This window comes from Mauremys mutica, chromosome 8 (genome assembly GCF_020497125.1).
Source record: "Mauremys mutica isolate MM-2020 ecotype Southern chromosome 8, ASM2049712v1, whole genome shotgun sequence".
In the NCBI taxonomy this organism is placed as follows: domain Eukaryota; kingdom Metazoa; phylum Chordata; order Testudines; family Geoemydidae; genus Mauremys; species Mauremys mutica.
This window is the reverse complement of record NC_059079.1, coordinates 62,416,224-62,542,283: the sequence shown is the minus strand read 5'-3', so window position 1 is coordinate 62,542,283 and position 126,060 is coordinate 62,416,224. Positions and strand designations below refer to the sequence as shown.

Genomic DNA, 126,060 nt, shown 5'->3' with positions numbered 1-126,060 from the left:
TTTTAAGAAGGGATTATGAAATCTCCCACAAATTGATTTTTCACATGTTTCTAGTACATCCTATTCTTACTTGAGCTGGGGACCAGGGCTGGCTTTAGGAACTGCGGGGCCCGATTCAAATACCCGGTGGCAGTCCGGGTCTTTGGCGGTACTTCAGCGGCGAGGGGTCCTTCACTTGCTCCTGGTCTTCCGTGGCACTGAAGGACCCCCCACCACCAAAATTACGCCAAAGACCTGGAGCAAGTGAAGGACCCCTCACCACCAAAGTGCCTTCGAAGACCCGGACCGCCGCCGGGTGAGCAACAAAAATTAAAAAGGCACCTAAAGCGTGGGGCCCTCTTAGGCACGGGCATGGGGCCCTCTTCAGGCGAGGCCCGATTCTGGGGAACCGGGGGAATCGGCCTAAAGCTGGCCCTGCTGGGGACCTCTAGAGAACAGACTTGCTTAGAGTATTTTGGCATTTCTGATTCTGATCACGGCAGTAACCAAGAAGTACAGAAGTGAACAAATTGTGAAAACAAACAGAAATATTTTGAACCTCGAGAAACATTTGTGTTGGTAAATAACAAGGTATAAAAGCAGAAAGCCCGTGAGAGCACCAGTGGGCCCACTGGGTTGCTGGAAAAGCTAAAGTCTCAAAGGTATTAGACAGATTAACTCCCACTGAAACTAATGGGTGTTAGCAAGGGTGAAAGTAACTGAAAGGACTTACTGGTACACTGGAGTCCTGAGTGGGGGCGTGGCCTCAACCGGAAGAGGCGGAGCCTCAACCAGAAGAGGCGGAGCCTTTAATGATTTAAAGGCCCTTGGGCTCCGGCTGTGGCCTTTAAAGTGCCACCTGAGCCCCACTGCCGGAGCTCCGGCTGTGATTTAAAGGGTCTGGGGCTCCCCACAGTGGCTGGAGCACCGGGCCTGTGAATTTAAAGGGTCCGGGGCTCCCCACAGCAGCAGGAATCCCAGGCCTTTTAAATCCCTGCCCGACCCCGGCTGCTGGGCACTGGTGGTGATTTAAAGGGCCAGAGGCTCCAGCTGCTGTGGGCAGCCCTGGGCCCTTTAAAGTGCCGCCTGAGCCCCACTGCCAGAGCTCTGGCGACAGGGGCGGCTCTAGAAAGTAGGCTGCCCCAAGCAGCGCGGTGCACTGCGCCGCCCTTCCCCGGTCCCGCGGCAGGTCCCCTCTTCCCGCGGCTCCGGTTGAGCTCCCGCCGGCATGCCTGCGGCAGGTCCACCGGAGCCCGGGACGAGCGGACCTGCCGCAGGCATGACTGCAGCGGGTGCCGTGGTCCCGTGGCTCCGGTGGACCTGCCGCAGGCATGCCTGCGGGAGCACAACCGGAGCCACGGGAAGAGGGGACCCGCCGCAGTCATGCCTGCGGCAGGTCCACTCGTCCCGGGCTCCAGTGGACCTGCCGCAGGCATGCCTGCGGGAGCTCAATTGGAGCCGCGGGAAGAGGGGACCCGCCGCAGTCATGCCTGCGGCAGGTCCACCGGAGCCAAATGCCGCCCCCCCGGGAAAGGGCCGCCCCACGCGCCTGCTTGGCGCGCTGGGGTCTAGAGCCGCCCCTGTCTGGCGATGGCACTTTAAAGGACCCGGGGCTTCCCGCAGCGGCCAGAGCTCCAGGCCCTTTAAATCCCCACCCAAGCCCAGCTGCCGGAGCTCCAGTGGTGATTTAAAGGGCCCGGGGCTCCCCACAGTGGCTGGAGCCCTGGGACCTTTAAATCAGCGCTGAGGAAGCCAGTCCAGTCCTGCACGGCGTACCAGCTCTTACTGGTACACCGTACCAGACCGTACCAGCTTACTTTCACCTCTGGGTGTTAGGTGCCTAAATACCTTTGAGGATCTGGGTCTAAATCAATGGTTTTCAACTGGAGGTCCGTGGATCTGCAGACTATGTCTAAGGTCCACACCTCCATTCAAAATTTTTTAAGAGTCTGCAAATGAAAAGAGGTTGAAAACCACTGGTCTAAATGATTTAGTTGTACCGGAGAGGATGTTGGACTCCCCTGATTCCCTTCAGGTGGGGTTACCTTGTAATCAGGGCTCTCTTACCCCCAGGCTCTCCAACCCATGTTCAAGCCAACCTCTTATATGCACCCTCACCCAGAATACAGCATTCAGTTCCGGACACCCCACCTGAAAAAAGATATAGCAGAAAGAGAAGGGGTCAAGGGACAGGAGATATGAGATATAGGCTTTCCACACAGAGAGATTGAAAAGATTAGAACTGTATAGTGCAGAGAGGAGATGAAAAGCAGGAAGATGACAAAGGTAAAAATACAATAATGAAAGGTATAGAAAGGAAAATGGAGCACTCCTATTCACTCTCTCCTTAGTACCCAAGGGCAAGGGGAAAGCAAATGACATTTATAGGCAACTGATGTAAAGCTGATAGAAAGCCATACATTTTTACACAGCAAGTAATCTACCCATTGTCACAAGGTAACAATGAGACTAAGAATTTAGTGGGTCCAAAAAATGATCTGAGATTTCTATGGCTAATGTGAACATCCACAGGCCGGGTCTATGCTAAAAAAATTAGGTCGACCCAATGATGTCACTCAGGGGTGTGAAAAATCCATAGCAATGTAGTTAAGCCAACCTAGCCCCCGGTGTAGACAGTGCTAGATTGACAGAAGAATTCTTCTGTCGACCTAGCTACCACCTCTTGGGGAGGTGGATTACCAACAGCGAAGGGAGAACCCATCCTATTGGTGTGGGTAATGTCTACACTGAAGCATGACAGCGGCGCAAGCCCTCAGTCACATTAGATAGGAGGAAATGTTTACAAAGCATATAATACTCATGCTTCATGGCACATGCCAGCCACTGAGGCCAAATATTTTTAAAAACATGGAGCTATTCATGCTCAGCACTTCCTGTAACTCAGGCTCATGGTGTCTCGAGTTGACATGCCAAAAATGAAAGCATCCCCAGTCAGCGGCCACTTTGGAAAAGGTCTGTCTGCCTGGGGATAGAAAGCAATCCCTCCAATGGGAAGGTTATATCAGCATTGCCCACTTCAGGGCTTCCTCTGAAGCAGCATTGGAGACATGGGACTGAAATAGCTGAGCCAGTATGGCAGCTATTGTCTTCCTGCTGCAGAAGCAGCAAGGGGTGGGAGAGGCAGTTCTATTCCCAATTCTGATCTATCGTGTGCTCTTGTGCTTCTGTCTCCCTCCCCATCCTTTGTCTTCCTTGGCTGCTTAGGGCCTGCTTCTCATTTACACAAAGGGCTTTTACACTGCAAAATGGCCTTAATGCAAATGAGAATCAGACGCTATTGTAAGTTCTTCAAGACAGATCTTCCAATATGCGTCTGCACAGCATCCAGCACAATGGGGTCCTGATCTGAGCTGGAGTCTCTAGGTATTATTTCTCCTGCTAGATCCCCCAAAGCCACATAAGAACAGCCATACTGGGTCAGAACAAAGGTCCATCTAGCCCAATATCCTGTCTTCTGACAGTGGCCAATGCCAGGTGCCCCAGAGGGAATGAACAGAACAGGTAATCATCAGGTGATCTATCCCAGGTCACCCATTCCCAGCTTCCGGCAAAGAGAGGCTAGGGACACCATCCCTTCCCATCCTGGCTAATAGCCATTGATGTACCTATCCTCCATGAACTTATCTAGTTCTTTTTTGAACTCTGTTATAGTCTTGGACTTCACCCAGGGTTGTGAGTTCAATCCTTGAGGGGGCCACTTAGGGATCTGGGGCAAAAATTGGTCCTGCTAGTGAAGGCAGGGGGCTGGACTCGATGATCTTTCAAGGTCCCTTCCAGTTCTAGGAGATTGGTATATCTCCTATTATTATTATTATTATAGTTCCACAGACTGACTGTGCGTTGGGTGAAGAAATACTTCCTTTTGTTTGTTTTAAACCTGCTGCCTATTAATTTCATTTGCTGATCCCTGGTTCGGGTGTTATGAGAAGGAGTAAATAACACTTCCTTATTTACTTTCTCCACACCAGTCATGATTTTATAGACCTCAGTCATATCCCCCCGTAGTCATCTCTTTTCCATGCTGAAAAGTCCCAGCCTTATTAACCACACAGTATCTCACAGTAGGATTTAATGTTTTTTCCTACCCAGGCGTCAGGGTTCCATACCAACATCAGTTAGAGTCCTTTCCTTTATTCTTACAATTCTTACGGATAGACTGTGCCCTGGTACTATGCACCCTCCTGCATGGTCATGCAGGACCTAGCTGGACCTTGAGCTGGACACAGAGCTTGCTGGATGAGACGGAGAAGAATACTGTGCATTAGGGGGCTGATCTGGCATACTCTTCCCTTGCCTCAGTGGGATCTATCTGAGATTCAGGGGCTTCCTGGAGCTCCTGCTAGGGGGTCAGGTACCTGCCATACCACACCCAGGGCTAAGCTTAAAGGCTACCGTGCAGATTCACCAGCCAGGCAGGCCAATAAAGCCACACACTCAATCAATCCTTCCTCAGGGAGGATTATCAATCAACACAAGATATATTGGCTCAAAATAGCAAACCACTTTGGAAGAGGGTGACCTCAACCTTTCTCTGTGGTAGCCCTTCCTAGCTACAGGGGACAACACCCACTCCACCCTGGACCCTTGGGTCCTTCCCCAACCCTCAATCTCTCCTATCTCCCCACCACCACCACAGGAAGCAGGAAGCCTTATATGTGATTGTGATGGGGTGCCTGCCTCACACAGGGCTCTAAGGGGTTAATAGAGCCCTAGAGAGGCTGCGCAAGAGGCAGCCAATCAGAGAAGGGCTGAAGGGAACAGCCAGTCAGAGCCAAGCAGGCCCATTTAAAAAGGGAGCTGCAGGGCAGAGGAAGGCAGTTCTCCGCTGGGAGCCCAGGGAGGAAGGACTGTGTCTCTGGAGGGCTGAGACAACTGCAAGCACCCGGGACAGAGCTGTGCTGCTAGAAGGGACCGGGGGAGCGAGAGACAGCTCCTGGCTGGCCACTGGGGTTTGCAGGCTGAGGCAATGGCAAAGAAGATGCTGGGGCCATGAAGAAGTGGCCAGACAGCTCGCTGCAGTTGCCACTAAGGGAAGTGACTGAACAGCAGACTGCAGGTCCCCCAGAATTGCAGCACAGCCAGAAGGCTGTGTTGCTGAAGAGGATGTCATAGTCCTTGAAGAGACGTGGTTCCTAGAGCAGGAGTGATGGCAGCGAGGCACCATCCAAAGAGGGCACATTAACTTGCAGAGCTAATTCCCATGACAGCCGGCAGGAGGTGCCAGAGTGAGTCCCGTTACAGTGATTTACTGTAGGAAACATGACTAGGAACTACCATGTGACCTGCAACTATGGCTCTCGGTTTTAAAGAGGCCATGGGCCATAACAGGCACACAGGGACAGGCATGCACCCAAAGCCCCAGTGCCCTGTTACAGGTACGCGTGGAATGATGCACATAACAAAGCCAGAAGCAAAGCCGTATATTTATAAGGCACTAACCCAAGTGCTGCTCCCCCCCCCCAGCCCCAGGGTGTGATTGTGACAAATTGTTCGGCTTCCAAATTGTGTCTCTAATGTTTTGGTCAATGACTCCTGACCCATGTAGGTTATTGGTCTCATAATCACACAGCTCTGACTTCAAAAAAGCCAATGGGATTTCTCCTTCGATCAGTGTTGTAATCAGTGATACAGCACTCCAGCACGGATTATTAAATTTTAACAGTTGACACATCATCTCTGATACTATAATCTGGCAGCACTTTACAATAAGTGACAGGTCCTCACTAATTCCTTTTGTATTCACTGTAGCAACGTTAATCATGAGTGATGAACTTTGCGTATTCATATGGATATAATAGGCAGTTCCCAAGGACTGAGACTGTAATTTAGCTTTAACCTAATGGGCACTGATTGTAACAATAAGTAATTATGTCAGCTAAATGCAGTGTTGATGGCAATTGATGACAGCAGTCAAAGCCATGACACCATTTTGGAACTGAGCTTGGAATAGCCATTTGTAAAGCAATAATGGCCAAGAAGAGTAACAATGTGTCCTCTCCTGTGTATCCGCTCTGCTAGCTACTTGCAGACTAGGGCATTCCCAGTAGTGAAAAATATGCCATCAGTTTCCCTCTTTACTGTGGATCATCTAACAGAGGGCTAGCCAAAATCCTGTCTGTTAGACAAATGTGTCCCCTGGCACTTCAGAGCCATCTTGAGAGGAATGATGGTCCTATGCTTAGGGTACCCAGCTAGGACTTGGGTTCCATACCCTGCTGCAACACAGGCTTCCTGTGTGACCTTGGACAAGTCGCTTAGGCCCAGATACTCCAAAGTATTTAGGCAAGTTATGCTGAGAGGTCCTGATGGCTGCATGAATCACAAACCTCTTTGAAGAATTCTACTAGCATTCTTGGAGGGGGCTCAACAAGCATGTGGACAAGGGAGATCCGGTGGATATAGTGTACTTAGATTTTTCAGAAAGCCTTTGACAAGGTCTCTCACCAAAGGTCTTAAGCAAAGTAAGCTGCCATGGGATAAGAGGGAAGGTTCTCTCATGGATTGGTAACTAGTTAAAAGATAGGAAACAAAGGATAGGAATAAATGGTCAGTTTTCAGAATGGTGAGAGGTAAATAGTGGTGTCCTCCAGGGATCTGTATGGGGACCAGTGCTATTCAACATATTCATCAATGATCTGGAAAAGGGGGTAAACAGTGAGGTGGCAAAATTTGCAAATGACACAAAACTACTCAAGATACTTAAGTCCAAAGCAGACTGTGAAGAATTACAAAGGGATCTCACAAAACTGGGTGACTGGGCAACAAAATGGCAGATTAAATTCAATGTAGATAAATCCAAAGTAATTCACATTGGAAAACATAATCCTAGCTATACATATAAAATGATGGGGTATAAATTAGCTGTTACCACTAAAGAGAGGTCTTTGAGCCATTGTGGATAGTTCTTTGAAAATATCCACTTAATGTGCAGCAGCAGTCAAAGTGAACAGAATGTTAGCAATCATTAAACATTTGCGGTAGGTCCTGTGCCTCGCCATCTCTCACATTACATTAGCGAGCACTAGAACATCATTCACTTCCTCACAACGCTCCATCCCCCTTTCATTTCAAATACATGGGAACCTTGTGCTGCCAATATAATACCCACAAAGCACACTGCAGAAGCATATCTACTACTAGTAAACTCTACATTTGGCTAGATTTAAGGCAGGAGAGGATGGAAAGTGGTTAATTTAAGCTTGAGTGTATTTGATTTTCTTGAGTATTGCCAACATTTATGACTTTATTGGAAGGCTCACAATATTGTTTTTTCCCATAAAGCCCCAGCTGCTGGAATCATAAGAATATGGAAGAATCTCAGCTTCCATTTGAAAAAAATGTATATTTCAAGGCCTCATGGTTGTGCACAAAAGCTGGAAAACATGACCCCAGAGTACCTCAAAGGCTCAGAAATCAGAAGGCAAACGAAAAGAATGCCAAATGTATTTTTAAGCTAACCTCATGATTTTGAGGGGCTGAGTCATGATTTTTTTTAATGCTTGAGGTTGGCAATATTGTCTATTGGGTCTTGATAATGTATCATGCTTGTAAGTAATGTCATATGTGCCTCTAAGTGCTCTATCAGGAACTGGAAGGGACTCGTTCATATAGCTCTGACATAAGGACAGAATCTAACTCACATGTGGCCAATATATTGTCTATGGGCCAACTATAGCCCATAAACTTTGTGTGTGGGGAGCATTCACACTTACCAAGAACACAAGAGTAGGGGCTACAAGAAGATTAGAAAGTTTGAACTCATGTTAATATAATGTTATGTGATATTTCACCTTGATCCAGTTGGAATTTGGCTCATAAATTGTCCTGTGGCTGCTCATGGGTAAGCTACACCTAGAAAGTCCAAACTCTGGCTGAGACCCTTCTAATGCCTAAAGTCACTTAGACTTACTGCAAGTCAATATGTCATTATGACAAGTATCTTATTCAGCCACAAGATGTCTCTGTGCTGTTTTAGAGTTCCAGACAGGATGTGGTACTGGGTAAACCAAGGAGACAAAGCTGGAACTGAAGCTGTGCATAAGCTTCTTTGTTTGTATCTATAGTTTGCATCTGTTTTCTTTAATAAATTCCTCCTGTTTAAAGTGGACTGTGTTTCCATATATCATGATAACTGTCATACTGTTGGAGCCTCAGTCATTCTCTCTCAATCAGTCACCAGCTGCCCTCTCCTCGTAGGGCTGACCAGCTTAAGTGAAGCAGTTCTTACTCTGGGTGACTTAATGGCAAGGGGCTAATTATAAAATTACATTGAAGGCACTTAGACATCTACAACAAAAAGCACTGTTGTGAAAAGTGCCTTGGTAGCAGGATCTATTCAATATGTGCTCACTGCAGTCAGGATGTATAGGATAACATTTGTCTTGAAATGCTCTGAAACTCAAAATTACACCGGGGTACGGACTATGGTTTAAAGGACTAATCACCACCAGAAATTTTAAGTTGCCAGACATACTTCAGGAAACTCTGCAGAGCCACATTTTCCGTGAATGCTCACAGACTCCTGCTTACATAGCCACAGGAATCAGTTGCAGAGATGGAAACCAAAAATACAACCAGGCAATAGAACAGTTGCATGAGAGCCATGTTTATTGCATATGTTATTTTTTTGTCGTTATTTAAGTAATGAAGTTAACCTAAACCTGCCTCCATCATCACCAAAATAGTGCTGGCAAATCCAGGAAAAGAGCAACTAGATTGCAAAGGTTTGATGAAAAGGATGCTCACTACCTCAAGGAGAAAGGTATAGTTCTAATGGCTGCTATGGAGCCTGTGTGACAGAAACAAGTAAATCCTTCACCAGCACTAATATTCATGGGCAATCCCGAGGAAACCTGGAAAAGGTTCAAGCAGCCATTTGAACTGTGTGCAAAAGCCATAGGGGGCCAGTAAATTGGAAGAGGCGCACAAAGTTGCACTGCTTTTGACAGTCGCAGGTGGAGAAGCACTGGATATATACATGACACATTCTGTGCTGAAGATGAGGAAGGGGGTGAAAGTTACAGGTTTGGGGATCACTTTGTCCTTATAAAAATGTTACTTATGAAAGATTTATTTTCAAGGATAGGATGCAGAAGGAAAGGGAAACAACAGCGGAGTTTGTCATAGGCAGAAAACTGAAAAGCCAGTCTTGGGAATTTGGACTATTAAGACTCTCTCATAAAAGAAAGGGCAACACATTGGCCAAATGTGTCTAGTGGTTAGAGATTTATGAGCCTGCTAATGGCGGCAAGTTGCCAGACTAGGTCTTTTAGCTCAAGCAGTAGAGTGCCGGGCTTTTAAACCCAGAGTTACCACATTCAGTCCCCCCAGATGCCACAGTAAGGGATGTTGTCAGAGGTGCAACAACAAAGAAGCATATGCAAGGCTATTCAGACTTATGAATTTGAAATCAGAAAGAGCAATATTCACGTCACAAGAAGCTGAGCAAATAAATGCATATAAAGGCCCTAGAGAGGCTTGTTGTACGTAATTGTATAGTAAACACCATAGTTAAGCAGGTAAGGGAAAGGTTTATGGTAAATAAAGAGGCAAAAGAGAAGAATTCTGTCAGGCCAGGAGTGATTAGAGCCATATCGCAGCTAGCAGGAATGTAGAAAGTACCCAGCACTGAGGCAAATATGTAAAAACTGTAATAAGCTCGACCACTTTGCAGGAAAATCACTGGGTTAATGCTAAAAGGTGAAGATTCCTCAAGTGAGGGGGACAAGCTGTTCATAGAGGCAAGAAAGAAACAACCTGCAAACTTGGAAGAATAGCTACTAAAATATATATATGCACAAGCAGCTTCTGTGGAGGGGTTCACTTACCGCTAGCGGCACCTCCTTGTGGCTCTGGGGATCAGCTCTCACCTGGTCTGGTGCCCTCTTCTGTCAGTTACTCAAGCTGTAACCCCCTCTCTCTAGTCACAACTTGCGGTGCTCCCTGTTCATGACTTGGCCGGCCAGCCAAGTCCTTATTTAGTCCTCTCCTTCCAGGGTAACAAAGTATCTCCAGACCAGCTGTCCGGCTGGAGTCGCCAGTGCTTCTGAGTCACTTCCCAGCAGCTGGTAGGGGAGCCTGGGCCAGCCCTCTACACTCCATTCCTGCCCAGGGACCAAGATCTGCACAGTCCTACCACTTGCTGCTGTTTCCCTGGCCTTCTCCCTACCTAGACCTCTCAAGCTTTCTTTTCCCACAACTCCTGTGGGTTGATGTAAGAATGGCCATACTGGGTCAGAGCAGTGGTCCGTCCAGCCCAGTAGCCTGTCTTCCAACAATGGCCAGTGCCAGGTGCTTCAGGGGGAATGAAGAGAACTGAGCAATTTTGAGTAATCCATCCCGTCATCCATGCTCAGATTCTGGCAGTCAAAGGCTTAGCCATCTTAGCTAATAACCATTGATGGACCTATCCTCCAGGAACTTATTGGAGGCTTTTTTCACAACATCCCCTAGCAATGAGTTCCACAGGCCAACTATCCGTTGTGTGAAGAAGTACGTCCCTGTGTTTGTTTTAAACCTGCTGCCTATTAATTTCATCAGGTGACCTTTCTTCCAGGGCTAGAATCATGGGGCTTATTCTCCCTCTTGGGTTTTCTACACCCCTCCTCTCTGCTCCCAGAGAGTGACTGCAGATTTTCTCCCTGCAGCCTGGTTCTGCTGCAAACTTCCTGGCTTTATAATCCAGCCTACTCTGGCCCAGCTGTGGCTCTTGTTCAGTTAGGCCTGGCTCTCCCCCCACGTACAGCCAGACACCCTAACTGACCCTTCAGATTCACATTAACCCCTTAAGGGCCTGTAGGGGGGGGTACACACCCTATCACAGCTTCCATGAGACATACAAATAGGCACAGGGGCACAAGTGAATGTAATAGCAGGAACTGAAATAGAATGCTTCAAAGAAAAGAGGGCAAGAGTCAAAAAGTCTAAAGGACAAATTCCAGGAGTGTTAAAGGTTCAAAGGCAAAAGGGCAACTGAGCATGTGGTAGCATGAGAAGCAAAGCAATCAGTCTTGGGCAATACACATATGAAGTGTGTGGATTTAGGATCATGCTTTTAAGGGCTGTACTTCCCAGACAAAGAGCCTGGGCCTATTCAAGAGCTTCTACCTCATAAAAAGACAGAATAAAAATTCTAGTAAGTAACCTGAGCCAGATGTGAATGGACAGGGTACATCGGATGAGGAGGAGGTGTCCATGGGAAAGGTCAGCCTCTTGACAAAATACAAGACACAGTTATGGTGAGTCACAGAGCCTGTTACACATCCTACCTGCAATGTCCCACAGCCTTAACAAGGGACTAAAGGAAGCACTGTAAAGCAAGATGGCAGATGGCATGATGCACAGAACAGAGGAGCCGACAGGCTGGATGCACTCCTGGGTAATTGCAGAAGAAGGGTGTAGGAGATAGACCCACACTTAGCACTGGCAACAGTTTGGGGGTACGTCTGTGTCCCCACTCTGATTTTGTGAAAACTGTGTTGTATTTCAGATTCTATTTTGTGTGTCACCTAGATTATGTCTTTCAGTGTATGCTGCATAATCCCTCTTGGATTTGGGATGCCTGGATCCTGAATGATAGAGACCTCCAGAGACCATCAACAACTGAATAGCCATTCTCTGGTGGGACAACAGGGACTATAGGACAAAGACTATTGACTTGCTAATGATTCTTAAACAACCCTCAATACACAGTAGTCCATGAGGAGGGGGTTGGAGAATGGAAAAACCCAGTGGAGGCAGTGAAGGAGAAAAGGTGTTACAGACTGCTTTTAAAAAGAGAAATGCTCTCTGGTAAAGGGACACACCGTCACCAGGAAGTGAAGACTGAGAAGGAGGCACAGAGGGCTGGAGAGACTAACCAAACACTGAAAGACTCACAGGTGACACGTTTGCAGGAGTGTATTGCATGCAGCTTTTTGTTATGTTGTCATAGATCTGTAAATCATTTGTGCTTCCTAAAAGTAATGGGTGTGTTTAAGAAGTTCCCTTGCAAGGACTGAATTCCTTTTTCAGACCCAGTGGACTTGGAAGCACATGGAAGCCAGATGTTGGGTCCAGTTATAACAGTCACTAGGGGGAATTCAGCCAGGGCTGTAATGGCATTGACCCCAAGAGCTGAATCAGAACATAAGAAGGAATGTTTCCACTTGCACACAACAGTGGAGATGTGTGCTGAGATGACAGGAGATCCATTCTCCAGCAAAGTAGATGCATCAGCCAGGTTTCGGTAGATTCCCAGAACACAGAAAGACTTGAGATTTGCACTTTTAATACACTATTTTGGCAGATACTGCTTCATCAGATTGCCTTTTGGAATACGTTCAACACCAGAAACATTTCAATATACAGCATTCCACATGCCAGAAGGTCTGGCAGGTGTGAAAGTGTACAGCAGTGACATACCAGTTGGGGACAGCACCACTACCATTCATCAGAAACCATTGCACAGACTACTGGAGATTGCAAGCTGACATGTGAAACTGCACAAAGCCAAAGTGTCAATTTCAAACTACTAAAATCCCCTGCATCAGTGCAAAATTGACCAGACAGAGAATGGTGTCTGGTGATTCTGAGATCCAGGTGATTCTGAACATGCAGAGACCTAAAGAGAAAAAGGGGTATTCCAGTTGCAGGGCATGTTGAATTATCTCACTTAGGGCTCGATTCACAAAGAAATTTAGGCATGGTGATGCTGAGAGCTGGCACACCTCATTTTTCAGTGCCTGGAAAATCACTGGGATTCACAAAGCTTGCGTTTGGCACCTAGGCTCCCTGTCCAGTGAACACGGAGAGAGAGCCGCCTCAGAATAGGATCGACAAAAAACAGCATGCTAGGTGGCGCCACACCTAAATGAACCAATGAAAGATGCCAAGGCAAAGGATGTGTCCTAAACCCCGCCCCTTGCAGAGATAGGCACCTCCCTCTGCTTGGGATTCTCAGCTGCTCAAGTGAGGGTAGACCATGACATGGTGGCAGCGGAGTTTCGAACCCATTGTTACAAGGAGTTTTTTTCAGCTGGGCTACGCTGAAGGGAGCTATTCTCTTCTTCTAGAGCAGGAAAGCAACCTGAGAGAAGAGGGAGTTTACAGTTTCAGCCAGGTTGGCTGGAGGGAATTAAGTTTTCCAGCAGGCTTTGTTGGAAGCAGTTTTTCTTTCTTGTTGCTTGAACAGGCAGCTTGAGGAAAAGGCAGTTTTGAAGCAGTTTTCAGGGTTAGAAGGAGGTTTTTTTTCTCTGCTGGCTATGCTGAGGAAAAACTCTTCCCTAGAGGTGTGTCCTTCCTTTGTGATAACAGGTATCACTCAGGATTCCTAAGGTGGGGGGAAGTGCTCGACAAAGTACATTCCCATCCAGTGGGGAAAACAGGTTTTGGGGGGGGAAGACAGAAACCCTCCAGCCACATTTTTTTTCCCTGTGTCTTTTGAAATCCTCTGGAGCCAGGGAATACAAATCCCTGAGAGGATTTACTAGACTTTTCTCGCAGGTACTAAGTAGCACCAGCTTCTTCTTTTTTTTCTTTTTTCTTTGTCTGCTTGAAAACAGCTAGGAAAGAGGTGTAAGTTTTTCTAACAGGCTGTTAGAAGGACCCCCACTGTGAGGTACTTAGCAAGTGCTAGAAACAGGACAAACCAGTTTTTTTTGGTCTTCTCAGTATATCAGCAAACAGCAGCTACACAAATGCAAATACAAAGTTTTGGTTTTTTTTCTATTCAGTCTCTTCGTGAATAGAAAGGGTTAGGAATTGGGGAAACCAGTTCACTCACTGCAGAGGGGTGTGGCCAGCACCAAAGAGCAACACCAGCAAGCCACACATAAAATTCACTGACTGCAGAGGGGTGTGGCCAACACCAGAAGGCACTGTTCCCCATCCCAAGAAATTTCCCACCTACATGGCAGGTGAGGACACTGAGGCCTTCTTCAAAAAGGTTAAAAGGACCTGCCATGGGTACAGCATCCCTGAAGACCAGTACAAGGACTGGTCAGGAAAGAGGACTTTTGCTGTCTATTACAATTATTCCATCCCCATGCTACTGGGGGAAGACTTGGCCAACCATGTGCAGCTGGCCAAGAGGGGGGGAGTGGTCACCCGCGGCCAGGCCAAACAAGCAGGCACTCCCATCCCTGTTCCTGAGCCATCCACCAGGACCCTGTCTGTGTTACCAGAGACCCAGACAGAGGTGGTGGAACCGGATCTCATGCCAACAACTACAGCAGCCATAGTACATCCAGTCCCAGGACCGGACCTGGAAAAGCAACCAGCGGCAGAACCAGCGCCAGCACTGACGCCAGCGCTTGCAACTCCACCGCCAGGGGGCGCCAACGGGCCTAAACTGGCAGAAGCAGCAGACAACTCTACCCAAGAGGCTCAGCCAAAGCCTGAAATATCACCTTGTGCACCAGCGGAGAGTGGTCCACAGTCAATGCAAACAACCTCATCACCTACATCGCTCCCAGAGGAACTGGTGTCTCCCGCCTCAAGGGAACAGTTCCAGACAGAGCAGGAAGCCGATGACAGCCTTAACAAAGCTTGGGCGGCGGCACGCAGCAACCCACCGCCTCTCAGCTCTTCTACCCAATTCCAGTTTGTTGTAAAACAAGGACTTTTATATAAGGACATTCTTTCTGGTGAACACCAGGAAGGCCAGCATCCTCAAAGACAGTTGGTAGTTCCAACTAAGTACTGGGACAAGCTCTTAAGCTTGGGCCCTGACATCCCAGTGGGCATTCTGGGGTCAACAAACCAAAGACAGGTTGGAAAAGTCCTTCCACTGGGAGGATGGGCAAGGACGTCGCCAAGTATGTCCGGGCAAATGCATAAAAAGTGTTGTTCAATGTCAAATATCTTGTTGTTTACATACTTAGTAGTATATGTAATAGTGCATGTGTTTTGTTTATCTGTTTATTTTACAGTTCTAGGAGGAAATCACCACCAGTAGTTCCCACTGTTGGCGATTTGGGGGGCATGTCATAAGCAGATAGTTAAGGGTTAAGGTCTGTTTTACCTGTAAAGGGTTAACATGTAGTACCTGGTGACCACCTGACCAGAGGACCAATCAGAGATAAGATTTTTTCAAATCTCTGTGGAGGGAAGCCTTTGTCTGTGTGAGAACTGTTTTTGGATCTAACAGAGGACAGTCATGTCTCCAAGTTCTCCTGGAGTAGTTTCTACTAATTAATAGTGAGTATTAATTAGAAAGGCGAATTAGTCTTATGATTTGATTTCTATATTTGCAATTGTGTGTTTGCTAAAGGAAATGCTTTATTCCTGTTTGCTGATATTGCTTTTACTGAGAAAAGTGGGAGAGGGGATTCTCTCCAGAGATTGATAAGGTTATACCCTATGAGTGTCCAGCTTGGGCTCATAGAGATTCTGTACTTTCTTTTTGTTCTCTTAATAAATTCTTTTCTATTAAGGACTTGTTGGTCTTTCCTTGGGTGGATTCTCAGGGAAAGGGGAGGGGGAGGTATCCCTCTGTAGTTGGATCCCGGTATCTCTCCTAGGAAAAGGAAGGGGGGGGAGGAAGCAGGGGGAATGGTTTGTTTCTCCTGGGTGTGAGAACTCCATGGATTTGGGGCTCTTGGAATCCCCTAGGATTTGGGGGAAGGACTGTGTCTCAATCCACATTTCTTGATTGAGTGGTGGCAGCGAGAAGGAACCCCACCCTAAGGGTTAGGGTGGTGGCAGAATACATGCGGGTCCCCATCTTTGAACCCACAAGCTCAAAGTGGGGGTGAGATCCCATGACACCGCCCCTTGCAGAGATAGGCACCTCCCTCTGCTTGGGATTCTCAGCTGCAACCCCCTCTCGAGATTAGGCACCTATGCCGTGCTATGCAAGACGCAAGAAGGGAGAGGAGGAGGTGGTGGCATCTAAACCCTTCTGTGAAGTTCGCCCTTAGTTGATACCCAACTATGCCACTCAAACAACTCACCTAAGAAAACTCCTTCAGAAAGATGCTGAATGGGCATGGATGCCAGCTCAAGGATTTGAAGCATGCACTGACATGACTGCAGCAATGTTTGACTCGCTGAAAGGTTATCCTCTCCACAGATGGTTCAAAAGGTAAGCTGGGAGCTGTATTAACTGCTACAGAGACACTGGAGCTGAATGTGTGCCGTAAGGTATGCTGTGAGAGCTATGACAGCAGCAGAGAAACAGCATGTGCAAATCAAATCAAATATGTGAGGCTGGACAAAGCTCCACGCTTTTCTCTATGGTCATAGTTTCAAAGCTGAAATTTACCATGGACTCCACTGATTGGAAAGAATTCAGTAAACACCCAGGATTCGGCAATTATTTCTGAAAGCACAGAAGTCTGATAGGACCCTGGAGTTCCAGCCAGAACATCTCCTAGTAACTGCAGATGTGCTGTCAAGTGTATATGCTCCTCTTGATGACATTCAACCAGAAGATCTGGAACAAGCAGCATCAGACAATGTGAACACGATAAAGGCATCAGATGCTGCCTCACCAGGAAGGTGGAATGATGAGTTGGAAGGAGAGACAGCTGAGGATGAAACGCTGCAAGCAGCAGAGCTATAGGTAGTGGATGTAGTAACTGACATTTGTCACTTGTGTATTCTAAAACCTGCCTGAGACACACAACAGAAAGGACTTGCACGCGTCTCAGTTTCCCACCTGTAAAATGGGGATGATAATATTGGCTTTGACTGCAAGATTCCTCCCCCACTTTGAACTTTAGGGTACAAATGTGGGGACCTGCATGGACACTTTTAAGCTTAATTACTAGCTTAGATTTGGTAACACTGCCACCATCCAGAAATTTTAGTGTTTGGATTACTTTCTATCCCTCCAAAACCTTCCCCTCCCTGGGCAGCCTTGAGAGGCTTTTTCACCAAGTTCCTGGTGAACACCGATCCAACCCCTTGGATTTTAACACAAGGAGAATTTAACCATCCCCGCTCCCTTCCCCCACCAATTCCTGGTGAGTCCAGATCCAATCCCCTTGGATCTTAACACAAGTCAAAAATCAATCAGGTTCTTAAAAAGAAAGCTTTTAATTAAAGAAAGAAAGGTAAAAATTATCTCTGTAAAATCAGGATGGAAAATACTTTACAGGGTAATCAGATTTATATAGCCCAGAGGAACCCCCTCTAGCCTTAGGTTCAAAGTTACAGCAAACAGAGGTAAAATCCTCTCAGCAAAAAGGAACATTTACAAGTTGAGAAAACAAAAATAAGACTAACACACCTTGCCTGGCTATTACTTACAAGTTTGAAACATGAGAGACTGATTCAGAAAGATTTGGAGAGCCTGGATTGATGTCTGGTCCCTCTTAGTCCCAAGAGCGAACAACCCCCAAAACAAAGAGCACAAACAAAAGACTTCCCTCCACCAAGATTTGAAAGTATCTTGTCCCCTTATTGGTCCTCTGGACAGGGAGCCTAGGTGCCAAACGCAAATTTCTGGATGGTGTCAGGGACAGGTTTACTGAGCTTCTTAACCCTTTACAGGTAAAAGAGACATTAACCCTTAACTATCTGTTTATGACAACTGTCTTGTCTGTTTAAGTTGTAAGCTCTTTGTAGCAGGATATCTCTTGCTCTGTATGTACAGCTTCTAGCACAATGGGGCCTTGATCTAGGTCGGGACCTCTGGGTTTTGTTATTACTTATTAAGTTCCAAATAGCATTTTGAAGTTTGATCCCATTTTTGACCTGCCAGTTCAAGGAATTTGGGGGCAAAGCCTCACACCCTGGTGGCTGCATCTCCATGTTTTACTGATGGGCCCATTTTAAAAACCAATCACCCTTGTCTTTGGACACATGAACACATGTCGAAAAAAACACAAAACTGATTGACCAGCAGTGCCAAACTATAACTGGACTCCAAACCCACATTAAGATGCAAGTGTACATGTTAAAGATACCAACGTGCTGCCAGCAGCCACCAATCACATGCCATGCCCCTCTTGGTTGTCCCTTGGGAAGCTCCTCTTTATCTGAATTGCAAAGACAATAGAGACGTATTTAGGACTCATAGGTCAGATTCTCAGCTGATGTGACTTGGCGCTGAAGTCAATGGCTGGGACTCTGGCCTCACATATTTATGGAGTAGGAAATATCAGAGTAAATCAAAGAAAAGGCATAAAAATAGAAAGGCATGCTACAAGGGTGGGGACAGGCGTGCCTCCCACAATTTCCACATGAGATCTCATTTGACTGACTGTGAGCACTCCTACCATTAATAATACCCAGCTCACACCATCGCTGTTCATCAAGAGATCTGAAAGCCCTTAAAAAAAAGAGGTCTGTAGCATCATCCCCATTTTACAGATGGGGAAAACTGAGGCATAGCAAAGTAAAGTGACTTTTTCAAGCCAGGACTAGAAGCCAGGACTCCTGAATCTGAGTCCAACTAGGCCATGCTGGAGGAAAAGGAAGTTAGGTTGAGACACTAGGGGCCAGATTTATGAAGATATTAAGATGCAAATTGGCATCTACTGGGATTTACAGAAGAACCTAAGCAGGTTAAGCACCTAAGCCCATATTTTCAGAAGTATTTAGGTGCCTAACTCCCATGGACCTTAAAGGGGAGTTAGGCACCTAACTCATTAGCTCCACCAATTTACACCAGCTAAGTCTTTGGCTCTATAATAGTGACAATGAGTGACCCACCCCCCCAAACCCTCTGTCAGTGTAAATAAATGTATAATATATTTGTCTCCGTTTGACAGAAATTGAAACCAAACATTTTCCTCAGATGTCTAATAAGTTCCCCACTGCATGCATAATTCTCTCAGCAGATAACACAGCCCATTCAGTGCTGTGGGTGAGACCCAATTACCATTCATCACTCCCTAGCAAGGTCCAAGTATCCAGTCAATGTCAGAAATATGCAGTGACACATCAGACATGATGCATATGATGGACATTCTGCAGTACAGCGAGCGGGGCTGATGTGAATACACTGCAGCCGATTTCCTGCTTCTAAAACAAAAGCCATCAGACGGAGGGGAATGAAAGAGTGATTGGCAGGTTATGTCAAGCAGCATGGAAATGAAAAGCACCCTACAATTAGCAGCAGGGCAGAGAGTGGGAAAGGATATGCGATTCCAGCTATTCACACAGGGCCAAATTCTGATTGTGGCTGGGCCCCTGAGACACAGGCAGTTGAATTCCATAGAAGCCATTGGAGCTGGAACTAGGGGTGCTGCTGCACCCCCAAATACATGGTTTCTGCCTTCAGTGCCCCCACTATAAAAATTGCTCCAGCACCACTGGTAAGAGCAGCAGGTGCTCAGCCCCTTTCAGGATACGTCCCTAAGAAGGAGATGGCAACGCGCTGCTGCAGCAGCAGATAGAGCAGTTCAGGTGACTGGCTGCCTAAAAGGGGTAGAACAAGAGACTCGGTTGTCACCGGCTGTCAGATCTCCAGGAGGAATTGGAAGTGCACAGTACGTGTGTTCTGTAGATCCTAACAGGCAGCGGCCCGTGCTAATGAACCCACCTATTCACAAAGCCATGTGATCCCCACAAGGAATATGACAGACCCAAAGTCACAGACCCACCAACTCTCCTGAGAGAAAGCGCTTGATCTTTCTTCAGAGCAAAACCGTGACAGCTAATAAATCCCAGGCCAAATCCTCAGCTGGTGTCAATCAGCATAGCGCCACTGAAGTCAATGGAGTCATCAAAGCTATGCTGATTGACACCAGCCCAGGATATGCTCCCCCCCACCCGCACCAATCCCTGATGTTAATTAACTTTAAATACCCACTCCAGCAGGCAGGGACTAAACTGTACTGAGCTCAGCACAGAGGGTTCAGTCATTCTTTGCATTCCTCTAATTAACACTTCAGCAGTGTTAATTAGCTAATCCCTGAAATACCTCTGAGAGGTCGGTATGGTTCTCCCCATTTTACAGAGAGGAAACCGAGGCACAGAGAGGTGATGTGACTTGCTCAAGGATACCCAGTGATTCAGAGGGAGAGCCAGGAATACTGTCCAGGAGTTTTCTACTCACCAACAGAAGATGCCTCTTCCTTCCACAGGGTCATTGGCAGTGCTGACCGGGTTGGTGTCTGCGAGAGAAGGACAGATCAAAAAAGGTGGCAACACAGACTCCTAGTCACCAAAAGTTTTCTCAGGGAAACATCTCCAAATAAGCTATGGGCTTCCAGGGCTGCCAAAGGGCTGTGGATGCTCAAAAAAGGAAGGGGGAAAGGACATGTCTAATGTTATATCCTTGGGGCAGCCGGAGTAGGAAGTAATCACTTGAGGCCAGAGAGCAGGCAGCTAACCAAAACCTCCATTTTATTTACAGACCATAATACTGTAACTCAGTTGCCATAGCAGCAAAAACCATGACAACCAAATACACAACATATTCCTCCCCCCCCCTAATAAGAACATCCCCTAAATAAAAAAAAAACACACACTAGACTAGAGAAGGAGGGTAGACTGCCTCCATTCCCGGCTAAACCCTGGGGATTATTTTGCCCCATAACCGTGGGTTCGCCCTAGCTAGAGATCCAGCCGATGAGGAGGCCTTCTGTCTCTAGGTGGATTACGGCGAACTTCTGGTGTTATTGCACCCGAAAGCACTAGGGGCTCAGGGTCCGCAGCACGAACGGGTGAGGAGGTGGTATCAGCTCGTGCTGGGCAAAGGGGTATCTCAGCCGCCGGCAGTAATGGAGGAGAACAGTCAGGAACAGGTGACTCGTGATTCGGTGCCTCACCAGAAGAGGTGAAGTCAGACCCCTCAACTGCAGATGGGTCCTGAGGACTGGCATGACCTGGCAACAGCTGATCTACATGTCGCCGCCAGGTAACATTCTCTGCAGTCCGGACTGTGTAGGAAACAGGTCCTGTTTGAGTGATGACTGTGGCCGCGACCCATTTAGCTCTGGAAGTATAATTCCGAGCCAAAACTGGCTGTCCCGGGCTAAAGGTTCGGTCTTTTGCTCTGGGTGCCCGTCTGATGACTTGATATTGCTGCTGATGTTGCACAGTTTGTCGGGGTTCAGAAGGTTTCAGCAAATCAAAGCAAGTGCGCAGCTGTCGTCCCAACATTAGAAAGGCTGGGGATGCCTGGGTCGTAGCATGAGGGGTGTTTCTGTAGGAAAGTAAGAAGATATCCAGACGCTTTTGAATGGAGTGTTGTCCCCTTGCTGATTTCAAAGCGTTTTTCATTGTCTGCACAAATCTTTCAGCTAATCCATTGGTGGACGGATGATATGGTGCTGACGTGATGTGGTGTATCCCATTTGCCTTCATAAAATTTTGAAACTCCTGAGAAACGAACTGCGGTCCGTTGTCGCTCACAAGTTGTTCTGGCAGACCAAAACGACTAAAGAGTCCTCGTAGTTTTTGGATAGTACTCTCTGCAGAAGTGGACTGCATTATAGAGACTTCTGGCCATTTAGAATGGGCATCTATTGCCACCAAGAACATGCTTCCTTCAAGGGGGCCAGCAAAGTCAACGTGAATACGTTGCCACGGGTTTTCAGGCCAGTCCCATGGGTGTAGGGGTGCCCACTGGGGTGCATTCCTCACACCCTGACATGACATACAAGCTTTTGCCTTCTCTTCAATAGCGCTGTCCAATCCAGGCCACCAAAAATAGCTTCGTGCAATTTCCTTCATGCGCACTATTCCACAGTGACCGGAATGTAGCTGTTCTAACATCTGTGATCTCAGCGGTGGTGGAATAATGACACGTCTCCCCCACAACAAACAACCAGATTGGACCGATAACTCCATCCGTTTGGACATGTAGGGAACAAGGTCGGATGAGACCGGAGAGGTTTGTCGAGATTTTCCATGCATCACCAGGTCCATAACTTGGGACAATACTGGGTCAACGCGAGTTGCCTTCTTTATCTGAGTAGCAGTGATGGGTGTATTCTCTACCTGTTCAAAGTAAAAGATTTCCTTTTGGGCACTATCTTGATGTTTGACCGGCAAAGGCAACCTCGAGAGGCCATCAGCATTGCCGTGCAGAGTGGATTTCCGATATTTGATTTCATATGTGTGTGCTGAAAGTAACAATGCCCAACGTTGCATACGACTAGCAGCTAATGGGGGAATGCCTGTGTAGGGTCCAAAAATTGACGTCAGAGGTCGATGGTCTGTAAGAAGAGTAAACTTTCGCCCAAAGAGGTACTGATGAAACTTCCGAATTCCAAAAACAATTCCTAATGCCTCACGTTCGATTTGGGCGTAGTTAGTTTCTGCTTTGCTTAGAGTGCGTGAAGCAAAAGCAATAGGTCTCTCTTCTCCCGAAGGCATAATGTGTGACACGACTGCTCCCACTCCATAAGGGGAGGCATCGCAGGCCAATTGCAGGGGTAAGGATGGATCAAAGTGCGTTAGAACTTCAGAATTTAACAATGCATCCTTAGCTTTGTTAAATGCAACATCACAGGCTTCAGTCCACTTCCAGGCCTTGTTCTGCCCAAGGAGCTCGTGAAGTGGTTTTAGCAGTGTGGCTAACTGTGAGATGAACTTTCCATAATAGTTCAGTAGTCCTAGAAACGAGCGCAGCTGGCTTACATTTCGTGGTGGGGGAGCCTACACAATAGCTTTAACTTTTGCAGGGGCCTTATGAAGACCTGCAGAATCGATGATGTGTCCCAAATATTCAACAGAGGGCTTGAAGAATTCACACTTGTCTTTGCGAACTCGTAGGCCATACTCTTCCAATCTTTGTAGGGTAGCCTCTAAATTCTTTAAGTGATCCTCTTCATTTCTTCCAGTGACCAGGATGTCATCCAGATAGCACTGAATTCCTGACAAGCCACACAAGATCTGGTCCATAGCTCTCTGGAACAGGGCGGGAGCCGATGTTATTCCGAAGGGTAGGCGACAGTATCGATAAAGCCCCTTATGAGTCACAATAGTCAACAGCTCTTGGGACTTTTCATCGACGTGCATCTGTAAATATGCTTGTCTCAGATCAATCTTACTGAACTTTTGTCCCCCAGCCAGGCCTGCGAAGAGGTCGTCGATGCGGGGAAGCGGGTATTGCTCTGCACACAACACTGGGTTGACAGTGACTTTAAAATCCCCGCAAATCCGGAGAGAGCCATCTTTCTTCACTATTGGAACGATAGGAGTGGCCCATGAGCTATGGGTAACTGGTATTAGGACTCCATTGGTGACCAGGCGCTCCAGGTCTGCTTCAACCTTTGGCCTGATGGCATATGGCACAGTTCGGGCTTTCAGATATTTTGGTGGACTGCCAGGTTTAATGTTCAATGTCACAGTGATTCCCTTCATACTTCCCAAATCATCTCCAAAAACAGCAGCATGTTTCCTTAGTATAGGGGTTAGACTGGTTTCTTCTTTAGTCATCCGGTGCACTTCTGCCCAGTTCAGCTGAATCTTCCCAAGCCAAGACCTACCCATTAAGGCTGGGTAGTTACCTCTCACCACAAACAGTGGCAATCTAGCGGCCTGTCCATTGAGCTCCACCTTAACATCAATAGTGCCCACCATGGGCACAGCTTCTCCCGTATACGTCTTCAGAACAGTTTTTGTTGCCTTAAGCGGAAGATGCTGTAGCTTTTCTTTATACACAGTCTCAGAGACCAGCGAGACAGCTGCACCGGTGTCCAGTTCCATGCGTATAGGTTTGCCCTCCAATAAGGGGGTTACCCAGTATTCATGTGAGCCCGCTGCCAAAGACAAAACATGCAGTGGCACTTCCTCTTGTGATGAGGTGTCTCCTTGATCATCCTGGGTCTGCTCTAGAGTATGCAAGGTTCCTCTTTTTGTCGGCCAGACCACAGGCCTCTTTTTCTTTTGTGTACAGGCACACTCAATGTGTCCCTTTTTGCCACAGTGTCGACACACCAGGTCCTTACACCAGCATTCTGATGCCTGGTGACCCAGCTTACCACAGCGGTAACATTCTTGACTCTGCACAGTTTTGTGGGTCGGTTCTTGTGACACTTTTTGCACCCTAGGGGGTGCACCGATGTATTGTGCCTCCCTTGTAGCCAGTTCCATGGAGACAGCAATATCAACAGCCTTCTGTAAGGTAAGCTGAGCCTCTGTCAGTAGGCGCTTCCGTATAGCTTCACTGTACAGGCCACACACTAACCTGTCACGCAGGGCATCATTTAGCATTTCTTTAAATTCACAGTGTTCTGCTAGCTTTTTTAGAATGGCTACAAATTGTACAACTGTTTCATCTTCCTTTTGGTCTCTTTTGTGGAACCTATATCTTTCAGCAATTACCAGTGGTTTTGGGGAAAAATGGGACCCCAGGATTTCCACAATGTCACTGTAAGATTTAGTTGCTGGCTTAACAGGGTGCAGTAAGCTGTGTAGCAGAGAGTAGGTTTTAGCCCCTACAACACTTAAGAATATTGGCACCTTCTTCGCTTCTGTAATGTCATTTGCAATAAAAAAAAGCTCAAAACGCTCAGTATACACATGCCACTGCTCTATATTCTCATCAAAAGGCTCCAGGGGCCTGGTCAGAGTAGCCATGATTTTTAGTTTCACTTTCACAGTCAGTGCAAAGAAGCAGCTTTTTTTCTTTGTTTGGTCTTTACCTTGATTTCTACTTCCTTCTGTTACTGGAGCAGCACCAGGATCCCATCCTCGTCGCCAGTGTTATATCCTTGGGGCAGCCGGAGTAGGAAGTAATCACTTGAGGCCAGAGAGCAGGCAGCTAACCAAAACCTCCATTTTATTTACAGACCATAATACTCTAACTCAGTTGCCATAGCAGCAAAAACCATGACAACCAAATACACAACATCTAAAATTAATCCAAATGAAACCTAAGCCTTCTGAGACCCGAGCCCTGGCTCTATAGAAAATGGACTCTTGGTGGGGAAAAAATGTCCTTCCCCTTCTCTATTCCTCCCTCTCCAGTTTACTGGAAAACCTTAACAAAAAAGAAATTTACTGAATGTTGTTTTTTCAAAAGCCAAAAAATGTTCAGGAGAAATTTTGATAAAAGCAACTAAACTTTTTCAAAATTTCCTGCAAAAACAACGGGCAATTTTTCAACCTACTTGTAGCTCCTGCCCTGTGGGGCTTGAAACAGCCCAGGAGAGGGCTGTGGCTGGGGCCAGAAGCCTGGGCTGATTGGGAGAAAGTAGGCTCAGCTGGGGCCATGCCCGAATCAGGCCCAGCTGGCCCCTATAAAAGGCTGTGAGCCAGAGGCCCAGGCAATCTCCCTCTGCCTGTAGAGGGAGAAGGGCCTGGCTGCAGGGAGCGAGAAACACAGGATACCTGAGTGGAGCAGGGCTGGGGAGCGGCAGAGGAGCTCCTTCCTGGAAAGCCCCAGGCTGCGGCCTAGCATAAGGCCAAGAGGTACTGGGGGTTGCAGGGGGCAGCCCAGGGGTAGGCAAAGGCAGCAGATCCAAACCCCTTTGCCTATGATGAGTGGCTGATACTGCAGTCTGCCCCAGGGCAGGGGGGCTAGATGGAGACTGGGCAGTAGCCAAAACTGAGGCAAAGTGGGGATAGTGGGTTGGGGGTTCCCCAGGGAGGGGAGACCCAGATTGGCAGGGGTGAGCTGGAGCCGGTTCGCACGGGTTAGCGCGAACCCGTTGTTAAATTTAGAAGCGGTTTTAGAACCGCTTGTTAACTAGCTTCCCTGCGAGGGAAGCTTTGATGGGCTCTGCCTGGGAAGCCTGTAATTCCTCCTCCCGGCCGCCGGGGGGCGCTGTGCTGTGCTGCGAGAGCCATGTGAGCTGCCTCCTGGCCCTGTTGCTGCTCCTGCTCTTTGGACCTCTGGCCCTGGGGCTGCTGCCCCGTGAGTCCCCAGCTGCATCCTGCTGCTCCCAGCTCCCCCCCCGTGTGAGTATCTGCGCCCCTCCCCCGCCTTGCCTGCCCGCAGCCACCCCCTGCCCCAGCCGCCCCCAGCCAGCCCCTGCCACCCCCTGCCCACAGCCAGCCCCAGCCCACAGCCGCCCCCTGCCCCACCCTCTGCCCACAGCCACCCGCAGCCAGCCCCTGCCCGCAGCCAGCCCCTGCCCGCAGCCAGCCCCCTGCCCCCAGCCAGCCCCCGCCCTCTGCCCGCAGCCGCCCGCAGCCACCCGCAGCCCGCCCGTCTGCATCACCTGCCCACAGCCAGCCCGTGTCACTCCCTGCCTCCAGCTAGCCCTGCCCCACGCCCCTATCTGCAGCCAGCCCCACATCCACTGGTGCCCTGCAGTTCCCAGGGCAGTAACCCTGCACACGTGCTTTAATGAGGGGGGGGGCAGGGAGCAGCTGGGACCCACACATGTGCACACCCTAGAGTGACCAGACAACAAGTGTGAAAAATCGGGATGGGGGTGAGGGGTAATAGGAGCCTATATAAGAAAAAGACCCAAAAATTGAGACTGTCCCTGATCACCACCCACACATGTGAAACGGAGCTCATTTCTAGTTCAGCCCCATCTTTTTAAAAAAAAACTTTAGGTAGGGTTAAAATACATCTGTATTTTCCTGGACATGTCAGGCTTTTCGGTTCTTAATCACCTCCTGGGAAAATATGGACGTATGGTAACCCTACTGGTACAAAAAATACATGCTGTCGCACATCCCTTAAATCAGAACTTTTTATAGGGAACCCGTTGTTAAATCAGAACTTTTTATAGGGAACCCGTTGTTAAATCAGAACTTTTTATAGGGAACCCGTTGTTAAGATTTTGGCAGCTCATCACTGCAGATTGGTGGGGGATGGCCAGGGGGCAGCACCCCATGTAAAAGGGAACTGGGTCCAGATTGGGAGGGACATGGGGACCAAAGGACAAGCAGATCACTGGCCTGCAGAGGGTGCTCCTGGGTCAAAGAGCTAATTCCCGAGGACGACCAGCAGGAGGCGCTGCAGGGGTGAGTCCGCACGGCTACAGTGCTCTACCCAAAACAGCTCCAACCAAAACATTCCCAGCAGGCTAAGTACTTGATATTACTTAACTTGTGTCTATGAGAGAGAAGAAGGAATTTATTGAAGGAAAGCCAAGGTGAAGAGATTAATTTTGTATTTAGTTCTGACTTTTGTACTGAAGAATACAGGTAAATTGTACTCAAAAGTTAAGATCTACTTATTTTCATGTGGTGTTAATACTTTGGCTGGCTTCTTTAACCGATTTAAAAAAAAAATTAGTAAATATTTTATTGTACCACGGAGAGAAATACAAATTACAGTGAAATAAGAAAAAGCAAGTAAAATAACAGAGACTCTCATTGGTATTGTAGTTTCTAGAGACCGCAACCCCAGGTCAAATTCTGATTGTGGTAGATGCTGTACATACACATAGTAAGAGACAGCCTCTGCTTGGAAGAATTTACAGTCTAAGTAGGCAAGACCGACAAAGGGTGAGAGGGGACGTGACTTGTCTAAGGTGACGTAGCAGGTCAGTAGCAGAGCCTGAAATAAAACCCAAGTTTCCACATTCCCACTCCTTAGCCTTAGCCACCAGAGCAGATTGCCTGCCCAATACACAGCTATAGTCATCATATCATAAAATACTAGGTTCAGTTTGTTCGCTGCTTTGTATCGTAGGAGAATGCAGAGGGAAACAGATCAAAGAGAAAAGAAACAAGCCTTAGGAAATGAGGGAAAGATGACATGTAGAGCATAGCATGTTCAGACAAAGACAAGTCACACAGAGCCAGGAAATTGTCAGCATACAGCAATGACATTAGGCTATAACTGTCTCCAGGGCTGTTTCATCAGGTTCATCAACACAGCTCCCTTCACTCCTTCCCCCTCCCCACCCCACACACATAGTTATCTGTCAGCTGAACAGCTCTAAAAACAAAACCCAAATGTCATCACGTTTGTGGCATTGTTCCTCCTTTCGTGTGTACCTCTTTCAAGAGCTGCCGTGTCACTTAATCTGTTGCACCCATCTCCTGGCTGTCCTAGGAGGTGGAGGTGGGTTTCCAGAGTTGCAGTAGCAGGTATTTTGCTACCAATAAAGCTTGTAGGAAGCAGAGCTGTTGTGAGCCAATGCGGTTCAGCTAGGGTGACCAGATGTCCTGATTTTATAGGGACCGTCCTGTTATTTGGGGCTTTTTCTTATATAGATGGCTATTATCCCCCACCCTCTGTCCCAATTTTTCATACTTGCTGTCTGGTCACCGTAGGTTCAGCCTCAGGCTGGTGAGCTTCCATGTAAACAAGGCAGCAGAGAAGTCCCTAATTTCACATTCAGTTTTAAACGCAGCTCTTTGCAGAGACTCCATGTTTTTGAATAGCTTCATAAAGGGAGCCAGGAGACTCTCTCCATCTCCAACACTTACCTGTATCTTTAATGCCTTCCTTCGACATGCAGGTTGGAATCCACATTAAAAATACGTTCCTGGTGAAACAGACAGAGATCCTTTGGGACGTGAACTTGCGTTATGCCCGTTTTTGTCCCCTGTTGTGGAGTTTGTATTCATTTAGATGGCATGTCTGGGCCAAAGATGCTAACATGACCCAGTCACTGTCCAACATTAAACAATTTTAAACAAGGTCCAGGGTTTGGTGTACAGAGACCTCACCTTGCTTAGTACCATGGCAAACACACCATTCAAAATCCTTTTTAACCTTTTATTAGCGATATGGAAAAGAAGGAAAAAACCAGTTAAACCATTTGAAATGTAAAGTGGTAAGTCAGGCTTTCATTTTAACAGTCTGCCCTGTTCCCTATCCCTTTAGCTGGAGAGAACTTTTAGAAGGAAAAAAACCCTTATTTGACAGTCTCTTAGATGGTATCAAAGATGGTAATAACTGTCCTTTTGGGGAAAAGAGAAGCTGTTAGTAGAGAGAGGCTGGAGCTGTCATTGCTGCTGTTAAAGTCTGATCCCATTTCCTAGAAAACAAGCCAAATGCATGCACAAGGGGAGAGAAAAGAACAGAAGAATGGAAAACACAGCTTCTGTCTCTGGTGTTGATTCTTGCAACCTCTCTGTTTGGAAAAAAACACAGGCACAGCACACAGTCTTATCAGCCATTCCGAGACCTGACAAACTTGTACCAGCATTGGGCTATTTAGGGCAATGCATTTAGTTGCCTCTCTAGTCACAGAATTGCAGCAGTGTTGCAAAATATACAGTCTTGACTGGCTGAGCCCAACTCTTATTAGACATAAGGAAAAAGGAGAGGGATAGGAGAGAGGAGAAATAAGGTGGGGAAGGAAAAGGACACATGGGGGAGGAAGAGAGAGAGACAAAGTCTCACATCCCAGATGGTATTTGGGTTTCAGCCAGTGGAGGTGGTGGTGTTATCTATCACCCACCTTCTTTGGCCAGCTCTGGTCAGCACATCTTTCAGGATTGAGAAGAAGTTGTCTGGGGTCCCAGGAGATGGTGGAAGTGGCAACCATGATGGTGAAGCTTGCTCCAGTAGCCAATTTTTCTCCCAAAATTTTTCAATCTCAGACTGTTCTTGTTTCCCAGGCATGATACAGTCCTTGGGCTGTCTCAGTCAAACTTTTTTGTTTAGATTTATTCAGTCTGTCTCCCTTTCACCCCTTTTCCCAGCAATATGTGCCACAATAGGTTATTGTGACATCTTATGAACTTGTATTCACTTCTTACAGTTGAGCTCACAATTGTAGGCCCAACTATCACACCAGTGAAGTTACGGGGATCCCTGAATCTCAACTTGGTTGATGTTGAACTGCCTCTGTACTTTCCTTGTGCGTCCTTCTTTAAATAAATACAATACATGCTTAGGGTTAGGAGATCTGGCCTGCTCTCTGAATTTTCTTATAAAATGTAGCAAGTCTGGATATTCTAGGGCTGCTACTGCTTGGGGACAAGCCTTGATTGATTAAGAAAAGTCTCATTTATACCCAATGCCAGAATTGCCTTTTGTTCTGGAGGCCAAATTTTTCCTTCAGCTTCTCAAATGTCTTCAAAGTCTCATTGTGGGTTAGTCAGAATAATGACAGCAGGTCATTCTCCATCCATTGCATTTGCACTCTCATCTGCTCTCTCATTATTGGGCTTGAACTTCCCCACAGTACTGAACCTGGGATTGCAATAATAGATACTGCTTTACACTTGCTGTATATTCTCTGCTACTGTGACTTCATTTCCCATTGATCTTTCCGGCATATACATGGACGCTAGATAGCAAGAGGGGGTGGGGGAGGGCTCTAGGCATCTCTGTTCTTGATAGATCCATGCCACATTCCTCATGTGCTACACCGAGGTACCAGTGGGAGCCTGTCAGAAGAGGAAGGCATTCTGATATTATTACGGTGCCACTTCTCACAATTTTGTTATGAGTCTGGTGATATTTGTTGGTTTTCGTTCAACCCCAGCACCTGGATTCAGGCGACTGTGAGAATCCCAGCTTTTCAAAAGTAAGTCTCTTATCCCAGGGCTGGGAAACCGGACTCCTTCCCTGGACTGTAGAAATGTATCATGTCCCCCTCGACATTTGAACTCTCTGCCCCTCAGCCACAAGAAACATAAGTGCTGAGTACCCTGTGACATACAGAAAGGAGCCCTGCACAACTTGCCAGAGTCATGCTGAGACATTGATTTTCTCCCAGGAGTGCATTGGCAAAGCTGCTTGCTTGCTCAAAGCTTCAGCTATTGTATGAAGCAGAAGGATGAAGTTCCTTCAGCAACAGGAGGACAATCCTACCTAAGTATTTTGAGACCCTAGCTGCTATTTAGGGCTAGATTGTCATTCAGACTACAGATGTGTAAGTGTCCACTCACTGCTAGGTGCCCCCTCGTGTCACAGATCTCTCCCTGGGCTAGTGCCCCCTGCTAACCATTACTCCAGCGCTGTAGTGGTATCTCTGCTGGTAGCTCAGCCCTCTGACTGTGTCACCATCACTTGTCCCCCTGCTTCTGGGGTGCAAATTATCCCAAACTACAATCGCTGTCACAGAAACAAACCCTTCTGCCATCTCTGGGGCTCTTCCTCAGCCTGCAGTCACCTTGCTGTCGGCTGAGCTCAGCCACCCATTCGATGGGCTTGTAGTTCCCCAACTGTGTGGCCGGTAGGGGAACCCTGTCCTACCCTCAACTCTGGGTTGCGGCCCAGGGTCCTGTACTGAACTGCTAGGCCTGCTCCTTTATTTTTGTTGCAGTTTCCCTGGGCCACTTCCTGCCTCTCTTCTCAGGTTCCCTTCTGAGTCTCCCGGGCCCTCTCCTGGTTAGTCAGGGTCTCTCCAGGCCTCTCTGTCTGGTGAACTTTTCTTCCTCGCTTTTCCCTGCAGCTTCCTTTCCTGCACTGAGCTATTCCCCTGCTGGCCCAGGGCTCTGCAGGAGCCTTCTTGCTCCCTGCAAGTCACTAGAGACACAGCTGCAGTCTCCTCTGATACACAAAGTCCCTGATTCCCCTCAGGTGGAGCCTGTCCTGTGATCAGGGATGGCTGAGCCCTACGTTCTTTAGCACTCAGGGCAAGTCACTCTGTCAAAGGGTGTATGCAAAGGAGTGAGAAGGAATAACACCCTCCGCCCATGCTCTGAGGGTATGTCTATACCACACCCACACACACACCCAGGAAGTCTCAGCACCTGGGTCAACTGACTTGGACTCACGCTACCGAGCTAAAAATAGCAGTATAGACATTCCCGCTTGGGCTGGAGCCCAGTCTGAGACCTACCCCGCTCACCGGGTTTCCAAACCCAGGCTCTAGCCAAGTCAGTTTTATTAATCAGACTAAGGTGTTATCTGTGTGGGGAAATCTACCAGCACTAACATACCAGTGTAATTATATTGCTGTCATTGTAACAGTATAACTCTAGCAATATGATGATACCAATATAGTACAGTAATGCCAGCAAACTTCCCCATGACCAACACCTTTGTCCTGAGCCTCTAGTATGAGCACAGTCATGTGTCACAAGCATCTGTGGGACCAGGAACCCAAAGGAAGGACAGATACAACTGATCCCGATGGGGGCTAGAGGATGTAAGGGATTGCGTGAAAGGCTATGTTTCCTTCCTTCTCTCGCTCAGTCAACCCAGGCTAAGCTGATAGTGACCAGACATCACAGCCACAGAGCATTCAGCAGAGGGCAGATCTGACTTGAATTGATGAGCTCAGTCTTAGTGCTATTTTGGCACCCCAGCTTGTACTAAATGCCCCATCTTGCTGGCAGCCTCCGCAGAGAGGGTGAAAAGACTAAATGGGCAAAGAAATTAAATTCACCTACTCCCTTTGCAAGGATTCCCTCCAAGAGCTGGGCTAGAGCCCACTGGGGGAGGGAGCATACGGGAAGCTTGCCATGCTGCTGCCTAAGCCAGATCTAATTTGTGGCTAAATATAGGACTCTACACACCAGGGTTGTCAGTCTGCACTGAATTCATGAAGAAACTTGTGGGAGCTTAAAATGAGGTGAGACTCGTTGCTGTGGAGTAATAGCATTTTCCCTACCTCACTTCCCTGCTGCCGTGTTCCCCATGTGACAAAAGTAAGAGCCGGGACAGATCTTGTCGAGGTTTCCAAGGAGCTGCTGTTCCTTTTAATGTGGGGTGTGTGCAAAATGCTATCAGGAGAGATGAGGGTGCTTTGCAAACTCTAAAAAATGCCTCCCATTATTTGCAGAGTGACGCAGGAAAACTTCTCCGACTGAAACAAGAAAGGCAATTAGTTTCCTGTATGGAAACAAAGAGACAGCTGCAGCAAGTCTGCTAACATATACACAAGGGGCAGGTATACTGTACATGAGGAATATCTTCCAGCTGCAAATCCACCCCCAAATTCTCAAGTCAATCTTGAGTACTACAACTCTCAGCAATCCTCTTAAAAATGTCCAGATGCTTTAATGACTTATTTCCAGCCTTCTCCGAAGCAGTTTTGCATTTAACCACTGAAACACTGGAATAGGGAAGGCATAGAAAACTTGTGCCTCCCCACACTGGAGGGGTGGGGGCCCAATCTAAAGGGGAGGACACGTGACCCCCTCCCCCCCAATATGTCTCCTCGGCCCAGAGAGAGACAGCCCCAAGTAGGGTTGCCAAACCTCCAGGATAGTCCTGGCGTCTCCAGGAATTAAAGATTAATCTTTAATTAAAGATTATGTCATGTGATGAAATTTCCAGGCATACATCTAAGCAAAATTGGCAACCCTATAGGCCCCAGGTGTGCACCCAGCCCAGGGCCGCTGTGTTCTCCCCGCCCCACATTACCTGCAGAGCTGCAGGGGGAGCCTTTGTCCTTCTCCCACTGCATCTCCACCCCTGCACGTTTGGCCGCTCTCCCTGACAGCCAGGCCCTGGTGGGAGGGAGCCATTTCTCAGGTGGCTCAAGCCAGCAGTTCCCAGTCTCTGCTCTGTGCAGCACAGCAGCTGCCTGCGAGAGCCTGTTGGCAGCGGAGGCCCACTCCCTGCCCTTGGGCCTGGCTGCCGGGGACAGGAGCCAAGCAAGTTGGAAACGTGTCAGGGAGGAGAGGGGGCTCTGACTTGCTTAGCCCCTGCTCCAGCACCCAGGCATGGAGCAGGGTGGGCCGCCGCCCCAGCCAGGCTTGCTCGCAGGCAGCTGCTGCGCTGCACAGAACAGCAACCCACGGTGGCCGGTGTGAGAAGCAGCTGGTCCTGCCCCCTCTTCTCTCCACCCAGGCGTGGCTGCCAGGGGCAGGGGCAGGGCATGCTAGAAGGGCAGGCACAGCAGGAGAAGAAGGACAAAGCTCCTATTTCTCCCCAGGCCAATCTGGTGGGGCACTTGACCCTGCATGTCCTCCCTACACGTCACCTCTGAGGGGTGGTCAGTACTGAAAAGCCTTGGTAGAGCCACACACAAAACCCAGGACTAGAAAAGCAGCATTTGTTGCAGATCAAGATTTAGGCACCTTCACAGAACTGTGTGACAGACTGTATCCTGTACTCACCCCTTGCACACCATCCCGGACACACCACAAGATCCATTGTCTACAGCCAAGCACTGAGGTACAACCGTATCTGCTCTAACCCTGCAGACAGAGACCAGCACCTAGAAAATCTCCACCAAGCATTCTCAAGACTACAGTACCCACACGAGGAAATAAGGAAACAGATCAGCAGAGCCAGACGTGTACCCAGAAGCCTCCTACTGCAAGACAAACCCAAGAAAGAAACCAACAGGACTCCACTGGCCATCACATACTGTCCCCAGCTAAAACCCCTCCAACGCATCATCAGGGATCTACAACCCATCCTGGACAATGATCCCACACTTTCACAGGCCTTGGGTGGCAGGCCAGTCCTCGCCCACAGACAACCTGCCAGCCTGAAGCATATTCTCACCAGCAACTGCACACCGCACCATAGTAACTCTAGCTCAGGAACCAATCCATGCAACAAACCTCGATGCCAACTCTGCCCACATATCTACACCAGCAACACCATCACAGGACCTAACCAGATCAGCCACACCATCACCGGTTCATTCACCTGCACGTCCACCAATGTAATATATGCCATCATATGCCAGCAATGCCCCTCTGCTATGTACATCGGCCAAACTGGACAGTCTCTAAGGAAAAGGATAAATGGACACAAATCAGACATTAGGAATGGCAATATACAAAAACCTGTAGGAGAACACTTCAACCTCCCTGGCCACACAGTAGCAGATCTTAAGGTGGCCATCCTGCAGCAAAAAAACTTTAGGACCAGACTTCAAAGAGAAACTGCTGAGTTCCAGTTCATCTGCAAATTTGACACCATCAGCTCAGGATTAAACAAAGACTGTGAATGGCTTGCCAATTACAGAACCAGTTTCTCCTCCCTTGGTTTTCACACCTCAACTGCTAGAACAGGGCCTTATCCTCCCTGATTGATCTAACCTCGTTATCTCTAGCTTGCTTCTTGCTTGCTTATATATACCTGCCCCTGGAAATTTCCACCACTTGCATCCGAAGAAGTGGGTATTCACCCACGAAAGCTCATGCTGCAAAACGTCTGTTAGTCTATAAGGTGCCGCAGGATTCTTTGCTGCTTCTACAGAACCAGACTAACACGGCTACCCCTCTGATACTTGACACTATTGAAAGAGTCTTTGTACAAAGTTTGCCTTGTGAGGTATCATTTGGAAACTCAAAATGTGCTGGTCGTTACTGTCCTGGTAAAATATGTGTAGCAACATTGTATGTAAACTTACAGGATTTCACTGTATGGTGTTACTAAACCATGTTCCAAGCCTAGGGAGTGGCCAAACCAGTTCCTCAGAGACAAAGGACAAGCCGATGTCTCAGCCAGGTGTATACAAGGGTCCTGCTAAATGGCCATTCTCTAGCAGGAAAGGGGACGTGGGTGAAAAATCTACATCTTAACAAAAAAATAGCAAGGAGTATCCCGTCCATGGAGTCTGCCTGTCTCCATAATTCCAGCTGGTAATGCTTCTCAAAGGGCAGAGAAGAATATAAACAGAAAGGAGAAACACCCCAAGTGACCCATCATTTCTACTAATCAAATGACAGACTTTATATAGGCTTGCACTGTCCAGGAGAGGGCGGGGCAGTAAAAGACGTACATTTCTGGGACAGGCAATGGCTGGGAGTGTGCTGGGGTCACCCTGCAGTATAATTCAGGCTGGTTAAAGGCTGAGTGTGACTAAGGTGACCAGACAGCAAATGTGAAAAATCGGGACAGGGGGTGGGGGCGTAATAGGAGCCTATATAAGAGAAAGACCCAAAAATCGGGACTGTCCCTATAAAATTGGGACATCTGGTCACCCTAAGTGTGACTGGCAGGCTGCTGCACAAACACACACATAGCTGGGAGAGACTTATATGCTAGAGGTTGTTTGTGAGCAGTCCAGGAATGGAGGCAACAACAGCAAAGCAGTGTAAAGGGCACCCCAGGTTACAGGGCAGGGGTGACACAGCTATTTACTAGTCTAGCCTGTACCCTGGGTATGTATTACAGGGTATACCAGACCTTCTGAGGTTCCCTGCTGGAGGCCTCATGGCCCTGACACAAACCACCCCTAAAAAGGGCAGTGAGGAGGGTCCTCCAAGCTGCCTAGAGTGGACACAGTCAATCAGGGCCCAGTAGGCTAGTATAAGAAGAGCTGCAGGGCCACAGGGAGTTCGGTTCCTTGATGGAGTTGAAGGAGTGTGGATGGTGTGTGGCTGGCTGACAGAGCTACAGGACCTCTGACAAGCTGGTGCTGCCAGAAGCCAGGGAGAGTAAGAAGGATCCCTGAGCCTGTTGCAGGAACTCCATCTGGACAAGGCCCTGTGGTAAGGGCCACAGGGAAATGGCCTAGGGAATTAGAGTAGCAGGGTGACTTAGATGCTATCTACAGGGTCCATGGGCTGGGACCTGGAGTAGTTGGGTGGGCCCCCAGGTCCCCCTGCAATCAGGGCCAGTTCCAGACCCCAGCGCGCCAAGCGCACGCTTGGGGCAGCATGCCGTGGGGGGCGCTCTGCCTGTCGCCGGGAGGGTGGCAGGCGGCTCCGGTGGACCTCCCGCAGGTGTGCCTGCGGAGGGTCCGCTGGTCCACGGCTCCGGTGGATGTCCCGCAGGCATGGCTGCGGATGCTCCACCAGAGCCGCGGGACCAGCGGATCCTCCACAGGCACGTCTGCAGCAGGTCCACTGGAGCCGTGGGACCGGCGACCGCCAGAGCGCCCCCCGCAGCGTGCCGCTGTGCTTGGGGCGGCGTAATTACTAGAGCCGCCCCTGCCTGCAATCCCCCATTAGCCACTGGTGGAAATGGCCTGGACAGTGAGACACCCCAGAAGGGGCAACTGAACTGAACTATAATGGCCCAACTGGAGAGCAGTAGCCAGGAAGCCCCAAGAGGGTGAAGACACTGCCTCCAGAGGAGGGACAATCAGAGAGAGTATACAGGCGTGCACTCAGCCAAAGGGGTGCTCAGAAGAGGTGTGTGTACCCTGTTACAGTATGTCACACTCAGTGCTGGAGTATCATGGGGTGTGGCAGATCCAGGTTGCAGTCCACTAGAAGAACCATGCTTTCCCAGTGTTTGCCTCTACAATGCCTGGCTCCATGTGTTTTCATCCAATTGTTCAATATACACAAATTTCACCCACCTCCATTTTATATGAGATTGTCTCATGATTGTTTTTAATGAACAAGGAAATTTGGTGACACTTTAATATATAAAGTTCCATCTATTTTTATGTATTATAGAGAGCCACTCTTTCTAATACGCTTTTTAAGTTAACATCAGGTGTTAAACAGACACATACATTGTTTTAGCAAAAGCCACATTTTATAATAGGCTTTCTATCTAACAGCTTGATATAGCATCTTCCATTAAGCATTTATTGCTAATGCACTGTAAAGTGTAACATGCTATATATGCGATTAAAGAATGAAGCTGCCATGTACTCACCTTTTCATAATAAAACACTTATGAATGGGAACCTTAGGTTAAAGAGTTGTGAATTAAGTTTAATCTAGTAGAGGACATCCAGCACTTGGTGTGGTATATTTCAGAGCATTCTCAGTGGAGGAGCTAGGACATGATACCCAGGGGAAAGATCCCCATTCATTTCAGTGGGCTTTGAATCAGTTCCTTAGTGACCTGACTCCTACTGGCAATGAGAACCATGTGGCTAAATCCTCCCTACAAGGCAGATGTTGTGAGCCCATCAAGGTGGTTGTTTTGTGTGGATAACTACATGGTATAGAAAAGAGAAGGGGACCTGATCACAGTGTATAAGCACCAAGAGCTAAGCTTCAGGAAGGAGACATTCAGCTTGGATATCAAGCCAAGTTCTGTCCTGCTGTAGCAATAGGACAATGGAAGAGGCTCCTCAAGCAAAGAGGCCAAGCAGCCATCACTGCAGAGAGTCAAGAAGAGTTAGATGACAATTGAGTGCCACTGATGCAAGAAGGCTTCTTGCAAAATGCTGGAGGGTGGAAGGAGCAGACTGCACAAGCCAAGCAATCTCCTCTGTTTCCCTATTATCCTCTGGGATCGAGGCTCTGGTTTGAGGCCCAGTGCTGAGCAAGTGATGGTCCGTTAGCTGCTGCACACTAGGAATAGCCCTGGGAGATACAGTGTCAAAGACACTATTCCCTCCCTGCTACCCCCTTCCTCCAAGAAACTGTCATTTCTTCCTGGCCCGTACCAGCAGGAAATCACAACACCCTCCCGTCCACTCAGCTGCACTGGCCGGACATTGATGGGTATGGAGCCACAGTGCTGCTTATTCCCTAGCCCCTTCCACCTCCTCCAACAGGGAGGCTGTCAGCTGGACCTCACTCCTGGACACCCAGACTCAAGGCCCACGAACCTGTGTCGACATGTAAATTCCTAGTGCTTCCTGGCACAGACGCACAGTCTGAGTCACAAGTCAGCCCTGAGTCTAATTCATCTGTGCTCAGAAGAGATGTCAAGATCTCCACACTCCCTGATAATTGACTGGCTAATAATTCAGCATGAAACCGATCATTAGAAACCCTTTTAAAACGAGATACGGCTCCACTCGGGCATTATTATACATTTTTTTTCCTATTCAACAAAGCCCATTAACCTTAAAAAAAAAAAAAACACCCTTGCCTGGGAAGAAGCAGTAGCAGGGTTTGCATTATCCTCACCTAGATAAATGAGCGTATTGCCTGCTTAGGGATAAGGACCACTGACCTCACAACATTCAGATCACAAAGGCAAACTATGAAGAATCAGACTTCAATACGGAACAAGGGATTATTCCTCTTTCGAAATGGAAGCAGACTGGTGCTCACCTCTTCTGCCAGTCTCCCCCTCCCAGAGCTCTATTTATAAACATGCTGCTGCACTGCAATTCATGCCTTTGTTTCATTTCCTTTGGAATGACTTACGTGCAGAAAGCAGGGCTCACACTCCGGCCTCTATGAAAAATAGGATTGGATCTTGGCTCTGCAAGCTGCAGCATGTGACGTACCTGTTCTAAGGAGAGGAGGACTAGATGCATCTGTCAGTGACTGGGATGTGGGCAGTCATGCCCAGGAGTTAGAGCAGGAGTTGGTAGTAAGGAATCGGAGACGAGGGTCAGGACTGAGTTACCTGGAGGGGGCAAGGCAGGGGCCAAGACAGGAACAGAACTGGATCAAGCAATCACAGGAGCTATTGCAGCCATGGACGAGTGGTCGGAGCAGTCGCAGAACTGGTGCTGGACTTAAGAACCAGTCTGGTACTTCTTCCAACCAATCAGGTGGTGTAGCCAACCTGGCAGCCTACTACAGGCCAGCTGCGCTCGTTAGGTTGCCGAGAGACTGGCTATGCTGGAGGTATGCTAGATGGACCATTTCAAAGGCACCCATGGAGTCAGGATCCCTAAAGCCAATGCAATTCAATGAAAACCGGGACCTAAATGCTGTAGGGCCCTTTGAACATGCAGCCTTGTTTTTCTTTTGGGGAGACAGGTGGGTCTTAATTAATGTTTAGGTAGGAGATGGTCTAGATGAAGCTTTTCTCCTGCAGAATCTTTGCTTCCATGGGGCATGGACTATCTGGACTCTTGATTCTTTTCATCTGCAGATGCCGCTTTTCATCAAGCATGCCAATCAAAGCAGAGACGCCTGCTGACTTCTCAGTGCCACTAAGGCTTCCTGGAAAACCCACTGAATGAGCCTTGGGTTTGTGCAATAACAGGGCTGGTTGCTAGGTAGATTCCTGAGGCAATTGTCCTATGTGTGTCTCATGGGCGAAGGCCTAAAACCACGGAGTGCCCAGCACTCTCGGTCCCTATTGCTACTGGTAGCACACAGGGACTCTAGTCACGGACCACAACAGGTGTTGTACAAACACAGAACAAAAAGCCTGTCTCGGATCCAAAGACCTGCCCATCTAAGTATAACCATTGACTTCAGTGGGAGATGGGACTTGCCCAGCCCCATGTCAGATCAGGCTCTGAACCTCGGATGGAGGCCCACAGAGACTGTAGCGATTTAGAAATCAGAACACAGGCCAAGATTTTCCAGCATGATTAGCGGTTTTGGATGGCTTGTTTTTGGACATCCAACTTGAGCCACCTTCAAAGGGGCTCCCTTCTCCAAAGATAAGAGCCCAGCACTTTCTGAAATTCCAGCCCCCTTCGGAGGTCTCAAGTTGGGCTCCCAAAAATCACTATTCACTTTGGAAAATCAGCTATATGCTGTTTCTTCCACATGCCTCTTTCCCTGCTTCTCTTTCAACCTCCAGGGCTTTCTTTTTTTCTCTCTCTCTCTCTCCCCTTCCCTCCCCATCCATTCTCACTCCTTTTCTCTCTTCCATTATGTCATCTCGATGCTGATGCAGCTCCAGTTGTGTAGCATTTCCAGGAAAGGAAGGTGATTACCAGCTGAATGACAATTGAGCTAAACAAATCCAGATAGGGCAGCCGAACACTGACAGCTGACATTAGATCTTCAATGGAGCTTTGCCAGGGAGACGATATACCTGCTTACAACCACGCCAACCATGTAGGGGTTTTGGTTTTTTACCTTTTATTTCTATACAAGAAAAAACAAAAGTCCAAGATCATTTTTTCTGAATACTGTAGATACTAAACCAAGGGACAGAACTTCACAGCAATAGGTCATGGGAATAAAAAAAAATTTATTAAGCACCAAGCACAGCCAATGGGGTGGGGAGGTCCACAGGGTTATTAATTTAAGTATTATTATTATTAGCATCCCTGTAACGTCTTATGTCTACACTGCATACAAAGCCTTGGTCCGTGGGAGCCCATGCTTGAGCATCCACACTGCATTGTGAACCCAAATTGACAATTGCTGGACTTGGGTCTCACAGCCATGCTAACGTGTCCACACTGCACTGTGCAGACCTTCTGACTTGGGTCTGTGACTTGACCTACATACACACTGAAAAATGACTTGGGCTCTGACTCACCCCTAGCAGGGTCCTAGGATCCGGGTCCTGAGTGCTTGCTCACCCAAGTCAGACTGATTTATGTGTGGCTGGAAGGGGAGCTCAGGAGTGGCAGGAGTCAGAGCCTGGACTTAGTATGTAGAGTGGACATACCCTGGGGAGCCTCAGTCATGGACCAGGACCCCACTGTGTGAGAGGCTGTACAAATACAGAACAGAAAGAGCCCCTGCCCCAAGGAGCTTCCAATCTAAGGCTGTATCTTTGCATGTGTCCTTACTGTAGCAGAGGTCTTCCCAAGATCTCAAACAGTGGCTGAAGCCCAGTTGCTAAGCAAGGAGATACTAGATAGATCACGTCTAGGGCCCTACCAAATTCACTGCCATGACAAACGTATCACAAACTGTGAAATCTGGTCTTTTGTGTGTTTTTACCCTATACTACACAGATTTCATAGGGGGCCAGTGTTTCTCAAATTGGGGGGCCTGACCCAAAAGGGAGTTGCAAGGGGGTTGGAAGGTTATTTTAGGGCAGTCACAGTATTGCCATCCTTACTTCTGCACTGCTGCCTTCAGAGCTGGGCAGCCGCAAAGCAGCAGCTGTTGGCTGGGCACCCAGCTCTGAAGGCAGCAGCGCAGAAGTAAGGTGGCAATACCATATTATGCCATCCTTACTTCTTCACTGCTTCTGGCAGCAGCTCTGCCTTCCGAGCTGAGATTCCGGCCAGCAGCCGCGCTCTCCAATTGCCCAGCTCTGAAGGCAGAGCGGCCACCAGCAGCAGCACATAAGAGTACCAGTACCGCAACCCCCCCACCCCTTACAATAACCTTGCGCCCCCCTGCCCCACTCCTTTTTGGGTCAGAACCCCTACAATTAGAACACCGTGACATTTTAGATTTAAATAGTTGAAATCATAAAATTTATAATTTTTTAAATCATATGACTGTGAAATTCACCAGAATGGACCATGAATTTGGTAGGGCCCTAACAATGTCTGATGATGGAGAACATTAGTTGTACTATTAAGGACAAGACTGTCACTTGTCCAGCACACCTATGCAGGGGATATAAGGAACGCTATCACTCCTTCGCTTGAGCTACCTGAATAGGGTGACCAGATGTCCTGATTTTATAGGGACAGTCCCGATATTTGGGGCTTTTTCTTATATAGACACCTATTATCCCCCACACTCGGTCCTGATTTTTCATACTTGCTATCTGGTCACCCTATCCCTGCAGAATGTGTCTCAGTGTGGAGGGGACAGCAGCTGGCAGAGAGGTGAGGGCGGGCAGTAGCTTGGAGTGGGTGGAGCCTTACCTACCCCTTCACACACAGGCACCAGAGTCAGCAGGGAGAGGGAAGTCATCTGTTCCAGGTAAAGGGCTGGAGTAACTTACCTCTCTCTGGAGTAAGTGGGGAACTAGGTTCTGGACTGTGACTCTGTGAGCCATGATTTGGTCCCTGTTATGCCCCTAAACACTGCCCCTTATTCGGGGAATGTAGCAAGTCCACAATCTGGCCCTGGACAAGCGAGGTCTAATGTCACGTGTAGCCTTTTATTCAGCCTGAAAATAAACTGGCCCATAACTAGTCAGCTTCTAATTCCACATCCAGTATGGAATTTAAACCACACATTCCCCTAACCAGCAATCCATATTGTTTGGGACAATGCTATAGAAGGAGATAGGTGCCCATCTATTTCTCCTGATGCCAGCAGAGCAGTCTTCATGCACAGCTGTTTAGCCACATGCTTTGGTATAAAGCTGTCCTTATGAAATATACAAGTGCTTGCCAAGTTAATCTCAGCAGCCTTAGAGACCGTCAGTGCATCTCCCCAAATTTGGGGCCAGAGCTCGGCTGTAATTTCCTGTAATAAATCCTCCACCTGTTTCTCTTTGATTTCCATACGGGTGAATGCTAGGGGCATGTAGACGATATATCAGCTTAGTGCACAGCCACCCACGCCTCTGGCTTCACATCATTGCAGTAGCAGGGCTGTAGGGCAGGAGGGAGTTGCAGTAGCCGAGTGGTGTTCTGGGCCAATGGATAGAAGAGCAGAGAGGCAGGGTGCTGCAGAGAGGTGAATGGCAGAGCTGCATGCATGGCCTGGACCACAGCTCAGGCTTGAGGTACATGGGCAGAGGTCAACCTGTATTATGCCTAGGCTTAAAGTTAAGCAGGTGTTTAAGAGTTTTGGCTGACTCGGAGTCTAAATTCACACAGGCACACCTTAAGCATACAAGGAAAGAAGGGCAAATAAGGGTACCCAGAAAAACATTTGGTTGTGCGTAGGCATTTCAAAAACAATCCCTGAGATATTTCACCGCTAACAAGGACCTGTTTTCCTCCAAAAAAAATCACATCTAAATGGATATGGCTTTCTTGCCTCCCCGATGGCTATATTTTCTAAACTCATTTCATGCTTCCAGAAATGAGATGGAAAAGTTTATATTGGCCTGCAATAGCATACCTGACTTTCTCAGCTAATCACAAAAGGAACCCGCGAGTATCCCCGTCCTCTTTATAACCCCCTCACTCGGGGAGGCGGTGAAATCTCAGCAGAGATAACTTTCCGAGCTCAGATGAGTCACGTGACTGCAAATCTTCCATTGTTTTTTTCCCCTCCGTAATAATTGCCTTTCTTTTAGATTTCAGTGGTTCCCTTTTGTGTTTACGATAACAGAGGGATGCTTTATTGCATTTCACCAGGCCCGTTGCCATGGGGACCAGCAGTTGCTGTGTGCTGTAAAAATAACCCTCCTTCTTTGATAGATTTCACTTGAGTGAAAATAACCCTTAAAAATAGGTTGAAATTTACATACTAACTCTTCCAGGAGGTTCAAGGAAAGCAAGGATGAATTACAATACAAGATGATAAGCTGTTAGGCATCGGCAGAGATTCCAGACGGGCCCACTGTTCAACCATCCAAACTCACTAGCTAAGGCTCTCAAACTTCCACACTTAGGGCCTTGTCTTAGGATCGTAGTGAGAAGCCAAACAAATCCCAGATTGTTCTAAGTTCTAAGGCTGGGAGACTTTTCAGAGCACCGCAGAAACTGTGGATAGCCTGGCTTCAACAGCTCAGACAGGCCCCTTGTTTGCGTGTATGTTTTGTGGAGACGGGGAGATGGGGTTGTGTCCCCAGCCATCTTGGTTAATAGCCATTGATAGAAAAGTTCCTGGAGGATCGATCCAATTCTGTTTTGAACCCAGTTATACTTTTGGCCTTCACAATATCCCTTGGCAAGGAGTTCCACAGGTTAAAAGTGCATTCTGTGAAATATGATGGGGGAGGGGAGTATGAACCCCACACTAGAACTGAAGGGACTAAATAGCAATTAGAATAATAGAATCATAGAATATCAGGGTTGGAAGGGACCTCAGGAGGTCATCTAGTCCAACCCCCTGCTCAAAGCAGGACCAATTCCCAACTAAATCATCCCAGCCAGGGCTTTGTCAAGCCGGACCTTAAAAACCTCTAAGGAAGGAGATTCCACCACCTCCCTAGGTAACCCATTCCAGTGCTTCACCTCCTAGTGAAAAAGTTTTCCCTAATATCCAACCTAAACCTCCCCCACTGCAACTTGAGACAATTACTCCTTGTTCTGTCATCTGGTACCACTGAGAACAGTCTAGATCCATCCTCTTTGGAACCCCCTTTCGAGTAGTTGAAAGCAGCTATCAAATCCCTCCTCATTCTTCTCTTCTGCAGACTAAACAATCCCAGTTCTCTCAGCCTCTCCTCGTAAGTCATGTGCTCCAGCTCCCTAATCATTTTTGTTGCCCACCGCTGGATTCTTTCCAATTTTTCCACATCCTTCTTGTAGTGCGGGGACCCAAACTGGACACAGTACTCCACATGAGGCCTCACCAATGTCGAATAAAGGGGAATGATCATGTCCCTCGATCTGCTGGCAATGCCCCTACTTATACAGCCCAAAATGCCATTAGCCTTCTTGGCAACAAGGGCACACTGTTGACTCATATCCAGCTTCTCGTCCACTGTAACCCCTAGGTCCTTTTCTGCAGAACTGCTTCCTAGCCATTCGGTCCCTAGTCTGTAACAGTGAATGGGATTCTTCCATCCTAAGTGCAGGACTCTGCACTTGTCCTTGTTGAACCTCATCAGGTTTCTTTTGGCCCAGTCCTCTAATTTGTCTAGGTCCCTCTGTATCCTATCCCTACCCTCCAGCGTATCTACCACTCCTCCCAGTTTAGTGTCATCTGCAAACTTGCTGAGAGTGCAGTCTACACCATCCTTCAGATCATTAATGAAGATATTGAACAAAACCGGCCCCAGGACCAACCCTTGGGGCACTCCGCTTGATACCGGCTGCCAACTAGACATGGAGCCATTGATCACTACCCGTTGAGCCAGCTTTCTATCCACCTTATAGTCCATTTATCCAGCCCATACTACTTTAACTTTCCAGCAAGAATGCTGTGGGAGACCATATCGAAAGCTTTGCTAAAGTCAAGGAATAACACGTCCACTGCTTTCCCCTCATCCACAGACCCAGTTATCTCTTCATAGAAGGCAATTAGGTTAGTCGGGTATGACTTGTCCTTGGTGAATCCATGCTGACTGTTCCTGATCACTTTCCTCTCCTCTAAGTGCTTCAGAATTGATTCCTTGAGGACCTGCTCCATGATTTTTCCAGGGACTGAGGTGAGGCTGACTGGCCTGTAGTTCCCGGGATCATCCTCCTTCCCTTTTTTAAAGATGGGAACTACATTAGCCTTTTTCCAGTCATCTGGGACCTCCCCCGTTCGCCATGAATTTTCAAAGATAATGGCCAATGGCTCTGCAATCACATCCGCCAACTCTTTTAGCACCCTCGGATGCAGCGCATCCGGCCCCATGGACTTGTGCTCATCCAGTTTTTCTCAATAGTCCTGAACCACTTCTTTCTCCACAGAGGGCTGATCACCTCCTCCCCATACTGTGCTGCCCCATGCAGCAGTCTGGGAGCTGATCTTGTTCGTGAAGATAGAGGCAAAAAAAGCACTGACTACATTAGCTTTTTCCACCTCCTCTGTCACTAGGTTGCCTCCCTCATTCACTAAGGGGCCCACACTTTCCTTGACTTTCTTCTTGTTGCTAACATACCTGAAGAAACCCTTATTGTTACTCTTAACATCTCTTGCTAGCTGCAACTTCAAGTGTGATTTGGCCTTCCTGATTTCAGTCCTGCATGCCTGAGTAATATTTTTATACTCCTCCCCTGGTCATTTGTCCAAGCTTCCACTTCTTGTAAGCTTCTTTTTTGCGTTTAAGATCAGCAAGGATTTCACTGTTAAGCCAAGCTGGTCTCCTGCCATATTTACTATTCTTTCTACACATCGGGATGTTTTTTTTCCTGAAACCTCAATAAGGATTCTTTAAAATACAGCCAGCTCTCCTGGACTCCTTTCCCTCTCATGTCATTCTCCCAGGAGATCCTGCCCATCAGTTCCCTGAGGGAGTCAAAGTCTGCTTTTCTGAAGTCCAGGATCCATATTCTGCTGCTCTCCTTTTTTCCTTGTGTCAGGATCCCGAACTCAACCATCTCATGGTCACCGCCTCCCAGGTTCCCATCCACTTTTGCTTCCCCTACTAATTCTTCCCGGTTTGTGAGCAGCAAGTCTAGAAGAATTCTGGACCCACACCACTATGCCCAGCTGCGTTTGCACAACATGCTCCAGCTGGAGAGGGAACTTAAAAAGGGAGCCAGACAGCTCTGAAGTGGGCTGGCAAGGCCAGGCGAAGGACCTGCCCTGAGAGCTCCTGGAAGGGCACTGCAGAACCCTTCTCCCGGAGAAGAGCCTACCTGCTGAGCCCACAGGGACTGAAGGTTCAATCAGTACCTTCTTCTGTTACTGTTTTGGGACAGAGTGCAAGATTTGGACAACAGTGCGGATGGTAGGGAGTGGCCAAGAAGCTGTCCTTGGGTACTGGACATTTAGTAACTCTGACAGGGCCCTGGGCTGGAGTCCAATGGAGTGGGAGGGCCCGGGCTCCCCTCTCAACTCCCCTTATTAAGAAGGGCCCAAAGCCCCTTACTTTCTAGACTCCACCCCACCCCACCCCCGGTGGAAAAGAGAGGAAGGATAAATACCTTTCGAAACCCCCAGCTGGGATGGGACACTGAGCCCCTCTCTTCCCAAGCACACTGGGGAGAGACAGGACTGCCTGGATAATCTGACCAGAGGGTCGACTCCACCCCAAACAAATTATTATTAATTTGTATCACCGTGGCACCTGGTCATGGACCCATCAAGCAGGACCTGAGAATTTGAAGTGGTAGATCGCGGTGTTATCACCGTTTTCAATACGCCACATAGCTCAGGACCCCCTGGTGCTAGGTGCTGTACAAGCAAAGAACAAAACTGTTGTTGCAAGGCCTTTGTTTTCCTCTGAAATTATGATTCCACTATGCTTGCTGGGATCACAAATGCAAACACGGTGCTCTTACGCACATCACTGTGTCTTTTTTGAAGATTTCGCTATTGCTAGCAATTTAACTGGGCTAGCAATTTAACTCCTCACAACTCTGCCCAGTTGTGTTGCCAGTTCTAATTGCTATGTAGTTTATATCTCCATGGGGTCAGGTGCTCAGCTAGTGTAAATTAACATAGTTCAATGAAGCGACACTGACTTCCGGCAGCACAGGATCTAGTCTCATTTCTTTTTGTCTCTCTCTTTTTCTTGTTCTCTTGGCCGTTCCGTCGCTCTTCCTCAAAAAGTCAATTCACCTCTAAGGTGGACCCAGATTCCCCCTGCAAGCCTAGGTGAGTCAAACCATAAGAAGTGGAGTAATGAGATTATGATTAAAAGTACACCTTGATAGTGGCGCATCCATCAACCTGTCATAGAAATCGCATCTCCGAGGCTGCTCTCATCAATCTGACCTTTCAATTATTACCCAGAGTTCATGACTCTAAGTATATATAATTCCTACCTGAAGTCTGAAATACACATCTTTGTTTGTGGCTCACAGCCATCCGAGGTCACTTTCACACAGCTTCATCCATGCATCATGATATAGGTTAACTTAAAATAGATCTTGCCCTAAAGATTGAAAATGAGATAAAGTCATCCCTGGGCCACTGGCAGAAATCACTGTAAAATCTTTATTAATGTCTTTTTGTTTTACTCATCCCTTTCCAAAGCTCCTGACAGCAGCTGTAGCCTTAACTATACAGTAAGCCTCCAAGATGCAGGTTCATTCTTTGGTGTCTTCTACGTCTGTCTCAATGATCTTCCCACTGACTTTATCATGGCATGGAAAAGTTGCTCAAGAAAAGCCATAGCCAGGTAGCATGACAACCCGATGAATGAGAAAGGGCCCTCCATCTCTTGTCATTAGAAGCAGATAACCGAGTCATCAACAGAAAAAAAGTATTTCTGACCAAAACATAATTCAAGAGACGCCATTTGCTCAAGCTGCATTTTAATTCATACGGAAACTTCAACAGGTTGGATTTTCAACAGAGCTAGCATTGGTCTAACTCTTTTCCCATTGACACTGGTAGTAAAACTCCCATTGACTGCACTGGGAGCAGACTTAAGCCAAAATCTGACCCAACCCATCTGAGTTAGAACTCAGTGGTCAATACAGGTGGGTCAGAGTTGAGATGAGATGGGATCTGTCTGGAGCCCAGAGACTGACACAGAAGAGAACTCAGTTATGGCACCTTCCTAAAGCCCAGTGGCTACCATAAGAAGTGGAGTTAAGATGGCATGGGATCTTGCCTAGATCTTATTGTTACCACAACAAATAGCATGACGAGCAGCCGAGTGGCAGAGGAAGGGTGGAATTGAGCTGACATGGGTTCTTGCATATGGTCAGCACGGGAAAAGGGAGGCTGGCACAAGATATGGATGGAAAGCACTGGGGGCAAGTTGTTTCTCTTGCTCATCCTAACCTTGTTAATTTTAAGACAAGCAAGAAATGACTGGTTTCTAGCACAGCAAATTATAAAAGCAGTTACTAGTGATTAAAACAACTACAGTAGAACCTCAGAGTTACGAACACCTCGAGAAGGGAGGTTGTTCATAACTCTGAAATGTCTGTAACTGAACAAAACATTATGGTTGTTCTTTAAGTTTACAACTAAACATTGACGTAATACAACTTTGGCCTGGTCTACACTAGGACTTTAATTCGAATTTAGCAGCGTTAATTCGAACTAACCGCTCAACCGTCCACACCAGGAAGCCATTTAATTCGAACTAGAGGGCTCTTTAGTTCGAATTTGGTACTCCACCCCGGCAGGTGGAGTAACGCTAAATTCGACATGGCTAGTTCGAATTAGGCTAGGTGTGGATGGAAATCGAACTTAGTAGCTCCGGGAGCTATCCCACACTGCACCACTCTGTTGACGCTCTGGACAGCAGCCCGAGCTTGGATTCTCTGCCCAGCCACACAGGAAATGACCCGCGAAAATTTGAATTCATTTTCCTGTCTGGGCGGTTTGAATCTGACGTTCTGGTTGCACATCGGGGCGAGCTCCGCAGCACCGGCAGCAATGCAGAGCTCTCCAGCAGAGGAGTTCATGTAATCTCTGAATAGAAAGAGGGACCCGGCATAGACTGACCGGGAACTCTTCGATCTGATCGGTGTGTGGGGCGAGGAGTCTGTGCTTTCGGAGCTGCGCTCCAACGAACGGAATGCAAAGACCTACGAGAAGGTCTCCAAAGCCATGATACAGACAGAGGATATAGCCGTCATGCAACGCAGCGCCGCGTGAAAATCAAGGACCCCAGACAAGGCTACCAAAAAATCAAAGCGGCCAACGGACGCTACGGAGCCTGCCACCACTGCCCCACCAATGACCATGGACTCTGATGATGGGACAGTGTCGACGGACAGTTCCTCGACGATGTTCACGGACGGGGAAGATGAGGAAGGGTTTGTGGAGGACGAGGCAGGCGATAGCGCTTACAACGCTGGTTTCCCCGACAGCCAGGATCTCTTCATCACCGTCACGGAGATCCCCCAACAACCCTCCCCGGCCAGGAACCCGGATCCTGAATCAGGGGTAGGAGCAGTCGGTAAGTGCTTTAACCATGTTAACTTTTATTCTTAATATAACAGGAATCTGAAGTGTGTGAAAAGGAGGTCTCTGTATATATGGTGATAGAACAGAAATCCTCCTGGGAGAACGCCACGAAGCTCTCCTGCCGTTAATCGATAAGCATCAGCAGGAGGTTCCTGGGGAGAGCTGCCTTATTGGGTGCTCCGTGATAGCACACTTTTCCGCGCGAGGCTTTCATGCGGTATTCAGGGAGCACTGCCTCCCAGAGCACGGCTGCATAGGTCCGTGGTTCGTGCTAGATTTCACGCAGCATGCGCTCTCTATCTCCTTCAGTGCCCGTCCTCACGGTGATCTCGCTCGGAGACTCCTGCATCTAAGTAGGGGAAGAAATGTTACGTTACGCCTGGTCCAAAGTATTTTTAATAAATAAACGGACAGACGGCATAGCACAGACTCAGCACGCAGCTGCGTGACGAGCGTAACGGAAAGCCAAAGAATCAAATGGACGCTCATGGAGGGAGGGGGGAACAAGGACGCAAGGTATCCCACAGTTCCTGCTGTCTCCGAAAAGCATTTGCATTCTTGGCTGATCTCCAAATGCTTCTAGGGTCAAACACAGTGTCCGCGGTGGGTCGGGGCATAGCTCGGCAATTTACACACACCCCCGACCCCCAGAAGTTAAAGGGAAAACAATCCTCTGTTGACTCTTTTACATGTCACCGTATCTGTACTGAATGCTGCAGATAGACGCGATGGTGCAGCACTCAACACCAACATCCTTGCTCCCCCCACGCTATGGATGGCTGATGGTACAAAACGATGGAAATCCATCCTCATCATCAGCCTATTGGCACATGGGGCAGTGCAAAAGGGCTGGTAACCATGACAACCGTACCAACTTGCTTGGGACCGGTCGGTCAAGGCCGCCTGTTGCTAATTTTTCATGGTAGATGGTGCAGTATGGCTGGTAACCGTCCTCATCATTGCAACAGGGGGCTGAGATCCATCAGCCCCCACCCTTCATTGTAAAGAAAAGATTCAATTGCCCCTGGACTAGCAGAGGGATGAGTGGCTCCCTCCTCCACACCCCTTAATGTCATCTCTGGACTATCATTGCAGCTGGAGGCTTCCTTCCACTCATTTCTCACAAACGACTACCTGTGTCTTATTCATGCATTCTATATTACTTCATCACACAAGTGGGGGGACAATGGTATTGGAACCCATGAAGGCTGGGGGAAGAACGGAATGAACAGCTGGGGTTGTTTCAGGAGCACACCCTGTGAATAGCGTTCTGCTCAAAAGTTATGCAGGATTGGACAGAGAGCAGCTGTGGTCTCTGGTTGTATGATACAGTGGTTCTCTAGTACACTTGCACATAATCTAGGCAGGACTGATTCTATTTTTAGATACCCAAAAAGGAGGGATTGACTCGGGGAGTCATTCCCAAATTTTGCTTTTGCGCCCCTGGCTGATCGACCAGGGGCACTTATGACAGCACCAAATGGCGCAGTGCAAAAGGACAGGTAACCATGACCATCTTATTACCGTCTTCTTACCAGTTCATGGTATGGTAGATGGTGCAGTATGCCTGGTAACCATCGCTGCTGTCATGCAAAAGCATAAGCATGCTGCTGTGTAGCGCTGCTGGTCCGCCTCTGTCAGCGGCATACAGTACACATACGGTGACATACACAAAAGGCAAAATAGGGTCCATTGTTGCCACGCTATGGCGTGTGCCAGGGCATTTCATGGAAAACGTGATCAAAATGATTGTCTGCCCTTGCTTTCCCGGAGGAAGGAATGACTGGTGACATTTACCCAGAATCCACCGCGCAAATGATTTGTGCAACAGCAGGCACAGGGGTCTCAACAAAAAATTCACAGAGACAGCCTAGACTCAGTTAATTGTTCGCAAAAAAGTATCATTGCAAGGAATTAACTAACTGTTTCCCATCTCACAGCTTCCACTGTCTCCAGACCTTCCACAGCATCCCCCTCGCAGAGGCTGGCGAAGATTAGGCGGCGAAAGAAAAAGACAAGGGACACGATTTTCGATGAATGTGTGGGCTGCTACCTAGCCGAGGCGGACCAGCAGAGGCAGTGGAGGGAGAAAGTCTCTCTGTACCAGCGCTCACACAGCGAATGGGAGGAGAGGTGGCGTGAGGAACACAAGCAGGCGAGTCAAGCAATGCTTGTACTACTGAGGGAGCAAACGGACACGCTCCGGCGACTTGTGTATGTTCTGCAGGACCGCTGCAGGACAGAGCCCCCGGCAGTATCTCTGCAACCGCCCTCCCCCGCCACAAAGTCACATACCCCCCTCACCCTAAATAACCAGGAGGATGCCCGCCCTGGGCCGTGAATACTGTCACTGCACCCCAGCAGAGTGCTCAAGTAACCAAAAGCTCTCATACCCTACGTTTGCATAAGTCCTTCCCTTCCGGACTCAAACAAGTCCCAATCCCAGTCCCATCCCATAACTGTGTACTTAAGTAATAAAAATACTTTGCTGTTAAGTACTGTTTCCGTCATGTTTCCTCACTGAAGACTGTGTTTGAATGGGGTGCGTGGGGAAGTGCGTTGATAATTGCATAGGACAGGCACCTTTCGCAGGGTACAGACACGGGGGCCGGATCAGCAGCGGGTAACACACACAGTGCAGTCAGCAGGCACCGTGGTCGGTATGGGAGGTGGTTTCCAGGTTCTGTGTGGGCGGTGGGGATGTGACTTTTTAGCGGGGAGGGCGGGTACAGATCTTATACAGCGGTCCTTGTTGTGGACCGCTGAGTCACGCAGCAGAGGAATCTGTATCCGTCCTCCTCCGCCACAAGGCCACATAGCCCCCCGCACACAGAATCCCAAAAAGGAGGGATGGCAGGCTCCGTTGAAACAAGCAGTCCGGCAATGCGGACCGCTGTAGGAGCAGGAGCCTGTCATTCCTTGAGTTTAGAGGCGGTCTTTACATCAGCGCACACCCTACCCACCGCAGTCTGCGTTCCAGTTTCGACCCTTTAACGAAAAGTCATGAATAAAGAAACCTCTCCTCAGTAACAGTGTGACATGTATTTTATTTTTACACGTGTCTTGGAAGTGGAGGAAACGGGGAGAACGGGGTATTTAACCGAAGAGGAGAGTCAACAGTAACTGGGTAAAGAAACAGGGGCAGGTTCAGCTTCTCTGTAAAGAAACTGAACAGTCACAGGTCACGCTGCTCGCTGGTATTTAAAGAGTTCCTTGTCGCTGTCCCAGGCGCCTGTATAGGGCTTCATGAGCAAGTGCATTAGCGGGCAGGCTGGGTCACCGAGGATCACTATAGGCAAATGCACATCCACAACAGTTATTTCGTGGTACGGGAAGAAACTACCTTCCAGCAGGCGTCTGAGCAGCCCACAGTTCCTGAGAACACACGCATCAGGAACCTTGCCCGGCCATACGACGTTCATGTTGGTAAAAAGGCCCCTATGGTCCCCCAGTGCTTGCAGAACCATTGAAAAGTAGCCCAATTTCTCAGCAGCTGAATGTGGAAGAGGTGGACGATAAAGTGCGAGGAGGAGAAAACGGCGAGGATCGCAGCGGGCTCCATGCTTGCAGTGCTGTGGCGTCCACGCTGTCACTGACCAGAAAAGTGCACGAACAGATTGCCCGCAGGCGCTTTCAGGGAGGGAGGGAGTGAGGGCGTGATTGACGGTTCAATGACGACAGTTACCCAAAACCACCCTCGACACATTTTTTCCCCCAGCATGCATTGGGGGGAAATCCCAGAATTCAAATGGGCAGCGGGGACTGCGGGAACTGTGGGATAGCTTCCCACAGTGCACCGCTTCGAAAGTCGACGCCGGCCCCGTGAATGTGGATTCAGAAGTTCGAATTAGTGTATTTAGTATGGATACACAAATTCGACTTCATAAGGTCGAATCCACAAATTCGAATTAAGTAGATTCGAAATAGTCCTGTAGTGTAGACAAGGCCTTAGAAACTTTTTACTATGCAGTAGAAAAATTCTATGTTTAACCATCTTAATTTAAATGAAACAAATACAGAAACAGTTTCCTTATCTTGTCAAATCTTTTTTTAAAAAACGTACCCTTTTTTTTTAGTACGTTTAACACATTACTGTACTGTATTTCCTATTTTGCTTTTTGGATCTGCTGCTGCCTGATTGTGTAAGAATTTTAGTTATAAATTGGGGACACATCAGTTGGAAGTAACAGAGGAGGAGAAGGACCTCGGAGTATTGGTTGATCACAGGATGACTATGAGCCACCAATGTGACATGGCCGTTAAAAAAGCTAATGCAGTTTTAGGATGCATCAGGCGAGGTATTTTCAGCAAAGATAAGGAGGTGTTAGTACCGTTATATAAGGCACTGGTGAGACCTCATCTGGAATACTGTGTGCAGTTCTGGTCTCCCATGTTTAAGAAGGATGAATTCAAACTGGAACAGGTTCAGGGACGGGCTACTAGGATGATCGGAGGAATGGAAAACCTGTCTTATGAAAGGAAACTCAAAGAACTTGGCTTGTTTAGCCTAACCAAAAGAAGGTTGAGGGGGGATATGCTTGCTCTTTATAAATATATCAGAGGGATTAATATTAGGGAGGGAGAGGAATTATTTAAGCTTAGTACCAATGTGGACACAAGAACAAATGGGTATAAACTGGACACTAGGAAGTTTAGACTTGAAATTAGATGAAGGTTTCTAACCATTAGAGGAGTGAAGTTCTGGAACAGCCTTCCAAGGGGAGAAGTGGGGGCAAAAGACATATCTGGCTTTAAGACTAAGGCCTGGTCTACACTAGGACTTTAATTCGAATTTAGGAGCATTAATTCGAATTAACCGCGCACCCGTCCACACCAGGAAGCCATTTAATTCGACATAGAGGGCTCTTTAGTTCGAATTCTGTACTCCTCCCCGACGAGGGGAGTAGCGCTAAATTCGACATGGCCATGTCGAATTAGGCTAGGTGTGGATGCAAATCGAACTTAGTAGCTCCGGGAGCTATCCCACACCGCACCACTCTGTTGACGCTCTGGACAGCAGTCCGAGCTTGGATGCTCTGACCAGCCACACAGGAAACGACCCGGGAAAATTTGAATTCCTTTTCCTGTCTGGCCAGTTTGAATCTCATGTCCTGGTTGGACATCGGGGCGAGCTCAGCAGCACCGGCAACGATGCAGAGCTCTCCAGCAGAGGAGTCCAGGAAATCCCAGAATAGAAAGACGTCCCCAGCATGGACTGACCGGGAAGTCTTGGATCTGATCGGTGTGTGGGGCGATGAGTCTGTGCTTTCGGAGCTGCGCTCCAACAAACGGAATGCGAACACCTACGAGAAGGTCTCCAAAGCCATGACAGACAGAGGATACAGCCGGGATGCAATGCAGTGCCGCGTGAAAGTCAAGGAGCTGAGACAAGGCTACCATAAAATCAAAGCGGCAAACGGACGCTCCGGAGCCCAGCCCCAGACATGCCGCTTCTACAAGGCACTGCATGCCATTCTCGGTGGGTCTGCCACCACTGCCCCACCAGTGTGCGTGGACTCTGACGAAGGGATAGTGTCGACGGCCAGTTCCTCGTCGACGTTCGCAGATGGGGAAGATGAGGAAGGAGATGAGGAGGGGGAGGAAGTCGACAGCGCTTACAATGCTGATTTCCCCGACAGCCAGGATCTCTTCATCACCCTCACTGAGATCCCCTACCAACCCTCCGCAGCCATTACCACGGACCCTGAATCAGGAGAAGGATCAGTCGGTAAGTGCTTTAAACATGTAAACTTTTATTATTAATGGAACAGGAAAATAGACTAGGTGAACAGATGGTCTACATGCAGGGGAATGGAACAGGAATCTTCCGTGGAGATCTCCACGAAGCTCTCCTGGAGGTAGTCGAAAAGCTTATGGAGGAGGTTCCTGGGGAGAGCTGGCTTATTGGGTGCTCCGAGGTAGCACAATTTTCCGCGCCACGCTCTCAGCTGGTACTCCGGGACCAGTGCCTTGACGAGCATCGCAGCATAGGGCCCTGGCTTGTGCTGGCTTTCATTCAGCATGCGCTCCCTGTCTCTCCGTGACACCCTCCTCAGGGTGATCTCGCGCGCAGACTCCTGCATGGAAGTAGAGTGATTTGTGTACTATTACTATTGGTAGTGCTTCACTGTTCCTTAGAACAACAAGAAGCGTCACTTTAGAGCCACGTGCTGGAGGCTACAGAGTGGCAGCATACAGGGATCTTTTCCAAGGGAAAACCGCGAGGGGGTGGAACAGGGGCAGAGTTTATGCTTTCAGGATTGCCTGCAGCAAGAGGACAGAGCTGGACATTGACTTTTAAGCAGCCAAAAGCCTTTGGCTTACCATGCCTGGCTGCTCCACGGATTCAGCTTTCCTGCCCCGCTTGTCTGGTCTGCAGTGCAATACCCCAGGCAATGAAAGCGAATGCAGATAAATCGAACTTTCCCTGAGTGAGTGCTCAGGAGATAGGTGCCGTCCATGGTCTGGTTCACAGGCAATGAGTAGACTATGTTTCATTTTTAAGAAAAGGCATCTTTGTAAGCAATTCACTCCCTTTTCCCCCTCACACAGCTGCAACAGTATCCCGACCTGCTCCACCATGCCCCTCACAGAGGTTGGCACAGATTAGGCGTCGTAAGAAAAGGACCCAGGACGAGAAGTTTGCAGAACTTATGGGCTGCTCCAGAGCAGAAGCGGACCAGCAGAGCCAGTGGAGGGAGAATCTCACACAGCAGCAGCGCTCACACAGCGAACGGGAGGACAGATGGCGTCAGGAGGACCAGCAGGCGACTCAAACGCTGCTTGGACTACTGAGGGAGCAAACGGACACGCTCAGGTGCCTTGTCGATGTTCTGCAGGACCGTAGGCAGGAGGACAGAGCCCCCCTGCACTGTGTCTGCAACCGCCCTCCCCCCCACACACTCCAATACCCACCTCTCCCAGAATAACAAGAAGGAGGGGTACCAAGGGCCGTGAAAACTGTCACTGCACCACAGCGAACTGCTAAATTACCCAAAAGTTCTCAGTCCCTAGATTTTGAAAAGTTTTCACCTTTACTGTGTTGTCGAGTATTAAAAGTAGTTTGCTGTTAATTACTGTTTCTGTCATGTTTGTTTGCTGAAGACTTTCTGTGAAGGGGGGAGAGGGGTTTGGTAATTGCATAGGACAGTCACCATGAACAGGGTACAGACATGGGGGCAGGATCAACAGCAGGTTACTCACTGGGTGCAGTCACTAGGCACCCTGGTCAGTCTGTGAGGTGTTCTTAATGTTCTGTTCATAGGCGGCAGGTGCCCTGCTCCAGGTATACTTGGAGGTGGGTCTCTCCCCCGGCCCAGCCTGGATCGGGCCCTGGCCCACGCGGGTCTCCCCCCGCCCCATCAATTCCCTGCCTGGAGCAGGTCCCAGCGCCCACCTGCCACCCCTGCCCCGGCGTGTCGTCTCCGCCCCCGCCCCCCGCGCTGCGTCCCTACCTGACAGTAGAGCGGCTACCAGCACAAATGCTGTCTGCTGCCCCAGGGTACTAGCGCCTGCCATCCACAAATGGCAAGGCAGGTTGCCATCACCCTGCCCTTCTACCGTTGCCCTGAGCCTCCACAATGCCCGAAACCCTCAGCCCCAGCCCGCAACCCCCTACGCCTCCTCCCCCTTCCCACACACCCCTCACCCCTTCCTACGCCCCCACCCCCAGCCCTGAGGCTGCACCCAAACTCCGTCCCAAAGCCTACACCCCTCACCCCTTCCTGCACACCCACCTGTAACCGTCCTCCCCCCCAGAGACCGCTGTAGGAGCAGTAGCCTATCATTCCTAGAGTCTAGAAGCGGTCTCTACATCACTGCACACCCTACCCACCACAGTCCGCGTCCCTGTTTCAACCCTTCAACGTGAAATCATTATTAAAGAAAAGGTTTTTAAATAACAATGCTCCATTACCTTTATTTTTACATGTGTGTTGGAAGGGGGCAAATGGGGTGAACGGGGTATGAGACTGCAGAGGAGAGTCAACAGTAAATGGGTAAAGAAACAGGGGCAGGTTCAGCTTCTCTGTAAAGCAACTGGACAGTCATAGGTTACCCTGCTCTCTGAGGAACCTAGCTTTCAAAGCCTCCTGGATCCACAGCGCTTCCCGCTGGGATCTTCTAATGGCATGGGTGTCTGGCTGAGCGTAATCTGCAGCCAGGCGATTTGCTTCAACCTCCCATCCCGCCATAAAGGTCTCCCCCTTGCTCTCACAGAGAGTGTGGAGCACACAGCAAGCTGCAATAACAATGGGGATATTGGTTTCGCTGAGATCCGAGCGAGTCAGTAAGCTCCGCCATCTCCCCTTGAGACGCCATCTCCCCTCCGCCATCTCCGAAAGCACACTCCACCACCATTCTGCACTTGCTCAGCCGGTAGTTGAAGAGTTCCTTCTCACTGTCCAAGGCGCCTGTATAGGGCTTCATGAGCCAGGGCATTAGCGGGTAGGCTGGGTCCCTGAGGATCACTGTAGGCATCTGCACATCCCCAACAGTTATTTTGTGGTCCGGGAAGAAACTACCTGCCTGGAGGCGTTTAAACAGACCAGAGTTCCTGAACACACGTGCGTCATGAACCTTGCCCGGCCACCCAACGTTGATGTCGGTAAAGCGTCCCCTATGGTCCACCAGTGCTTGCAGCACCATTGAAAAGTAGCCCTTTTGGTTAATGTACTGGCTGGCCTGGTGGTCCGGTCCCAGGATAGGGATGTGAGTCCCATCTATAGCCCCACCGCAGTTTGGGAATCCCATCGCGGCGAAGCCAGCTATGACAACCTGGACGTTTCCCAGGGTCACTACCTTCGAGAGCAGGAGTTCAACGATTGCGTTGGCTACTTGCATCACAGCAACCCCCACAGTAGATTTGCCCACGCCAAAGTGGTTCGCTACTGACCGGTAGCTGTCTGGCGTGGCAAGTTTCCAGAGGGCTATGGCCACTCGCTTCTGCACTGTCAGGGCTGCTCGCATCCCGGTGTCCTTGCGCTTCAGGGCAGGGAACAGCAAGTCACACAGTTCAAGGAAAGTGCCCTTACGCATCCTGAAGTTTTGCAGCCACTGTGATTCATCCCAGACCTGCAGCACTATGCGGTCCCACCAGTCCGTGCTTGTTTCCCGGGCCCAGAATCGCCGTACCATAGCATGAACATGACCCAGTGCCACCATGATCTCCACGGCGCGGCGTCCCGTGCTTTCTGAGAGGTCTGTGCCAGTCTGAGACTTCATGTCCTCACCGCGCTGCCGTTGCCTCCTCGCCTGATTTCTCAGCATCTGACTGTTGAAGAGGTGTACAATAAGGTGCGAGGAGTTGACAACGGCCATAAGTGCAGCGATGATCGCAGCGGGCTCCATGATCGCAGTGGAGTGCTGTGGCGTCCGCGCTGTCACTTATAACAGGAAAAGTGCGCGAACTGATTTTCCACCGGCGGGAGTGACAGTTGAATGCTGACAGTTACCAAGGACCACCCTCGACACAGTTTCCCCCCCCAGCATGCATTGGGGGGAAATCCCAGAATTCCAATGGGCAGCGGGGAGTGCGGGAACTGTGGGATAGCTTCCCACAGTGCACCGCTTCCAAAGTCGACGTTTGCCCCGTTACTGTGGACTCACACAGTCGAATTAGTGTATTTAGTGTGGATACACAAATTCGACTTCATAAGGTCGATTCCACACATTCGACTTAAGTTGATTCGAAATAGTCTTGTAGTGTAGACATACCCTAAGCTTGATAAGTTTATGGAAGCGATTGTATGATGGGATAGCCTAATTTTGGCAATTAATTTTGGCAATTGATCTTTGATTATCAGCAGGTAAGTATGCCCAGTGGTCTGTGATGGGATGTTAGAGGGTGTGGGATCTGAGTTACTGCAGAGAATTCTTTCCTGGGTGCTGGCAGGTGAGTCTTGCCCACATGCTCAGGGTTTAACTGATCGCCATATTTGGGGTCGGGAAGGAATTTTCCTCCGGGGCAGATTGGCAGAGGCCCTGGAGGTTTTTCGCCTTCCTCTGCAGCATGGGGCATGGGTCACTTGCTGGAGGATTCTCTGCAGCTTGAGGTCTTCAAATCACAATTTGAAGACTTCAATAACTCCGACATAGGTTAGGGGTTTGTTATAGAAGTGGATGGGTAAGATTCTATGGCCTGCTTTGTGCAGGAGGTCAGACTAGATGATCATAATGGTCCCTTCTGACCTTAAAGTCTATAAGTCTATGTACTTCCGATTCCAAATGAGGTGTGTGGTTGACCGGTCAGTTTGTAACACTGGTGTTCATAACTCTGAGGTTCTACTGTAGGACCTTTGTCTTGCATTCTTTTCCTCCAAGAGAAACATGATTGTAGATGTATAAAATTTCCAGCAACCTGATTAGCTAATTTTCACAAACAAGTAAAAAAAAAAGGGGGGGGTGCTAATATCACAGTAGAAAAGCAATAACTTATTGGTACGGAAATTAAGGAAGTTAAGGTGTCTTTCAGGAATATGCTACTGAAGAACCTTTATTATTTTTTATATTATTGTAGGACCTCTAGACCCCAACTGAGATTAGGGCCTCATTGTGCCAGGCACTGTACAGACACATAGTAAGAGATAGTTCCCTTCCCAAAAATCTTACAATCCAGAGCTAGTTGAAATTATAAAGGTTTTTTGGGTTGTTGGTTTTTTTTTGGGGGGGGGGGAGTTTAAAAATGAAAATTAAGAGGGTTTTATTTCCCCCCCCCTTTATATTTTTTCCACTATTTAAAAAAAAAGAAAAGAAAAAGGAAAGGTTAAAAAATGAGACAGTAACAGAAAAAAAATCTCACTTTCAATTTTTTTTAAAATGTTCCTGCTAATTGATAAAGTCCATTCTAGGGTCTGGCCAATAGGTGTCAAACTCAGCAACTATCCCATTTTATAGTCTTCACTTTTTAAGGGTTTTTCACAGCCAAACAATGCCTCATGCAGGTAGTCAATAACCTTGATTGACAGCATTTAGGTGAGGTAATGAGAGGTGATCCAGTATTTTTAAAGTGAAATTAAGACTCTCAACCAAGGAAATGCCTGAGATTGTGGAAGATGTCCAAGTGACAGTCTGCAGACATCCATAACGTATGTAGGGGCAGATACTCAGCGATGGAGCTGTAGTTTACACCAGCTGAGGATCTGTCCCATAGAGGAAGTTTCTCCACACTGCAACCCCAGGAGCAACCACCTTTATGGATCATTCGTTTCTGGGCTTCTCTGACGAACTTGCCAATTAGTGCCAATTGCGATGGCACGGGCTCTCATCACTGGAGTCTCAATTCTAAGATGCCATTAGTATTACTAAGTAAGAAGCCCAGATACAGAGGAAGCCGCTTAGCAGAACTCCAACATTTTATGCTCAATTATAGCACAGTATTATCTTAGAGCAATACGCAAACTCAGCAAGGAGGGCATTATGGTTCTATCTTGAGATTTACCATGAGTAGCCTTCATGTATTGAAAAAATAAACTATTCAGATGTCAGGCCTCGTCATTTTTAAATGTTGTTGCCACATGGCAACTCCCAGCGGAGTCTCTCCCCCATATTTAATACCGTGGAATGTGGAGCACTCCCCCATACACATTTCATACAACGGATTCATTCATTCTGCAAAGACTTCAAGGTACAATCTACCAGTCAATTGGGCCAGACCCCCAGATGGTGTAAATTGGTATAGCTCCACAGGAGTCAATGGGGTCATATTCCCAGCTGACAAATCAGCATAGATCTGTTAGAGTCAATGGGCCAGATCTTCTGTAAATCTGGTGTAAATTAGCATAGCCCTATTGAAGTCAAGCCACAAAGGTCAGATCTGGATCAGGATTTTTATAGGGATTGGCCTTGAACCTGGGACCTTGGAATCTAAAAGGACTGAAATAAAAGAGTAGGCCCAATAGCTGAGATGCAAGAGTCAACTCATAAGCCTATGTGGTCTAGCCACTAGAGGGAGTCAAAGAACCAGCTTGTGTGAGTAGGTAACTCTTGGAAACAGCATTTTGGTTCAGAGTAGAACTGCTTGGGAATTTTCCAATTAAATTTTTTCCTGGAAAATGTTGATTTTTTTTTAAAAACTGTTTGCGGGAAAGGGTCGGTTTTGAGGGATCTACCACTTTGAAAGAATTCTGAATGTCTAAACATCCCATTTTGACATTTTCCTCAATGTAAATTTCCTTTTACAGTTAAAAATTACTTTATATTTCAAAATGTTAGTTAATTTATAGTTTAAAAAATAAAGTTTAAACAAATAAAAGTCAAAATCAAAAGTTTTTATTTATCTGATCTGGATTTTATGTATGTATGTATGTATTTATTTATTTTTGGATTATCAGTTTGCAAAATTTTTCAAGATTCTGACTTTTTTGTCTCAATTCAGGATGGGAAAAATTCCAAAAACTCTCGTGGGACAGGAACCATTTCCCAAAAAGCTGTAGTTCAGAGGCAACTCTGTCTCTGGTGCGATAAAAGCGAATACATAAATCAGACCAGGAAAGAAGGAATTGAATTCTTTCCCTTCATCATGTTCACACAAGACAGGAATTCTCTGTACCTTTCTGCCATGTTTTAGTACATGACCAAAGGGATCCTAGGAAAAAAAAGGAAGCCGGGCAAGATACAACCTAATCATTCTAATACCCTGCGTAAGGTGGTAACAGCAACAGAGCTGTATTGCATGATAATGGGACACTTAATCCTGTGCTAATTTATTTTATCAAATTAAAAAGAAGAGCGTTCTTTGAACACCAGAGACCTTTCATTCTTTTAGGGTCCCAGCAGAAAGCTTCATGATCCATTTGTAAAGAGGTTTTTTTTGCCAAGAATATAAAATTAATAAAACAGGATTAAGGGAGATATGGTTTTAACTGATTCCTTAATCCCGGTGAATAATTAATGATAGTAATGCACGATTCGGCTGGATTGTCTCCACATTTGAATAATAAATAGCATTAAAAAATGAAACAGGAATTGAGGCCACACTGCAAACTTGTAATGAATGGAGCTTTTCCCTAGGCCTGGTCTACACTAGGACTTTAATTCGAATTTAGCAGCGTTAATTCGAACTAACCGCTCAACCGTCCACACCAGGAAGCCATTTAATTCGAACTAGAGGGCTCTTTAGTTCGAATTCGGTACTCCACCCCGACAGGTGGAGTAACGCTAAATTCGACATGGCTAGCTCGAATTAGGCTAGGTGTGGATGCAAATCGAACTTAGTAGCTCCGGGAGGTATCCCACAGTGCACCACTCTGTTGACACTCTGGGCAGCAGTCGGAGCTTGGATTCTCTGACCAGCCACACAGGAAATGACCCGGGAAAATTTGAATTCATTTTCCTGTCTGGGCACTTTGAATCTGACGTCCTGGCTGGACATCGGGGCGAGCTCCGCAGCACCTGCAACGATGCAGAGCTCTCCAGCAGAGGAGTTCATGTTATCTGTGAATAGAAAGAGGGACCCAGCATAGACTGACTGGGAACTCTTTGATCTGATCGGTGTGTGGGGCGAGAAGTCTGTGCTTTCGGAGCTGCGCTCCAAAACAGGGAATGCGAAGACCTACGAGAAGGTCTCCAAAGCCATGAGAGACAGAGGATACAGGCGGGATGCAATGCAGCGCCGCGTGAAAATCAAGGACCCCAGACAAGGCTACCAAAAAATCAAAGCGGCAAACGGACGCTACGGAGCCTGCCCCCACTGCCCCACCAGTGACCGTGGACTCTGACGATGGGACAGTGTCGACGGCCAGTTCCTCGGTGATGTTCGCGGATGGGGAAGATGAGGAAGGGTTTGTGGAGGACGAGGCAGGCGAGAGCGCTTACAACGCTGGTTTCCCCGACAGCCAGGATCTATTCATCACCGTCATGGAGATCCCCCAACAACCCTCCCCGGCCATTAACCCGGACCCTGAATCAGGGGAAGGAGCAGTCGGTAAGTGCTTTAACCATGTTAACTTTTATTCTTAATATAACAGGAATCTTAACTGTGTGAAAAGGAGGTCTGTCTAGATATGGGGATAGAACAGAAATCATCCTTGGAGATCTCCACGAAGCTCTCCTTGTGTTAATTGAAAAGCATCAGCAGGAGGTTCCTGGGGAGAGCTGCCTTATTGGGTGCTCCGTGGTAGCACAGTTTTCCGCGCAAGGCTTTCATGAGGTACTCAGGGAGCACTGCCTCCCTGAGCACGGCTGCATCGGGCCCTGGTTCGTGCTAGCTTTCACGCAGCATGCGCTCTCTATCTCCTTCAGTGACCCTCCTCAGGGTGATCTCGCTCGGAGACTCCTGCATCTAATTAGGGTAATTACTGTAATTTTACGCCTGGTCCAAAGTATTTTTAAAAAATCTACGGACAGACGGCATAGCACAGACTCAGCACGCAGCTGCGTGACGAGCATAACGGAAAGCCAAAGAATATAATGGACGCTCATGGAGGGAGGGGGGAATGAGGACGCAAGGTATCCCACAGTTCCTGCTGTCTCCGAAAAGTATTTGCATTCTTGGATGAGCTCCAAATGCTTCTAGGGTCAAACACAGTGTCTGCGGTGGGTCAGGGCATAGTTCGGCAATTTGCGCACACACCCCACCCACCACCAGAAGTGAAAACAATCCTCTGTTGACTCTTTTACATGTCACCCTATCTTTACTGAATGCTGCAGATAGACGCGATGGTGCAGCACTCAACACCAACATCCTTGCTCCCCCCACGCTATGGATGGCTGATGGTACAAAAAGATGGGTATCCGTCCTCAACATCAGCCTATTGGCACATGGGGCAGTGCAAAAGGACTGGTAACCATGCGTACTAGCATCTGTGAGGTTGATCAAGGGCGCCTGGCCCTAATTTTTCATGGTAGATGGTGCAGTATGGCTGTTAACCGTCCTCATCATTGCAACAGGGGGCTGAGCTCCATCAGCCCCCACCCTTCCCGTGTAAAGAAAAGATTGAATTGCCCCTGGACTAGCAGAGGGATGATGGGCTCCTTCATCCACAGTAATTAATGTCCTGCCTGGACTATCATTGCAGCTGGAGGCTTCCTTCCACTCATTTCTCACAAACAAGTCACTGTGTCTTATTCCTGCATTCTTTATTACTTCATCACACAAGTGGTGGGACAATGGTATGGTAGCCCAGGAAGGCTGTGGGAAGGCCGGAATGAACAGGAGGTGTTGTTGCAGGAGCACCCCCTTGTGAATAGCATACAGCTCCAAATTTATGCAGGATCGGACACAGAGCAGCTGTGCTCTCTGGTTCTATGATACAGTGGTTCTCTAGTACACTTGCCCATAATCTAGGCAGGACTGATTCTATTTTTAGATACCAAAAAGGAGGGATTGACTCAGGGAGTCATTCCCAATTTTTGCTTTTGCGCCCCTGGCTGCTCGGCCAGGGGCACTTATGACAGCACCAAATGGTGCAGTGCAAAAGGACAGGTAACCATGCCCATCTTATTACCATCTTATTACCAATTTATGGTATGGTAGATGGTACAATATGGCTGGTAACCATCTCAGCTGTCATGCAAAAGCAAAAGCATGCTGCTGTGTAGCGCTGCTGGCCCGCCTCTGTCAGTGGCATCTAGTACACATACGGTGACATACACAAAAGGCAAAACAGTGTCCATGGTTGCCACGCTATGGCGTATGCCAGGGCAATTCTGGGAAAACGGGCTTGAAATGATTGTCTGCCGTTGCTTTCCCGGAGGAAGTAATGACTGGCGACATTTACCCAGAATCCACCGCGAAAATGATTTGTGCCCCAGCAGGCACAGGGGTCTCAACCCAGAATTCACAGACACAGGCTAGACTCAGTTAATTGTTCGCAAAAATGTATCTTTGCAAGGAATTCACTCCCTGTTTCCCATCTCACAGCTTCCACTGTCTCCAGACCTGACACAGCATCCCCCTCGCAGAGGCTGGCAAAGATTAGGCGGCGAAAGAAAAAGACAAGGGACAAGATGTTCGAGGAACGTATGGGCTGCTACCTAGCAGAGGCGGACCAGCAGAGCCAGTGGAGGGAGACCGTCTCTCTGTGGCAGCGCTCACACAGCGAACGGGAGGAGAGGTGGCGTGAGGAAGAGAAGCAGGCGACTGAAACGCTGCTTGGACTAGTGAGGGAGCAAACGGACACGCTCAGGCGCCTTGTGGATGTTCTGCAGGACCGCAGGAGGACAGAGACACCCTGCAGTGTATCTGCAATCACACTCCCCCGCCACAAAGTCCCATACCCCCCTCCCCGAAAATAATCAGGAGGAGGGGCGGCCGGGGACGTGAATACTGTCACTGCACCACAGCACAGTGCTTAAGTACCCAAAAGCTCTCATACCGTACATTTGCCGAAGTCCTTCACTTTCAGACTCACAGTAGTCCCAATCCCAGTCCCATCCCCTAACTGTCTACTTAATTAATAAAAATGCTTTGCTGTTAATTACTGTTTCCGTTATGTTTTTTCAAAGAAGACTGTGTTTGAATGGGGGCGTGGGGAAGGGGGTGGTTAATTGCATAGGACAGTCACCTTTCCCAGGGTACAGACACGGGGGCAGGATCAGCAGCGGGTCACACACACGGTGCAGTCAGTAGGCACCCTGGTCGGTTTTTGGAGGTGGTTTCCAGGATCTGTGTGGGCGGGGGAGATGTGACTTTGCAGCGGGGGAGGGCGGTTACAGATCTTATACAGCGGTCCTTGTCCTGGACCGCTGAGTCACGCAGCTGAGGAATCTGTATCCGTCCTCCTCCACCACAAGGTCACATATCCGCCCGCACACAGAATTCCATAAAGAGGGATGGCAGGCTCCGTTGAAAGAAGCATTCCGGCACTGCAGACCGCTCTAGGAGCAGGAGCCTGTCATTCCTTGAGTTTAGAGGCGGTCTTTACATCACTGCACACCCTACCCAGCACAGTCTGCGTCCCAGTTTCAACCCTTTCACGAAAAGTCATGAATAAAGAAACCTTTGTTAAGTAATAATGGGACATGTATTTTATTTTTACACGTGTGCTGGAAGTGGGGGTAACGGGGTGAACGGGGTATGTAACCGAAGAGGAGAGTCAACAGTAACTGGGTAAAGAAACAGGGGCAGGTTCAGCTTCTCTGTAAAGAAACTGAACAGTCACAGGTCACGCTGCTTGCTGCTCGCTGGTATTTGAAGAGTTCCTTGTCGCTGTCCCAGGCGCCTGTATAGGGCTTCATGAGCAAGTGCATTAGCGGGCAGGCTGGGTCCCCGAGGATGACTATAGGCATCTGCACATCCACAACAGTTATTTCGTGGTCCGGGAAGAAACTACCTTCCTGCAGGCATCTGAGCAGCCCACAGTTCCTGAAAACACACGCATCATGAACCTTGCCCGGCCACCCGACGTTGATGTTTGTAAAACGTCCCCTATGGTCCCCCAGTGCTTGCAGCACCATTGAAAAGTAGCCCAATTTCTCATCAGCTGACTGTGGAAGAGGTGGACGATAAAGTGCGAGGAGGAGAAAACGACGATGATCGCAGCGGGCTCCATGCTTGCAGTGCTGTGGTGTCCGCGCTGTCACTGACCAGAAAAGTGCACGAACAGATTGCCCGCAGGCGCTTTCAAGGAGGGAGGGAGGGAGGTTGTGATTGACGGTTCAATGACGACACTTACCCAAAACCACCCTCGACACATTTCTCCCCCCAGCAGGCATTGGGGGCTCTACCCAGCATTCCAATGGGCAGCGGGGACTGCGAGAACTGTGGGATAGCTTCCCACAGTGCACCGCTTCCAAATTCGACACTGGCCCCGTGAATGTGGACTCAGAAATTCGAATTAGTGTATTTAGTATGGATACACAAATTCGACTTCATAAGGTCGAATCCACAAATTCGAACTAAGTTGATTCGAAATAGTCTTGTAGTGTAGACAAGGCCCTAGTGTGTGTCTGTCTCTCTGGTGGGGTATCAAGAACCAACAGGATGTAGAGAGCACTAACAAGGTTCTGACCCAGATGCAGGAGTGGAGTGGTTCTGGAGTTCTTGGAACCTTTGCCGAGCTATGCACAACATATGATTTTAAAGTACAATTTAAAACAAATTGGCCCCTCTGAGCTCAAACCATCTCCCATCAAGTCCTTCTGTTGACTTCTGCAGAAGTTGGATCTGGTACTATGATTCCAATGAAGGGGCAGGCCTCAGGCAAGATTCACTCCTTTTGTTCTGCCAAACAACTGCCTAAATATAATCTATCTGGTCATCTGAATATATAAAGCCTTGCAAAGCCTTCCTCAGCATGTGGTGTGCAGAAGAAAGGTGCATTACACGGTAGGTTATGTCCTGGTTATAATCACACTGATCTACAGGCATTTGTGTATTAGAGGCAGAGTCTTACCATTCTAGGGTTGCATTCCAAAGGAGGCCATTTTTAGGCTGATGGATTGGGATGGATAAATCAGGACTCCCTTGACAGTTTAATTTAACTGTTAGCAATACAGTAGCATCAAGAGATGTTACAACCAGGCCCCATCCCCATCCCCATCCCCATCGTGCTAGGCCAGTGGTTCTCAAAGTTTGTACTGATGACCCCTCTCACACAGCAAGCCTCTGAGTGCGACCCCCCCTTATAAATTAAAAACACTTTTTATATATTTAACACCATTATAAATGCTGGAGGCAAAACAGGGTTTGGAGTCGAGACTGATAGCTCACGAACCCCCCCCCATGTAATAACCTCGTGACCCCCTGAGGGGTCCCGACCCCCAGTTTGAGACCCCCTGTGCTAAGCAATGCTCATATGTATAATGAGAGACAGTCCCTGCTCTGAAGAGTTTACAATATAAACAGACAAGGGAAGGATTATTATTCCCATTTTACGGACTGGGAGATACAGAGAGACAGCAACTTGTCCAAGGTCACCCAGAAAGCCTGGGGTAGAACAGGGAATTGGATGCAGATCTCCTGGCTTTGTGGCCCAGGTCTTTACCACAAGACCATCCTTCATCGTCTAGTTTGGCTCTGAGCTATCCTGGCAGACTTCACAAACTCATTCAGGCTTTAATATGGCTCCACAATAAAGTGTGTCTCTGCCCATGAGCCTTGCTCATTGCCTAAAGTCCACAGGAAGCTCGTGTACAGAACTAAGCATGTTCTTATAACCATGCAGCCTTCCCCAAGAACCCATCACCAGCCAGCCTTCCCGCCTTCCCCAGTATACTCACTTGTTCTCCTTGATCGAGGCCAAACAGAAAGTTACACTCTAGTTTTCAAAATGCAAAAAAACAATGTTCCAAACTTTGCTGACTCCCAAATGCCTTGATTGATCCATTGGAGCTCCAGTCTGGCTTTTACATCTATTATTGTGATTTATTGTTTGCATTGCAGTAGCACCAAAACACCCCAACTGAGGCAGGGTCCCAATTGTGCTAGATACATATAAGAACAGGGTCAGACCAAAGGTCCATCTAGCCCAGTATCCTGTCTTCCAACAGTGGCCAATGCCAGATGCTTCAGAGGAAATGAACAGAACAGGGCAATTATCAAATGATCCATCCCCTGTTTTCCAGTCCCAGCTTCTGGCAGTCAGAAATTTAGGAACACCCAGAGCATGGGCTTGCATCCCTGACCATCTTGGCTAATAGCCATTGATGGACCTCACCTCCAGGAATATACCTAATTCTTTTTTGAACCCAGTTATGGCCTTCTTTTTTGAACCCAGTTTTGGCCTTCACAATGTTCCATATTTAATTGAAAGACTGTCCTTGCTCCAAAGAGCGTAGGTCCAGATCCCTAAAGGTATTTGGGCTCCCGCCATTGAAATTAATGGCGATTTGGTGCCTAAATACCTTTGAGGGCCTGGGTGCTTAAGTAATTTAGATACTAAAGTGGGGTAGAGGGGCAGAGGAAGCACTTTCCCCAACGCTGGCTGGTTCTTGTATTGTTGACTTCTAGAGACAGGTCTGGACCAACCCCCCAAATTCGAATACCCATTAATGTGAGTGGTTAAAATCGGAATCCAAATTTCACAGCTAGATCTTCATGCCCACAGTGGACCCAACCACCGCTCAAGTTCCAAACATCCCCAAATTCCATCAAGGGGCATCTCAGCTTCCACATGAGAATTTAGGGCTCGGTGGTGCATCCCGGCTAACTGCTTTGGCGGGAAGAGGCAAACAGAGTAACATCTGAATAAACATGGACTCGTCTTAGTCTGTGGTGCTCGTTAAGGGAGAGATTGGCTTTGAACTCTTCCCTGATGAAATGATTAATGAATGTAATGTATACCACTTACTTTCCCCCTCCACTTCCACCAGCAGCACAGAGCATTACCAGTCGAGGTGATCATGACAAACACAGCTTTAATTCTTTATTAATATTAATCAGAGGCAACCTTTCCACTGACACCAAAGCATGAGTGTGTTGGCAGGGAAAGGATAATGCTGCGCTAGTGACATTTCTTGCATTGGCTTTTTTTTTTCTCCCTTTAATATGGGTTAGCAACTCCTTGTACAAACAAAGGAAAGCTGAAGCTGATTAAATAGCAGAGTTGGATCATAATGAAAGAAAAGCCCATTGCAAACATGTGTCAATTGTTTTAAATGAAAAAGCACAAGGAGGTGGATTTCAGGTGATACCGTGATGGCTCGTCTCATAATCCTGGCTAAGGCAGCATTATGGCTTTTCATCTGGCTTTCAAGCTCAAACTGATTTTCATCTGGTCCCTGCCGGCTGAGAAAGAGGCTTAACCAGCATCACACGCCTCTCTCTTTGGCCTCCAGAAGCATCGTCATTAATATCATGAGTAGAGATGAAAGCACTTGAACTCCTTTGTAAAGAGAGATCAAGAATGCAACTCCAGCGCCAACTTCTCTCTCTCTCTCTCTCTCTCTTGCTGAACTTCAAGGATGTTTGGGTCTAAAGCTAAGCAAGGCAGTTCAGGCTGAAGCACCGTTTCTCAATCAGTGGGTCATGATCCTCAGAGGGGTCATGAAAGGCAAAGAGGGGCGTAGTGAGGTGTTGAAAAATGTATTATGATTAGGGCTGTCAATTAATCGCAGTTAGCTCACACGATTAACTCAAAAAAATTAATTGTGATTAAAAAATTAATCGCAATTAATTGCACTATTAAACAATAGAATACCAATTGAAATTTATTATATTTTGGATGTTTTTCTACATTTTCAAATATGTTGATTTCAGTTATAACAAAGAATACAAAGTGTATAGTGCTCACTTTATATTATTATTTTATTACAAATATTTACACTGTAAAAATGATAAACAAAGAAATAGTATTTTTCAATTCACCTCATACAAGTACCGTAATGCAATCTCTTTATCGTGAAAGTGCAACTTGCAAATATAGGGTTTTTTTGTTACATAACTATTTCGTTTTTTGAGTGCAGTGTAAAACTTCAGAGCCTACAAGTCGACTCAGTCCTACTTCTTGTTCAGCCAATCGCTAAGACAAATAAGTTTGTTTACATTTACATTTACAGGACATAATGCTGCCTGCTTCTTATTTACAATGTCACCTGAAAGTGAGAACAACCATTCACACGGCACTTTTGTAGCCATCATTACAAGGTATTTAAGTGCCAGCTATGCAAAACATTCATATGCCCCTTCATGCTTCAGCCACCATTCCAGAGGACATGCTTCCATGCTGCTGACGCTCGTTAAAAAAAGAATGCATTAATTAAATTTGTGAATGAACTCCTTGAGGGAGAATTGTATGTCCCCTGCTCTGTTTTACCTGCATTCTGCCATATATTTCATGTTATAGCAATCTCAGATGATGACCCAGCATATGTTGTTCGATTTATGAACACCTTCACTGCAGATCTGACAAAACTCAAAGAAGGTACCAATGTGAGATTTCTAAAGATAGCTACAGCACTCAGTCCAGGGTTTAAGAATCTGAAGTGCCTTCCAAAATATTAAAGGGATGAGGTGTGGAGCATGTTTTCAGAAGTCTTAAATGAGCAACACTCCAATGCGGAAACTACAGAACTGAAGCACCAAAAAAGAAAATCAGCCTTCTGCTGGTGGCATCTGATTCAGATGATGAAAATGAATATGCATTGGTCAGCACTGCTTTGGATTGTTATCGAGCAGAACCCATCATCAGCATGGACGCATGTCCTCTGGAAGGGTGGTTGAAGCATGAAGGGACATATGAATCTTTAGCGCATCTGGCACGTAAATATCTTGTGATGATGGCTACAACAGTGCCATGCAAACACCTGTTGTCACTTTCAGTTGACATTGTAAACAAGAAATGGGCAGCATTATCTCCTACAAATGTAAACAAACTTGTTTGTCTGAGTGGTTGGCTGAACAAGAAGTAGGACTGAGTGGACTAAAGTTTTACAATTTTTTATTTTTCAGTGCAGTTATATTTTTGTACATAATTCTATATTTGTAAGTTCAACTTTCATGTTAAAGAGATTGCACTACATTATTTGTATTAGGTGAATTGAAAAATACAATTTCTTTTGTTTTTTACTGTGCAAATATTTGTAATAAAAATAATATAAAGTGAGCACTGTACACTTTATCTGTGTGGTAACTGAAATCAATATATTTGAAAATGTAGAAAACATCCAAAAACATTTAAATAAATGGTATTCTATTATTCTTTAACAGTTCGATTAATTGTGTGATTAATTGCAATTAATTTTTTTAATCACTTGACTGTCCTAATTATGATCTAAAGCAAATAAAACCTTCCTTCCTCATTTATGCTTACCCTTAAAGGTCAAGTATTCTGTCAACCTCTCGAAACCCAGACACACTCAAATGATATATGCATATCATTGTTTTCATGGGCATAGCTCTTCTGTTTATAGTGACTGTAAAGGGGTCGTGAAAATGACATTGAGTAATCCAATTCAGGTTGGATTGCCTAGGGAGGCCTAAAACGGTTGAGAACACTGGTCTAAAGCATGGCGTGTGTTATACAGAGGTCAGGCTCAATGATCACATTGGTCTCTTCCAACCTTGGAAACAATGAATAACACACTGCTCAAGGAGTCAGTAGACCTGTTTTCACTCCTCATTTGGCTACTGACCGCCTGTGTGACCTAAAGCAAATCAGTTCAATTCTTGGTTGCCTCTCTGTTTCCCTCACATCCTTTGTCTGTTTTGACTATTTAGACCCTCAGTCCAGGGACTGTCTCTCACTGTGTGTATGTATAGCACCTAGCACTGGGGTCCTGATCTCAGTTGGGACTTCCAGGAACTATTGTAATAGACATAATACTAACCGCAGCTGTATTGTACTGTGGTTTAGGAAAAGGCTTAGTCACTTTTAAAAAATCATATGTGCACACTCGCTGTCCTTCCTGCTTTGAGTTGGGACCGAAAATACTAAAATATAACGAAAAAAGCTGCACTTGGGTATCCACAGCCCACCACCAATCAGAATTCCTGGAACCCTGGAAAGATGTTTACCCTGATTTCTCCACCAAAGAGCAGCAGGTGAGTTCATTAAACATCCAAACTTCAGGATGTGTGTTCTGAGAGAGACCAGGTGCTTCGCAGCTATGAGCTGTGCCTGTCTTTATGACACACAAGACTATCCTGGCTCAATTCAACAGGCATCGAGACTAGTGAGGGGTGAATTGAGAAGTCCAGTTCAGACACCGTGGGGCTGCTTCTTCAACGCTTACTCACGTGACTAGTCACCCTGAAGGCAACGAGATTGGTTGTGTGAGGTAGTGCTACTCAACAGGAGCAAAGAACTGGGCTACATAAGTGAGTGGCTATGCGGGCAAGACAGAGAGGTCCCACCCTACTCTGGAACGGCAGAGTTCATTGAACGTACCCTCAAGTCCTTTGAGGAGCTTTATCTGCTATTATATGCTGCCACACAGACAGCCAAGCTATCCTTACATGGGCAGAGGGACAACACCCCCCTCCTTTACCACCCTGATGAGAGAAATCTCTGCAGAGCAGGAGTGAGAAGCATTGACAAAGAGCCTGCAGCTAAAGTGCAGTTGTCCAAGCTTCTGTCTAGGGAGGCCAGCAATCCATCTAACAGATCAAACAGATTAAAGAACAACTCTTCTCTAGGCAGCCACCTCCTGCAGCCACAGCCAGGGCTCGTACTGCTTCAGCTCAGCAGGAAGAACGCTCGGAAGAAGAGGAACATAACAAGAATAAGGACCTGGAAGACAGAGGGCAGCCTGCAGCCATCCCTGGTTGGCTTTGGAAGAACCCACCAATCTCATAGTGAAGAGAGGATGCAGCACACTCCTGGACATGCCTGGGGAGATGAGCCATCTAGAAGAGGATAGCTGTCACCACAGCAGTGTGGAGATCAAGGGGAATATACGCCAAAGGAATGTCTCCAAGAGCTGATCAGGAATTGGCATAAGCTCTTCAAGAAAGCAGACCGAACTTACAGGATAGGGGAGTCTCTACTGGGAAGCAGTGACTCTAAATAAAGGTTTGGAGGGTCTTGGTGGTCATCAGCTGAACATGAGCTTCCAGTGCAATGCTGTGGCCAAAAGGGCTAATGCAATCCTTGGTCACATGAACCAGAGACGCTCAAGTAGGAATAGGGAGTCTATCTAACCTCTTTTTTTGGAACTGGTGCAACTGCTACTGGAATTGTGTGTCCATTTCTGGTACCCACAATTCAAGAAAGATGTTGCTAAATTTGAGAGGATTCAGAGAAGAGACACAAGAATGTTTAAAGGGTTAAAAACATGCCTTATAGTGATACATTCAATTAACTTCATCTGTTAAGATTAACAATAGATGGGCAAGGCATAACTTGATCACAGTCTATAAGTAACTACAGAAGGAACAAAAACTTGATAACAGGCTCCTCAATCTAGTGGGCAAAGTTATAACATGTTGCAATGGTTGGAAGTTGGAGCTAGATACATTCAGAAATAAGGCAGTATTTAAAATCAAGTGTGGGTGTTTTTCTAAAACATCTGCTCTGGTTGGAACAGGAATTATTTCAGGGAAGTTCTCCGGCCTGTGTTATGCAGGAGGTCAGACTAGATAATCCCTTCTGGTCTTAGAATTTATGAATCTATGAAGACCTGGGCAAGACATGCTGAAGAGAGCCCAGCTAAAAGAAATGTACCTTCCACTCAGAGCAATTTAGAGGAGATGTCAGTCTGACTGGCTGGAGCGTTCATCAGCAAGGACACTGAGCACTTCTGAGAAACAGGCATTTGCAGAAAATTTTCCCGTATCTCAAAGAACAATGTTCATTTTGTTTTGTTTTGCAAAAACCCAACCGTCTTCAGTTTGGCTTGAGTCTGCTGAGGTTTATGCCTCATCCACACATCCTGCTGGATCATGCATAATAGCTACCCATTCTCCCTTGGTCAGTCCAGCCTGTCTCCACACATGCCCAAATACCACGGTTATGGGATACCATGAAAAACCATAAGATGTGACTGCAGCCAATTCCTCTTTGCCCTCCATTGGGGTACTGAAATCCCATCAGGGGAATGGAGAACATCAGAAGAGCTTAAATTGCTGGAGCAATGGATTTACACCACGTGGGGATCTGGCCAGGGACTGTTAACCTCAAGTACAATGACCAAAGCAATATGTAAATACCAGCGTGCGCTAAAATTGGACCCAAACTCTCCCAGAAAGCAGTCAAGGGAATCAGTTTGAGAGGAGAATGCCACTGCTCTTCATAGGTTGCTGTCTTACAGTGCCGCCCATAGAGTCATCTCACCCTGGGTCTATAGATAATGCAGCTACCCGCTGGAGTGGAACCAGCTCATTTGTGTGTCAAGAGGCTAGGAGCTCAGTGTGCACAAGGCACATTAAACTTGTACCTTACACATGTCAGGCGTCTTTCTGCCGCAGCTGCCTTCCCCTTCTCTGCTCCTCTTTGCCATTTGCTCTCCTCCCTCATTTTATTCAGCCCATTGGCTTTTGCATTCTCTGCTTCTCTCTCTCTCTCCACATCTCTGTTTTGATTCCTTGGTCCCAGCTTTATTCACTGATGTTTTTCTTGTAGCAGAGCCTGTGTCTTCTCTGTTTATTTCCCATGCTTCCTTGCACTAATTCCTCAACGGACACACCCTGGCACTAATTACTGCTGCATCCCTGAGAGGAGCGTGCCTTGAGAAGCACCAGCCTCTCAAATAAGTATTCTCTCTTTTCCTCTGGCTCTCAAAACAAATAGATTTTCATTGAAATCAACATATCTTTCTGAATCGAATAGGTTTTCATGGGGCCAATAAATTTCTTCAAAACAATGCATTTTTATTACAACATATTTTTGTTCAAACCAATACTTTTTGACTACCATATATTAATGACCCAGCCAAAACTATAAATTTACCCCAAACTATATGGTTTCTCATAAAAGAAAATCATTTGTCTTATACAAACACATTTTTATTTGAGTCAATCCTTTTTTTAAAAAAACCAGATATTTCTGTAGGGGAAAAAGAAAAACTCTTTACCTAGGCTAGGAATGTCCTTCCATATAAAGAAAAAATCAAATACATCTTAAGATTTTGAATCAGATCCACCTTAAAACAATTGTAGCCCACCCAATACCAAATATCAGTTCAAACCTAAACTTTGCCTTTCCCATCACCAACAATGCATTAATACACAGTCACTGGGTTTTTGTAGGTCCTACAAAACTATGTTTTATACCCCACTCCCGTGGCTTAGGGCACATATATACTGCAGCTGGCAGTGTGATTTCCAACTTGGGTAAATGCGCACATGCTAGCTTTGATCGAAAATGGCAGTGTAGCTGCGGTAGTATGAGATCACAGCTAGCACACGTACATCTTCCCAGACTGGGAATCACACCCCCAGCTGCTGTGCAGACATACCTTTACTGCGCATCATCGGTTGCACTAGCAAACCCTATTCCCCCACCACTACTCTCCTCCACCATATGGTGCCATGTGTCATCACTTACTCCAGTGCAAACCGAGGGCAGAGTGGGGAGATCAAATGCCACAAAAGCAGAACTCGCCAGGCGCACTCAACCCCCACGTCACACAGGTGTGAATGTCTACGCAAAAGGCAAGGCATGAGAGTCAACTCCCAGAGCTGTGCTCGGCGCCCTCAGCCGGCCCTGCTGAAGCAGTGACCCTAGCTTTGTAGGTCAGCAACAGGCAGAGCCATTTTAGGCAGAGGAATGCAGCCCAATCCCTTCCCTAAGCTTCAGGGTGGAAGCTCCAGCCCAGGCCATAGCTTCAAAGCACGATCCACACGGCTCCTTTTAGAGTGCTAGCATGAGCACCGCTAGCCCCAGCCCATTGACCCAAGCTGGGAGGCTTCATTCCCCTGGCTGTGTAGACATACCCAGAAAGATCTGCAAGAAGACTCTGTGTAACAGCGCCATCTAGTGACTCCTGCCGTAACAGTACAGTCACAGAGTCACAGATTGGAAGGCCAAGAGGGATCACTGATATCCTGCCTAACAAAGACCCTGGAATTTCACCTCCTGCCTTCACACACACACGGCCCCCTCCCCTCCCAGGATTTTTACAAGAGCAGGGTTATTAACTCCCCGGGATCCTGGCCAAATTCCAGCTCAGGTAATTACCTGTTACTTCCTTCAATTTATTTCAGTTGGATACCGAATTCTTCCTCCTTTTGAGCCCTCAGTTCAAATCCTCAAAGATATTTAGGCACCTAATGTGCATTGAAGCAATAGGCGTTAGACACCTAAATACCTTTGAGCATCTGGGGCCTCGTCACCATGGAAGCTGAGGGGGGCAGTAGGTCTCTGGGATTTCCCAGCACTGGACTATTCTAGCGGCTGGGGAAGGCTGCTTTGCCCTGTGTCCTAGCCTAGCTGGGAGCTTTAAGATGCTTCATGATAAAAGATGCCCTATAAACATGAGCTATGGAGATCCAGCAAGCAATGATGAATATTAAACTGTCATCAGTAGTATACTACTGAGTAACAAATGGTAAGAGGTGATTCTGTTCCCCCTCTGTGGCGCTGCTTTTATGTGGTTATTGCCCCTCCGTACATAATGGTATCTGGGGGGTTATGGTCCCATCCTGGAAGGTTCTGAGAACTGGAGCCTGCCAGAAGACAACATTTCCACTTCCCAGCAACTTCCAAGGTTTTGATGTTGTTTTTGCTCTGCTTTGGAATGAAAACAAAACCTTTCAAATGTTTTTCTGAAAACAGAATTATGTACAAATGTCCATTTTCCGACAGAAAGCTGAGCGTTCCAGCGTGGGACAGGTACATGTGTGCAGCTGGATGGGTAAAGCACTGGGATAGCAGCTGTAATTTTGATGAGTCTTTGGTACCCAAGGGGATGGGATTACAGATGAGCTTTGGCTGCACTGCCAGCGGAGAGGGTAATTAAAACCCCCACCACTTGCTGACTTGGACTCTGAGTCTGACCCACTGACTGTGAAGCACAGAGAGCTTTGCTGCCGGTGGTAGCTGTTCCCACCCATAGTTCAGCACACCTGAGCTAGGGGAGCAGTACACATACCTCTGATGGGAAGCACGGCATAGAACATGACACTCCCTCATGAAGCCTGGCTCAAGGAGCCCAGTGGAGTTCAGAGAGCCCAGACACACATAGTTTGAATATCCATATCATCTACTGTGAGCAGCATCTCAGTTAGTGCTCACATGGGTGGGGCTTACGGTATTTTGTGGGTGGAGCTTGGCAGAGCACCACCACCTTTTTTCCTCCCAATCTGACCCCTAGTTAAAGACTGAAAATGCTGAATGAAGACTGTGTCGGCATCTAAACCATTACCAGTGGAGGATTACTGCCACAGACTATTCCTTGTCCTGGCTAGTTTAAAAATCCCAAGCAGTGGGTCTCCACCAATAACACTGGGAGAATATTTTACAGTTGACTACATCTGTCAGTCAGGAAGTCTGTCCTGATTTTGATATCCCATAGTCTTTCCTTTCCTCAGTTTCCTCCCATCACTTCTGCTCATACCCCTCCCTCCCCATCATGTTTACAACCTTCCATCACTTATAGAAAATTGTCACGTTCTTTTCCTAGCTGATGCGCAGCCAAGCGATACATCTATCCTCCAGACTCAGTCCCTTTAGCCGTCCAGTCAGGTTTGCTTCCCTTCTCTAAACAGCCTCCAGTATTACAACATGCTTCTGGTAATGAGCCATCCAGAAGGGAAATAATATTGCAGATGTGGTCACACCAGCATTGCAGAGACGGGGTCTTTAGCTCCTTACTCCCTAATATGTGCCTCAACCCAAAACTGCACTGGCCTCTTAGGCACCATAATGCACTGCTTGTTTCATTCGCCACTCACTATGGGCCTGATCCAAAGCCCACTGAAGTCCGACGATTCCCACTGACATCGCGAGGCTTTCGATCAGGCCCCATGACCCTGATCCTGCTCTCATTGACCTCAGTAGCAAAACTGCCCATTGATGCCTGGGATGCAGGATCAACCCAAGACATCTTTCAACTTTGCAGCTCCTCTTCCAGATGCTTAATGAATATGATGGGACCCACATAAATATACCAGAGCAGGCCAATGCTCCGTCTAGTCCAATCACAGGCAGTAGCTAGTATCAGTGCTTCAGAACAAGGTGAAAGAAACTCCACAATGCACAATTATAGAATAATTTGCCCATAGGAGAAGTATCATCCTAGCCCCAAACTGTTAGTGTTTGGTGTCAGAGTTTCAATATAATTACACCTGTGTTACCCCTATGTGGTCCCTCAAGGGGGACCATGAAGGAGGAACACAGGCACAGCTTCAGGCTCCCAGCCATCAGCTCTCTTGGGCAAAGATCTGCATCTCTGTCCCTCCTGACCAGGACGCTTTAAAGCAACACAGCTCCCTTCAATACACTGTCATATCCCCAGCAAGCCAGTCTGCCTAAAGGCCAGCAACTGCGCTTTGCTTTCTCTCCGAAGGCTACAAACAGTGTATTGCAGCAGTTACAAGTCACCACTCAGCGCTTTCTCAGCAGAGCGCATTTATTTTAAGGACAAAGCATCATGAGAGAAAACATAAAAACTAATAAAAGGATTTAGAAACTCACTAGACATACCAGGGATCACCCGTCTTCCACATGAGGAGTAGACCAACCTCCCTCCCAACCTTTCTGCAAGGGCTGGGGTCCTGTTGGACAGAAAGTCCTGTCCATTTACTGAATCAAAAGAAACACACCAAGTCAGTTGAAGCTCATCCTTCTAGACCAAAAGCCCTCCCTTTGTTTCCTAGTCTCTGGAAAACCCAGCCTGAACCAGCGTATGCAAACCATGCCAGGGGCTGGTACCTCTCTGGAGCTGTTTACAAGCAGTAAACCTCTCCCCCCTGTTTCTAGTTCCTGGAGGAGCTGTGGTAACTGGAGTTGCATACAATCCCTGGCCCACACCGATACATTAAACATTCCTAAACTTAATCAAATATTGTCCTAAAGATATTACATGTGGTTGAAACATCTGTCCCACTCAGCTTATGTTGGGTTTTATTCTTTATGTATTTTTATCCTTTCTAATGTAACTTTGGATGGTCTTATCAGTCATATAAATATGTAGGTGTTGTTTTAATCTTACTGTGCTCTTAGCCAATATAATATCTTGTGGCAATGAGTTCTACAGATTAACTATGCAGCATATAAAAATATTGTTCCTTTTATCAGTGTTAAATATGTTGCCTTTTAATTGCATTTGATCATGAAGAAGGGTGAATGGTAGTTCAGGTTTGCCTTCCCTAAAGCTTTCATCCTTTTAAATACCTGTGTCAAGTCACTGCTTAGTGATCTCACCACTAAACTACATAGTACTACTCTCTTTACTGTCTCCTAGCAAAGTCTTTCCAGGGCTCTCACCACTTTTGCTGCCCTTTCGGCCATACTATGTCCTTTGTGAGATGGAGCAACCAAAGCTGAACACAGGATTCCAGGTGAGGCCTATCAATGACATGTCCGGCAACACTATAATATTTGCAGTGTTACTCTTAATCTCTTCCTTAATAAACCCAAACTCATTTCCTTTTTGGAACACAGCTGTGCACTGAGCAGAAGTTCTCATGGAGCTGTCCACAATGGTACCTAGGGTACCTGATCCAGATCTCCCTGAACACGGTGGAGAGACTTTCACTGACTTCAAAGCGCTAGGAACAGGCCCTAGATTCTTTTGTCCTGAGTTGTCCATTATCAGCATATTCAAGGTTTTACCACTGGCTTAGGTTTTCACGTGAGCTGGGCACAGGCTGAGGCTGTATTAACCTGTTCCACCTCCGAGGCCTTTCAAAGGCCTGCCAATGGCCCTGGATCCTAACCTGGGCTTCACAACTCCCTCAATGCACTCTGCTGCTGCTAATCCAGTCCTGGCCTTTGGCAGAATAGATCTACCCATTGCCTGCCATTGTTTGGCAGTTTTCAGATGGGACCAAAGACAGGATTTAGCTCAAGAACTCCAGAGCTGAAGAGCATGAGAATACTTTAAAGGGATGCCGAGAATGGGTTTAAACATTAGTAGGTACTTGCAGAGAGACAGCATGGTTTATTAGGCTAGAATCCAGAATCTACTGCCTTCTAGTCCTGCTGAACTCACTTTCTGACCTTGTGTGAATCCCTTAGATTCTCTGTGCCTCCATTTCCCCATCTGATAAACAAAAGACCACACCTGTGCACTCAAAAAGGAAATACTTGTGGTGTGCTGAGAACTAATCAGCAATTACATTCTGCAATAAGGAGCTGATTTAAATAATATCCATGTTTTGGTCTCATGATGGGATCAGTACCTGAGTGGCCCTGGGCATTTCCAAAATCAAGAGCTGCAAAGGGTCCGTTTTCCATGGCCCTGCCTGGCCAATCTTTGTCGCAGCTCTCCCAGTTCATGTAATTGCTAATTGCTTGGGCTAAGGGAAGGTCTGGGTGACATGGTGTTTGTTTTCCATTGAATAGGATTAGGGATTCTGACATGAATGATTAATCACTGCGCTGCAGACGGCTGATGAACACAGGGAAAACGTCTCCTTCCAAATGGAGAGCACGCACAATCTATGCCAAACAGCTGCTGGTTATGTCTATCTAACCCTCCCCATATCTCCTTTTATCTCCCTTCTTTTCTCCCAGTGCAACATTTCCTCCTCATTGAGCGAACCCTGGACTCAAGTGACGTGGGGGAAAAGGAAAACTGCTAAAGAGCACTGGCCACATCCATGCTCAGTTGCTGCTTATAACACAACGCTATGTAACTGCAGCTGGGAGTGCCATCCACCTGACCAGGGACCACAGAGCAGCAGCAGCAGGAATTAGGCTGACAACCCTGATGACATGCATGTAAGCATGTTCGTTACCTGTGTCAGGAGTATGGCCTAACTGCCTAACCAGCCACCTACTGAAATGATACGCTTGAATAGCTATGTCATTCTCTTTGGTCAAGTCTAAATATTAATGGAGGGAACATCCCAAATTTGGGTTCTTTTGTTTATTTTATTAAAATTATTTCTCTAGCTCCCATCATCACCATGGTATCTGGGCACCATGACAAAAATGTGATAATGAACACAGTCCTATAGAGGGGTTTACATTAACCATGCTCTGAACAAATATCAGCTAACAAACACCTGCCACGCTCCTAATGGAAGGAAGTAGGATTAGCCCATTTTACAGATGGAGGAAACTGAGCCATAGAGAGATTATGGCCAAATGTTCAAATTTGGGTTATTGATGTTAGGAAGCTAAATGTGTTCTAGGCACCTAAGCAAAAGTGGTCTGATTTACAGAGCTGCGGCACATACACAGATCCCACCTAAATAAAAAACCCAAACCCTTGAGAAAATCACACCACTTATTTAGGTGTGTAATTTTGGACACTCATGGACATGCATGCCCACACACACCATAGTTCAAAAACGCTGGTCTTTGTATTGTGCTGGATTATGAACACTTCAAGGCAGGACAACAGATTATAAACAATCTGGAATTAACCTCTAGTACGACACCTGCCCCAAGAGGGGCCCAGAAACTGACCGGGGCTTCTGGGCACCACTGTGACATATTTCAGAGTGGTAGCCAGGTTAGTCTGTATCCGCAAAACGAACGGGAGTACTTGTGGCACCTTAGAGACAAACAAATTTATTTGAGCATAAGCTTTCATGGGCTACAGCTCACTTCATCGGATGCATGCAGTGGAAAATACAGTAGAAAGATAAATATACACCAAGAACATGTGATATATGCCATCATGTGCCAGCAATGCCCTTCTGTACATTGGCCAAACCGGACAGTCTCTATGCAAAAGAATAAATAGACACAAATCAGACGTCAAGAATTATAACATTCAAAAACCAGTCGAAGAACACTTCAACCTCCCTGGTCACTCAATTAAAGACCTCAAAGTCACAATACTCCAACAAAAAAACCTTCAAAAACAGACTCCAACAAGAAACTGCAGAATTGGAATTAATTTGCAAACTAGACACCATTAAATTAGACTTGAATAAAGACTGGGAGTGGATGGGTCATTACACAAAGTAAAAACTATTTCCCCATGCTAATTTTTCCCCTACTGTTACTCACACCTTCTTGTCAACTGTTTGAAATGGGCCATCCTGATTATCACTAGAAAAGTTTTTTTCTCCTGCTAATAGCTTGCCTAATAGCTCACCTTAATTAATTACTCTTGTTACAGCTGGTATGGCAACATCCATTGTTTCATGTTCTCTGTGTATATATATCTTCCTACTGTATTTTCCACTGCATGCATCCGTTGAAGTGGGCTTTAGCCCACGAAAGCTTATGCTCAAATAAATGTGTTAGTCTCTGAGGTGCCACAAGTACTCCTGTTCTTTTTACTGTGACATAAACGTTTCTCAAGGTCACAAAGCGTTTCAGTGGCAGGGCAAGGAAAAGCAGCCAGGAGTTCACTCCTCACAGCTCAGCTCACCAGGGATGCCGAGCTCTAGGGAGGTGTGATGGTAAGAGCCACAGGGTTTTTTATGTGAGGTGTGCCACAAAACAAATGCTTCAATAGGCTCTGAAAGAGCAACCTTTCGCCAGCAGCCTGGTGCTTCCGAGACAACCACAAGCCAGGGGCATAGATGCCGCCCTCAGAAGTAGTCCTACGGGAATGAGCGAGCATGCGCAGCCCTCATGAGCAACCCTATAACAATAAGCAAGGGTCTGCATGCAATGGTAATTCCAAGGAGGCCTCATCACATGAAGAGAGTCTGTTTGGTCAGTAAGGTGCAGAATTCAGGGAGTTTTCCACTTAAATTATAGTAGCCCTCTGCCTTACCAGCTCCCCAGCCCCCATCCTCTGCCCTGATGCACCCCCCGCCACCCCAGCTCACCCCTGCTCCGTGCACCCTGAGCACGCCGTCACTGCTTCACTTCTCCTGCTTCCCAGGCTTGCGGCACCTAAGCTGATTGGCGCCGCAAGCCTGGGAGGTGGGAGAAGTGAAGCAGCGATGGCGTGCTCGGGGAGGAGGCAGGGCAGGGGTGAGCTGGGGTGGGGAGTTCCCCTGCATGCCGCCCCCGCCCTTACTTGCTGCAGGTGGCCCTCCCCACGCTTCCCTGCCCCAGCTACCTCCACCTAAATGCCGGCGGCGACCGGGGCGGCCGAAGATCCGGCCGCCGCGGTCGCTGCTGAAGAAAATGGCGCCCCCCAAATCTCAGCGCCCTAGGCAACCGCCTAGGTTGCCTAAATGGTTGCACCGGCCCTGCATTCACCCACTATCTCCCATGAGTCCCACACCCATTAACCCACTACACCCCATGCTCCTCCTCCCCTGACTTCAACATCTGTCTCTTCCTCTTCTCATTCACCCACTGTGATCCTGGGAGACTTCTTCTTTCCCCCCAGTGATGCAGCCGATCCAAGAGCCTCTTGTCTCCAGATATAGACAGATGCCACCTACCACCTATGTCCATTTTCTGACTCTGGTTTTCACCACGACCGGCCACCTCTCTCTCCACATCTATCATTTGCATTATGTCATTATACTAGGTGCTGTACCAATATGGTAAGAGACAGTCCAAAGACCTTACAAGCTAGGTAAGCAAGAGACAAAGGACACATTATCACCCCATTTTAAAGATAAGAGAATGAGGCATGGAACGATTAAGTGACTTGCCCAGGGCTTCAGTGGAAATCTCTAGAAGAACTGGGGATTGAACCAGATCTGCAAAGTTCTAGTCAATTTCTTGTCAATTTACAATTACTTCTGAGATCTATAAATTGACCAGTTCTTAATCCATTTAATGGGCGTCACTTCGGATTTTGCATAATGCTTTTTTGAATCAGAATGACATGAGGGATTAACATCAAGCTAACCAACCTATCATTACCCAGGTCAGCCTATTGACTCTTTAGATGTTGCACAACATTAGCTTTGGGACTTCCCAAGTGTTTCCAAATACAGAACAGAAATATTTATTGAATTCTTCTTTCTTATGCTGTTAGGGGTGGAGGAGAAATCTAAGGGCTGTGGTTCTGCATGGGGGCAGCGGTTCCACGTGGGGATGCCATGCTAGCAGAGGTGCTGTCTTTCAGATGAGACATTAAACAGCAATCCTGACCCTTTGTGGTCATTAGCAATCCCAAGGCACTTTTTGCAACATCAGGAGCCCTGTCCAAATATTTGGATTAAGATTCTAGTTTGGGTAATTACATTTTGCCTCCATAAGTCGCTCAGGCAGTATTTTTTCCATTTCCTGTCCCAAATGAGCACACTGTGGATGCCCGACACTATTATTATAATTTATATTATGGCCGCACATAGGAAACCCAATCAGGAGTCAGGGCCCTAAGTGCTGCACAGACAAGTACCAACAATATATTTTGGTGCAGTGCATGCTGGTCCGCAGCTGTCCTATTCCCTGCCGGAGGTGGCTGTGTTTCAGGAGTGTGTGAAATGATCCTAAAGGTAACCCAAGATGACTGTTGTTTTATTGTGCTTCTCTGATCTCGCCTGAGACTGCTGGGGATTAAGCAGTCCCCACCCAAGCCATCTCAGGGCAAATTGATTGCATACCCATGTACAAGTGTACACATGGGCCCAGCTCCTCAAAAAGGTATTTTAGGCACCTAACTCCCAGTGATTGATCTTTGGGGATCTGGGCCATAGCTCCTAAAACTCCTGCCCTAACACTCACACACAGCACCCACGCATTGCACACGCCCTCCAAATTATGTCCCATCACGCCCACATACCCCGCACCTGCCCACATCCTACATCCCACACTCTCAGCCACCCACACCTCCCATATCTCCACACACATGAAACACCTACAACTCCCACTGTAGTGCACACACACACAACAGCACCACAAACACACACACACACACACGGCTGGGATCAAAAGATTCCCCCAGCCACTCCCATGAATATACACAGCTAGGAATTAAGCAGATGCCCACCCAGAGCTCTGTCAAAGGGATGAGGAGTGTGAGCAGACACTACCTATTACACACTGGCACCGGCCTCAGCATCACTGGATCATCTTGTTTTCTTGGTCACAGGATGAGGGGGGAACCAGCTCTGCAACAGACGAGGCTGATGCTGAAAGTTGCAACCTTTGAAATTAACTCTTCTCCTGACCTTGCTAAAGGAGTGCCGGAGGCAAATCCACCCATCTCTGCTGGTGCCTTTCGCGACATACTGTCACTCAGACAAGCAACATTCTTAATGGGTTTGTGGGAAAGGCCTGTCCTGCCTTTCCATCTGCACCTTCTGCCAGTTCCGTTCGCAAAGCGCTGGCTCGCCATACGCCATTCTCTTGAATTATTTAGACTGGTAAATCTTCCTGCATCTCACATCTTTAGTCCATCTGTTAGCCAGGGCTTTGCCTTTATAGGAACTGTCCTTTATGCATGCCGGCATCTGTCAGCAGCACACTTGCCTCTTTTATTCATGATCTTCCGTGGGAGATGGTACAAGCTGCAGAAATGCCTCATTTCTGGTATGCATTTCATTTTAATGGAAGATTACATGACTGAGGCCCACTTTATTACCTCTCGCCCTGCACATTCATCCATCACAAGCCCCATTCGCTGAGTCTGCACCGAGTTGTCGGCCATCAGGCAGCCACTGTCAGATCCTTCCCCCCCCCACACACACGCACACACACATATTCCCCCCGGGGCTGGAGGGGGAGCGAATGCATTACCTGCATGGAGGAGAAGGTTACCAAAGGTGAAGCAATGAGCCACTGGGCTGATAGTGAACCCAGCAAATAGGGAGTTGTGTCCAAGGTGTGATGGTGCACCCCATAAGGCTTCATGGGAATATGTTTATGAATGTATATGTAATATAACTGGAATATATTTTATGCTACATATGCCATGTAACATATCTCTGTAAAGGTTATGATCTACTGAATCTAGTAATCCTATTTGTATGCATGAATCATTTTTGTATTCGAAGTATGAATATTGGCTGGGCGCTGGCTTGATTTTTAAGTATCCTTTGTAAAGTATTTGGTCAGCTTCTTGAGAAAGGAATGTGCAAATTAAGTGCCCAGTCAAGAAGCACTTAAGGGACAATGGATCTTGGGAGGCTCCAATCCACATAAGAAGTCTACATGTGAATGTTCAAGGTAGCAGGTAAGCCATGGCTGCTGCCTGTAAAAACTGAGTTATGTGTGGACATGTGACTTGCCCATGTGCTTCTAAAACTCCATCTTGGAGCTGGACTTTGCATAGGAGAGAGGAGGGGGTCTCCACCCACAAGAAAAAGTCTACTTAAACCCCTTAAACCTCCATTTTGTCTTCAGCTGGCTAAAGAGATAGCCTCTCCACCCCCAAGAATACCTGAAAGAGACGAGAACAAAGGACAGTAACTAGGGTAACTGGACCCAGACTAGTCGAAGACTAGTTTGTAAAAGGAAGCTTATTGGAACGGGTGAGATTTTATCTGTATTCAGTTGTCTTAAACATAGACTTGCTCGTTCAATTTTATTTTACTTGGTAATTCACTTTGTTCTGTCTGTTACTACTTGGAACCACTTAAATCCTAGTATCAGAGGGGTAGCCGTGTTAGTCTGGTTCTGTAGAAGCAGCAAAGAATCCTGTGGCACCTTATAGACTAACAGACGTTTTGCAGTTAAATCCTACTTTCTGTATTTAATAAAATCACTTTTTACTTATTAATTAACTCAGAGTATGTGTTAATACCTGGGGGGGCAAACAGCTGTGCATATCTCTCTATCAGTGTTATAGAGGGCGAACAGTTTATTAGTTTACCCTGTATAAGCTACAGGGTAAAATGGATTTATTTGGGGTTTGGACCCCATTGGGAGTCAGACATCTGCGTGTTAAAGACAAGAACACTTCTGTGAGCTGCTTTCAGTTAAGTCTGCAGCTTTGGGGCATGTGGTTCAGACCCTGGGTCTGTGTTGGAGCAGACGGGTCTGTCTGGCTCAGCAAGACAGGATGCTGGAGTCCCAAGCTGGCAGGGAACGCAGGGGCAGAAGTAGTCTTGGCACATCAGTTGGCAGTTCCCAAGGGGCGTTCTGTGATCCAGCCCATCACACTGGGATCTCAGAGGATGGTGAATGGCTTTGGGAAATGGGACCAGGAGTCTGGCTGCAGGCTAATCAATCACACATAGACACCCAAAGGCACGTGTCCAGGTATGTATATAACCCCTAGCCTTCCTTCCCTAACATACACACATGTGTCACCTGTCTGCACAGCCCCTACTGACCAAGTCTCAGTACTCACATGCACACACTTCCCCACACACACCTCTCTGTACCTCCCAGCTCACTCCAGCCAATTTGTGCCAAACCTACAATTTCCACTATAGCACAAACACACACACACACACACACACACACACAGAGCTCTGGTCAAAAGCCCCCACTCTCTCCGCATATTCATACAGTTACATATGTGCTCACACAAACATCTACAACCTTCATAACAATCAACTTTCATATATGCTTCCCTGGTTGCTCACACAATCACCATACATGCACACAGGCTCTTACACACATAGAGAGCAGCATTATAACATGAACCAAGAGTGGTAATTAAACTGACCCTGGTATGTGCACTATTTCTTTTTGTAAGTAAGGCTGGGTGCAATGGGTGAAGATATTTTGGAACATGAATCCTGCCAGTTTGTTCTCTCCTTTCTTTCAACATCCACAGAAACTTGAGGGCCTCAAAGTATTTTGCAGATCAATTTGCAAAGTCCACTATCTTAAAATTTCAGGAATTCAAAAACTCACTTAAAATACCATGGCAGCCAACTTTAGAGATTTTGGCCCAGATGCTCCAAGGTAGTTAGGTGTCTAATTCTAATGGGATTTTAGGTGCCTACATGCCTTTGGCCTCAGTTCCCCGTTGCCCTGCCTTGTGGAATCATCTACACCAGGGCAAGTTGGGTGTAAGGTTTCTGTAGCCTTTAACTTCCTCTTTGCTCTTGTGTAAAAGACACCCAAGGGACAGAGCAACAAAGAATCAGACATTTGCCAGAGAGATGATGGGAGAATAGTTCAACACAGTCTCAAGCACACATATTTATAACGCACTATGTACTCTGACACAGATGGGCACTGAGTCAGGTGAGAACGTAAGTGGCCAGGGCCTTAAATGGCCACTGCACCTGCAGGCGTGGCATGAGGATCTTTGGTGGGTGCTAAGACTTAATGTAGTCCAGTCAGGATGATGAACAAGGTGTCAGCTACTGCAAGGGGGGCAACCACAGCTAGATCCAGCCACTGACTGGGAACAGGCACTATCCTACATGAAATCAGTCTGCCATCATTTTAAGGCAGTTCAGCCTCATCATGAACAGGGACTAGGAGACTATGAGTGGGCCTTGGTTGCGCTCCAGCTCCTCAACAGGAGACATAAGCCCATCTTGCCCCTGCACAGCAGGCTAGAGTAGGGAAAGGTTTCCTGGTGAGATGACTCCTGCCAATATACAAATCCCACTAACCCAGGGCTTAGACCCAGGGTTCCAGGCCCCCATGGGGCTGGAGGATCTGAGCCTGAGTCAAACCCTGGGTCCTGACTTAAGTCTTATTGCTCTGCAATGTAGATGCTGCCCCACTGGACTTGTGCAGTGGGAGTGCACCAAAAGTATCTCACAATCAAAAAGCCAACTTTCTTTGTCCTCTGGACAGTCAAGTTTGGTGGACTGTCAAGTTTTCCCACACTGCACCACAAACAAAGGGCTAAAGCGGTCACATTTTGGGAGGGCTCTCGCAATTCTGGGATTATGCGTGGTTGGACCTGGGTCCCCATAATTCAGTGTACAGTAACTCCTCATTTAAAGTCATCCAGGTTAATGTTGTTTCATTGTTACGTTGCTGATCAATTAGGGAACATGCCTGTTTAAAGTTGCACAATGCTCCATTATAATGTTGTTTGGCAGCCGCCTGCTTTGTCCACTGCTTGCAGGAAGAGCAGCCCATTGGAGCTAGCTTGGAACCAGGGTGTACCGGCAGCCCCCCTATCAGCTCCCTGCTCCCCTAAGTTCCCTGTGCAGCAGCCGCCCAGCAGGCTACCAATTGCCAGCAATTCAGCTGTCCTTCCCCCCACCGCCATGTGCTGCTCCTGCCCTCTGCCCTGGAGCCTCCTGCTTGCTGTGCAGGGGGGGAGGCTAATGTCAGGGTTCCCCTCCTCCCTCCACTCCTGCACCCCGCTTACCCCTTCTCCATAGAACAGGGTGGGGACATGACAGGGCTCAGAATGGTGGGAGCTTGCTGGCCACAGCTGCTGTCTCAAGTTCCTGATCTACTTAAAAAGGCAATGTACTTAGAGTGGTGTCAGCGTACTTAAAGGGGCAATGCGCATCTCTCTCACACAAGGTGTGTGTCTCTGTCTCTGTCCGCTATGCTGTCTCCCATCCCTCCATTTGTGCTGCCTTGTAGAGTGTGAGGCTACATTAACAACGTGTTAACGCTTGAGGGCTCAGCCGAATGCTAGTTCATCATTTAGCAGTAAGGCATTCCCTGGGAAATCTCTCACCCTCTGACTTCACCACCTCAACCAAGCTTCACAATCATCATTGCTGTGTACAGTATTAAATTGTTTGTTTAAAACTTATACTGTCTAGTGAAAAAAATTCCCTGGAACCTAACCCCCCCTATTTACATTAATTCTTATGGGGAAATTGGATTTGCTTAACATCATTTTGCTTAAAGTCACATTTTTCAGGAACATCACTACAACGTTAAGCGAGGAGTTACTGTATATGCTGGAGCCTCAGGTTGGGATCCAGGGGTCAACAATTCCTAACCTGGGGTTACAAATAAGTGTAGATGCTCAAGCCTGAGGTTAACCAGCCCAGAGTCTGCTAGCTCAAGTTCTACTAACTGCAGTGTCTGTCTCCAATCCATCCACCAGATGACCTTTCCACAAGACTTTTCTCAGGGATAAGTATAGAAATTAAAAGCTCAATGGACAAGGCCATGCAGTGTCCCTAAGGCCTGCAAAGAAAGTTGCAGCAGTTCAACCAAGGATGTGAGTTGAAACAAATTGTGTTAAACCTACTTGGATTAACTGGGTATATCTCCCCAAATGATCCCCCTGCCATTGCAGGGCCATCTGGCATTGCCTGTTGCACATAATAGTTTAGTCCCCTAAGGGCTGAAACACTTTAGTTAGACTAAAGTTCCTGGGCTTATTATAGGGGTTACTGGTAAAATTTGATGGCCTGTGATATGCAGGCGATCAGATTAGATTAGTGGTTCTCAACCTTTCCAGACTACTGTACCCCTTTCAGAAGTCTTGCATGTTCCCAACTTTCACCTCACTTAAAAACTACTTGCTTACTAAATCAGACATGAAAATACAAAAGTGTCACAGCACTGACATATTGCTGACTTTCTCATTTTTACCATATAATTATAAAATAAATCAATTGGAATGTAAATATTGTACTTACATTTCATTGTATACTATATAGAGCAGTATAAACAAGTCATTGTCTGTATAAAATTTTAGTTTGTACTGTAGCCTGTTATAAAATAGCTAGATGAGTTGAGGTACCCCCCTGGAAGTCTCTTCGTACCCCTGGCTGAGACTCACTGGACTAGATCATATAATGGTCCTTTCTGGCCTTAAACTCTATGAAGCTATGGAAGTGGACACTCAGATTTCAGTTTAAGCCACACTTATTTCAGCTCAGCTCAAGTCAGGAATTGATCTAAGCTAGCCACTCTGAAACTGAAATCAGCGTCTATATTAGTCCATGCTGAGCTTTGAAGCAAGGCAGGGAGTCAGCAGCTGGGATTGAGTGCAGACCTGGGATCTCAGCATTGCTTCTGATTGGGATACCTTGTCAGCTGGGAGGGAGGGCGTACAAGGAGACTTTGGATTTAAATTTTTCTGCACTGAAAGCTGTTCGCCGCGTACATTGTTATGCACATAGGGCCTGATCCAAAGCCCATTAGACTCAATGGGAGCCTTTTCATTGACTTCAATGGGCTTTGGATCAGCCCCATACATCTTAATTCAGTATCCTCAGCTGTAGTTTCATGTGCAAAATGTTTATGATGGAAAAGCTTCAGTGAATAAAGCCTTATACAGATTGCAGGTGGTGCCAGGACTCCGTCGCGCCTGCCAATGCTGTCTTCCCCCAGTCGAAATCAAGTCTGCGATGCTGGATCTTCAACTTCCAACAAGGACTAGGGCTGATGCGCTGCCACCGCCCAAAGACCTGTATAGCCTAGAAGAACCAGGGACTAGATCCCATGAAAAGAATTCAGACAAAAGAGGAACGCACTGGACTGAGGCTCAGAAAATTCCCAGCTCTGGCACAGGCTGTGTGTGACCCTAGGTAAGTTCCTCAAGCCCTGATCCTCGGCAGAATTTCAGCAGTTATTCTTTGAGTGCTCAATGAACATTCAGTTACTCAAACTGTCACTCAGGTCACAAGCTAAAATTAATTTTAAAATGGCTCCTTTAAAATATTTAGTTCTCTGTGTCAGGCTTTATGTTTTGTTTTTAAGGATTTCAGCTCAGGCAATTGTCTGCTGTGACACCATGAGGAAAAAGATAGGATCTCATCCCCTACATCTTTAAATAGCACTTTAATCTAGTCTCAAACCAAACACACTAATATGTACCAATGATAATCATATGGATACTGCATTTTGTCATCACAGGGAAGAGTTAAGGTTATTTCAGTGCCTTAGGTTGCATGTTAAGATCTTAACATGTTTGGATTTCTTTAAGTTTAACCTTAGCTGTGAATTTCCTATGGTTATAATAGCTGTTTTGGGGATCATTACAATCTCACTGTAATGTACTTTTACCATTAAGTTACTGATACATACTCTCAATCGTAATTTCATTTTAAGGCAGTTTTTTTTTAATCTAGAAGATATAATAATAGTAGGCAAATAAACATCATTACCATAAAGCTACCACAGTTGAAGCTCATGAATTAAAAAAAACATACTATTGGAAAAAATGCATAATGAGAACTCATTGCAAACAGAAGGGGAAGGGCACAAGCTCAAACAGGTACTGAAATGTGCACTGCCATTGGATAAATTTATTAACAAACAACTGCTTCTGTGCACTGAACAGAGTAAGTTAAAGTTAGTAGAAGAACTTAACAATGACAACCACTCACACAACCATAGGAAGCAAAGGATATTATGCATGTTGCATCTGTAAGGAACAAGCCAGTGAGAACACACTACATTACACTAGCAGAAGGTACCAGAGTTAAGAGGAGGCTAAGAGGAGTTGAAAAATATTCAGATGCCCTCACATTTCCAGTGATTTCTTAAATAGATGCACAGGAGAAATTATTAGCTTGGCTATTCAAAATAACAACCCTAGCTCTGCCCCCTCAGGCCCGGCCCCCATCCACCTTCCGGGGATATTCTTGTATCATAACACGTCTCAGTAATTTTACTGGCTGTGTAACCCAGCTAGATCAGTGATTATAAATGAAAACTTAATACGTTCTACAAACCAGCCAACTCCCCATGGTAAATAGTGTGCTAGTCAAGTGATAAATGGAGTACTCGGAGACCGGAGGACGGTACGCTATTAGAGAGACTGGTCACGGTGGATATGTGGTCTGCCTCTAGAGCATGGGACTGGTACTCAAGTGAGATGAATGACTATGGTGCTCAAATACTTCCGTGGTGGGTAGCATATAAAAGACTAGAGAGGTAGGCAGACGGGCTAGTGGGGGTTCTGGTCTACATGGAAAGGGTGGATGGAGTAGATTGGGCTTTCTCCTTGTGGAGTGATGGACTGGGAATGAGATCATTTCTCTACTGCATCTGGGGCCTGATCCAGAGTACAATGATGTCAATGAAAAGACTCCTTTTGTCTTCAGCAGGTGTTGGATACACCAAGAGAGTATCATGTGAGCGGTTGGGACTCTTAGCCATAGGAGGAAGTTGTGCTGGAGGAGATTCAAGTCTCTGATCTGTTCACAGAGGGGAGGACGTCAGACATCAGTATCTCCGGCCAGTAATACACTGGTGCACCAAAGAATGGTCTGTAGGGCAATACGTGGTAGGTTTTGTAGCCTATATTGAAAATGTATGTGTGTGAGCAGGCTCCGCCTTCCCTCTGGCTGGCAAGCCCTCTTGATGAACTAAGCAGCTCACGGGTCCTCCAAAGTACCTTCACTACATGTATACATTGTTTGTCTCCTTCTTAAGCTCCAGGTACAATACAACCATATAGCAGCAGTTATGAGCAGCCCCCCTCCCTGCTCCCTGGGTTAGCCTTTTATACTGCCTGCTTCCTTTCCTGGGTTCTGCAGCTGGTGAGCTAGTGACCTCATTAACTCCTCAGGCTACCAGCAGGTGTACATGCTCCCATATTCCTTAACGCACCCACTGCCCTGGGTTTTCTAAGTGACCAGGGTGCTGGCTTCCAGAGTCCAACTGGAAGCTATTAGCAGCACTGTTGCAATATGATACAGCATAGGTGAGTGTCAGAGTGTTTTGACTCTGTAGGAAGAAGGTGTGCAGGTACACAAGGGCAGAGCTAAATGAGTTAAGTCCTGTAGCTGAAAAATTGAGGGATTTTTTCCCCTAAGAGAGAAGATACAAAGACAGAATAAAGGTTTATGACAATGCTGCCCTGTTCCTACATGACATGAGGTCGGCTCAGCTGAGTGGAGCACTTATAAACAGAAGAGAATCTTGTATTTAATGTTATAGGGAGTGCTAGCCAAAGGGTATGTCTACACTACGGGATTATTCCGATTTTACAGAAACCGTTTTTTTAAAACAGATTGTATAAATTCGAGTGCACGCGGCCACACTAAGCACATTAATTCGGCGGTGTGCGTCCATGTACCGAGGCTAGCGTCAATTTCCGGAGCGTTGCACTGTGGGTAGCTATCCCATAGCTATCCCATAGTTCCCGCAGTCTCCCCCGCCCATTGGAATTCTGGGTTGAGATCACAATGCATGATGGAGCAAAAACAGTGTCGCGGGTGATTCTGGGTAAATGTCGTCATTCAATCCTTCCTCCGTGAAAGCAACGGCAGACAATCATTTTGCGCCCTTTTTCTCTGGATTGCCCTGGCAGACGCCATAGCATGGTAACCATGGAGCCCATTTAGCCTTTTTTCACTGTCACCGTATGTGTACTGAATGCTGCTGACAGACGCGGTACTGCAGTGCTACACAGGAGCATTCATTTGCCTTTGCAAGGTAGCAGAGACGGTTACCAGCCCTATTGCACCGTCTGTTGCTTTGGAAGTTGGCGATGACAGTTACCAGTCATATTGTACCGTCTGCTGCTGTCATGGGTGCTCCTGGCTGGCCTCGGTGAGGTCAGCTGGGGGCGCATGGACAAAAATGGGAATGACTCCCCAGGTCATTCCCTTCTTTACGTTTTGTCTAAAAGTAGAGTCAGTCCTGCCTAGAATATGGGGCAAGTCTACTAGAGAACCAGAGAGCACAGCCGCTCCGGGTCAGAGCCCCAGATATCCTGCAGAAATGATGAGCTGCATGCCATTCTAGGGGGTGCCCCTGCAACAACCCCACCCGTTGCTTCCCTCCTCCCACACCCCTCCTGGGCTACCGTGGCAGTTATCCCCCCGATTTGTGTGATGAAGTAATAAAGAATGCAGGAATAAGAAACACTGACTTTTTAGTGATAAAATGAGGGGGAGGCAGCCTCCAGCTGCTATGATATTCCAGGCAGGACATCTCCATTACTCATTAAAGGGTGTGGGGGGGGGGGAGAGGAGCACAGCCTCCCACTGCTATGAGAGTCCAGAATCTCCATTAGACATGAAAAGGGGGGGGAGAGGAGCACAGCCTCCAGCTGCTATGATGAGGACGGTTACCAACCCTATTGCACCATCTGCCAGGACTGAATCTCCAGGACACAAAGCTTAAAGAAGGGAATGACCAGGAGTCATTCCCATTTTTGCCCAGGCGCCCCCGGTCGACCTCACCAAGGCCAGCCAGGAGCACTCACAGGATGACGACGAGGATGGCTATCAGTCATATTGTATCGTACCGTCTGCCACCGGGGAGGGGAGGGGAGAGGATGCTGCTGTTTAGCGCTGCAGCACCCCATCTACCAGCAGCATCCAGTAGACATACGGTGACATTGAACTGAGGTGAGAAAAGATTTTTTTCCCTTTTCGAGGGGGAGTGTAAATTGACGACATATTCCCTGAACCACTGGCGACAATGTTTTTGACCCTTCAGGCATTGGGAGCTCAGCCAAGAATGCAAATGCTTTTTGGAGACTGCAGGAACTGTGGGATAGCTCGAGTCCTCAGTCCCCCGTCCCTCCCTCCATGAGCGTCCATTTGATTCTTTGGCTTTCCATTACGCTTGTCACACCGCACTGTGTTGAGTCCCTGCTGTGGCCTCTGTGTATCATAGCTTGGAGATTTTTTCAAATGCTTTGGCATTTCATCTTCTGGAACGGAGCTCTGATAGAACAGATTTGTCTCCCCATACAGCGATCAGATCCAGTATCTCCCGTACGGTCCATGCTGGAGCTCTTTTTGGATTTGGGACTGCATGGCCACCCGTGCTGATCAGCGCTCCACGCTGGGCAAACAGGAAATGAAATTCAAAAGTTCGCGGGGCTTTTCCCGTCTACCTGGCCAGTGCATCCGAGTTCAGATCGCTTTCCAGAGCAGTCACTATGGTGCACTGTGGGATACCGCCCAGAGGCCAATACCGTCGAATTGCGGCCACACTAACCCTAATCCGACATGGCAATACTGATTTCAGTGCTACTCCCCTCATCGGGGAGGAGTACAGAAATTGGTTTTAAGAGCCGTTTATATCGATACAAAGGGCTTCGTTGTGTGGACGAGTGCAGGGTTAAATCAGTTTAATGCTGCTAAATTCGGTATAAACGCGTAGTGTAGACCAGGCCAAAGCTGCATAAAAATTTCTAGTCTGTATTTACTTGTTCATAAGCTTTCCAAAACATTCACCTTTGGCCTGAAAGATAATTCAGGGCTTGGTCTCAAAGATAATTATTTGTTAAATTGTTAACAAAGTCCCCTTAGCTATTTTGGAGTTCAGTATGTGTGCTCAGGCTAGGAATAGGGAGGCACGTGGCTTGCGATTGAGGTGCACTAGCCAAACTTTGGGGCATCTTCACACTTGGATTTGTAGTCCTGTCTTAACATCTGTTAATTACCTAGTGCAGTTGTAAATTCTAGTGTGGACAGGTCACTAGTGTTTGTGGCTAGTAGGGTTAAACATGGCTATCAACAGATATTTGTATCCGGAGCCAAATGGCTGGGCAGTGCCTTCACTAAAATGTACAATCATGGTAATTAAAACACAACTACGGTGTCAAGCATCATATACCCTGCACTGCAGGTCAGAACTATAATAGCAGAGGGTTCTGCAGGTCAGGAATGAGGTGTTCCCCTGTCCTTACTATGCTGGACACTGGGCTACTATGATCAGCATCTTATTTTTACCAGCACCAATTTAACACCATTTTCAAAAAGCTCTGAAGTTCTTCCCCATGAATTCGGGCACTGGGAACCCAAGCGTAACCCCTCTGCATTTGGATCTGGTTGAACTTCTGGACACATTAACAACTATGCATGCTCATGCTCGCCCTAGACTTTGCTTATCTGCTGCGCTCACTGTGTAGCTTCTTATCTCTGGGGAGCACCTCTGTGTAAATATGCCAGTAAATTCGTCAGCTTCCATTCAACGTAATGCTGCTCTTTAATGCTTTCCTTGTGAGACCTGCTTGCCCTACCTCAAGCCATTAGTCGGAACAGGACATTAATAAGGAGGGGCTTTGGTATCTCTCAGGGAGGTTGACCTCCATCACTAGAAGCAGGGCACCCATTATGGTGCAATGATAAATCACAGGCCTTCCAGCAGGCTCCTCTTTGCATGCATAAATGAGAGAGAGAGAGAGAGAGAGAGAGGCTTGCTACATTAACTCTGACAATACCTGAATATCTTGTCATTCCAGGACAGTTCTGGGACCCACTCTTCTGGTGAGACATGCTCCTGGTGGGTGCCTGAACACAGGTGCAAGTTGTAACAGATGCACAGAGTTGTGTGTTCTTAAACTGCCCCAAGGCACAGAGGCTATAGGCTACCCCTGCCAGGCGGCTGCATATAGGACAAGCTACTGCAGTGTGAAAGGAGCTCAGGCATCAGGAAATGGAGATATGGCCAAAAGAGAACTTGAGAAGAACTCCCCTCCACCACCACCCCACCCCACAGACAAATAGATATCCACAATAGCTGGTGTCAGTGTCAGCTGGGGCCCTGGATCTGCTCTGGGAATCAGGGTATTATGAACCCAAAGGTAGTGTCCACAAACAGGTCAGGAACCCAGAGGTACATGGTAATTGGGATAAATGGTTTGACAAAAGGTAGATTCGTGCCAGACGGACCTGATCTCTTTCTTTGAGAAGATAACTGATTTGCAGTAAGGCATTTGATACAGTTCCATATGGAAAATTATTAGTTACATTGGAGAAGATAGGGATTAATATGAGAATTGAAGGGTGGATAAGGAACTGCTTAAAGGGGAGACTACAATGGGTCATACTGAACGGTGAACTGTCAGGCTGGAGGGAGGTTACTAGTGGATTTCCTCAGGGCTTGGTCATGGGACCAATCTTATTTAACATTTTTATTAATGACCTTGGCACAAAAAGTGGTAGTGTGCTAATAAAATTTGCAGACACAAAGTTGGGAGGTATTGCCAATAAGGAGGAGGACCAGAATAACAAACAAGAAGATCTGGACAAACTTGAAAACTGGAGTAATAGAAATGGGATGAAATTTAATAGTGCAAAACCATGTACTTATGAACTAACAAGAATTTTTGCTGTAAGATGGGTACATACTAGTTGGAAGTGACATAGGAGGAGAAAGACCAGGGTGTATTGGTTGATCTCAGGATGACTATGAGCTGTCAATGTGATGTGGCTGTGAAAAAGGCTAATGCAATCCTAGGATGCATCAGGTGAGGTATTTCCAGTAGAGATAGAGAAGTGTTGCTACCATCACACAAGGCACTGGTGAGACCTCATCTGGAATACTGTGTGCAATACAAGGCACTGGTGAGACCTCATCTGGAATACTGTGTGCAATACAAGGCACTGGTGAGACCTCATCTGGAATACTGTGTGCAATTCTGGTCTCCCATGTTTAAGCAAGATGAATTCAAACTGGAATAGATGCAGCGAAGAGCTACTAGGATGATCAGAGGAATGGAAAACTTACCTTATGAGAGGAGACTCAAAGAGTTCGTCTTGTTTAGTCTAAGGTAAGGAAGGCTGAGGGGAGATGAGATTGCTTTCTGTAAGTACATCAGAGGGGTAAATACAAGGGAGGGAGAGGAGTTATTTAAGTTAAGCACCAATGTGGACACGAGAACAAATGGCTATAAACTGGCCATCAACAAGTTTAGGCTTGAAATTAGATGAAGGTTTCTAACCATCAGAGCAGTGAGTTCTGGAACAGCTTGCCAAAGGAAGCAATGGGGCAAAAAACCTAACTGGCTTCAAGACTGAGCCTGATAAGTTTATAAAGGCGATATATGCTGAGACTGGCTACAACAGCATGTAGACAATCTGCAACTGCTAGTAGCAAATATCCCCAATGGCCAGTGATGCGACACTAGATGGGGAGGGTTCTGAGTTACTACAGTGAATACTTTCCCAGTTGTCTGGCTGTTGAGTCTTGCCAAAATGCTCAAGGTCCAACTGACCACCATATTTGGATTCAGGAAGGAATTTTTCCCCAGGTCAGATTGGCAAGAGACCGTGGGAGTTTTTTTCATTCCTCTGCAGCATGGCGCATGGGCCACCTGCTGGTTTAAACTAGTGCAAATGGTGGATTCTCTGTAGCTTGAAGTCTTTAAACCATGATTTGAGGACTTCAGCAATTCAGCCAGAGGTTAGGGGTCTATTACAGGAGCAGATGGGCGAGATTCTATGTCCTAAAACATACAGGAGGTCAGACTAGATGACCATGATGGTCCCTTCTGGCCTTTGAGTCTATGACTGGAGTGGTGATAAGTCTTGAATACACAGGCTGCCAATGTACTCTTTGGGAGTTTTGCCATTAACTTCAGTGGGGACAGGATTTCACCCCAGTGTGTCCAGGGCACTAATCCAAAACCCACTGAAGTCAATGGAAAGATTCCCATTGACTCCAATTGACTTTGAACCCCTCAACAGGCATGTAAGTGAAGAACTCATGCCTCACGCAGCTGCATACTGTGGGTGCGTCACTTCCGGGGCCTGCTGAGGTGGGAAGCGCTGGGCACGAGGCAGAGCTGGTAAGTGCCGAGTGAGGGGAGGGGCGCCCGGCCTGGGCTCAAGCCGCAGCTCGGGGGAGGGGGGGGCGGAAACTGGGCCGAGACCCCCCCCCGCCCCAAACCCTCCCTTCAGTTGGGGGTGGGGTGGCTACTGCGCTGGTTGGTCCCAGGGCAGTCTCTGTAGTGATCGGGGTGCGGGGGGGGGTTGAACTGTCTGTGGGCAGCCAGGAAATCCCTGCGGGGGGTGGGACGTGTGTGTGTGTGTGTGTTTTGCACCTGCCCTGCCCCGACTGCTGCCCTCTTCCCTGGTCCAGGGACCTTCCCCCTCCCCGGCCCCTATCACACTGCCCCCCACCCCCCCGGGCTCCCTGAGGCCCCTGTATTTGTGTGTTGGACAGTCACATCCAATCCCTTTACACTGCCCCCCCTTTCCCCTCCCCTTAGTTCATAGCCCCAGAAAAATCCCTTCAAACTGTCCCCCTTTTCCCCTCCCCTTATTTCATGGGAGGATGACGAGCCAAGCAGGCAGTGGAGGTGAGGCTTTATACTTGGGGGCGGGGTGAGGAGACGAGTGGTGAGTAGGTGGCTGGGGGGGGGGGTTGTTTCTGCGGGACCAGGCGGTGCTGAGGCAGGGGATGTGTTTCGGGGGGGCTGGGTGGCACTGGAGGGGGTGTTTCAGCGGGGCTGGGGGTGAGTGTGTTTCGGCGGGTCTGGGCGGTGCTGGGGGTGAGTGTGTTTCGGCGGGTCTGGGCGGTGCTGGGGGGGGGTGTTTCAGAGGGGCCCAGACGGTTCAGCCCTCAGCTGTTTTCTTTGGAGTAATATGGCCTTCGCCGCTTTACGAGTTGTGCAGCCCTGACGTAACTGATGTGTAGTCATATGGCTTAACGTGCTACTGGCAGATGCTCAGATAGAACAGTAATGGTCAAGGTATAAAAATGTATATAGTATAGAAGTGATTTTCTTAATTTACAGGTTTGACAGGCTATGGCTAGACTGCACACTATATTCACCTACTCCAATGTAAACAATTGATTTCTTTCTGGTCTATTTTTGTGTTATAAAAGGAATATTTCTGCTGAGTCCAGCACACAAAGCCACATGTGAGGCAGCCTCAGGCAGTGGACTAGGAGTTGGAAAACATGGATTCTGTCCCCAGTTCTGCCGCTGATTCATTAGCCATGGTGGCAAGTCACAGCCCTGCTCTGTACCTCAGTTTCCTCACCTTTTAAGGCACTTTGAGCTCTACAGCTGAAAAATGTTACCTGTTTTTGTTGTTTTTTTTTTAATACCCTGTATGACAATATGTACCTCGTGGTAACACAGCCCACGGTGACAGCGGACGTGTAAGGAGTCGGTGTGGCTCCCCTCCTGCCCCAGGAGGGTCGAGCCCCAGCCCACTCAATTACAGGTATCCAATGCAAAGTTGGTCACATTGGGTGTCTTCAGAAGGCTCATGATTCACCGAGCATGGTTGTTATAGTGATCTTATAGTAACTGTTACAATAATGGTATAGTAAGGTTATAGATTGTAATTTCATGTATATAGTTATGAGGCTGAAAATGTGTCCTCATGGCTTAAAGCAAGCCCAGGCAAAAACTCTCCAAGAACAGAGAGGCAGTTCACACCTCATTGGGGCATGGATGGGACAAACCCAGCCCAGCCTCATAGTAACAATGGCATAGGAAGGAACAAAATAATCTATTAGATCCTTGAGGGAGTCACCCCCTTCCTTTGGTCAGTTTGGAACTGCAATGAGGTAATGTTCACCTGACTCTGAGGGGCAGGGAGGCAAAGCCAAGAGGGAAGAAAGGACATGATAAAAGGGAGAGACATTTGCCATGCTCTCTCTCTTCCACCTACATCTACAGACACACCATCACCAAGCGACTGAAATGCTGATCAAAGGGCAGAGCCTGACTGAAAAGTAACCAGGCAGCCTGTGGTGAGAAGCATCTAAGTTTTTAAGCAAAAAGAATGAGAAGTACTTGTGGCACCTTAGAGAATAACAAATTTATTTGGGCATAAGCTTTTGTGGGCTAAAACCCACTTCATCAGATGCATGCAGTGGAAAATACAGTAGGAAGATATATATACACACAGAGGACATGAAAAAATGGGTGTTGCAATACTAACTATAATGAGAGTAATCAGTTACGGTAGGTTATTATCAGCAGGAGAAAAAAAAACTTTTGTAGTGATAATCAGGATGGCCCATTTCCAAGGACATTGAAAGTATTAAGATCAGCTTTTAATGCATTTTGCTTTTATTTCATTTGACCAAATCTGACTTGTTATGCTTTGACTTATAATCACTTAAATCTACCCTTATAGTTAATAAATCTGTTTGTTTATTCTACCTGAAGCAGTGCATTTGGTTTGCAGTGTGTCAGAGACTCCCCTTGGGAGAACAAGCCTGGTACATATCAATTTCTTTGTTAAATTGACGAACTTATATAAGCTTGCAGCATCCAGCGCCCATAACTGGACACTGCAAGATGGAGATTCCTAGGGTTGTGTTTGGGACTGGAGATATTGGCTAGTGTCATTCGCTTGCAAGTAGCTGGGAGCAGCTTACATGCCAGAGGCTGTGCGTGAACAGCCCAGGAGTGGGGGTTCTCACAGCAGAGCAGGGTAAGGCTGGCTCCCAGAGTCAAGGATTGGAGAAGCCTAGCAGATCACTGGTCCAGATAACACCAGAGGGGAACGTCACACCCTGAATCAAATATTAATCAGCCTTGGAAACTGTCATCTATGTTTTTAAAATGGACTAATTTGGGACAGTCATGTCAACTCTGATTACAATGAACACCCTGAATTTCACAGGTGGAGGGTTTGATCACAACAGGTTTCAATTTGACGGTGAAAGACTCCTCCTGAGTTCTGAGAAGGGGTTTTCTGCTCCACTGTCACAGTTGAAGTCTGCCTTTTTTAAAGGGTATGTTTGCTGTTGTTACATGTCAGGCTGTAGCTGCTGCATTTAAAACTTGGTAGCTTTTCTTTAGACACCTCCTTCCTGTCAGCTCACGGGCTCTCGTTCCCTTGGGCTGTCATTAATCAGTTCCGATCAGAGGCCTGTTCTGACCCTTTCATGGCAGCCTCTTGACTTAACTCTCAGCCTGTGGTATGCACTTGAGGGCATATCAAGAAATATGTTGAAATATGACTTCTTCCCCCTCCATAAAGCCCTCAGTCTGTCATTGAAGCAAGGAGAACTTAATACACGATCCATGGAGTCAGGCAATCTGGGTACTTTTCCCAGCTCTTTAACCGATTTGCTGTGCGGCCATGGACATCTCGCTCTGGGTCTCAGTTTCCCCATTTGTAAAAGAAAAGGGGGATAATAATATTTACTGGAACTGGGCCAAGACCAAGGCAACATTTTTTTTGTGTGAAAAATTTACCATTTACCATTTTTTCAGACAAAACTTGATGAAAGTTTTCCGACACCCAAATAAAGGTGCTTCCCCAAATCTAGTCATACAGATGCAAGGGCCAGCAGAAATGTAAGCATGCGACAATCCTAGAGTACAAAGTCTTACAGGCTCATTACACAACCAATATTATCCCCAAACCATGCCCCATTTTGCTTGAGGTTGCTGAATTCAACTCCCTTTATCAAGTCCACTTGGGAAGAACATTGTAGGTAAAACTATAAACAGGCCACAGTTAGGAGCCTTGCAGTTAAGGAACCTCCACCCATGAGCTTCCTAATGTTAATGGGGAACTTTGTTTAAAAGGCGGATGCTGTACTGGGTGGTGGAGGGGAGAGGCAGGCCTATCAGACATGGAGGGGATGAGAATTATAGTCATACCTCTCCTTTCCGATGATGTCATGGAGGGTATCTGTGACTTCCACTCACTCCAGAAGTCCCAAGAGTGCTAGGGTATATTTCATGCTTATTTATAAAACAGGAGGAGGTTTGAGGGCCTCTGCCGGAGAATGTCGCTCTTCTCCAGTTAGGAGGAGGAAACATCCTTCTGCCTTCAACTGGGAAATAAGGTCCTCTGGGCCGTGTGCAGCATTATTAGGAATAGATCAGCAGCAGGGTGGGTGGGTGAGTGACGATTTTGCTGTATGACTGGATGATCCCACTTTAGACCATAGAAGTACCCAAGAAAAGCCAAATCCTGTGGCTGTGAAAATAACATCATTCCAGGCTTGGGTTTTGGAGTCTCCCAGGTTATTCTCTCATCACATGGAACTAAGTGAGCATTCAGTTTGTCTTCCCTAAATTCTAATGAAGCAGACACCATGTCAAAGCTCTGAACAAACAAGGATGCTTTTAAGGTGAACTTTTTGCTAAACATCAGTCTGCTTCCTTGGAAAGTATCGACTTGCCTCGTTGCACCTTGCACGCAGTTCGGAACTAGGGCCATGGCATTGAGCAGTTAGCTAGGAGAGGGAGAGCTGTCTAGTGGCTAAGCCAGTGGATGGGAAGTCGGAAACCTGGGTTCTATTCTTAGCTCTACCATTGACAAACCATGTGACCTCATAGACTTTAAGGTCAAAAGGGACCATTATGATCATCTAGTCTGACCTCCTGCACAATGCAAGCCACAGAATCTCACCCACCCACTCCTGTAACAAACCTCTAACCTATGTCTGAGTTACTGAAGTCCTCAAATCATGGTTTAAAGACCTCAAGGTGCAGAGAATCCTCCAGCAAGTGACCTGTGCCCCACGCTGCAGAGGAAGGTGAACAACCTCCAGGGCCTCTGCCAATCTTCCCTGGAGGAAAATTCCTTCCCAACCCCAAATATGGCGATCAGTTAAACCCTGAGCATGTGGGCAAGACTCACCAGCCAGCACCCAGGAAAGAATTCTCTGTAGTAACTCAGATCCCACCCCATCTAACATCCCATCACAAGCCATTGGGCATATTTACCTGCTAATAATCAAAGATGAATTAATTGCCAAAATTAGGCTATCCCATCATACCATCCCCTCCATAAACTTATCAAGCTTAGTCTTGAAGCCAGATATGTCTTTTGCCCCCACTACTCCCCTTGGAAGGCTGTTCCAGAACTTCACCCCTCTAATGGTTAGAAACCTTCATCTAATTTCAAGTCTAAACTTCCTAGTGTCCAGTTTATATCCATTTATTCTTGTGTCCACATTGGTACTAAGCTTAAATAATTCCTCTCCCTCTCTGATATTTATCCCTCTGATATCTTTATAAAGAGCAATCATATCTCCCCTCAGCCTTCTTTTGGTTAGATTAAACAAGCCAAGCTCTTTGAGTCTCCTTTCATAAGACAGGTTTTCCATTCCTCAGATCATCCTAGTAGCCCTTCTCTGTACCCAGGGGCGGCTCTAGAAATTCTGCCGCCCCAAGCAGGGTGGTGCGTCGCGCCGCTCGCGCCGCCCTTCCCCGGTCCCGCGGCTGGGGCAGAAGCGTCTGCGGTGGGTGCGCTGGTTCGCGGCTCCGGTGGAGCATCCGCAGGCATGCCTGCGGGAGCTCCGTCCGAGCCGCGGGACCAGCGCACCCGCCGCAGTCATGCCTGCGGGAGCTCAAGCGGAGCCACAGGAAGAGGGGACTCTCCGCAGTCATGCCCGCGGCAGGTCCGCTCGTCCTGGGGCTCCGGTGGACCTCCCGCAGGCATGACTGCAGAAGGTCCGCCGGAGCCAAATGCCACCCTGCCAGGACAATGCCGCCCCACACGCCTGCTTGGCGCGCTGGGGTCTGGAGCCGGCCCTGCCTGTACCTGTTCCAGTTTGAATTCATCCTTCTTAAACATGGGAGACTAGAACTGCACACAATATTCCAGATGAGGTCTCACCAGTGTCTTGTATAACGGTACTAATACCTCCTTATCTTTACTGGAAATACCTCGCCTCATGCATCCCAAGACCGCATTAGCTTTTTTAACGGCCATATCACATTGGCAGCTCATTGTCATCCTGTGATCAACCAACACTCCGATGTCCTTCTCCTCCTCTGTTACTTCCAACTGATATGTCCCCAATTTATAACCAAAATTCTTGTTATTAATCCATAAATGCATGACCTTTCACTTTTCACTATTAAATTTCATCCTATTACTATTACTCCAGTTTACAAGGTCATCCATTTCTTCCTGTATGATATCCCGGTCCTTCTCTGTGTTAGCAATACCTGCCAGTTTTGTGTCATCCGCAAACTTTATTAGCACATTCCCACTTTTTGTGCCAAGATCAGTAATAAAAAGATTAAATAAGATTGTCCCAAAACGGATCCCTGAGGAAGTCCACTAGTAACCTCCTTCCAGCCTGACAGTTCACCTTTCAGTCTGACCTGTTATAGTCTCCCCTTTAACCAGTTCCTTATCCACCTCTCAATTTTCATATTTATCCCCATCTTTTCCAATTTAACTAATAATTCCCCATGTGGAACCATAACAAATGCCTTACTTAAATCAAGGTAAATTAGATCCACTGCATTTCCTTTGTCTAAAAAATCTGTTACCTTCTCAAAGAAGGAGATCAGGTTGGTTTGGCACGATCTATCTTTGTAAAACCATGTTGTATTTTGTCCCAATTATCATTAACCTCAATGTCCTTAACTACTTTCTCCTTCAAAATTTTTTCCAAGACCTTGCATACTACAGATGTCAAACTAACAGGCTATAGTTACTCATATCACTCTTTTCCCCCCTTCTTAAAAATAGGAACTATGTTAGCAATTCTCCAGTCGTACAGTACAACCCCTGAATTTACTGATTCATTAAAAATTCTTGCAAATGGGCTTGCAATTTCATGTGCCAGTTCCTTTAATATTCTCAGATGAAGATTATCTGGGCCCTCTGATTTTGTCCCATTAAGCTGTTCGAGTTTGGCTTCTACCTCGGATGTGGTAATATCTACCTCCATATCCTCATTCCCATTTGTCATCCTACCATTATCCCTAAGCTCCTCATTAGCCTCATTAAAGACTCAGGCAAAGTATTTGTTTAGATATTGGGCCATGCCTAGATTATCCTTAACCTCCACTCCATCCTCAGTGTTTAGTGGTCCCACTTCTTCTTTCTTTGGCCTGGTCCACACTAGGACTTTAATTCGAATTTAGCAGCGTTAATTCGAATTAACCGTGCACCCATCCACACCAGGAAGCCATTTAATTCGACATAGAGGGCTCTTTAGTTCGAATTCGGTACTCCACCCCGACGAGGGGAGTAGCGCTAAATTCGACATGGCTATGTCAAATTAGGCTAGGTGTGGATGCAAATCGAACTTACTAGCTCCGGGAGCTATCCCACACTGCACCACTCTGTTGACGCTCTGGACAGCAGTCCGAGCTCAGATGTTCTGACCAGCCATACAGGAAAAGCACCGGGAAAATTTGAATTCCTTTTCCTGTCTGGCCATTTTGAATCTTATTTCCTGTGTGGACGTCGTGGTGAGCTCAGCAGCACTGGCAGCGATGCAGAGCTCTCCAGCAGAGGTGTCCATGCAATCTCAGAGTAGAAAGAGGGCCCCAGCATGGACTGACCGGGAAGTCTTGGATCTGATCGCTGTGTGGGGTGATGAGTCTGTGCTTTCGGAGCTGCGCTCCAAAAAACGGAATGCAAAGACCTACGAGAAGGTCTCCAAAGCCATGGCACTCAGAGGATACAGCCGGGATGCAATGCAGTGCCGCGTGAAAATCAAGGACCTGAGACAAGGCTACCAAAAAATCAAAGCGGCAAACGGACGCTCCGGAGCCCAGCCCCAGACATGCCGCTTCTACGAGGCACTGCATGCCATTCTCGGTGGGTCTGCCACCACTGCCTCACCAGTGACCGTGGACTCTGAGGATGGGATAGTGTCGAGGGGCAGTTTCTCGGCGATGTTCGCCGATGGGGAAGATGAGGAAGGGTTTGTGGAGGACGAGGCAGGCGACAGCGGTTACAATACTGCTTTCCCCGACAGCCAGGATCTCTTCATCACCCTCACAGAGATCCCCTACCAACCCTCCCCGGCTGTTAACCCGGACTCCGAATCAGGGGAAGGATCAGTCGGTAAGTGCTATAAACATGTAAACATTTATTTTTTAACAAAACAGGAATAAAAACTATATAAAAAGAAGGTCAATGCATATAGGGATCGAACAAAAATCCTCTTGGGACAGTTCAACGAAGCTCTCTGAGAGGTACTCGAAAAGCCTCTGCAGGAGGTTCCTGGGGAGAGGTGCCTTGTTGGGTGCTCCGTGGAAGCACACTCTTCCACGCCAGGCCATCCTGAGGTATAATGGGAGCATCGCCTCGACCAGCATGGCAGCATAGGGCCCTGGTCTGTGCAGGGATTCATGCAGCATGCGCTCTCTGTTTCTCCTGGAGACCCGCCTCAGGGTGATCTCGCTCGGCGACTGCTGCATCTAATTAGGGGAATTACTTTAATGTTACTATTGTGAATGCTTGACTTTTCCTTTGCATAACAATGACCGTTGTTTAACAGCCACGTGTTGTAGGCTGCAGAGGAAAAGCATACAGGGATCTTTCCCGGGGACAGCCGCGAGGGGCTGGAACAGGGTCAGACTTTATGCTTTCCAGATTGCCTGCAGCAGCAGGAGGGCACTGCTATCCATTAACTGTTAAGCAGCCTAAAGTTTACGGCTTACCAGGCCTGGCTGCTACACGGATTCTGCTGTCCTGCCCCGCTTGTCCGATCTCCAGTGCAAGACCCCAGGCAATGAAAGCAAATGCCGAAAATTCGAACTTGTCCTGAGAGCACATGAGATTAGGTGCCCTGTATGGTCTTGTTCACAGAAACTGAGTAGACTGTGTTCAGTGTTCGCAAACATGTATCTTTGGAAGGAAATCACTTCCTTTTTCCCATCACACAGCTGCGGCTCTTTCCCGAACTGCCCCGGCATCCCCCTCACAGAGGCTGGCGCAGATTAGGCGGCGAAAGAAAAAGACTCTGGACGAGATGTTCGCTGAACTGATGGCCTGCTCCAGAGCCGAGGCGGCCCAGCAGAGCCAGTGGAGGGAGACCCTCTCTCAGCAGCAGCGCTCACACAGCGAACAGGAGGACAGGTGGCGGCAGGAAGACCAGCAGGCGACTTAAACGCTGCTTGGACTAATGAGGGAGCAAACGGACACGCTCCAGCGCCTTGTGGATGTTCTGCAGGACCGCAGGCAGGAGCAGAGAGCCCCCCTGAACTGTATCTGCAACCGCCCTTCCCCGCCACAAAGTCCTGTCCCCCCTCACCCAAAATCACAAGAAGGAGGGGTGCTAGGGGCCGTGAAAACTGTCACTCCACCCCAGCAGAGCGCTCATGTACCAAACAGCTCTCATTCCCTAAAGTATGAGAATTGCTTGCCTTCCTGGCTCACCCGATCCAAAATCCCAGTTTCATCCCCCAACTGTGTAGTTGAGTATTAAAAATAGTTTGCTGTTCATTACTGTTTCCGTCATGTTTCTTTGCAGAAGACTTTGTGTGAAGGGGGGGGAGGGGTTTGTTAATTGCATAGGACAGCCACCATTAACAGGGTACAGACATGGGGGCAGGATCAACAGCAGGTCACACACAGAGTGCAGTCACTAGGCACCCGGGTCACTCTGCGAGGTGTCTGCTGCCCCAGGTCAGTCTGGGAGGTGTATGTTGGCCCATGGTCCGAGCGCCTGGCATCCACAAATGGCAAGGCAGGCTGCCCTTACCATGCCCTTCCACCCTAGCCATGAACCTCTCCGATGCCCTGAGCCCCAGCCAGAGCCATCATCCCCCCACACCTACTCACCCTTCCCACACACCCCTCACCCCTTCCTGCAAACCCACCCCTTCCTGCACACCCTCCGGTAACCGTCCTCCCCCCAGAGACCGCTGTAGGAGCAGGAGCCTGTCAGTCCTCGAGTGTAGAAGCGGTCTGTACATCACTGCACACCGTACCCACCACAGTCTGCATCCCTGTTGGAACCCTTGAACGAGAATTCGTTAGTAAAGAAAACTTTGTTAATTAAAAATGTTCCAATAACTTTATTTTTAAACGTCTGTTGGAAGGGGGGAAACCTGGTGAACGGGGTATGTAACCGCTGAAAAAAGTCAATAGTAACTGAAACAGGGGCAGGTTCAGCTTCTCTGTAAAGAGACTGGACAGTCATAGGTTACCCTGCTCTCTGAGGAACCTAGCTTTCAAAGCCTCCCGGATGCACAGCGCTTCCCGCTGGGCTCTTCTAATCGCACGGGTGTCTGGCTGAGCGTAATCAGCAGCCATGCGATTTGCCTCAACCTCCCATCCCGCCATAAAGGTCTCCCCCTTGCTCTCACAGAGATTGTGGAGCACACAGCAAGCTGCAATAACAATGGGGATATTGGTTTCGCTGAGATCCGAGCGAGTGAGTAAGCTCCTCCATCTCCCCTTGAGACGTCTGAAAGCACACTCAACCACCATTCTGCACTTGCTCAGCTGGTAGTTGAAGAGCTCCTTGTCACTGTCCAGGGCGCCTGTATAGGGCTTCATGAGCCAGGGCATTAGCGGGTAGGCTGGGTCGCCGAGGATCACTGTAGGCATCTCCACATCCCCAACACTTACTTTGTGGTCTGGGAAGAAACTACCTTCCTGCAGGCGTCTAAACAGACCAGAGTTCCTGAACACACGCGCGTCATGAACCTTGCCCGGCCACCCGACGTAGATGTTGGTAAAACGTCCCTATGGTCCACCAGTGCTTGCAGCACCATTGAAAAGTAGTCCTTTCGGTTAATATACTGGCTGGCCTGGTGGGCCGGTCCCAGGATAGGGATGTGAGTGCCATCTATAGCCCCACCGCAGTTTGGGAATCCCATCGTGGCGAAGCCATCTATGACGACCTGGACGTTTCCCAGGGTCACCACCTTTGAGAGCAGTAGGTCAACGATTGCGTGGGCTACTTGCATCACAGCAATCCCCACGGTAGATTTGCCCACGCCAAAGTGGTTTGCTACTGACCGGTAGCTGTCTGGCGTTGCAAGTTTCCAGAGGGCTATGGCCACTCGCTTCTGCACACTCAGGGCTGCTCGCATCCGGGTGTCCTGGCGCTTCAGGGCAGGGGCCAGCAAGTCACACAGTTCAAGGAAAGTGCCCTTACGCATCCTGAAGTTTCGCAGCCACTGTGATTCATCCCAGACCTGCAGCACTATGCGGTCCCACCAGTCCGTGCTTGTTTCCCGGGCCCAGAATCGCCGTCCCATAGCATGAACGTGACCCATTGCCACCATGATCTCCACGGCGCGGCGTACCGTGCTTTGTGAGAGGTCTGTGCCACTCTCACACTTCACGTCCTCACCGCGCTGCCGGAGCCTCCTCGCCCGATTTCTCAGCAGCTGACTGTGGAAGAGGTGTTCGATAATGTGCGAGGAGTTGACAACGGCCATAAGTGCAGCGATGATCGCAGCGGGCTCCATGCTCGCAGTGCTGTGGTGTCCGCGCTGTCACTGACCAGAAAAGTGCGCGAACAGAGTTCCCGCCGGCGCTTTCAAGGAGAGAGGGCGGGAGTGACGGTTGAATGACGACAGTTACCCAAAACCACCCTCGACACATTTTTCCCCCAGAAGGCATTGGGGGCTCTACCCAGCATTCCAATGGGAAGCGGGGACTGCGGGAACTGTGGGATAGCTGCCCAGAATGCACCGCTTCCAATGTCGACGCTTGCCCCGTTAGTGTGGACTCACAAAGTCGAATTAGTGTCCTTAGTGTGGATACACAAATTCAAATTCATCAGGTCGAATCCACAAATTCGACCTAAGTTAAATCGAACTACTCTTGTAATGTAGACATACCCTTTGTTTTCTTCTTATTTTTATGGCTATAGAACTGGTTTTAATTCCCTTTGCAAGGTCCAACTCTACATGGCTTTTGGCCTCTCTCACTTTATCCCTACATGTTCTGACCTCAATAAGGTAGCTTTCCTTGCTAATCCCTCCCGTCTTCCACTCCTTGTAGGCTTTCTGCTTTTTCTTAATCACCTCTCTGAGATGCTTGCTCGTCCAGCTTGGTCTACAACTCCTGCCTATGAATTTTTTCCCCTTTCCTGGGATGCAGGCTTCTGATAGTTTCTGCAACTTTGACTTGAAATAATTCCAGGCCTCCACCGCCTTTAGATCCATAAGTTCTTCAGTCCAATCCACTTCCCTAACTAATTTCCTTAGTTCTTTAAAGCTAGCCCTTTTGAAATCAAAAACCCTAGTCCCAGATCTATTTTTGTTTATCCTTCCATCTAGTTTGAACTGAATTAGCTCATGATCACTCGAACCAAGGTTGTCCCCTACAACCATTTCTTCTATGAGGCCCTCACTACTCACCAAAACCAAATCTAAAATGGCACCCCCTCTTGTTGGTTCTTCAACTACTTGGTGAAGGAATCCATCAGCTATCGCATCCAGAAAAAATCTGAGCCCTATTATTATTACTAGCACTTGTTCTCCAGTCTATATCTGGGAAGTTAAAGTCTCCCATGATCACACAATTCCCATTAGTGTTTACTTCATTAAAAACATTAAAGAGGTCTCTATCCATATCCAAATCGGATCCCAGCGGTCTGTAGCACACCCCAAGCACTATCTCAGGGGAGGCTCTAGTAGCTTTCTTTTCCAATGTGATTTTTGCCCAGACAGACTCTGTCTTATCCATTCCATCCCTTCTTATTTCTTTACAGTCTATCTCATCACTGATATACAGTGCTACTCCACCACCTTTGCCTTTATTTCTGTCTTTCCTAAACAGCACATAGCCTTCAATACTTGTACTCCAGTCATGACTACTATTCCACCATGTTTCTGTTATCCCTATAATATCCAGTTTCACTTCCTGCACCAGGTCATCTCCCCTCCTGATGCCTTTGCTTCCCCTCCCACTCATTGTCTAGTTAGATTTAAGCTCTTCAGGTCAGGCACAGTCTCTCACTGTGTACAGCTCCCAGTACAATGAGACTGATGTCAGATGGGGCCTCGTAGGTGCCATATAAATAATGAAGACAGAGAGCTGACTTTCCAGTGGAAGCACAAATCTACTTGACTCCTTTACATTATAAAGTAACCGTTCATTTGGCATATTATTTCCAGCAAACGAGGGCAAGATAAAGATATTGGCTTTTTTCTAACCTCCCCTGGCAAATTGATGATTCATGAATTCCAACCCACCCCCATAAAATGAAGACCCAGAGATCAATCTTTCCTCATCTGCTTTCCGGTTATTGTCTGGCAAGTAATTGTGAGGCGTTATCTAATCTGCCACTAACAGAAGCTGGTCTTTCCATTCAAGGCTAAGACTTGAAGCTGCCCCTAAAGGCAATCGCCAGCCTGCTTAGAGAGACCCTTCTAATCACTACCTCTAACTACACAGACACTGAGCCTAATGCCTACATAGAATGAGAAGAATGTGTGATTGTCAAACAGGGAGCTGCTGTTCTGAGGGGTGGCGTGACAGAAGACACTGAGGAGGCAGCTATGCATTCACCACAGGAGGAAGAGGAGGCAGCAGAAGTAATTCTATGGTAAACTCTATTAAAACATTGTCTGATCTGAAATTAAACCAACTGCTCTTCCAAATCTTTGAGACTCTCTTCCTTTCTCAGACACTCAGATCTTCACATGCCTACCAAAAGCCTCATTTTTAATCTTACAGACCTGATGGCCCATCTACCTTACATTCTCAAGCCAAGAGGAACAATTACAAGTTGTCCAAGTCTTTCACCTGATCATGGAACACAGTTAAGAGCCAATGTACACTATAAAATGAAACCATGCTGTAATCAGGTCACCATACATCACTGTGGTTACAGATTCCCTGGTTTGGTTGCCATGGTAATGTTGACAGGCTGAGCGTTACAGTGTCCAATTCTGAAGCTGGATGCTCAAGTTAGCAGATGCCCATTTTAGATCCCTAAATGCAGAGTTGAGCGGCCAAAAGTAGAATTCATGCTCTTAAGCACCTCAGGCAGAACCTCAGCTGGTGAAAACCACTCAGTCTGGCCCATCGACTTTAATGAAGCCACTGCAATTGACACCAGCTGTGGGTCTGGCCTATTGACTTCAGTGGTGCTACATCAGGTTACACTAGCTGAGAATCTCTCCCCTCTATGTCAACTTCTGTCTCAGCCTTTGGTCCTGCCTGACAAAGTGTCTGACAATGGCAGCTCCCACTGACAGAGATACCAACACCAGTTGCAGTTATGGAGCTAGTGAAACAGAGACAGGTGTAGCTGGTATCACTTAGTAGGGAAGGTCTCCTGGAACACACAGCTGGGGAATTATATCCTGCAAAATATTTAATAGGTTTTAAAATCCATTTTATGGGGACACCTCTGAGTCCTGGTGCCAGAGGACAGGGAATCTCAGAAGCCTATTTTTGGAAGTTTCTAGATGCAAATGAGGTTGAACTAAAGTGCCAGTCTGGATCATAAAGTGCCTGATGTGACAGAAGACTATGAATGAGAATATAGGAGGAAAAAATGCCTGCAACTGGTCTACATTGCTGCTACCAGTGATGAATTACACTACTGTGCTAAGTGTTTCAAAAGCAACCTATGACTTTTAGATGCCTCCATTTTGGGACACCCAACTGGAGACTCATTAGAGGCACTGGATTTTCAGAAGGTGCTGAACACCTATCCTGTGAAAATCAGGTCCCCTGGGAAGTGTCTCAAGTTAGGTAACGAGGATCCTTAATGACTTTGGAAAATCTGGGCCATGATCTATAGGAGCTCAGCTGTAGGAGAGATGTGAAGCCCTCCCCATTCATCTCAGCAGAGGGCTAACTCTGAAGATTGCCTCTGGAGGGCAGCTGAAATGTTAATGTGGTCAGAGATGGTGGGAGGGAGGCACAAGCTTTTCTCCTCCAAACCAAAGAGAGCAGGAAACCCATGAGAGACTCTTTAAGTGCCTCCTATGGATGCAGAGCCCCTGTGATCTCCCTGCTCATCTGAGCAATTAACTGCACTCCATGATGTCAAGAAACCTTAGAAGAGGATGCACACTGCAAGTAAGTCACTCCGTTGTGGAGCAGAGTAAAAAAGAAAGGGTCCAGGCAGGTGACAGGAGCAGAGAAGGACTGAAAGATGGGCCAGGGCTCAAGGAGAAAGGGAAAACCGACTAAAGGAGGCAAAAGGAGACAAAGACTGGGGGGTGGAGATAGGTTCAAGGGGAGAGAATACCTGAAAGAAGTAGCCTGTAGTAGAAGTTGGGCAGCTCTGGCAGTTCCTCCTGGTCTCTGGCACTGTAGTGGCCTCCATCAGCTCCAAGCTCCAGCAGTGCGGGAGAGACCTCCTGCTCCTCTGGCAGCTCTCCTCTGACTGACCAGGAAGGCCTGCCTTTTATAGTTCCGGTACCTGTCCCACCCCTCTGCTTCTGGCAGAGACCACGCCCCCTCACTACAGACTATCTTCACTGCTATGAACAAGGGAATATCTGCAAAGACCATTTGCTTTTTTGTGCAAGAGGAAGGTGGTCATACTTTACAAAAGAAAGGGATATTAGTGAAAATGCCCTTAAGGAGCTTCAGGAAAGGACTGTATGTTCTCAGATACCAGCAAAACAGAGTACTGCAGAAAGGACACAGAGATGGGTGCAAGCTTCTTGGTAAGCACTAAAGCTGGTCACAAATTTTTTATTGCAACATTTTTTGGATGTAAAATGCAGTTTCTGTAACACAGAAACTTTCCACAGGACAATTTCAATCTTGCTGAAGTTTTTCTATTTTTTGTCAGGAAAATCTAAACAAAACATCTTGGTTTGGGTGAGTCATCCCAAATCGAAACATTTTGGTTTGTCAAACTGAATTAAGGCATTTCAGTTCAGTTTGACATTAATCTGTGTCCACCTGTGCTGCAGTGGTGCTTCCTGGGAGTTATAGTTCTGATGCTTCATGCTCCCATTGTCCTTTATGGGTTGGGTTCCCTGGCTGGACTACTTCTCCCATGATGCACCACAGTTGCTCCTCTGGTTGAACAGCTGTGACATAACCATAATGCATCACAAGAGATGTAGTCCAGTCAGCTAGCCCAGCCCCATATAGGAGAATGGCTGTATGAGGTACTGGTACTTCAACACTCATGAGGCATGCTGGCAGCTCAAGAAGACATAGAAAAGGGTCAGAACTTTACATTCCATGAAAAAAATCATCCAATTTGGGATGAAAACTAAATTTCCAAATCTGGGAATTTCCCACAGGAGGGAATTTCCAGTTATTAACCATTTCTAGTGGATGCTAAAGAAGGATATGATAGCTGAAGTCAGCTGAGCTAAATCAATCATAGTGAGACATCATACTTGCTCTTGGACGATGCAGAGAATCACGTTGTAGTTACAAAGGTCACAAATCTCTCTTACAGCTTGACCTCAGCTCAGAATGGCAAAATTCTATGTGAGATTTGGCATGTGTTTGTGACAAGGAGATGGAGAATAATCTCAAAACTGCAGAGCACAGAAGCAAAAGTGTTCAAAATGAGCTGGTCAGGAAGTAACACACACTTAAGAAATGCACTAAAAATCTGAAGTTTGTGCATGTGATGAAACAACAAAGTGAAGATAAAGGAAGAATAACCCTTTGCTTAAGGAACCTGCACAGTAAGGTTGTCAAAGAGGACTTCCTCCAGTTTGCTTAGATCAATTATGTGAATGGCAGAGGGAAAGCATGGAAGATGTGGATGAAGCTGCGAAATACAGAAGCAGAACTCAGAGGACTTGTAGGTTTGGGCTTTCATTGAAGTAGTACAGCAAGTGGATGCTCTATTGCAGCGCTGGCACTCATTCTCATTGCCAGCACAATGTTACATTGTACATCCATTGTGCAAGTGACTGTCTAAACATGGTGGTCAGCTAACCTAATGAAGCTCTGCCTTTAAGATTCATTATCTACAGGAACATTTTCATTTCCATCTTCTCCAGGACAATAAAAAGCACCATCATTTTCCTTTCCATTAACTGCATTGTCACTGGCATCAGTTTCAGAACTTTTCCCAGTCTCTGTGTGTGTGTGTGTGTGTGCAGTAAAACTCAAGCTCTAAGATGGTTTCTTTGATCAAGCTTAAATCATTAAGCAGCTCAGTAGAGCCAGAGGCTCTCTGCCATAACAAGGACCCTATAAGAGCTATTAAGTTTCTTGGTTCCCCTTGACTCTCATTCTCCATTCCTGTTGAACAATATACATTTTTACGTGGTGGCTTTGTTGATGGGAGATCAGTCATTAATAAAGAAGGTTTACTTGAGTGCCCACATAGTTATACATCTGTACACATCTGGGACTTGACAAGTTTGACACTAGCTGCATTTCCCCAAAAGAGGTGGCCAAAACAATTACAGGACAAAAACATTTGTGAAAAAATGGGGTCATTGAACTTGCAAAGTATTTCGGCTGGAATTTTTAGAGAAGCCCTTAAGGGAGTTAGATGCTCAATTCCTGTTCAATGGAGCACCTAACTTCTCTTGGGTTCCTTTGAAAATTGAGGTCAATAGAGCCATGTCAGTTTACACCAGCTGAGAATCTGGCTCCATTGTGTCTAAATTAGGGATTCTTTACAAACCCAAACTCAGACCAGGGATGCTGTGTAGTTTGCCAACCACATGACTTTTTGAAACTGGGACTGGACCCTAATTAGAAGCAAGCTGACTGCTTTATGAGTGAGTGAAACCATGAAAAACTCACACAGCAGAGCAGTTTCAGCAAAGTTTTGCATTGGCTTTTAGGATCTGTCCATGTTCAAAAGCAACAGACAGACAGAGCAAAACCAGAAAAGGGAAGTAAATCTCTGTGAACTGAAGCTGCTAAGTTTTGCATACTCACCCACCTGTCCAGGCACATGGTTATTTGTAAAGAAAGTCCTTGGCTGGGTGGGAACATCACACACTATGAGGAGATTTTTCCCATCCAATGCCAAAAGTCTACATCAAAAACATATAAACCTGGATCCTTAAAGCTAGGCTCCTAAATCCATATTTTTTAGCACCTAAATGGAAGCTTTTGGCCTGATTTTCCAAGGTGCTAAATACCTGCAGCTCCCATTAATTTCTATGTCAGGTGGGTTTCTCAACACCTCTGGAAGTCTGGCTCCTTTTTTTTAGGTGCCTAAATAAGGCTTTTGGAGCCTGACTTTAGGGACCCAGGTTGGAAAACGTTTGCCCTAGAGAATAGCGTGATCTGTCACATAAATAAGGGGAAGGAAGAAATCTACTGTCAGAAAACGTCATCTCTTAAAAGTGCAGAAATCCAACTGTGGGAGGATTTATGGGAGTTCAAATCTAGGGGACACCAGGAAAGACAGCTAAATAAACGCATAGATCATGCATCTTGAAAGCTGATGTCAAGATAATAAAAAATCAACTCGATTATAGGAGCAGACAGGTGGCGATTGGTGCAATCCCTACACATTGTGTCCTGGAGCCTTTGGCTGGCTTTGTCCACTGGAAACACCACCCAGCAGATGTTTTCCTGATTATAAATGTTGCATAATTTATAATCCACAGTCTCGCACTTAAACAATCATAGAGCTATTTTTTATTTTTGAAGGGTGGAAGCAATTTCTTCCAACTCATTAATGTAACCATTCACCACCTAACCCTTTCCTGGGCATGGAAACTGGTGTGTTAAAACTACACGTTTTAAGGTGGGTGCTCCAGAGAAGAGCATGGTGGCTTGAGGGTCTGGTTTGTTACATGGAGAGTTCTGTGTCCGTACCCTGCTCAAATCACACCACTGAAAATTAATTAGGTGGATTGAGCAGCAAACACTTTAGCACTGGGAAAAGACCATCCGAGCCCAACCCTCTAACCCTACTATGATTGATCCCAGACTTAACAACCGCTCTATTCTTACCCCTTCTCCTTCTTCAGAAGCCCATCAAGACTCCTCATGCATGGGTCAGAATTCCCAGCCAAGAGTATGTGACCATTCTCTACTCCATTTATGCCTGTCAACAGGTAGCTGATGCCTCAGCACCCCCTCATTGCCTGGGATGGCCCTGCAGCTCCCTGCCTCAGTTTCCCTCTCTCACATTGCTCCTCAAAATCTCCACCCCATCCGTACCATTTTAAAACATTCCCCTTCTGGAAGAGGATCCACTTTATTTAATCCATATAGACATTAATACTTCCCTGATGACCACTGATCCCACTGTTCAAACTGTTCTCTCTCCTTGAATCAGGAGTCCTCCGCCCTCCTTCCCAGAGCTGGGTTATATGCCAAACCGTTACTCCTTGCAGGAGCAAGTCTTGCTTCCGGCAGCACTCACCTGCAATTGCTTCTGTCCTACTTGCCAAGCCCAGCCCTACCTCGCTCTGCCAAGCTCCCACTTAAGCTCCTCACTGTAACTCAGGCCTCTCCTTCATATCCCTAGGCCTGGCCTGAGCTAGTTGCAGAATCTCATTCATTATTACTCATCCTCTCCACCTGGGGAGATGAGCTAAGCTTGTCACAGATGGGGCTGAGGCCCATCTCCCCTTAAAGGACCCAGCCACGCTTTGACCTGAACAAAGCAGGACAGAGAGAGACGGAGGTCCTGTATCCCAGCTAGACTTCTCCTGAAGTGCTCTTCAGATCAGCATGGCTGGCTAGTTGAAGCTCTGGTACTCCCTACCTGAGCGGCTTGTTAGGAGAACTTTCCACAATTATTAACGTTTTCATCACTTACAGTATTTTTAACAGGTGCTTTGTGATCTAAAATGTCTCTATCCCTCTCTCTTTTTTTTTTAATCACCCTGGAAAAATTTTAAATGGAACAATTTAATGAAAGTATTGCTTAGTTTGGCACAAAGTATTTATTTCACTTAGGCAGTCAATAGATTGCAGCACAAAAAAGCACAGCTTTCAGTACCGGAGATGTAAATTTCAGGTTGGTTTAAGACTAACTGCTATGATGCTGCTAGGGAATATATTAACAATAATAACTAACATTTCTGTAGTGCCTTTTATTCTCAAGGGTTCCAAAGCTCTTTGCAAACTGCAGGCTGGCAAAAGCACACTGAAATCACACCACCCACCACAGAAATACAGCCACCTCGGGTGGTAGGTGGCAGCTGCTTACACTGTGGTGGTGTGCTATGTTAAGTTCCAGTTTGGATTTTCGAAAGCAAGAATCAAAGAGCTAAGTTCACAAAATGAAACTCCAAGGGGGAAATTTCCTACACGGTGGAGTGTAGATGGGCAGCATACGTTTTTCACCAATACTGAACTTCACACGGCTCTTCCAGGAACTAAAGTTCATGCTAGAAAAGATCTTGAAAATAAAATAAGGGTTAGATGACACCATATTTGAAACACTGCGCTTGGGCCTGTCATTGTTGCTAACACCAGTCAAGTTGAACATGTTAGCAATGGTACAGACAAGGGCTGTGTATGTGTAAATGAAACTGGCATGGTCTATTTGTCTCTAACGGCTAGGCCACACACCAAGGTTTATGAGTTTGCTACTCGCTCCAGGTCTTTTAACTCAAGCAACACAGCCTCGTATGCTCAGGTCCAGAGGTCCCAGATTTAGCACCCTTCAGACAACACAAATAGCCATGTTGTTAGCTCCGTATCACTAGGGAGACATGGAACAGCGAAGAAGGGGGAAAATAGAGATGACGGGAGACATTCTGACCTGCGCTGATTTCCCAACCCAATACATATTTCCATTCTGCGGCTCATCCACATGTAAGGTGGGCACATTTTTACAAAGAAAAGCCCCATGGGAGGATTTTGATAGAGGAAGGCAGGAGGATGCCACCTTCTCATTGCCAACCTACTTCCTTAATGAAACAATTTCAACCTCATTTCAGTAAAGGATCAGTTGTGGGAAAATCCATTATAAATCCTCAGCCATCCAGTTCCTAAAGAGGTAGGTGGAAATTGAGAGAGATTCTCAAAAAAAGGCAACTGAAATAAAAACATACAACAGGATCCTTCCCACTGAGAACACCTCTAACCACAGTACAAAGCTTCAGTTATGAGCACACTTCAGAGGGTGGGATCTGGCTCTGTGACCTTCAGGCCTAGAAGTGATTCTTCGGTAACAACCACCCCCAGGCGCATGCAGACACTGTAACCCCAAAACCAAAAAGACTGGGAATCAGGGGCGGCTCTAGGTTTTGGGCCGCCCCAAGCAGTCATGCCCGGGAGGCGCCCCCGAGCCGCGGGAGCAGCGGACCTCCCGCGGTCATGACTGCAGAGGGTCCGCTGGTCGCGCGGCTCGGCTGGACCTCCCGCAGCTGCGGGCGGTTCGCAGGTCCGGCGGCTCCGGTTGAGCTGCCGCAGGCATGCCTGCGGGAGGTCCAGCCGAGCCGCGGGACCAGCGAACCGTCCGCAGTCATGCCTGCGGGAGGTCCGCTGCTCCCGGGGCTCCGGTGGACCTCCCGCAGGCATGACTGCGGCAGGTCCACCGGCCCAGTCTGCCGCCCCCCCGGGAAAGGGCCGCCCCAGGCAGGAGCTTGCCCCGCTGGGCTCTGGAGCCGGCCCTGCTGGGAATAAAGCGGAAATGTTTAATGCTGAGGGTAATTAACCACTAGAGCAATTTACCAAGGGTCATGGAGGAGTCTCCATCACAGACAACTTTTAACTCAAGACAGGATGTTCCTCTAGAAGATCTTTGCCCTAGGGTATTTTGGGGCAGGTCTCTGGCCTGTGTTGTACAAGAGGCCAGACTAGATGATCACAGTGGTCCCTTCTGGCCTTGGAATCTATTAAGTTACATGGTGTTATGAACCTTTTAGAGCTGGTTAAAACATGAAAGGCTAGTTGTGTAAAAAAACATCAAATTTTATTTTAATTTCCCAAGGTAGGAAATGGTCCCCGCATTCTTTTTTTTTTTTTTTCAAAAATTATCACCATTTTTTTGTTCTGCATTTTTATGAAAACATTATCAAAAATTTCCCAAACATTTCAACTGCATTTTTGATAATCTCAAAACCAAGGCATGACACTTCTCCCCCTCAAAAAAAAAACCTTTAAAATGTCGATAAATTTTTTCACGAAAAAAATATTTTCAAAAAAAGGCTTTTTTAAAAACAAAAACTCATTTTTTCTGAAAATCTTTGACCAGCTGTAGACAATTTATACCTGCTGAGGATCTGGCCCTGTGAATTATAGAGCGAGAGGTCCAGGCTGAAATATTTAAATTTCATTTTTAAAAGGGTTTTATAACGTGTAATAGGAATGGGAATGTTTTCATTATATTCTTACAAAATGTCAATGAAACCAGTTCTTTGGGCTGTAACCATGCCTTTGCAGTACTTCTTACAGTGTAGGAGAACCAGGAAGTAGTTTCATTGTCCAAACCAAGTGCTGAATGCAGGAAGGAGTAGGAGACATGGTGACAAATAAGGCTGAGGTCTGAGGTAATGTGGCCTAGTGTCTAGAACACCAGACCAAGATTTAGGAGCTCTGGGTTCTATTTCTGGCACTGCTACTGGGTGACCTTGGACAGGTCACCTTCATCTCTCTGTGCCTCCGTTTCCCCACTTTTGTAAAGCACTTCAAGATCTATGGATGAAAAGTGAGCTACCATTTTTATTATTGGGCTGGGGAGCAGTATTGCAAAAGGAGAATATGTATTGTTGATGGGAAAACTGAGAATGAAACAAAAAAACTTTCTAGGTCTTCATATTCCTGAGAAGCACGGGTCAGTTGTCAAAACCCAGCACTTTTTTATTTGGCCATGGCTGTCAAGATGGAATGAATCTCGCTGGGCCAGATGAAATTTGGATTTACCAGTGCTAGCCACTAATGAAAAACACATAATAGCAAACATTGGAAAATCCCTGACACTCAGCACCTGAGGATAAATTTAAATAATTCTATGAATATAGATCAATAAAACTAATGTACTTATAGCCTTTGTGTGAAGTATTCAGATTAGAATAAGAGTCATTTGTATCACAAAGCTTTGTATTAATTCTTAGTATCTATTGTTTTACATATTATTCAATTAATCTTGGTCTTCAACTCGAACACCATATACAATATTAAAATACCGGACATGAGAATCTGTATTAGCGATGCTAGAATTTTCATAACTGAGTATGGTTTGTGGGAGGATGTCGCTATGAAAGTCTACTCGAGTCCCCCTGGGTAACAGATATTGAGCAGTCGGGAGTAGAGACAAGAGAGAAACATTACAGCATGTTTGTAGAGGGGCCACATATTTAGACTCAGATCCTAAATCAATGGGAGTTAGGCACCTAAATACCTTTGAGGATCTGGGCCTTAGTGCCTGGATATGGAATTAAGAGCCTCAGTTTAGGCCTCCCATTTTTAAAAATCTCAGCCATAGAAACTAGAGATGAGTAAGTCCCATTGAGTTTGACGATGGGCCTAAACAAAGCCACACCACCCAGCACCTTGAGCGTCGAGGAAGCCATGCATTCTCAAAGATGTGATATGGACTCAGCTGTGATTAGTTCATATCTCTTTCATTCCCTTGGAGCCAATGTAGGATGGTTCCCTACAATATCTTTTCCAATTCTTTGTGCAGTCCAGTTTTATTAAATATCTTTAGTGTTGGTGCTTTCATGGAGTCTCATAAGTAGATATGGGCAAATATTTTGCAAAGACTAATTAATTTGACAAATTTAGCCCTGCTCCATTACTTCTTACCTTCAAATCACTCTTAAACAAGTTTGTTCAGAAACATACAGTGAATCCTAAGTGCAAACAAATTTAAGCCTGATGGGTCACCTAAGTCACATGGTATTTTTCCTGCAGTTCTATGATTGGGTGTCCTAAATCTTAGAAGCAGGAGGAATACTTAAAGAGGAGTTCAAAGGGGATTTGCCTTCATGAGTCACATAGTCTCTTTTGAATGAAGGCTCACAATTTCCATATAAAAGAGGAAAATATTACTATATTTTACAGAGACTAAATGACTCACACACGCTGTCCATGGCAGAGATTGGTACTGAGTCCTGATCTCCTTGCTTTCTGTCCTGTGCTGTAACCACAAGCCTGTCTTTTGCTCTGAGTACAAATTACCGGTATATTGTTCTTTTGGATAGTTCATTGGAGACTTGGACAAGAAATCCCTTGCACCTAATACAAAAATTATACCACTAGACTAGCCACCAAGTCGGTCTAGAAACTGTCAGTCCCTGACTGCCGGGGTCTACATTTTCAAAAAGGAGTAGTGATTTTAGGTACCCCAGTGTTTGGGTGCCCAACTTGAGACATCTCAAAAGGGACCTGATTCTCAGAGGGTAGGTGCTCAGCAATTTCTGAAATTCAGGGCCTGTTAAGGTTATTCAAGTTGGGAAGCTAAAATCACTAGTCCCTTTTGAACACAGACCCAACTGGCCAAGACCAGAGTTATGTCTTTAAGGACCCAAGTGGATTTCCAAAATCTGTCCAGGGTGCAGTGGAGACCTTGAGTTTGGAAGGTTGGACCACACTTTGGTGAAGCACCTTCGGAAGTACAAATCAGCATCATTACATTGGAGTCAATGGAGCTACACTGATTTACACCCGCTGAGGTTCTGACTTTGGGTCCTTCACCTACATAACGTTCTCAATGTCCTCCTCCGACACTGTCTGCCAGCTCATTAGGAGAGGAGGAGCAAGCATACATCAAGGCTTTCAGCCCATGCTACTGGCTGCCTCAAGGATGGTTTGATTTTTCCATTGAGCAATTACATAAAGGGTGTTTGAGGCCCTTTCGCTGTGGAACAGCACTGACACGTGCCTGCTGTGACATCTGTTAAACTGACAGAGGAACTGAACCTGGACCAAACCTGATGATGGATTTGGCCTGTTCAGGACCATTCTGCTATTAGTCTATGGGCAAGAGGGAGCCTTTTGCTAGCGGAGTGATCCATGGTCTTTGGCATCACAACCCTCACCCTATCCATATTCGTGGGAACACACATCTTTTCTTTTTTTACCTACTCAGCGTTTCAGGCCCAGACACGTGAGCGCAGCAGTTGTAGCAGCACACCATGTATCAGGAGCAAAACCTCTCCTGTACCTGCAAAGAAGCCCTATATAGCTATCTCAAAAAGACAAATGAACACTAAAAAATAAAAATAGGAAACCTCACCGAGATCTAGTGAACAGAGAAAGCCATTGATAGAGCCCTGTGTTAGCCCATTAATAATAAGATGCTGTGCTTGCATTTGGAGCTATTTCAAGTTGTTCCTTGTATATTAATCATGTGCATTTTATATAATAAAGCCCTGTCTCTATCCCCAATCTAGGACACCCTTATTCCCATATGGCAGGTTTAATGACTTAGCAAGGCAAACAAAGCTCTGCATTCTAAAGGAGGATAGAGTTGGGTTCATACCAAAGTAAGGTCCTCTGGAGGCAATAAAACACTGAGGAGATGCTATCTAGTGGATTTGGAGCATTTCATTCCCTTGAAAGTCAAGTAGACAGCTGATTTAAAGTTTCCAGCTAGGTCATACAAAAGTCAGCAGCAGCTGCATCCAGCCGGGTTCAGAGTTTGAATATTTATGGTGTCAATCTGAAATCCAGATAACCACAAATAATCTAAACCCATTAACTCCCTCTCCATGAGAGAAAGCTCTCTGGACATTAATGCCCACATTGCTAGGGTTTCCGTGGGATTGTATGCAGCCTTTCTTTTGTAAAGGTCATTCTGCACTGATGATGTGGCAAGCAATTCCCGCCAGATCACACTGCCTTCCAGGAAAGCTGGCATTGGTACTGTGTGATTAGCAATGTTTGGAACCACTGAGATACTGAAACATTCAGGTCTCATCTCGTCCACCAGGGGATAGCCTGATAAATTGCAGTCATCAATGGGCTGCATTGCAGCCACGCAGGGTAATAATAATGATTCTGCCCACTTATCAAAGCTGCCCACGGCCCTGTAGCAGAATTTATCCACT

At 47.1% G+C, this 126,060-nt stretch overlaps 1 long non-coding RNA gene across 1 annotated transcript; it reads left to right on the top strand.

The window, feature by feature from the left end:
• The first annotated feature begins 4,761 nt into the window (after positions 1-4,761).
• Positions 4,762-81,838, top strand: LOC123375516. The gene is made up of 3 exons (XR_006581497.1): positions 4,762-5,225; positions 80,446-80,542; positions 81,720-81,838. It is a non-coding gene; the product is annotated as an uncharacterized LOC123375516 (long non-coding RNA).
• The last annotated feature ends 44,222 nt before the right edge of the window (positions 81,839-126,060 follow it).